Below are 144,179 nucleotides of genomic sequence, written 5' to 3' on the forward strand. Positions count from 1 at the left end.
AATGGAAAGTGCCAAGCTAAGTAAATAGAACATGTAATAATTACACATCGTCTTTTTCTAGACTCCTAAAGCAACAAGCGAGTGGATGCAGGTGGCAAAGGGGTTGTGTCTTGAAGTTCTGCTACTTTCTATGTACTTTTATAGATGTGTCGAATATCGACGAGATTTCATTTTATGCGCTCATCTTCACTCTATCGTTAAAGTCTCGGTTACGCAAGTTCCGTATTTCGGGGTATCTCTCCACGGCTTCAATAAAATGTTCTGTATCCTGCTTCATCCATTCCTGTTTCTCCTCCATTTCTGAAATTTGTTAGCACATAATACGTAAGATGGTTGCATAAAATTAAGTCACCACATTAAGTAAAATGTTAAATATTAGTGTTATGCAGACGACATACTTACTATAACTTGCACTTCCTTCTTGCAGGAAATAGAAATAAATCCTAAAAGCTGCAAGTTACTTGCAGATACCTCTTGCGTGGTGTTCACACTGGAAGCGGAAAACGTGCAGCAAGTCACTTCTGCAATAAATTGCTACGGTCGCAAGTCGACTTGGCGAAATGTTTACACTAGCAAATCGCGCGGCAAGTTCCTCCACGCAAGTAAATTGCTGCAATAACTTGCTAGTGTAAACCGAGCATAAGGGTAATGTCGGCTAGATAAACCGTGCAAAGGTACCCACCCTCTTCCTGAGCTGGTCTGACGAAAAACGGAGAGGGCGGCGGCGATGACGATGGCAACGACGCCATTGACGCCGGGTCCAAGGTGGACGCTGGGAGGAGCGCTGCAGAATTTTGCATACGCATTTTTCATCTGACAATACATTCGTTTTAATGACTAATCTGAAACTAACAATCTGTAGAAAACAAGAGTTCGAAAATAAGTGTTAGGGTGTTGTTAGTAATCCCCAAACATGTCAGAAACAAAAGTGGATGTGACAGCCGATGTATTTCTCCGCTAATGTTTTAAGAAATACCTCATTTTATACAAGTGTCAATAAGCCATCTCGTAGTAAGCAATTTATTTTAAATGTAGCATTTATGTAGGATTTAGATAGGACCATCAGATTTCAATGTTGTAGTCAATACTTTGTTAGAAGCGATGTCGCTATTAAGTGTATCGACTGTATTTATTCTGAAGTCATCAGTTTTCTGACTGATTCATTGGGGCCCTCCACAAATACCTCTCCTGTGTCAAGCTCGTCGTCTAAGAGCACTGCAACCCATGTCGTCAAATTATTTGCTGAATGTATTCCGATCTCCGTCTTTACCGTTTTTGCCCTCTGCAGCTGCCTCTAGTACCATGAAGCTATTCCCTCATGTTTTCGCAGATGTCCTATCACCCTGTCCCTTCTTCTTGTCAGTGTTTTCCATATATTCATTTCCTCTCCGATTCTGCAGAGAATCTCCTCATTCCTTATCTATTTTCAACATTTGTCTGTTTGCGCCACATTTCAAATGCTTCAATTATCTTCTGTTCTGGTTTTCACAGAGACCATGTTTATTACCAGACAGTGCTGTGCTCCAAACGTACATTCTCAGAAATTTCATCCTCAAATTAAGGCCTATGTTTGATACTAGTAGACTTCTGCTGGCCAGGGATGCCTTTGTTGCCAGTGGTAGTCTGCTTTTGATGTCCTTCTTGCTCTGTCTGTCACGGGTTATTTTGCTGCCTAGGTGTCAGAATTCCTTAACTTCATTATGAAGATGATGTTGATTAACAAAAGGTCTCGGGATAATAAAATTTTCTCGGACTTCCAGCCGCGTCAGGTGGTTAAAATCCCACGAGCTTTCGACCGAGCTCTCCTCAGTCATTGTCAGGTGGTAAGACTGACTGCTGTGTCGCCGTGGCCGCGTCGTTATATAGCCGCACTGCTGGCTGTGACGTCACCAGTGCTGTCTTCCTCGCCATATATGGTAATGTTTGCATCCCGCGTCTGGCGCGCCCGTTTGAACCTCGCGATGGCCGGGTCCCTGGCTGTGCCGAGCTGCAAACCGCCGTCCTTGTTGATGGTGTTTTCAGAGGTTTTTATTTCAACAACTTCTTTTATGATGCTATCCCAAAATCCCTTCGTCCTCATAACGACAGATGTTTCGTCGAATGGAACTCGGTGTCCATTTTCTAAGGCGTGTTCTGCCACAGCTGATTTTTCTTGATAGCGTAGTGGTAAACACCGCTCGTGTTCCGTCCGACGTTGCTCCTCAGTGCGTACTGTTTGGCCGACGTAGTAACAGCCACACTGACATGGTATTTGTACACTCCAGGTGGTCTAAGCCCTACATCGTCCTTCACAGGCCTCATGAACTGTCGGATTTTTGCTGGGGGCCTGAACGTCGGTGTGACACGCAAGAAACACACCAACAGAGAAGAGAACACCACCGAAGAAGAAAGCAAGATACTTGTGTTTTTGCCTTTCTGTGGTACAGTGTCGGGAAAGATTAGCCGGCTCCTGAAGAGATATAACATTTGATCCGTGTTCAGGCCCCCAGCAAAAATCCGACAGCTCATGAGGCCTGTGAAGGACGATCTAGGGCTGAGATAGCCTGGAATGTACAAATGCCATGTCAGTGTGGCTGTTACTACGTCGGCCAAACAGTACGCACTGTGGAGCAACACCAGACGGAACACGAGAGGTGCTGATGCCGAAAGGGGACTGCAAAGCCAGAGGTGACCAATCGATTGTATACCTCAGTCAAATGAATAAAATTGCAGTTTGACAATTGGGTTGCTGTTTGTAGCAGACAAATAATAACACGGCCTCTCCTCAGTCAGTTGCTTGGTCAAAGCAATACACCCTGGCATCCTGTGGTTGCCAGGGCACTGCGACTAGCTCTCTGCTTTCCTCAGTACTACCTGTCATGAGATCTGCATCTTCCACCATTGAAACAATCCTATTGAGATTCTATGAAGAAGTTCTACCGACAGACTTCTAGCTCTGCAAGTACAATCATCAGAAACCTGGCCGATAAAGACGAATTCTGTCCCATGGCCACACCAACTTTGGCACTGATACGGTTTCTATAATTATATCATAAATTCGAATCCTTAAAAGAGTTAGTTTCCACAGTTCGAATTGATTGTCATACGAAACAGAGCTGTGGTAATCCCAGTAAACACAAAGAAGGCACTTATAATTCTGAAAAGGACTGCTCACATAATGACCAATAAGAAAGGCCAAGATTCAAAATGCTAAATATTTCATTCGTAACAACTGCACACAAATACTACACAAAATACTGTAAGCACTTAGAAGAACATTGTCAGTTTAAGAAAAAAGAGGATGTTCACCAGTAAAACTTGGAAACTAAGAACATTTCAACACAGGACAAGTCATTATGAGACAACATACATGGGGATGTACCTATTTAACTGACTTCCAAACATTGCCAGCCATATTAAGAACATTAATGACTTAAGCCCGTAGTCAGAGAAATATTGGAGAAAAATTGATTTTATTCCTTAAATTAATTTTCAGATTACTGGAAGATAAAGCCAAAGGTGTGATGCAAAATGTAAGTAGCTAACAAGTCACACGATAGCGTTGTACACGTGTACAGATGGAGGTAGTATCGCGTTCACAAGACATCAAAGGAAATTGCATTGGTGGAGCTGTCATTTCTACTCAGGTGATACATGTGATAAGGTTTCCGATGTGATTATGGCAGCATAACAGGGATAACAGATTCTGAACATGAGATGGTAGCTCGAACTAGACGCATGGGGGATTCCATTTTGGAAATTCTTAGGCATTCAATAGCATGAGATCCACTGTGTCTAGAGTGTGCCAAGAATACAAAATTTCAGGCATTAACTCTCACCACATACAGCACAATGGCTGATGGTCTTCACTTACGAGGTGCAACAGTAAAGTAATGAGACTGATTTTCTTTGCAAGATGTGGCAACCCTGCAGGCTTGTGTAGGCACAATATCTTTGACCTTGGTCTATAAGCTGTTTCGATGCAACTGCTCAGTCGTGAGTTGTGCTGTAATAAGTTAACATGTGTTTGTGTCTCTCGTAACGGAAATGGAATTGCATAATATTGTGCAACGGTATGCCATTTCTTTTTGTGTTAAATTGGGTGAAAACGCGGCGACAACTTATAGTAAGCTACAGAAGGCTTTGGAGATGAGGTTATGTCAAGAGCTCAAGTTTTTCCTTGACATAAAATGTTTAGTGAAGGCAGAACGAATGATGAAGACTGCAGTGGACGACCGTCAACCTCACAGATAGATGTCAACTCTTCCAGGGTGCATGAATTCGTATGATCTGATCGAAGATTCTCCATGAAAATGATTGCAGAAGCACTGAACATCAATCGAGAAACGGTTCGTCTAATAAAAACTGAATATCTCAGTATGAGAAACATTTGTGCAAAAATGGTCCCCAAAAATCTCAAACCACAACAGCGAGAAACACAGAAAAATCTGACAGCGGATCTGTTAGAGCAAACGGTTAATCAATCGAGAATTTTTGAGCTGTGTTACCACTGGTGATGAAAGTTGGTTTTTTCAGTACGATCCAGAGACAAAACGCCAAAGTTCGCAATGGTGCTCAAAGGGATCACCCAGACCAAACAAGGCTGGCGTGTCAAAGTGAAATGCATGCTAGTGTGCTTTGTTTCCAAGGGAATTGTTCATAAAGAGTGGGTGTCTCCTGGAAAAACAGTTAACCTATATTACTACAAAGAAATTTTAGAAATACTTTGTAAAAGAGTTTTCGTGTCTGTACCAACATTGCTGATAATAGGATTCTGCATCACGATAATACGTCATCCCATACTGCTCTGACAGTACCTCAAAACAAATTTCAGTACTACCACAGCCACCTTATTCACCAGATATCGCTCTGTGCGACTTTTTCCTGTTTCCAAGAGACAAAAATGGTCAAATGGCTCTGAGCACTATGGAACTTAACGTCTGAGGTCATCAGTCCCCTAGAACTTAGAACTACTACTTAAACCTAACTAACCTAAGGACGTCACACACATCCATGCCCGAGGCAGGATTCGAACCTGCGATCGTACTGGCCGCGTGGTTCCAGACTTAAGCACCTAGAACCGCTTGGCCTCCAAGAGTTAAGACGGCAGTCAAGGGACACCATTTTCAAACAGCATAAGATGTCCCAAAAGCTGTGACGAGGGTCTTTGAGGATATTACAAAAGATGGGTTCCAGAAATTCTACCATCAATGGCAGAAGCACTGGGAAAAAGTGTGTGGAATCAGAAGGGAACCACTTTGAAGGAGACAACACTAAACTTGACTAATACAGTAAGCAACCTTTTTTCACATGTCTCATTACTTCATTGTCGTACCTCGTACTGACTGAGAACATTGGCATTTGCGTAGTCGTCAGTGCTAACAGATAAGCAACACTGCAAAATAACTGTAGAAATCAATGTGGAGTGTATGATGGACATATCCATTAGGACAGTGCAACGAAATTTGGCATTAATGGCCTGTGGCACCAGATTACTAACAGTAGTACCTTTTCTAGCAGCACTACATCACTGCAGTGCCTCTCCTGGGCTTGATACCATTTTGGTCAGACCCTAGATGACTGGAATACTGTGGCCTGGTCAGGTTAAGTCCCAATTTCAGTAGGTAAAAGCTGATGGTAGGATTCGAGTCTGGTGCAGTCCCCACAAAGACATGGACCCAAGGTGTGAACAAGGTACTGTGCAAGTTGGTGGTGACTCCATAATGGTGTGAGCTCTGTTTATACGAAAAGGACTTAGCCTTTGGTTCAACTGAACTAATAATTGACTGGAAATCGTTATGTTCAGCTACTTGGAGACCATTTGCAGCCATTCATGGGCTTCATGTTCCCAAACAATGATGCACCATGGTACCAGGCCACAACTGTTCACAGTTGGTTTGTAGAACATTCTGGATAATTGGAGCAAATGATTTGGCCACCTAGATCATCTGACGTGAATCCCATCAAATATTTATGGATCATAATTGAGAAGTTAGTTCGTACAGAAAGTCCTGCACTAGGAACACTATCGCAGTTGTGGACAACTATAGGGGCTGCACGGCCCATTGTTTCTGCAGGGGCTTCCAACGAGTTGTTGAGTCCATGCTACACCGAGTTGCTGCACTACACTGGGCAAAAGGAGGTACGATACTACATTAGGAGGTATCCCATGACTTTTGTCACCTCACCGTATACTTGTATATCTAAGTAAATCTAAATATATGGGAATTAGTCATAAAGCTATAGAGAAAGTTAATACACTGTAAAATGTCATCTTATTGTTATGCTAGTAAACTTCCGTATACACTCACGCTCATAAATTAACCCTAGAAACACCAAGGTATTTTAGGTTACACGGAGCACCAACCAAGGGCAAATTTTGCCCATGTTACAATAAGCTGTAAATCTTGTAATTTGTTGTGATATGTATTTAGTTTATGTAATTCTGTTTCCATTGAGATATTAGTTTAACAGGAAACAGTGACAACACAATTGAAGGTTTAATTTTTTAACACTCATAGAATGGTGAAATCATGGTCAATGAAAGTTCGTGTAAACAAGATAAGAAGGTTTGTAATTGAATACAAAGGCTGTCTAAAGTTCCTATGCACTCTTTGATCTATTAACTGAATAATACAACTTTGTCATCGAGAGAAAGTTTCAAAAACCGAAATGAAAACACTTGCGAAAATACATGTTACTGTACATTGAAAATTCTCAGAAAACACTTTTCACTTGGAGAGAATATTTTCACTTACAGATGACATTTACCTCCTACACACAAAATAGTTGATTCTGAATGAGTCTCACACAGATGGCGCCCACAGCTTCCACATGTTAACTTGGTTTTTGTGATGTTGGCTCTTGCTCTCTGATTACTTGCATACTTCAAGCCTGACACCTTGCTTTCCTAGTTGGTTCTTAATTTGCAGCAATTTTGTTTACCTCTAGTTTCTTTGCTAGGATCTCTCCCATCGCGCAAATAATAGGCAACTGGAGTCCTTTCAAATCGATGGCTCACTCTTCTATGTATGGTTTCAAAAGTCCGTCGCCTAATTCATGGAGATACAAGTTTGCCCTTCATTCCATTTAGGTGCATTCGTCTTGAACAGTTTGTATGAGTTAACTGCAGCTATATCAAGTGGGCTGTAGAACATTTGTAGAGTATGTCCTAACCATTTGATCTGCGACATCCACTCCTCCCTTAGTGGAATTATACGAGAAGCATTCAAATTCTAAGGCCTCCGATTTTTTTTCTCCGGACCGGAAAGAGATAGAAACATGCACATTGTTTTAAAATGAGGCCGTGTTCATTGTCAATACGTCCCAGAGATGGCAGCACCGTATGGCAGATGGAATTTTACCGCCAGCGGCGAGAATGAGAACTGTTTTAAATACTTAAAATGGCGACGTTTTCCTTACTTGAACAGCGTGCAATCATTCGTTTTCTGAATTCTCGTGGTGTGAAAGCAATTGAAATTCATCGACAGTTGAAGGAGACGTGGTGATGGAGTTATGGATGTGTCGAAAGTGCGTTCGTGGGTGCAACAGTTTAATGAAGGCAGAACATCGTGTGACAACAAACCGAAACAACCTGCGCTCGCACAAGCCGGTCTGACGACACGATCGAGAAAGTGGAGAGAATTGTTTTGGGGGATCACCAAATGACTGTTGAACAGATCGCCTCCAGAGTTGGCATTTCTGTGGGTTCTGTGCACACAATCCTGCATGACGACCTGAAAATGCGAAAGGTGTCATCCAGGTGGGTGCCACGAATGCTGACGGATGACCACACGGCTGCCCGTGTTGCATGTTGCCAAGCAATGTTGACGCGCAACGACAGCACGAATGGGACTTTCTTTTGGTCGGTTGCGACAATGGATGAGACGTGGATGCCATTTTTCAATCCAGAAACAAAGCGCCAGTCAACTCAATGGAAGCACACAGATTCACCGCCACCAAAAAAATTTCGGGTAACTGCTAGTGCTGAAAAAATGATGGTGTCCATGTTCTTGGACAGCAAGGGCGTAATCCTTACCCATTGCGTTCCAAAGGGCACTACGGTAACAGGTGCATCCTACGAAAATGTTTTGAAGAACAAATTCCTTCCTGCACTGCAACAAAAACGTCCGGGTAGGGCTGCGCGTGTGCTGTTTCACCAAGACAACGCACCCACACATCGAGCTGACATTACGCAACAGTTTCTTTGTGATAACTTTGAAGCGATTCCTCATGCTCCCTACTCACCTGACCTGACTCCTAGTGACTTTTGGCTTTTTCCAACGATGAAAGACACTCTCCGTGGGCGCACATTCACCAGCCGTGCTGCTTTGCCTCAGCGATTTTCCAGTGGTCAAAACAGACTCCTAAAGGGGCCTTCGCCGCTGCCATGGAATCGTGGCGTCAGCGTTGTGAAAAATGTGTACGTCTGCAGGGCGATTACGTCGAGAAGTAACGCCAGTTTCATCGATTTCGGGTGAGTAGTTAATTAGAAAAAAAAATCAGAGGCCTTAGAACTTGAATGCACCTCATAATACAAATTTATGTGCGTTTTCTTTATTGGTGTATCAACTTCTACTCCTGCATTACGATGTTGTGTAGACAACATCAACAGATTTGTCTTTGGTTTTTCCTTTGTGATGTAAGAGACAATTGTTACTGGCAGCTTCTTAGAAGATGGGTCTTAAGTTCCTGCGGTAAATGTTTTCTGTTTGATTTGAGTGTCCCAACCAATGTAAGTTTGTAGTCTTGATAGAGAATTTCCGCCAACTCCACAGAAGTGTAGAAATGGTCAGTTGTGACATTGTAGCCTGTATTCTTTATTGGCTCCACCAGTCCCTTCACAATCTCAAGAGGACCTCGTTCACTGGCAGATCTACTGTGTTTTCCAGCATACACTTCCATTTTTGTTACGTATCGTTCAGTTGCACTACGAAGCATTCTGACTAATGTTCCATATTTTCCAGTTTTGTCTTTGAGGAAAACTTTGAAAGGACAGGACAACGACCTCTGAAAAGACACAAGATTTCATCAATTGTATTGTCAGGTCCACTTCTGAAGTACCGAGGAAATATTTCATTCAGTACTTCATGCAGCGGCGCAGATTTGTCACGTACACGTCTTTTTGACCTGGTGCCTTTACCATCAAAGCGAAGAATTTTCAATAACTGATATGCTCTTGTCTTAGCCATAGCTCCTCTATAAATCGCTCTTCCCAATACATTTGACCATAAATCAGATAAAGCAATATTGGTGTCCTGGTAAACTCCCATTAGAATTAAAATTCCCATCAATGCATATATTTCAGAATCGTTAACGGGAGATACGTTTTCTCTTTCAGGTTCTTCATTTGTATGGTCAAGTATTTTCCGTACTAATTCAGGAGTGAAATTTTTTTAAAATGACTCACATATGCTTCTTACTTTCCCAGCACTGCCTATTCGTTGACGTTCACGGACTATGTTACCAAAATTCCTTTTACTATGTCTCGGAGCTTCTTCAAGATAGACGCTGCCAGAACTTGTAACATATTTATTTGGAGCGTTATCTGCCATGGTTTGTTTCTTCTTGACTGTCCTCCGCTTCTTCACTGGAATCCTCCTCTACTTCTGTATGATCTGACTCAAAATCACTTAAATCTGATAATTCGTCGTCGAGTAACAGTTCTGCAAGAACTTCTGCGTCGTTGAAGCCTCTATAACTCGTCTTACAAAATCTACTTTACAATAAAGGTGTCGCTCTATTGTGATAGCCGGCCGCGGTGGTCTAGCGGTTCTAGGCGCTCAGTCCGGAACCACGCGACTGCTACGGTCGCAGGTTCGAATCCTGCCTCAGGCATGGATGTGTGTGATGTCCTTAGGTTAGTTAGGTTTAAGTAGTTCTAAGTTCTAGGGGACTGATGACCACAGATGTTGAGTCCCATAGTGCTCACAGCCATTTGAACCATTTGAATCTATTGTGACAAACTGCTAATAGTAATAATGGCAAGTCTAAAATCAACAATGAAAGTGAAACTCATCAATTAGACGCTCAACAAACCACTGTAATATGTTCGAGGTTGACAACTGAATAAAAGAAAGAAAAACGTACGGGCAAATTTCGGCCATGCTTGGTGGTTGTAGGGAAGATGATAAGAATTATGGTTGTGTGGAGTACCAACCCCAGGCAAAATGTGTTCCTATTTTGTACTTGCAATTATGAAAATTTAACCGTAGAAACGTACAGCATAGTGTATTATAAGGTAACAGACAAATAGAAAAAGACCCAAAAACATAGAAAGATGTTTGCCATGATATTTTTAAAAAATACACTCCTGGAAATGGAAAAAAGAACACATTGACACCGGTGTGTCAGACCCACCATACTTGCTCCGGACACTGCGAGAGGGCTGTACAAGCAATGATCACACGCACGGCACAGCGGACACACCAGGAACCGCGGTGTTGGCCGTCGAATGGCGCTAGCTGCGCAGCATTTGTGCACCGCCGCCGTCAGTGTCAGCCAGTTTGCCGTGGCATACGGAGCTCCATCGCAGTCTTTAACACTGGTAGCATGCCGCGACAGCGTGGACGTGAACCGTATGTGCAGTTGACGGACTTTGAGCGAGGGCGTATAGTGGGCATGCGGGAGGCCGGGTGGACGTACCGCCGAATTGCTCAACACGTGGGGCGTGAGGTCTCCACAGTACATCGATGTTGTCGCCAGTGGTCGGCGGAAGGTGCACGTGCCCGTCGACCTGGGACCGGACCGCAGCGATGCACGTATGCACGCCAAGACCATAGGATCCTACGCAGTGCCGTAGGGGACCGCACCGCCACTTCCCAGCAAATTAGGGACACTGTTGTCCTGGGGTATCGGCGAGGACCATTCGCAACCGTCTCCATGAAGCTGGGCTACGGTCCCGCACACCGTTAGGCCATCTTCCGCTCACGCCCCAACATCGTGCAGCCCGCCTCCAGTGGTGTCGCGACGGGCGTGAATGGAGGGACGAATGGAGACGTGTCGTCTTCAGCGATGAGAGTCGCTTCTGCCTTGGTGCCAATGATGGTCGTATGTGTGTTTGGCGCCGTGCAGGTGAGCGCCACAATCAGGACTGCATACGACCGAGGCACACAGGGCCAACACCCGGCATCATGGTGTGGGGAGCGATCTCCTACACTGGCCGTACACCACTGGTGATCGTCGAGGGGACACTGAATAGTGCACGGTACATCCAAACCGTCATCGAACCCATCGTTCTACCATTCCTAGACCGGCAAGGGAACGTGCTGTTCCAACAGGACAATGCACGTCCGCATGTATCCCGTGCCACCCAACGTGCTCTAGAAGGTGTACGTCAACTACCCTGGCCAGCAAGATCTCCGGATCTGTCCCCCATTGAGCATGTTTGGGACTGGATGAAGCGTCGTCTCACGCGGTCTGCACGTCCAGCACGAACGCTGGTCCAACTGAGGCGCCAGGTGGAAATGGCATGGCAAGCCGTTCCACAGGACTACATCCAGCATCTCTACGATCGTCTCCATGGGAGAATAGCAGCCTGCATTGCTGCGAAAGGTGGATATACACTGTACTAGTGCCGACATTGTGCATGCTCTGTTGCCTGTGTCTATGTGCCTGTGGTTCTGTCAGTGTGATCATGTGATGTATCTGACCCCAGGAATGTGTCAATAAAGTTTCCCCTTCCTGGGACAATGAATTCACGGTGTTCTTATTTCAATTTCCAGGAGTGTAAAAAGTGTATGGGCAATTTTTGTCCGTGCTTGGTGTTTCTAGGGTTAAGGATAATGCTGATACATGATAAAACAACGTTCCGGTGGACGGTTTCCGGGTTTAAATCACCTCAGGGTATGACCATGTGGTGCATTTGACCTGCAGTCGTCACACAGTGGTGCTGGCAGCAGTCCACATATGCAGAGGTGTATTGGTGCATGCCAGAGTATGATGCAGCGAGTAGGTGTGCAGACGTTTTCAGACGTGCTAATAGTAACTGTGTCGAAAATGGCTCAAAGAACACATATTGATTGCGTTATGAGGGGTAGAGTACTAGGGTGACTGGAGGCTGGTCAAACACAGCAGGTCTTAGTACGGGCCCTTCGTGTGCCACAAAGTGAGATCTCAAGATTATGGCAACGATTCCAGCAGACAGGAAACGTGTCCAGGCGCTACAGTACAGGGCGTCCACAGTGTACAACAGCACAAGGTGACCAATATCTCATCATCATTACCCGCAGACGGCCACGGATTACTGCAGGTAGCCTCGCTCGGGACCTTACCGCAGCCACTGAAACAGTTGTCTCCAGACACAGTCTACAGACGACTGAACAGACATGGTTTATTCGCCCAGAGACCTGCAAGGTGCATTCCATTGACCCCTGGTCACAGGAGAGCCCGTAAAGCCTAGTGTCAAGAACACAGTCCATGGTGATTGGAACAGTGGTCCTTTAAAACAGTGGTCCCAGGTTATGTTCACAGATGAGTCCAGGTATAGTCTGAACAGTGATTCTCACCAGCTATTCATCTGGCGAGAACCAGGAACCAGATACCAACCCCTTAATGTCCATGAAAGGGACCTGTAGGGAGGTCGTAGTTTGATGGTGTGGGGTTGGATTATGGTGTATCGGCACGTCATTTTGCGCCAGTATGTCCGCCTTTTCAGGGATGCAGTGGATCCCACCTGCCTCCTGATGAATGATAACACACGGCCCGTCCGAGGTGCCATCGTAGAGGAGTACCTTGAAAACAGAAGATATCAGGCGAATGGAGTGGCCTGCCTGTTCTCCAGACCTAAACCCCATCAAGCACGTCTGGAATGCTCTCGGTCGATGTATCGCTGCACGTCTTGAAACCCCTATGACACTTCAGGAGCTCCGACAGGCACTGGTGCAAGAATGGGAGGCTATACCCCAGCAGCTGCTCGACCACCTGATCCAGAGTATGCCAACCCATTGTGCGGCCTGTGTACGTGTGCACGGTGATCATATCCCATATTGATGTCGGGGTACATGCGCAGCAAACAGTGGAGTCTTGTAGCACATGTGTTTTGGGACGGTTTTCTCAGCTTATCACAAATACTGTGGCCTTACAGATCTGTATCGTGTGTGTTCCCAGTGCGCCTATGGTATTAGCGCCAGTTTTGTGTAGTGCCACGTCGTGTGGCACCACATTCTACAATTATCCTTAATTTATGAGCATGAGTGTACATAGACAGCCTGCTAAATAAGAGTGTGGTCAACATTACACACACATGGTAAAAAATATCGACTTACTTCTTTAACAGCCCAATAGAGGGAACCTTTGTCCTTCATGCAATGTCCATAAAGCATTAGTTTATTTTGAATTCGTGACTGAGATAAACAAGAAGAGACACAAATGTAGCATATGCATCACATTTATAAAACATGTTTGAATGCCGACTGTCAAATGTTAGTTCATCGACAAAAATGGAAGACTGGATATGCAGGAGGACAATGATCTGAAGCACTGTAGCAGGCTTTGCAGCGACTGGAAAAAGAAGAAAGGGGTGCTGGTGCTGGATCGGCCCTCACACTTGCCTTACACTAAGCTAATCCTATTGAAAATGTATGGTCTTACATCTAAATGAAGTTGCAAGGAAGAAATATCTGCTCTTTGAAACAGCTGTCAACGAAAATTTGATCCATTTTGGGGTGTCTCTCTTGTAAATATGCCGAAAACTTGGTTACAAGCATGTCTCGGATATGCCAAGCATTTATCGACACTGTGGGTGACTGGACGCATTATTAATTGTAATTGCATTTTCCTTTTGTTTGTATATGATGTATGCATATGTTTCAGTGTGTTGTCAAACAATGGAAAATCCAGGATGGAATCTAACAATATTATGAAAAAGATAATTGTTACCATACAGCGGAGATGCTGAGTCACAGATAGGCACAACAAAAATACTGTCACGAAATAAGCTTTCGGCCAGCAAGACCTGTGTCAAAACTTGATGACAGACACACAGACACTCTCGCACAAACGCAGTACACAAGCACATATGTGTGTGTGTCAAATAGTCGACAGACATACACACACTCAAGCAAACGGATCGCGCGTGATCGTGATCGTGTGTGTGTGTGTGTGTGTGTGTGTGTGTGTGTGTGTGTGTGTGTGTGTGTGTCACCTGTTTTGGACAAAGGCCTTTGTACCGTCCCCAGTGAAATATTACAAACAACCTGGAAATGACATTGAAAGAAAAAAAATTAATATTAGATTATAAGTAAACACTAACCGCTCAGGCGAGATACAATTTTCTCTCAAGCGTATTATTCCAGTACAACCTCGTTAGCGCGAACTCGCATAAGACGAACTCGCGGTTAACGCGAAAAAATATTGGTCCCGCCAGGAATACATTAGTTCTTATGGTATGTTTCATCGGTTAACACGAATTTCAGTTAACGCGAATTACGAACTCTGTTTCATTTCCTAGTGTAATTAAATTTCGCTGTAACACAACCTTCCGACCCTAAAGTATTCTAAAGCGTAATTTTTTTTCCGAAATGAATGTAGGAAATGTAGCTACAAAGCTAATTAGTTGACTCGTTTTTAACGTATTGTAGGTCAGTAGCCGCAATTATCACCTCAACAATCAGCGTATGCTGTACGTTGTAAGACATTCAATAATGTGTGCAGCAGCATTTAAGAATGTGCCAGATTTGACAGGTGTTCTGTTAGTCGTAGCCTTATCGAGTTGGAATACTGAATAAAAACTACAGCTACAACCGGTACCGTAGCACGCGAAAATGGCAAAGAGGAAACAGACAGCTCTAAATGTACAGTTAATGCTTAAGATTCTAGACGAAGTGGGCCGTGGCACCAAGAAAATAGCAATTGCAGAGCAGTTTGGAATACCTAAATCTACTTTATCTACGATAATCAAGAATCGAGAAAAAACTATTAATGCTGCGGCATCAGGTTCTGGAAACAAATCTAAACGACTTCGTTCCGCCAAGTATGAAGACATCGAGACGTTACTGCTAGAATGGTTCAATCATATGCGTGCATCTAACATACCTTTAACTGGCCCTGTGATTCAGTCAAAAGCAAATGGTATTGCTAAAGATATGGGCATCGAAGACTTTCGTTGTTCTGCTGGTTGGTTGTATCGGTTCCAAAAGAGACATTCAATTTCACCTGTACAAATTTGTGGTGAAGCAAATGAAGTTGATGAAGGAAGTGCGAACAGCTGGTTGCATGAATTCAACCGAGTGAGGGAAAATGTTTAACATGGATGAAACTGGATTTTTCTACAATCTTTTTCCAAATCACACCCTAAGGATAAAAGGGTGATAAGTGTCACGGTGGAGAACGAAGCAAACAACGTGTGACTGTTGTACTGTGCTGTAATGCTGACGGCAGTGAGAAGTTTCGTCCCTGGATTATTGATAAATTCGAGAAACCACGTTGTTTTAAAAACATAAATATGGACACTTTACCTTGCATTACTCTCACCACAAGAAAGCTTGGATCGATGGCACATCATTTCGCAAGTGGCTTCTTCGTTTCAACAGTCGAATGGTTACTCAGAATAGACATGTTCTTCTTACATTGGACAGATGTACTGCCCATAACGTTCATGATCTGAAACTATCCAGCATAAAGGTTCAGTTTTTCCACCCAACGGCACAAGCCACCTTCAGCCTTTGGACCAAGGCATTCTCTCTCTCATAAAGAGAGCTTATCGTAAGCGACTGGTAAGAGCTGCAATTCGTGCTGCTGAAAACAATAGTGCAATCCCAAATTGGAATCTGCTTGACGCAATAAAAGCCATCGCAGCAGCCTGGAGCTCAGTATCGCCACATCATATAGGGGAATGCTTTAACAGAACTTGGAGACATAGCAACACTGAAGATGCCCACGAGTTAGAAGATGCCACTTCACCTGATGAATGGACAGTTCTGCAGGACGTTGCGAACCCTGGGATTAGTTTCTAAAAATTCATTAGTCTAGGCGACGATGTTGCCGTGTGTGCTTCTGTAGAATTGGATGTGCCAAAAGCTGTGAACGAGGTGCAAGAAGGGCCATCAGAAGAAAGTGAAGAGGAAGAGAATGCAGATACCATTCCACCTACCCGTCAGGAGATGTTTACAGCCTTGAACTGTTTAGAACGGTTCGCTTCAACATACGACGTCACTGCTGGGTTTACGGACGCTATCATTACAGCTGGTTGTGAAATTACAAAATATTAGGGTTCCCATGAATGTCAGCGAACCAAGACCGAATTTTTTCCAAGAAAGTAACGTACATAATTTGTGAGTACTTGGATTTTACAATCACTTTATAGTGTTATAAGTCTACAATAACGTGATTGGTAGTGTAATGTATTACACATTAGTGTACTGCTGTACATGTATACTTATTGAAATCTGTGTTTTTCACTTACTACAATTTTTTTTAACACGAACTCCTGATTTTTCGGTCCCTTTGGATTCGTGTTAACGAACTTTTACTGTATTATTATCTAAAATTCTGTGAATCATTTTCGAGTACAGAGAATAAAAAGGTGCACTCGAATCAAGAATGCACGAGATAGCTGAAAAAGAAGCTATCATTTGTCTTATTTTAGCCGTTATCACTTCTCTTGTCTCCGTTGCGAGTAGACGGACGTCTTGGCTAGCAATACTGTAAGCAATACTGTATCTTTAATCAGATAATATATTAGTTTCATGTTATTATTCACTTTTAATTTGTAAGGGGTGTGCTCTATCTCATATCCGCTTCCTTGAAATAACCTGCATTTTAAACAATTTACAGAGCAACAACTGCGGCGGCCGTTGCAGCAAACGTGGCAATCTTAACTTACAAAAGTAATCGAAGCGAAAAACTTTTTTTTTCACAGCCGCCAGACGTTGCAGCAGAGCACGTAGTTTTAAAATTTCTATTTTCAATTCAATAGCCGAAATCCAGAGCCACGACCCAGGCTACAATGCAAACTCTAAAGTGGTAAGAAATAATTCTCTCGTGCGTGTGTGGGCAAATAGGCAAATAATAATTACAGATCTCACGCTTGATTAAAAAACCTGATTAGCTGAGGCAATAAACTGAAAAAGTTTATTTCATTTTTCGACGTATATGTCCATGTTCTAAGATCAGTGTGTTTTACAGTTAGTAAAGTGACAAATAATTGTGCTAAAGATTAACTTTGACTAAACGGACAATTTCCACAAAAGCAATTGAATGTTACTCAAAATCAAAACCAAATTATCAGTTATTTTGAGCAAAGCCCACCACGTGACGACAACAATACTCCATCATTATCAGTGCATAATTTGTGTAAAAAATAATAAATCACATGTTCACGCGAGATTGGCACCCCAAACGTGGGGCCCGAAATAAGTACAAATGCGAGATTAATGCTTCAAACTCGGAGCTCGAATTATATATTGATTTGAAGTGCATGTTACTGTAATGAATATAATTATGTATGTGCGTAATTATTGTAATATATTAATGCTTATGTGAACTCTTTTACATGAACAACAAGTAGAGTGCAAACTAAAGTGTGTGTATTTACGTGTTTATTTTTGGAAGGGATAATTGTTTGTATGTGTCAATGTTGCTGTTGTTGTGGTCTTCAGTCCTGAGACTGGTTTGATACAGCTCTCCATGCTACTCTATCCTGTGCAAGCTTCTTCATCTCCCAGTACCTACTGCAACCTACATCCTTCTGAATCTGCTTAGTGTATTCATCTCTTGGTCTCCCTCTACGATTTTTACCCTCCACGCTGCCCTCCAATACTAAATTGGTGATCCCTTGATGCCTCAGAACATGTCCTACCAACCGATCCCTTCTTCTAGTCAAGTTGTGCCACAAACTCCTCTTCTCCCCAATTCTATTCAGTACCTCCTCATTAGTTACATGATCTACCCATCTAATCTTCAGCATTCTTCTGTAGCACCACATTTCAAAAGCTTCTATTCTCTTCTTGTCCAAACTATTTACCGTCCATGTTTCACTTCCATACATGGCTACACTCCATACAAATACTTTCAGAAATGACTTCCTGACGCTTAAATCTATACTCGATGTTAACAAATTTCTCTTCTTAAGAAACGCTTTCCTTGCCATTGCCAGTCTCCATTTTATATCCTCTCTACTTCGACCATCATCAGTTATTTTGCTCCCCAAATAGCAAAACTCCTTTACTAATTTAAGTGTCTCATTTCCTAATCTAATACCCTCAACATCACCCGACTTAATGTGTCAATGTTAGGATTTGTAATTGTGTTAAAGTGAATTTATTATGGGTGAGATAGGACAACCTAAAGCGTCCGTACCAGGCGAACAAAATTTTGTGAACATGGAAAGTGAGGATCATGTACAATCCCAAGCCACTGCCTCGGATAACATGACGCTCCACAGCAGAATGGGAATAGAATAACAACTCCACTGCATGGGCAGGGGGTCAGACGAGTACTAGATTAGTTGGGCACCAGTATGCTCACCGATTGCAGACCCTTTTGCTGAATTTCTGCGTAGGCTCGAAGAAAGAGATAGAGAAAGGGAACGAAGATTAGAACAAAAAGAAAGGGGCGAGAAACTGGCTCAGATGCTACATGAGCAGGAGAAAAAATTAACGCAAAAGCTCAGTGAGCAAGAGCACCGCAGTGAAGCGAAACTAGACAGTATCCAAAACGAACCTGCCGAGATGCGGGACGCTTGCAAAGCAATGCCCGGCTTGTGCAAAGCTTGGCCGGCGAGAAACAAAAATTACAGACATCGCAGGCTAAGCTTGAAGATAATGTCCAAACCTTAACAAATCGCGTAGATAATGTATAGCTAGAAGCACGAAAAAGTATTGGTACATATTTGGAAGTACAAGCTCAAAAAGTGGAAAAAGAATTTAAAGAATGGTTAGAGTTAAAGGATCATGAAATTACTACGAAGATAGAAAGCGAGGAGAAATCGGGTGTAGAACAGGCGACAGCGTCGGTGAGTGTAAATATTGACGCCAGCGCTGCCGCGATGCAAGCTGAACTAAAACAGATAAAAATCCCGTGTGGCAGCATTCTGCTGAATTTCTCTGCAGTCTCGAAGGAAGAGAAAGAGAAAGGGAACGAAGGTTAGAACAAAAAGAAAGAGAAAGGGACGAAAAACTGGCTCAGATGCTACATGAGCAGGAGAAAAAATTGGCTATTAAGAGGTCGCGCGGAGACTGTCGGTGTTAGAAAAGCATGTAAATGGTAGAGGACCGATAATGAATCCGACTCCGCGCACTAACTACATTAATAACGCAAACGGTATGCAAGGCACATGTGCGCAAACGCAACCAGATGTGAATTACGGGCACGAGCAGTACGCAGTATCGTGCAGTGCACATCATGAGGTAAAGAATGAAACAGAAAGTAGTAATCTGATGTATAAGAAAGAGGACAATGTAATAAAACACAGAATATTTCAACCCTGTAACAGCAAAAAAAACGAAATTTTCACCCTGTAGTGTTCATTAAGACCTTTAGAAATGTGTCTCCCAGAAGTTGGACGGAAAGACAAAGAATACAGTTCGTGGTCTCCTTTGTCCAAGGTGACGAGGCACTGTGGGCAACAGACATGTCCGAAAAATGCCTTACGATGCAGGAATTTGAGTGTGGATTCCCCGATAGCGTTCTAGAAACACTATGCAAGGAATTGTACATTCCTGAAATATACAACCCAAAGGTAGGAACTTTACGCAAATATTTCGAAAAGTATATAAGCAAAACTCGGTACTGGGATGAACCCATGTCGGATCGGATGAATTCAGGTTAATAAATATGAAATTACCCAGTGAGATTAAAAAATATTTCATTAATGTACCTGAATATGATATCGAATAGTTCATGGAGATAGTGGATTTTGTTGACCTGTTAATTGAAGACCGAAAGCAAGTTGAATCATGCAGGTTGTAATCAACAAAAAGCTGATTACAGTGGCAGCAATAGTAAGAATAACAATTCAGTACCAAATGGTGATGGGAGTAGGCAGGAGTACACACAACAGAATCGAGGCACAAACAGTGGCAATGGTTATAATGGCAACGGTTATAACCATCAAAATCGAAAAGGACGTCATGATGGACGCATGACTAATGGGTATAATGGTAATGGCAATCCGAAATGGCGAAATAACCGAAACCAGTGGCGTGGTTATAATGAATCACCACCACAGTGGCAACAAAACACAGTGCCACAATGGAACGCCAACCCACGTTCGTCACAAAATATGTCAGGAGTTTATAACTGACCACCGCAAAACTAGAACCATGTACCGTATCAAAATACACCATCGGGCAAGCAAGTCAGCCAACCCAACCGTAGTAACAACAACCAGAGTCACAATGTGGGGATAGTGGAGGTGACGGATAACTGTCAATCTACTGTCGCTCACCCGTTAAACTAAAAACGGCATCAATCCGCTCTCCATTGTTGGCTGCAAGATGGTGTAGTGCAGGCAACAAAATCGAGGCACAAACAATGGTAGTGGTTGTAACCATCAAAATCGAAAACGACGTCATGATGGATGCATGACTAATTGGTATAATGGTAACTGCAATCTGTAATGGTGGAATAACCGAAACCAGTGGCATGGTTATCCGTTTCCACACGATAGTGCGGGCTCAGTTTTTATTTTTTTACGACAAACTGAATCTCTTGCCTTGCTTCCAACCGCCCTGCAACGATCGTGCAGGTTGTGCGCTACGCGTTTCTCTTGTTTATGTTGCCATGTGGCGCCAACAGATTGCAGCACATGTTGTTTAAGTTGATCGAGAAGTGAGCATTATGCTGGCACCTGGTTAGTAGCTCATAATTAAGTTAAATTGAATTGTTTCGGCGATTTGCTGGATCTGGTTATTTGTAATAGTGTGTATAACGTTTTGATATTGATAATTATTAGTAACTTCAGATCTTTGCACAGTAAATGTGCGTTAAATTTGTACTAGCGCGATTGTGCATGTTAGGTGTTGACTGTGTAACTTCATCCTCCAGTGGGTGTTGTTGATTGTGACATTGGCCTCCCTATATTACTGCTTTTCATACAGTTTTGAATGGGAAAGTTTTTATGCACATTCCCGTTATTGTATGCAGGTTTATCAGACAGTCAAATCCGTTCTCGATTAGAGGATTCCGATTTGAGTGGCATTTCGTCAGATGAAGTTGACGAGTTTGTACCTTCTCCTTCAAATATTCAGCAGGCAGACTACTCGACTGATGCTGATTTGAGTGCTGAAGGAATTCCTGAAGAGTGCAGGAGTTCAAACAGTGTCACAGAAGGTGTCAGACCACTGCTTTTTCGGAGATCAAATTTTGTTCAGAAGTTTCATCCACCAAACATTAATTACAGTGCTGTTGAGGTCAGTGACAAAAGAGGTGCGATCTGAGTTACCTATTTCGTGTATCATTCCCATTTTCTTACTAAAATATCTTCTTTTTAATTCTAGAGTCCTTCACCAATTGGAACTCCCGCTGAATATGTCTGTGAATATTTCAGTGAAAAGTTTTTTGAAGAGGCAGCGAAATATACAACTATGTATAGTGTTGCAAAGACAGGGAAATCCCTAGGGACTACAGCACATGAACTGAAGGTGTTTCTTGGGATAAATTTAATGGTAGGGTTCATAAGGTATTCTAGGCTACCCATGTACTGGAAGAAATCTATTTCTTTATCAGCTATTAGTGACACTATGTCTAGAGACCGGTTCCTTGCACTCAGGAATAATGTGCACTTTGTTGATACTATAAAACCACCTGAAGGGGCTAAAACTAATTGACTGTGGAAAGTTCAGCCAGTGATCGACACAGTAAGAAGAAGATGTCACAATTTGCCTCGTAGCTTTAACTACTACAGTATTAATGAGCAAATGATCCCTTTTACTGGACGTTGCAAAAAAATGGCTCTGAGCACTATGGGACTTAACATCTTAGGTCATCAGTCCCCTAGAACTTAGAACTACTTAAACCTAACTAACCTAAGGACATCACACACATCCATGCCCGAGGCAGGATTCGAATCTGCGACCGTAGCGGTCGCGCGGTTCCAGACTGTAGCGCCTAGAACCGCTCGGCCATACCCGGCCGGCCTAGTCTCCTTGTAGATTAATACACTTGGTCCAACGGTGTTTCAGTGCCTTGATGCCATCTCCAGGCGTGCAAAATAGTTGTCAACTCTGGCTATCAATTCTTCGTTTGAAGTGAAGGCCTGTAGATCTTAAAAACTTTATCATGGCCTCAGCATCAGGTATAGTGTTGGATTCTGAAATTAGCAGGGGGCTACTACTACACCTGTGGGTGATAAGTCATTAGGATTAGGCCCTTCTGTTATTTTACGACTAACACAGACTCTCCCACAGGGAAGTTTTGTTTATTTTGATAGGTATTTTTCCACAATTCCTCTCTTAGCAAAACTTAAGGAGAAAGGAATTGAGGGTACTGGCACAATAATGGTAAACAGAATTAAGAATGTTAATTTGAAAGAGGGAAGAATGAAAAGAGGAGAGTGTCATTCATATGTTAGAGCAGATGAAGCTGTAGTAATTACTGAGTGGCAGGACAGTCAGAGGGTCGTGATAGCATCCACTTGTGCTGGCATTGAGCCAAAATGTAAAGTTCAAAGGTGGTGTAAGCAGGAGGGTCACTATCTTGATATAGATTGCCCTTTTGTAATTCAGCAGTACAATGCCAATATGGGTGGCGTAGACATTCATGACCAGTAGGTTGAGTGTTACTGAACATGATTTAGAACCAGAAAATGGACACTCAAGTGCTTGCTGCATTTCATAGATCTTTCAGTGGTCAACTGCTGGTTTCTCTACAGAGAGCACTGTCGTGAAAGCCAGACTGCCAAAAAGAACATTATGGATCTGTTGAAATTTAGAATGTCTCTAGCTGAGGCTCTTCTGTCATGTCCAGACAGAAAGAGGAGAGCTGAAGAGTTTGTTACACTGTTAGATGATACGTTAAGGACCTCCACAAAGGCAAAAGTTTACAAGCCCCATCCGAAACCAGGTTTGGACAAGTGATATGAAGGGTATGATCACTGGCCGACAGTGGATGATATTTTGTCACCACAAACATGTCAGTATGAGTGCTGCAGTTCCAGAACAAAGACAAAGTGCACAAAATGCAATCAGTACTTATGTCTTGCAAAAGGAAAGGATTGTTTCAAATTATTTCACAAAAAGTGAAGCAGTCTGAACCATGACTTTGTGTTACAAAACAAATTAAAAAAATTATTATTAATTTTTTTGCCACAGAATATGATTTGCAATCTATGTAACATTTTTTATAATAACTAATAAATAAAAGTAATGAAAGAATAATTTTTTATTCATAACTGTTCCTCAGGTAACTGATAATATCAAACAAATAGCGGGAAGTCAGAGAATAATTTTGGTGAAATAAAACCTGACCCTCACGATTGTGCTAGTTGTTTTCCCGCTACATTTTTCATGGAAGAGTTTTTTATTATTTTTTCCAGTGTCTACTATGCCTAAATATACAGGGGATTCAACTTTATTCATCATTTAAAAAAAAAAAAAAGGTGTTCAGGGTGGCAAGGGATATAATGAATCACCACCACAGTGGCAACAAAAGACAGCGCCACAATGGAACGCCAACCCACGTCCATCACAAAATATGTCAGGAGGTTATAACCAACTGCTGCAAAACCAGAACCATGCACCGTGTCAAAATACACCATCGGGGAAGCAGGTCAGCCAACCCAACCGTAGTAACAACAACCAGAGTCACAATGTGAGGATAGTGGAGGTGACGGATAACTGTCAACCTATTGTCGCTCACCCGTTAAACTAAAAACAGCCACAATCCGCTCTCCATTGTTGGCTATGAGATGATGTAGTGCAGGCAACAGAATCGAGGCACAAACAATGGCAACAGTTATAATGGCAATGGTTATGACCATCAAAATCGAAAAAGACGTCATGATGGACGCATTACTAATGGGTGTAACGGTAACGGCAATCCAAAATGGTGGAGTAATCGAAACCAGTGGCGTGGTTATAATGAACCACAACCACAGTGGCAACAAAACACAGCACCACAATGGAACGCCAACCTAGGACCATCACAAAATATGTCAGGAGGTTATAACCGACCGCCACAAAACCAGAACCATGCACCATATGAGAATACACCATTGGGGAAGCAGGTCAGCCAACCCAACCGTAGTAACAACAACCAGAGTCACAATGTGAGGATAGTGGAGGTGACGGATAACTGTCAACCTACTGTCGCTCACCCGTTAAACTAAAAACAGCCGCAATCCGCTCTCCATTGTTGGCTGCGAGATGGTGTAGTGAGGGCACATTTAATGATGACAGTAATAAGCTTTGTATGCTGAGATACAATGAAGGGATAAAAGCTGAGAAGGAACTGGTAAACGTACCTCAAAAATGTAACTGAACAGACAAAAATGTTGTGCAAGCTATATTACAAGCAGAAATGTATGGAGCACCAATACAGATAATAGTACAGGGTTATTACAAATGATTGAAGCGATTTCACAGCTCTACAATAACTTTATTATTTGAGATATTTTCGCAATGCTTTGCACACACATACAAAAACTCAAAAAGTTTTTTTAGGCATTCACAAATGTTCGATATGTGCCCCTTTAGTGATTCGGCAGACATCAAGCCGATAATCAAGATCCTCCCACACTCGGCGCAGCATGTCCCCATCAATGAGTTCGAAACCATCGTTGATGCGAGCTCGCAGTTCTGGCACGTTTATTGGTAGAGGAGGTTTAAACACTGAATCTTTCACATAACCCCACAGAAAGAAATCGCATGGGGTTAAGTCGGGAGAGCGTGGAGGCCATGACACAAATTGCTGATCATGATCTCCACCACGACCGATCCATCGGTTTTCCGATCTCCTGTTTAAGAAATGCCGAACATCACGATGGAAGTGCAGTGGAGCACCATCCTGTTGAAAGATGACGTCGGCGCTGTCGGTCTCCAGTTGTGGCATGAGCCAATTTTCCAGCATGTCCAGATACACGTGTCCTGTAACGTCTTTTTTGCAGTAGAAAAAGGGGCCGTAAACTTTAAACCGTGAGATTGCACAAAACACGATAACTTTTGGTGAATTGCGAATTTGCTGCACGAATGCGTGAGGATTCTCTACCGCCCAGATTCGCACATTGTGTCTGTTCACAAAAGTTGTTGCTTCATCACTGAAAACAAGCTTCGCACTGAACGCATCCTCTTCCACGAGCTGTTGCAACCGCGCCGAAAATTCAAAGCGTTTGACTTTGTCATCAGGTGTCAGGGCTTGTAGCAATTGTAAACGGTAAGGCTTCTGCTTTAGCCTTTCCCGTAAGATTTTACAAACCGTCGGCTGTGGTACGTTTAGCTCCCTGCTTGCTTTATTCGTCGACTTCCGCGGGCTACGCGTGAAACTTGCCCGCACGCGTTCAACCGTTTCTTCGCTCACTGCAGGCCGACCCGTCGATTTCCCCTTACAGAGGCATCCAGAAGCTTCAAACTGTGCATACCATCGCCGAATGGAGTTAGCAGTTGGTGGATCTTTGTTGAACTTCGTCCTGAAGTGTCGTTGCACTGTTATGACTGACTGATGTGAGTGCATTTCAAGCACGACATACGCTTTCTAGTCTCCTGTCGCCATTTTGTCTCACATCGTTCTCGAGCGCTCTGGCGGCAGAAACCTGAATTGCGGCTTCAGCCGAACAAAACTTTATGAGTTTTTCTACGTATCTGTAGTGTGTCGTGACCACATGTCAATGAATGGAGCTACAGTGAATTTATGAAATCGCTTCAATCATTTGTAATAGCCCTGTAGATACCGGTGCGTCAACCAATGTCATGAGTGTAGACCTTTACAAGCATTTGAGTCAAAATAATAAAATACCTGTACTGCCAGTGAAGTGAGTCAGGTGCAACTGGTGCACAATCGCATGTCATAAAGCTCCAGGTGTAAGTCGAATTCACGATAGGAGATGAAGTAATGAAAACCTCGTTCCTAGTAGTTAAAGGATTAGGAGTCGCTTGCATCCTGGGGATAGAATTTTTATGCCAGAGGGACGCAAAAATCGATATCTTGTGCGGGGAAGTAAGCATTATGAATGAGGGTAGACGTATAACTTTGCCATTGTCGAGTACACGGGAAATATTGCCGGAGCTTTCACATTAGATTCGAAGGCCTACAGGTGATGAACTTATATTCTGACTTGAGTGTAAGACAAGTATATTATAAAGAGACAGGGAGGAAAAAAGGAAGCTAATAACCATGAAAGTCATTGAGTCAGAATACTCGACTGCACTACAACAAACCGAATTGACTCAGCTACTTGTAGATTATGAGAACGTGTTCTCGGAAAAACCCCTGTGCTATCGAGGGCTACATCTACATGGTGTCACAAAAAGGTACGGCCAAACTTTAAGGAAACATTCCTCACACACAAATAAAGAAAAGGTGTTATGTGGACATGTGTCCGGAAACGTTTAATTTCCATGTTGTAGCTCATTTTAGTTTCGTCAGTATGTACTGTACTTCCTCGATTCACCGCCAGTTGGCCCAATTGAAGGAAGGTAATGTTGACTTCGGTGCTTGTGTTGACATGCGACTCATTGCTCTACAGTAGCATCAAGCACATCAGTACGTAGCATCAACAGGTTAGTGTTCATCATGAACGTGGTTTTGCAGTCAGTGCAATGTTTACAAATGCGGAGTTGGCAGATGCCCATTTGATGTACGGATTAGCACGGGGCAATAGCCGTGGCGCGGTACGTTTGCATCGAGACAGATTTCCGGAACGAAGGTGTCCCGACAGGAAGACGTTCGAAGCAATTGATCGGCGTCTTAGAGAGCACGGAACATTCCAGCCTATGACTCGCGACTGGGGAAGACCTAGAACGACGAGGACACCTGCAATGGACGAGGCAATTCTTCGTGCAGTTGACGATAACCCTAATGTCAGCGTCAGAGAAGTTGCTGCTGTACAAGGTAACATTGGCCACGTCACTGTATGGAGTCACTACGAAAGAGCCAGTTGTACAGGTATCATGCACGCACATACTGTATAAGTTTTCGAAATGAAAAACAACTTCAGAGCTCTCCAGCTGCAGTTGTAGTCTGTATTATGCTTGCAAATCGCACAGTTTCTTTATGAAAGTGGAAAGGCTTAAAAATGGTTCAAATGGCTCTCAGCACTAGGAGACATAACTTCTGAGGTCATCAGTCCCCTAGAACGTAGAAATACTTAAACCTAACTAACCTAAGAACATCACACACATCCATGCCCGAGGCAGGATTTGAACCTGCGACCGTAGCGGTCGCGCGGCTCCAGACTGTAGCGCCTAGAACCGCTCGTCCATCGCTGCCGACGGAACGGCTTAAAATTTCTATACTAACTGTGTTAAAACGCAAATTGCTTACCGTGTCTATATGGTGGTCTTGATGTTCTGTCTGTAGTATACATAAATAAAAACTTCAGAATCTATGAACATGTTACAAGGTAAAAAGGACGTTCCATGTCCAGTCAGTAACGACTTCAGACTGCAGAAGTTTTGTTACAAATAGGGCGGTAAAAATTTACAATAATTTTCAAAACAGCATAAAAATTATTCCATCATTCTCACTTTTTAGTAAAACCCTAACGCCATTCTTACTTGATCGTTGTTTTTATTCAGTAGCACAATCTTTAGAATATGTCAAATTCAAGACTTAGAGCAAGAAAGCGCAAAATGTCTCACTGCATGTAGTGCAAGCTCTCTTGTGGATAATGCTGACTGAACAAACTCACACCTAAGAGTGCACTTATATTTACATAGCATCGAATATTGCAGTACATACATATGTTAAACTACTAAGAAAGTCTTAGAACCTTTTACCTATAATACGCAGTAGCACATTCTCTTGCATTGATGCATTGCGCTGTTCGTCGTGCCATACTATCCACAAGTTCATCAAGGAACTGTTGGTCCAGACTGTCCCACTCCTCAATGGAGATTCGGCGTAGATCCCTCAGAATGGTTGGTGGGTCACGTCGACCGTAAACAGCCTTTTACAATCTATCCCAGGCATGTGCGATAGGGTTCCTGTCTGGAGAACATGCTGGCCACTCTAGTCGAACGATGTCGTTATCCTGAAGGAAGTCGTCACAGGATGTGCACGATGGGGTGCGAATTGTTGTCCATGAAGACGAATGTCTCGCCAATATGCTGCCGTTATGGTTGCACTATTGGTCGGAAGATGGCATTCACGTATTGTACAGCCGTTACGGCACCTTCCATGACCACCAGCAGCGTACGTCGGCCCCACATAATGCCGCCCCAAACGCACCTTGTTGCACTCGCTGGAGAGTGTGTCTAAGGCGTTCAAGCCTGACTGCGTTGCCTCCAAACACGTCTCAGACGATTGTCTGGTTGAAGGCATATGCTACACTCATCGGTGAAGAGAACATGATGCCAATCCTGAGCAGACCATTTGGCATGTTGTTGGGCCCATTTATAGCATGCTGCATGGTGTCGTGGTTGCAAAGATGGACCCGGCCACAGACGTTGGGAGTGAAATTGCAAATCATGCAGCCTACTGCGCACAGTTTGAGTCGTAACACGACATCCTGTAGCTGCACGAAAAGAGTCATTCAACATAGTGGCTTCGTTGTTAGAGTTCCTCCAAGCCATAATCCGTAGGTAGCGGTAATCGACTGCAGTAATAGCCGTAGGGCAGCCTGAGCGAGGCACGCCATTGAGAGTTCCTGTCTCTCCGTATCTCCTCCATGTCTGAACAACATCGCCTTCGCTCACTCTGAGACGCCTGGACACTTCCCTTGTTGAGAGCTCTTCCTGGCACAAAGTAACAATGCGGACACATCGAACCGCGGTATTGACCATGTAGACATGGCTAACTACAGACATCACGCGCCGTGTACCTCCCTCCTGGTGGAATGACTGCAACTGATCGGCTGTTGTATCCCCTCCGTCTAATAGGCGCTGCTCGTGCGTGGTTGTTTACATCTTTGGGCGCGTTTAGTGACATCTCTGAACAGTCGGACGGATTGTGTCTGTGATACAATATCCTCCCCCGCGCCCGCCCCCCCCCCCCCCTGTCAACATCTATCTTCAGGAGTTCTGGGAGCTGGGGACTGGGGTGATGCAAAAACCTTTTTTGATGTGTTTACAATCATATCTTGTATTTTACCATTTCCTGAAGGCTTTAAACCCCAATGTGTTATTAACTGACATTTAATTATAACATATAGTACCAAGAACAATGTGTTCTTGATGGATCTTCAGTTTGCAGATGCCGTCAAATGCCGTACTTTCATAACACACAAGTTATAATGCAAAAATTCCTTAATCACCAATATGGCATTTCTCGTCATTCTGACGGAACAAAACGCATAACGACGCATTTTCGAGATATCCTCAATTCTGTGGTGCTTTGAACTGAGATATATTCGTAGGACATAAATTATAATACAAAATTCAACAAATATGGGCCTCAACTGATATCCAGTATGTCCAGTATGGGATATTCCAAATCTGTACTGAAAAGGGAGCTGGTCTGTCTGTGATGTAGGTGGTGTTCTTCCATTTCATTGGTCTACGTTCAAATGCGCATTCAGACTATCTGACATGTTTGCCATTGCTCCCCATGTTCAGCAAGATTCCCCATTGTGGTTTTTCAAATGGTTCAAATGGCTCTGAGCACTATGGGGCTTAACATCTGAGGTCATCAGTCACCTAGACTTAGAACTACTGAAACCTGACTAACCTAAGGACATCACACACATCCATGCCCGAGGCAGGATTCGAACGTGTGACTGTAGCAGTCGTGCGGTTCTAGACTAAAGCGTCTAGAACCACTCGGCCACACCGGCTGGCAGTGTGGTTTTTCCATGCTATGACATCAGGAATTTGGCATGCTCAACGTTGACCTTTGAATGCATAGTCCATGTGACAATGGCTTTAGGGATGTCTAGCACAGGGCTCTAAGAAGAACTGGGCCCTATCAGTGGGTTGTAAGCCTACACTCCCAAAAGCAGGCTGAGAATTCTAGGGATAGGGCAGAAACGTGACTAGCGGAAGAACAGGAAAACCGAAAGCGATTTTCTCAACATGTGTAAAAAATGCTTAATAAAATCATTTACATGTTCCATTGTTTTCACTGCGAGAAAGTTTTGCAATTATAAAAACTGATTTGTTCGACAGCATAGTGAAAGGTCATAATCAAGATCCAGCGAACATGCGTATAACTGAACTAAACTAAACTAGGATCAGTTGAAAGGAGTATACTGGGGTGCACTTGTATGTGGCACCAGAGCAAGATAAGATTATTAATAAATTTAAATCAAAACTAGTATACTATAAACGATGATAGCCTCTGATATGCTCGATAATGCGGATCGCTGACTGTGCACGACTGCAAATCCAAAGATCTCCGGTCTGAGATTATTATAGTGTTGGAGTAAGAGAGCAATGGGCGCATAGTTGTAGGTAGCTGTCTGTGAGGCAAAGACGATGCAGGAAGCAGTTTTTGAGGTGTGCTTTGTGAAGCCACCAAGAGTTAGGTTAATGTAGGTATGTCAATATTGTTCATGGAAGCAGAAGTCTTCACGCAAATAAGGTAAAAATGTTCAATAATTATGATGTCTGTTATTGCCAGTGCGTTAGTATAGATGAGTTAGCTGATAATTTCTAATTGTTGAGTAACCCCAGAATGTTCATAAATGGTTTTGATAAAAATGCTAGTTAGATATTTCATTTCTGTAAGGTTTTTAAGATTTGTTAACAGAGATATGTGTAATTTGATGATCTGCATTTATGTTGGATTAATGAAGTTAGATAATACTTGCTGTCAAAATTTCATTGTTGTGAATAAATTGTGAGTAATGTAACTTCCATTGTCAGATGTTTTTGAAAAGACAAACTTGACTTGCAATATAATATTGCTAAAAAAACTGAGTGTTAGTAATTCTCCATAATCAGTACTGCCTCCCAATGCAGGTCATATAATTTTCAAAGAATTTGGATTTTCTTAAATGTTCTAGTTTATCAGCCAATGAAAATTAATGTGTATTTCAAGTATTATGGCCAGCACTGCACAATACTGAGCCTGTAGTTGGAATATTTATATATTTTTTAGTGAGAGACCAGAATATATGCATTCTACATTGCTGCTTTGGATGTAAGACAATTTAATTTATTTGTTATGTGCACACAGACCAAAGTTATTATTTTTGAACAGGACCTAAGGATTCAGTGCTCAAGGGTATGAATTTATTTTGCAGTGACTGCATTTCTTTATTGGTACTGGGAGATACAATGCTCAACCGATTCATGTAAACTTTTGCAAAAAATAACACAGAGTAACTACACCACTTGCCCTTACAACACTCAACACGACAATTCGAGTTCAATACTCATTCCATAGATCAGACTTTCATTCAACGTAATCGTAATCTTTCTCTTTCTTTTTATAAAGAACATTACACAGTCACGAAAAATATCGTCTATCTGAGGGATAAATAATGTAAGTATACTGGAACGCATTCTGTAAAGATTTTAATGAGAATGATTTGCTATTGCCTTTGTTTAATCTGTGAGGATATTGGAGGTATGATTCAAAATACACTGTAGACTCTTATGAGTTCATAATAATCACATTACTTAAATTCAAAAGAACCTTTAAAATCGTCATATTTAGCAACTTACTTGCAAAAATTCAGTAGATTATTTTTGCATGATCAGGTAGCACCTTGCTTGCAAAAATTCCGTAGATTATTTTTTCATGATCAGGTACCAGGTGATTTTAATACTTCATGCGAAATTATGAGGCCTAAAGTCCAAGTATTTTTGCATATTATTATTCTTGAGGGTGCCACAGTTATGCATCAAAAACGGCGAAGAATCTTGCAATCTTGCTGTAACTTTGGATGGACGAATTGTAATGGCAGAATACACTGTAGGTAGGATTCCACTTGCTTCCACACCCTGCAAAAATTTATAAAACAAGTTTCTACTGCATATAAAGTATAAACTTGTCCAGTCATTCATCTGAAAACAATCAGATATTGGGTCATTCCACATCAAGCAAGCCAATTTCAGCAGTCAGCGTCACTTAATCACCTCCCAATTGAATGAAATTTGGAGCAGATTTTCCCAATAGAATAAAAATAAGCGGATCAAACTTTGAGTCCAAGATACAAAAATTCAAGGTTTTAGGAGGCTTCCACTTGATGGCTGCAAAATGACAGGAAACAAAGAGTGTAATTAGGAAACATATGTATTAAGCTATCAGACATCTTGCAACTGGGAAATAATTACATGCAGTGTCCCACAAAGTTCCATGTTAGAGCCCTTACTTTTTGTTATGTACACCAATTATTCTTTATCTGTAATATTACCACTTGCCAAGTTTCTTTTCTTTGCAGATGACACATTTTCATCATTGAAATAAATAGCCAATTAGATATAATCTTAGAAAGATCGATTAATGAAATTTTATATATATTAATAAGTGGTTCCTAGCTAGTTCTTTGTCAATAAACTTTCAAGAAACTTTGAAGTTATTTCTTTGAAGTAAGAACTTGTAAGAGGTTTTCCATTAGAAGAAGCTGACAGTTTGAAATTCTGGGGATTACAGCTTAACGATAAGTTAAACTCAGATGAGCATATCACAGAACTGTTCTAGTGCCTAAAGAAATCTCTATTTGATGCAAATGTTGTCAGGCATAGATGATATAAAAACAAAAAAGTTACTTTCATTCTATGAAGACATATGGGATTATTTTTTGGGGTAGGCTGTCAAACCAAACTTAAGTATTCCACATCCAAAACTGTGTAATACGAATTATTTGGGATGTTAACTCAAGAACATCCTGCAGATGTCTTACATGTATCTGTTAATGAAGTTTGTCACTGAAAATACATTTCTTTTGCAGACCAACAACTCAGTCTATAGAATCAATACTAGAAATGAGAATAATCTCCTCAAATATTTAAAATCACTTACTTTGGTCCAGATAGGTTTCTGTTATTCATGAACATAGAATTTCGATATCTTTCCGGCAGCCATAAAAATTTTAACCTCTGATAAAGTTCAGTTTAAGAGGGCTCTACTCTACCGATAAATTTCTAAGTATAACCAACTAATGTGTACAAGTAACAAATACCATCAAATAGTGTGCGTAAAATCTGACTTCTACACAAATACATCGCAATAATGTGATCATTGTAAGTAAGTGCTGTAAGTGATATTTCTATTTGATGATGAATGGCTAAACACAACCTTCGAATTATTACGCCTCAGTGTTTTAAACACTCACATATTTTGTGACAAGTTATTTGGTACCTTTTAAGTGAAAATATGTTAAGAATTTTTTTTTACTTATTTCACATCCATCAGGGCCATTTCACTTGGGAGCTGTGGAGGGTACATTTGTATATTGTTTTTCTTTGTAAATATTCATTATGTATTCCTGTTTTTCTGACATGTTCAACATCCTGGTGGATCGCTCACTATCGATCTATTGGGAAGGAAAGTACACCTAATCTAGTCCATAATTCTTTTGCTTCAAATTTATGTGTACTTTGATGTTAAATTCTTTAATATGATCATCTCTGCTTTCTTTACAAAAGGTTTTATTTGTTTTACAAGTCCTGTAGATAATGTTTAATAATGGGCTTATAAATACTACTACCAGACATTCAAAAACAGTTGTTATGTTAGCATTTGGTAGATATTTATCATTTTGAGCGTCATAACTCTGAAAATCTACTAATATTTTATTTTCTATTTATATCTAAACATAACCAAGTTGTTATTATGACAATTTTCTCGTCCCTCGTCGTTGGGGACTCAATGTTCCTATTCTGCCTGAACTTCAGTAGATATCAATTAAAGTTTTACCTATTGTCTCACTGTTGTCACTTTCTTCTTGACAGGAGACATCCAATCTAGCTCTGCTTTTTTCTGTGATAAGACATTGGGACTACAGAATTTTGCTTAGTCCAGGATTTGTAGTATGTGTGACTAATAGATAAAAGTGCCTGCTGTCACTCGGTTTATTTGAAGTGGTGAAGGTGCTTCTATACAACACTAGCACTGGTACACAAAGTTACATATATATGCTACCACAACGAGAGTGCAAGAGGACCAGAATAAAACAAGCTAAATGGGAAACACATTAACATCGCAGTTGGAGGCTGATAAACTCATGTCTTTGCACCACTGTATACCTGAAGAGTTTCACAACCTGTGTACATTACAAATACCAAGACGATCCCTCAAGAGCCTCATGTCATCCTTTGAAGATAATTTGGAATTACTTTTTAAGGCAGATGTAGAATTTATAGAAACCAAAGTTGGAATTACCAGGGTTGGGAACTACAGTGTCACGTTAGTACTCTACTAAACACCAATAATCAGTAAGTGAAATCAAATGCTTCAGAAGTATAGTCTAATCAAAAACCTGCTACAAGTTAAACATATTTTAAAATCGAAGCTATCTGAAACTATCACAACTTCACATCTTCAAGATAGGTAAAATTGATAAGACATTACACAAACTCAGTTCGAATGCAAGTATCACATGGTCCATTGTAAAAGACCTGCTTCAGTTTCAATGTACAAGATGGTGAATGACCAATCAAGTATGGCTTGACTGTCTACATGTTATATAATTACTTCTAAAATATATGGCATTTTTACCCACCATTATCTTCTGCAGCACTAGAATTACCTGTATATACCAAATAACTTTGATACACTACTGGCAATTAAAATTTTTACACCAAGAAGAAATGTAGATGATAAACAGGTATTCATTGGACAAATATATTATACTAGAACTGATTTGTGATAACATTTTCACGCAATTTGGGTGCATAGATCCAGAGAAATCGGTACCCAGAACAAGCACCTCTGGCCGTAATAACGGCCTTGATATGCCTGGGCATTGAGTCAAACAGAGCTTGGATGGCGTGTACACGTACAGCTGCCCATGCAGCTTCAACACGACAGCACAGTTCATCAAGAGTAGTGACTGGCGTATTGTGACGAGCCAGTTGCTCGGCTACTATTGACCAGACGTTTTCAATTGGTGACAGATCTGGAGAATATGCTGGCCAGGGCAGCAGTCGAACATTTTCTGTATCCAGAAAGGCCCGTATAGGACCTGCAACATGCGGTCGTGCATTATCTTGCTGAAATGTAGGGTTTCGCAGGGATCGAATGAAGGGTGGAGCCACGGGTTGTAACACATCTGAAATGTAACGTCCACTGTTCAAAGTGCAGTCAACGCGCACAAGAGGTAACCGAGACGTGTAACCAATGGTAGCCCATACCATCACCCCAGTATGGCGATGACGAATACACGCTTCCAATGTGCGTTCACCGCGATGTCGCCAAACACGGATGCGACCATCACGATGCTGTAAACAGAACTTGGAATCATCCGAAAAAATGACGTTTTGCCATTCGTGCACCCAGGTTCGTTGTCGAGTACACCATCGCTGGCGCTCCTGTCTGTGATGCAGCGTCAAGGGTAACCGCAGCCACGGTCTCTGAGCTGATAGTCCATGCTGCTGCAAACGTCGTCGAACTGTTCGTGCAGATGGTTGTTGTCTTGCAAACGTCCCCATCTGTTGACTTAGGGATCGAGACATGGCTGCACGATCGGTTAGAGCCATGCGGATAAGATGCCAGTCATCTCGACTGCTAGTGATACGAGGCTGTTGGGATCCAGCACGGCGTTCCGTATTACCGTCCTCAACCTACCGATTCCATACTCTACTAATAGTCATTGTATCTCGACCAACGCGAGCAGCAATGTCGCGATACGATAAACCGCAATCGCGATAGGCTACAATCTGACCTTTATCATAGTCGGAAACGTGATGGTACGTATTTCTCCTCCTTACACGAGGCATTACAACGTTTCACCTGGCAACGCCGGTGAACTGCTGTTTGTGTGTGAGAAATCGGTTGGAAACTTTCCTCATGTCAGCACTTTGTAGGTGTCGCCACCGGCGCCAGTCTTGTGTGAATGCTCTGAAAAGCTAATCATTTGCGTATCACAGCATCTTCGCGTCTGTAGACGTCATCTTCGTGGTGTAGCAATTTTAATGGCCAGTAGTGTGTGTTGTGCAACACTTAATGTGTAGAATGTGAAATATTTACGAACGCTGAGCAGAGCATGGCCTCATATCTGACGACAAGGAGAACTATAGGTAGGAAAGGTAGTGTTGCAGTGGACTGTAGTGCACATCCCTTAAAGTGATTCGAAAATCATTCACTAGACTGAAGTGCTGAACGAAAAAAACATCGTGTGTTCCCAGGTACACTATCCCCTAGGTACAACACTACCCCCTCCCCCACAAAAAAAACGCAATTTCCGTCTTTTGCTGGGTTGGATCCTATTAATCGTGTGGTGATTATTTTTCGTATACTTGACAGCGTTGATGCAGCTCTCAACAGTACAGGGCCCTCTGCAGAGGCACGTGCTGTCGCTTAGCAACAGTTTGAGATGACCCAGATGGCGGGCGGACAACATGGATGCTTCCATTCCCATTCAGTAAAATCGTCAGTAAACGGCAAAATGCAGTAAGAGCTCAGAGCAGCAACGGCAGTCACAAGGTAAGCCATCAGTAAATATCTGAGACCTGACAATTTGAGGCTCTCAAAACACTGGCGTCAAATCGACTATTCACACAACATAAATTACCACAGACGTGTACGTTTAGTGTGCTAAAGTTTAGTATGAGCCGCCCTCGGGCTGCTCTTGTTTGTGGTATAGTGCAGATCTTCGCAACGCCTGTGGTTGTATCATTGGTGTCAGCCAGTTGGCATACTAGTGTAGAGCTACACTATGTGATCAAAAGTATCCGGACACGCCGGCCGGTGTGGCCGTGTGGTTCTAGGCGCTTCAGTCTGGAACCGCGTGACCGCTACGGTCGCAGGTTCGAATCCTGCCTCGGGCATGGATGTGTGTGGTGTCCTTAGGTTAGTTAGGTTTAAGTAGTTCTAATTTCTAGGCGACTGATGACCACAGATGTTAAGTCCCATAGTGCTCAGAGCCATTTTTTTTTATCCGGACACATTGGTGTTGGCCCACCCTTAGTCTTAATGACAGCTTCCACTCTCGCAGGCATACGTTCAGTCAGGCGCTCGAAGGTTTCTTGGGGAATAGCAGCCCATTATTCACCGACGTGCAGCACTGAGGAGAGGTATCGACGACGGTCGGTGAGCCCTCGAACGAAGTCGGCGATCCAAAACATCCCAAAGGTGTTCTATAGGATTCAGGTCAGAACTCTGTGCAGGCCAGTCTATTACAGGGATCTTATTCTCGTGTAACTACTCCGTCACTGGTCGTGCATTATGAACAGGTGCTCGATCGTGTTGAAAGATGCGATCGCCATCCCCGAATTGCTTCCCAACAGTGGGAAGCAAGAAGGTGCTTAAAACATCAATGTAGGCCTGTGCTGTGATAGTGCCACGCAAAACAACAAGGGATGGAAGCCCCCTCCATGAAAAACACGACCACACCGTAACACCACCGCCTCCGGATTTTACTGTTGGCACCACACACGCTGGCAGATGACGTTCACCCGTCATTCGCCATACACACATCCTGCCATCGGATCGCCACATTGTGTACCATGCTTCTTCACACAACGTTTTTCCACTGTTCAATCGGCCAATGTTTACGCTCCTTACAACAAGCGAGGCGTCGTTTGGCATTTACTGCCGTGATGTGTGGCTTATGAGCAGCCGCTCACCATGAAATCCAAGTTTTCTCACCTCCCGCCTAACTGTCATTGTACTTGCAGTGGATCGTGATGCAGTTTGGAATTCCTGTGTGATGGTCTGGATAGATGTCTGCCTATTACACATTACGACCCTCTTCAACTGCCGGCGGTCTCTGTCAGTCAACAGACGAGGTCGACCTGTACACTTTTGTGCTGTACGTGTCCCTTCACGTTTCCACTTCACTATCGCATCAGATACAATGAACCTAGGGATGTTTAGGAGTGTGGAAATCTCGCGTACAGACGTATGACACAAGTGACACCCAATCACCTGACCACGTTTGAAGTCCTTAAGTTCCGCGGAGCGCCCCATTCTGCTCTCTCACGATGTCTAACGATTACTGAGGTCGCTGATATGGAGTACCTGGCAGTACGTGGCAGCACAATGCACCTAATATGAAAAACGTATGTTTTTGGGGGCGTCCGGATACTTTTGATCAAATAGTGTAATTAATTATCCAGAAAATGAGAAAATACGAAAGAATCACGTTATTTTTACGCATACGTTTTTGGTCAGCTATCTACGTTTATGGTCTAAATAAAGATCAGAATAAGAAGTTTCATTTGCGGTGACGGGAGCGCAAGAATTATTCGCGTTGTGTAGTGGGCCTTTCTTTAAGATTTTCTGTTGCAGCGTACTGACGTTCGTATTATTGATATATCTAGCAATTTGTACGGTGAAATAGTATCAAACATTTTTTTTATTAAATGTGGATTGTTGTGTTTTTTTGGTGACGGACAGCAATGGATTATTCGCGTTTTATGGACGGCTTATTACTAATTTTTTACTTATCTTGCATTTGGCGTTTCCATTATAGTTTATATACATTTAAGCAGTTCGACGCTTTTTATGTTGAAGCAGTTATTACTCGGTCTGTCTAATTTATGGAAATTTGTTATGTGGAAGTCTGATCGCAAGTAATTTGTATACAATAGTGAATTTTTGTTCTAGTGAAAGACGAATTACATATGTTGTGTATGTTCCGTTTCTGCCGTTACAGTATATCGCCGTTTCTGATATTCGCATTTTCTATGGTGAAATATTAATAATTCAATCTGGAATAGCCGGCCACTGTGGCCGAGTGGTTCTAGGGCGCTTCAGTCCGGAACCGCGCTGTTGCTACGGTCGCAGGTTCGAATCCTGCCTCGGGCATGGATGTGTGTGATGTCCTTAGGTTAGTTAGGTTTAAGTAGTTCTAAGTCTAGGGGACTGATGCCCTCAGATGCTGAGTTGTGTATTGCTCAGAGCCATTTGAACATTTTTTCATTGTGGAATATTCGTGATGGTTCGGACTGCTACAAATTATTCACGTTTTAGGGACGGCCCATTATTAATTTCTATGTCCGCTGCATTTTGCTTTTTCTGTTGTCGGTGTATGTAGGCAGTTTGGCATTTTTAATGTTGAAGCAGTTATTACTGGGTCTGTCTCAATTACGGAAATTCGTTATGTGAAAGTCTGATGGCAAGTAATTTGTCTACAATAGTGAATTTTTGTTCCGATGAGAAACGAATTACATACATTGTATAGACGGCCCGTTCTTCCGTTTATGCTGTTACAGTATATTGCTGTTTCTATTATTCACATATACAGCACTTTCTGGGGTGAAGTATTTTTAATAATTCGTTGTGGAATGTTGTGTTGGTGACGGACTGCTACAAATAATCCACGTTTTAAGGACAGGCGCATTAATAATTGTCTACTTCTGCATTTTAGCTTTTCTATTATCGATGTATATAGCCAGTTTGGCGTTTCTTATGTCGAAGTAGTTTTTACGGGGACTGTCTAAATTACGGAAATTTGTTATATGGAAGTATACTCTCAAATAATTTGTGTACAATGGTGAATTTTTGTTCCTACAAGAGACGAATTACATACGTTGTGTAGACGCCCAGTTCTTCCGTTTCTGGCATTTATATTATTAGTGTATATAGCACTTTCTAAGGTGAAATATTATTAATAATTAAATTGTGGAATATGGAATGTGACGGAATGGTACGAATCATTCACGTTTTACGGGTGGGTCTACTTCTGCTGCATTTTAGCGTTTATGTTATCGATGTATGTAGGCAGACTGGCGTTTTTTGTGTAAAAGTTATTACGACATACGTCCAAAATATGGATATTTTTGTTTTCTGACATTCTGATCGGAAGTAAATTGTATAGAGTAGTGAATTATGGTTGCGTTGAAAGATGAATTACGTACGTTTTGTAGATAACCCTTTCTTTACTTTTTACTGTTACGGCATATTGGCGTTTTTATTATGACTTGCAGCCTAGCGATGTCTAGATTAGGTGGGAATGTAACAGTCTGATTGTGAGTTGGCGCAGCCAACAAATGAGAAAGCAAAAAACCTAGTTGTGGTGACAGTCTGATCTGTAGCATTACCCAAAGCATAGGTTAGGTTGGAAGACAAAAGTGTGAGTGTGAAAGCAAAAAAAAGTGATTGTGGTGACAGTCTGACCTGTAGCGTAGCCCGAGGCCTAGGCTAGGTTAGAAGGCAACACTAGGTTTGTGAGTTTGCGAACGCAACGAACGGGAAAGCTGAAAAACTGTTTATGTTGCTGGAGTGACATGTAGCGCAGCCCAAGGTCTATGTAAGAGTGATGCCTCTCAACCTGCAACAGATCGGCAATGGTAATTAGATACTAATGTAAGTTCCATTAATATATTTTATTATGTTGCACAGATTATTCTGACAGGGCCATATCGATAGGGGGCAGGTTTGCATAATGGAGGTTATCTCGTCCCAACCTAAAGAAAACTTTATTCAGGCGTATTTATTTCCAATTAAATTACCTTTTAACTGTCTGACCTAAGGTTGGTGTCTCCAATCACGTCAAGGCGGCTCCACACGTGCTTGGCAAGTAGCTTGCGCAATCGTGCTTGCCCAAGCATGCTTGAGAGTGCGTAGGATAAATCTGCGCAGCGTCTAAATCGAAAAACATTACAAAGAACGAAACTTGTCTAGCTTGAAGGGGGAAAGCAGATGACGCTATGGTTGGCCCGTTAGATGGCGCTGCCATAAGGTCAAACGGATATCAACTGCGTTTTTTTTTAAATAGGAACCCCCATTTTTATTACATATTCGTGTAGTACGTAAAGAAATATGAATGTTTTAGTTGGACCACTTTTTTCGCTTTCTGACAGATGGCACTGTAATAGTCACAAACATATGGATCACAATTTTAGACGAACAGTTGGTAACAGGTAGGTTTTTTAAATTAAAATACAGAACGTAGGTACGCTTGAACATTTTATTTCGGTTGTTCCAAGGTGATACATGTACCTTTGTGAACTTATCATTTCTGAGAACGCATGCTATTACAGTGTGATTACCTGTAAATACCACATTAATGCAGTAAATGCTCAAAATGATGTCCGTCAACCTCAATGCATTTGGCAATACGTGTAACGACATTCCTCTCAACAGCGAGTAGTTCGCCTTCCATAATGTTCGCACATGCATTGCTAATGCGCTGACGCATGTTGTCAGGCGTTGTCGGCGGATCACGATAGCAAATATCCTTCAACTTTCCCCATATAAAGAAAGCCGGGGACGACAGTTCCGGTGAACGTGCGGGCCACGGTATGGTGCTTCGACGACCAATCCACCTGTCATGAAATATGCTATTCAATACCGCTTCAACCGCACGCGAGCTATGTGCCGGACATCCATAATGTTGGAAGTACATCGACATTTTGTCATGCAGTGAAACATCTTGTAGTTACTACAAGTCACTAAACTTTAGTGAATGTGGAGGGTCAAGAGGAACGTGAGATGTTAACCGTCATGGAGGACCAGGAATTGTAACAACAACGTCAATCTACACTAATGCTCATAAATTAAGGATAATGCTGACACATGGTGAAACAACACTCTGATGGGTGGTTGGCGGGTTTAAATCACCTCGGGGTATGACCATGCGGTGTATTTGACCTGCGGTCGTCGCACGGTGGCGCTGGCAGCAGTCAACATACACATATGTTTGTTGGTGCATGTCAGAGTACGGTGCAGCGAGTAAGCGTGCAGACGTTTCCAGACGTGCTAATGATGACTGTGTGTTGAAAATGGCTCAAAGTGCATATTGATGACGTTATGAGGGGTAGAATACTAGGGCTACTGGAGGCTGGTCAAACAGCAGGTCGTAGCATGGGCCCTCCATGTGCCACAAAGTGTGATTTCATGATTATGGCAACTATTCCAGCAGACAGGAAACGTGTCCAGGCGCTACAGTACGGGACGTCCACAGCGTACAGCGCCACAAGAAGACCGATATCTCACCATCAGTGCCCGCAGATGGCCACGGAGTACTGCAGGTAGCCTCGCTCGGGACCTTACCGCAGCCACTGGAACAGTTGTCTCCAGACACACAGTCTACAGACGACTGAACAGACACGGTTTATTCGCCCGGAGACCTGCAAGGTGCATTCCACTGACCCCTGGTCACATGATAGCCCGTAAAGCCTGGTGTCAAGAACACAGTTCATGCTCATTGAAACAGTTGTCCCAGGTTATGTTCACGGATGAGTCCAGGTATAGTCTGAACAGTGATTCTCGCCAGGTTTTCGTCTGGCGTGAACCAGGAACCAGATACCAACCCCTTAATGTCCTTCAAAGGGACCTGTATGGAGGTTGTGGTTTGATGGTGTGGGGTTGGATTATGATTGGTGCACGTACACCACTGCATGTCTTTGACAGAGGAACTGTAACAGGTCAGGTGTATCGGGATGTCATTTGGCATTTTTCAGGGCTGCAGTGGGTCCCACCTTCCTACTGATGGATGATAACGCACAGCCCCACCAAGGTGCCATCGTGGAGGAGTACCTTCAAACAGAAGATATCAGGCGAATGGAGTGGCCTGCCTGTTCTCCAGACCTAAACCCCATCGAGCACGTCTGGGATGCTCTCGGTCGACGTATCGCTGCACGTCTTCAAACCCTTAGGACACTTCAGGACCTCCGACAGTCACTGGTGCAAGAATGGGAGGATACACTCCAGCAACTGCTCGACCACCTTATCCAGAGTATGCCAACCCGTTGTGCGGCCTGGGTACATGTACATGGTGATCATATCCCATATTGATGTCGGGGTACATGTACAGGAAACAGTGGCGTTTTGTAGCACATGTGTTTTGGGACGGTTCTGTCAACTAATGACCAATACTGTGGACTTGCAGATCTATGTTGTGTGTGTTCCCTATGTGCCTCCCTATGCTATTAGCGCCAGTTTTGGGTAGTGCATTCTGCAATTTTCCTTAATTTATGAGCAGGAGTGTAATTTCTGTGATGTTATAGGTCAAGGTCACGGTTCGATTCGACCCGTCTGCTTTGACCTATGGTGTCTTATATGATGTCATGAGTTTACAATGCAAGGGATGTAAGTTGCTGTTATTAAATGTTATTTGTGGATATTTTCGCAAATATATCATAATTTTTGAGGGTGCAGCTAAGGTGGAACCTGAGACCACAGCTTAAATTGTTGCTTAACAAACTAGCAGTGGTTGTACACTGGCAGAAAAAAAAACGCAACAACAGAGAATAATAAATATAGAGTAATGAAGTTTCGGGAACACATTGATTTTTGTCTACCTAACACATTTAAGTGATTAACATTGCAAGGTCACAGGTTAATGTAAGCACAAGATAAGCTATTGCAAATGTGAAATTCTATGTATTAATAACCGGTGCAACTGCTAGAATGTTGAATTTTATTTTTTTTATTTAATCGTATGCCTATGGCCCCTCGTCGGGCAGACCGTTCGCCTGGTGCCGGTCTTTCGATGTGACGCCACTGTGGCAACCTGGAGTCGATGAGGGTGACAGGATGATAATGAGGACAGCACAACACCAATTCCCTGGAAGGAGAAAATTCCCCGACCCAACCGGGAATCGAACCCGGGCCCAGAGGATTGACAATCCGTCACGCTGACCATTCAGCTACCGGGGGTGGACAGAATGTTGAATGCAAGGTTGCAACTGTACGTGTGGTACAGGTACCAGATGTCAGTTTGTGGGATGGAGTTGCACGTCTGTAGTGCTTTGTCAATACAGGGTCGGATAATGCTGTTTGTGTGAGACGCCAGAGTTGTCATTGGTTGATGTCACGTATGTATCCTATTGGAGACAGGTATCGTGATGGAGCAGGCCAAGGCAACATGTCCACACTCTCCAGAGCAACAGCGGTATTTGGGAGAGCGTTATCCTGTTCGAAAACACCCCTGGAATGCTGCTCACGAATGGAAGCACAACAGATCGAACCACTAGACTGATGTACAAAGTCGCAGTCAGGATGCATGGGATAACAATGAGAGTGCTCCTGCTGACATACGACGGTCACTCCAAAAGAAATGCACACTATTTCTGTAAAAATACAGTTTTCATTCTGCATGTGTGAAAAGTCTTACAGTGTATAGATACGTCATTCCCGCTTGTTTTCAAACATAGTTCAAGCTGTTCCCGTGATGGGCACCGTCACAGCATGTCTTCAAGATGGCTGCTACACTTGACTTTGATTTTGATTTATTGATCCATTTCATCTACAGCTGCACAATGTGCAAGAGATATTTGGATTTTTTTGTTAATATTAACAGTTTTACATACAATATACCTTTGTACATAATAACACACATTATGAGACTACATTGGGTAAACATTGAGTAAGTCCGCAGCTCGTGGTCGTGCGGATGCGTTCTTGCTTCCCACGCCCGGGTTCCCGAGTTCGATTCCCGGCGGGGTCAGGGATTTTCTCTGCCTCGTGATGACTGGGTGTTGTGTGATGTCCTTAGGTTAGTTAGGTTTAAGTAGTTCTAAGTTCTAGGGGACTGATGACCATAGATGTTAAGTCCCATAGTACTCAAAGTCATTTGAACCAAACATTGGGTAAACACACAAAAATTTAGTTTTGTAGGTATTCATTTACTGTGTAAAAGCAGTGATCAACCAAGTACGACTTCAGTTTATATTTGAAGTGAGCAATGTTTTGTATGTGTTTAATGGTATCTGCTAAGGCATTGTACAATTTGATACTAGGATGGTTAAGGCTGTTTTGAAATAACTTTGTGTTGGCGCTTTGAATATGTACATCCAATTTTGGTCTTGTATCATAGCTGTGTATTGTGTGATTTTGAGTGATGAGTGGTCTTTTTGTATGTAAGTTTTGCTTTAAATACATTATATTTTCAAGTATATATATGCAAGGAAGTGGCAGGATCATCCTTTTTTGAAACAATGGTCTACATGATTTGCGATTATCTACCCCTTCCATTATTCTTATAATTTTTTTAAAATTTTGAATGTTTTGAATGCATCTCCAGAATTTCCCCAGAACATAATCCCATACCGGAGGTGAGAGTGTACAACTGCATAATATACACACTGAAGGATGTTGTAGCTTGTACAATTTTTTAATGTACGTTCGTCAGAAGGAACGTGCTGTCATAGAATTCCTATGCTGTGAAAAAGAGACAGTGAGAAACATCCACAAGAGGTTGAAAAAGGTGTACGGAGATGCTGCTGTCGATCGCAGTACAGTTAGTCGGTGGGCAAGCAGGTTACATGATGAAAGCGGGCACTGCAATATTGAGGATTGTCCTCGCAGTAGCAGGCCTCGCACTGCACGCACTCCAGACAATATGCAGAGAGTTAACGAATTACTGACTGCTGACAGACGCATGACAGTGAACGAATTGTCACGCTATGCTGGGATAGGGGAAGGAAGTGTTTGCACAATGATGAAAGTGTTGGCATTAGAAAAGGTTTGTGCCAGGTGGGTTCCCAGGATGTTGACAGTGGCTCACAAAGAAACAAGAAAAACGGTATGCAGCGAACTTTTGGAACAGTACGAGAATGGTGGGGATGAATTTCTTGGAAGAAGTGTGACAGGTGATGAAACGTGGCTCCATCACTTTTCACCAGAGACGAAGAGGCAATCAATGGAGTGGCATCATGCAAATTCACCCGAGAAAAAAATAATTCAAAACCATACCTTCTGCTGGAAAAGTTATGGCTATGGTGTTTTTCGATTCCGAAGGACTCTTGCTTGTGGACATCGTGCCAAGTGGAACCACCACAAATTCTGATGCATATGTGACGACACTGAAGAAAATTCAAGCTCGACTGAGTCATGTTCGACCAAATGCGCAAAAGTAGGATGTTTTGCTGTTGCACGACAATGCACGGCCACATGTGAGTCAAAAAACCATGGAAGCGATCACAAAACTCGGATGGACAACACTGAAACACCCGCCTGACTGGCTCCATGTGACTATCATCTCTTTGGGAAACTGAAAGACTCTCTTCTTGGAACAAAGTTTGAAGATGATGATTCCCTTCTGCACGCTGCCAAACAGTGACTCCAACAGGTTGGTCCAGAATTTTACGGTGCGGGTATAAAGGTGCTGGCTCCAAAATGGTGTAAGGCAGTTGAGAGGGATGGAAGTTATGTGGAGAAATGAAAATATTGTTCCTGAAGGATGTATCTACACACTGTAAAACTTTCAGACATGTAGAATAATAGATGGATTTTTTAAAAAAATAGTGTGCATTTCTTTTGGTGTGACCCTTGTACAAAATAGCACTTTGGACCATAACTCCAGGTTTAGGTCGAGCATGTCTAGCATGCAGAGAGACTGTAGGCAGGCCCTCAGCTGGGCTGTTTCTAAGCAATACACTGGTACCGAGGCAGAACTGGCTTTCGTCAGAAAACACAACAAACCTCCACGCTTCCCTAATGAGTTACTGCTTGACACCACTGAAGTTGGAAATGGTGTTTGTTTGGGGCTAATGAAAAGCCTGCTAAGGGTGTGTAGTTTAGAGCTGTCCTTCAGTTATCCGATTTGTACCAGTTCGTTGTGCCGTTGTGCAGATGCAGTACAAATCGCCACAGCTATACGCAAAACACGGTCTTCCCCCCTCGGTAGTGCCGCGTGGCCGCCCGAAGCCCGGCCTTCTTGCGACCGTGCATTCTCGTGAGCACCCATGCCAGCAATCATGTACAGTGGCTGCATTCCTTCTAAGTCTTTCTGCAATAACACAGAAGGAACGTCCAGCTTTTCGTAGCCTTATCACAAGACCTCGTTCAAATTCAGTGAGGTGTTGGTAATGGTGTCTTTGTCACCCTAAAAGCATTCTTGACCAGTGGCGAAGTGTGGCGTTTTTTGTAGGGTAGGACGAGAGTTACGAATTTCGAAAAAAGAAAAAGTCGTAAAACAAAAACTTGTGAAACAGAAACACTGCAAACGTAACTTAGTTACGTCTACTAAGATTGAAACTACTACAGAAATTGTTATAAATAATTTCATAAAATGTTAAACTGCGACACATTAAAAAAATATAACTCGTAGAAACTCACGGTGCGGCGGCGCGGTTCCTTCCGTCCCTTTACGACGAACCTGCACCTACCTGTGAACATTGTCTCAGCAGATCATCAGCAGGAAAGCCGAGCGAAACCTACTGTACTTCGACGTGAACCAGGCTGCAATTTGAAGTCACTAAATCTTCGTTTCGGGAGAAAGTTTTCACACGAAATGAAAGGTTGGAAATTTTGCCTTTAATTAATGTATTCTGAAACTGAACAAGTATCGCTGCCAAGCGTGTGCTAGTCTTAACACAGTCACTCACAATTGCTTTCACTCACGTTAGCAAGTTTATAGTGTTGCATTTCCCGAAAACGTAATAGCTACAAAAATAGGGATTGTTTTTGATTGAGAATGCTCGCCAAATATTAAGTCTGTCGGTACCTAATGCAGTCATAGTTTTTAGCCACCGACCTGCTCAATACGCAACGCGGAATTTATGCATTTTCTCGTCACAAAATTCACTTAAAAATTCCGTAATTTCTACACACCCACCAGAACAATTACGCCGTCACTTTCCAACACTTTTGATGTATGAAACACTGCTAGATCCGGCAACTTATCATTTCCATCGGAACTACTATTACACACGTCCGAACTGTTTCATGGCTAGGCTCCGACTCCTCTCTAGAATACTCTAACTCATCTCTAACAGCAGAGAAAGGCGCGCGAAGAATATTGCTTTACCATTGCTCAGTTCTTTGAACAGCCAATGGAAAAACAACATTCTCCCGCGTCAGACCGCGCTTTTCATCAATAACCAATCGCAAAATAGTAAACCTAACGACTGCACTTCTTACCGACGTAATTATCTAATGTGCCGAAGTTTTGTTTGTGCATAAAGTTTTTTACTATTGTTATTTATACCTGAATTAACTGTCCCTTTACCATAAACTCACTTTACAAATCTATTCTACTAGAATCCCCTTTGTCCACATCCATACTTCTTCGAAATGTTCCCACACTAAATCCCACTACATAACTCGTTAAACAATTATCTTCATATTAACCTTAAACCACACTCACGCGCATCATTCATACAGCTAAAACACATTTATAAAATTTTACATACACAAAAAGACACAATAACACTTTATGAAAAATACTAAAATAGTTTATGAAAAACATTCTATTACTTTCAAAATATCCACGGGTGTGCTGCCGGTCTATAGTGTCTAACGGGCACAATATTTCGGCGATCATACATGTCGCCATCATCAGGTGAACTGACGGACTGAGCTCCTGTGAACGTGCCGGCACGGAGATCCGTACGCTATGTGTGCTCTGAGGGACTGGGGTAGACACTCTGCATCAGAGATAGTGCGCGCCCTATGTACTAGAGTCTACCCCAGGAATTGGAACATCTGAGAACTGTATTTCGAAAAAATGGGTACTCAGAGTGGCAGATTCAACGTGCTCTCCGCCTAACCACTGTAGCACAACCTGTTGAGATGGATGAAGTCACGAGGGAGGAGGTAGGCACTGCATTTATTCCATACACAGGCGCACTCTCGGGGAAAATCGCCCGCATTGTGAAGAAACACCGGGTCGGAACTGTGTTTTGTCCTCCGAATAAAACTCGTGCACTGGTGGGGAGCGCCAAAGATGGCCTCGGTTTGAGGAAGGCCGGCGTGTACCATATTCCGTGTCAATGTGGCAAGTCGTATGTTGGTCAGACGATGCGCACCGTCGAGGATCGATGCCGTGAACACCAGAGGCACACCCGACTGATGTATCCGAGCAAGTCGGCGGTCGCTGAACATTGTTTGTCGGAAAATCACGCCATGGAGTATGACCGCACGAGGATTCTGGTACAGACGTCGAGATACTGGGACAGCGTTGTTAGAGAGGCCATCGAAATTCGCACCAATGACGACCTCATAAACCGTGACTGGCTATAATCTTAGCAAGGCTTGGGAACCAGCGATCGGGTTAATCAAGAGTAAATCGAGCAAACGTATAGTTGTGACGTATCTGTCCTGAGACGCCATGACCGGCCTCATTTGAACTCTTCTGTTGGGAGAGTTAATTTGGAGTTGGAACGGCTGCTTGGATCGGGTGCGGGGGCTCATATTGGTGTGGTTCCTGTTGATTATCTCAGTAGGTGGGACTATACCAGGCACGGCCTACATCTCAACAGAAAAGGGAAGGGGAAACTGGCTGGGGAAATAGCAGGAAATTTAAGGGGGGGAGACACTGCCATGAATGGTAAAATACCAGTGGTTACAGGTGTTGGAGCAGCACCTTTTTTAGGATAGGTAAGACAGAAAGATGTCAAGTTCTACGAGAGGTCAGGATTGAAACAAATCTTCAGTTTAGAAATTTTCACCAATCACCAGAAATTTTATCTCCACCAAGTTGTATCTCAGTCCTAGGTAATTCCATTGATGAATTAAAGTCACCCAACCCAGTTGACATAATCTGCCTCTCTGAACACCATGTGACCACTGGTATAGGAACTAGGCCTAAGCACAATGAGAAACTCAGACAGGAGAGTACTGCAAATGTTAGAATAAGGAAAGGTTCTCATAAAAGTATAATTAAAAATAATGTAAGTATATTTCATCAAAATATTGGGAGTTTAAAGAATAAAGTAGATGAGCTTCTGGTTTGTTTAGCAGATTTAGAAGCTGAGAATGAAATAGATATACTATGCCTGTCTGAGCATCACATTGTTACTGATATGGATAAGGTAAATGTAAGTGGTTATAAGCTCTCTGCACATGTAATGAGAGAAAATATGGAGAAAGGAGGAGTTGCCATCTATGTCAAAAGTTATCATTGTGCAAAAAGTATAGAAACAAAAAAGTTTTGTGTAGAGAAACATTTAGAAGCATGTGCCTGTGAGCTTAAATTAAATAAAGGCACATTTATAATTGTAACTGTATATAGGTCCACATCAAGAAATTTTCATCTATTTCTGAAAAATTTGGACTCCTTGTTGTGCTATCTGTCAGACAGGGGGAAGCAAATTATTATTTGTAGGGACTTCAATGTAGATTCTCTGAAAGAGGGTAATAGGAAAAATGACCTTGAAGTAATACTCGGTTCTTTCAATTTGACACCTGTTATTGATTTTCCTACTCGGGTGGTAAAGGATAGCAGCTCACTGATAGATAACTTCTTTATAGACCAAGATAAGTTTAACCAGATAAATGCTCAGCCTGTTGAGAATGGTCTTTCTGATCATGGTGCACAGCTAGTTACAATATATGACATAGCTCCATTCAGCAATACTAAACAGTCCTCCAAAGTAGTACGTTCAGTCAACGATTTAACAATTGCAAATTTCAGGGAAAGCCTACAGCAGTTAGACTGGGATGAGGTGTACCGTGAACCTGATGCCAATTTAAAATATAATTTATTTCATGACATTTTTGTAAATGCATTTGAAAACTGCTTCCCCAAGAAAATAGTTAAATATACTCGTAAGACACCTTGTAACAAACCATGGCTTACTAAGGGTATAAAAATATCTTGTAAGCGGAAAAGGGAAATGTATCTGACAGCAAGAAAGAGTAGTGACCCAGAAACTATCAAAAATTATAAAAACTACTGTGTTATATTAAGAAAAGTTATTAAAAAATCCAGGAGTATGTGTATCATGTCTGAAATCAGCAACTCTGATAATAAAATTAAAACAATTTAGAATATTATTAAAAGAGAAACAGGTCAACCAAGAGCAGAGGAAGACAGTATTACCATCAAATTGAATGAAAACTTTACGAACAAAAAGTCAGAAGTTGAAAATATTTTTAATAACCATTTTCTAAATGTTGTGGATATAGTAGGATCCAGGTGTTCATTAGAAGATGCTAGGCTGTTAATGGAAGAGGCCATACCTATGCAATTTGATACAATTGAAATCTCACCCACTTCTCCCTCTGAAATTAGGAAAATAATAAACTTGCTTAAAAGCAAAAACTCACATGGAATTGATGGCATTTCCAGCAAAATACTAAAAGCTTGTTCTCAACAGATAAGTAAGATTCTCAGCCACCTGTGTAATAGCTCTCTGGAACAGGGCATTTTCCCTGATAGACTGAAATATGCTACTGTTATACCTTTGCATAAAAAGGGGGATAGATATGATGTCAACAATTACCGTCCAATCTCCCTTCTAACAGCTTTATCCAAAATTTTTGAGAAAGTAATGTATTCAAGAGTAGCTTCACATATCTGTAAAAATGAAGTACTAACAAAATGTCAGTTTGGTTTCCAGAAAGGTTTTTCAACAGAAAATGCCATATATGCTTTCACCAGTCAAATTTTGAATGATCTGAATAACCGAACACCACCCATTGGGTTTTTTTGTGATCTCTCAAAGGCTTTTGATTGTGTAAATCATGAAATTCTGCTAGACAAGCTCACGTATTGTGGCATGAGTGGGACAGTGCACAAATGGTTTAATTCGTACCTAACTGGAAGAGTGCAGAAAGTTGAAATAAGTAGTTCTCGTAACATGCAAAGATCAGCACATTCCTCAAACTGGGGAACTATCAAGAATGGGGTTCCACAAGGGTCAGTCTTGGGTCCTTTGTTGTTCTTATTATATATTAATGACTTGCCATTCTATATTCATGAAGAGGCAAAGTTAGTTCTCTTTGCTGATGATACAAGTATAGTAATCACACCTGAGAAACAAGAATTAACTGATGAAATTGTCAATACTGTCTTTCAGAAAATTACTAAGTGGTTCCTTGTAAACGTACTCTCACTGAATTTTGATAAGACACAGTACATACAGTTCCATACAGTGAATGGTATGACGCCATCAATAAATATAGACCTTAATCAGAAGCATATAGCTAAGGTAGTATATTCCAAATTTTTAGGTATGTCCATTGATGAGAGATTAAATTGGAAGAAACACATTGATGATCTGCTGAAACGTTTGAGTTCAGTTACTTATGCAATAAGGGTCATTGCAAATTTTGGTGATAAACATCTTAGTAAATTAGCTTACTACGCCTATTTTCACTCATTGCTTTCATATGGCATTATATTTTGGGGGAATTCATCACTGAGGAATAAAGTATTTATTGCACAGAAGCGTGTAATCAGAATAATAGCTGGAGTCCACCCAAGATCATCCTGCAGACATTTATTTAAGGATCTAGGGATATTCACAGTAGCTTCTCAGTATATATACTCTCTTATGAAATTTGTTATTAACAACCAAACCCAATTCAAAAGTAATAGCAGTGTGCATAACTACAATACTAGGAGAAAGGTCGATCTTCACTATTTAATATTAAATCTAACTTTGGCACAGAAAGGGGTGAATTATACTGGCACTAAAGTCTTTGGTCACTTACCAAATAGTATCAAAAGTCTGACATATAACCAACAAGTATTTAAGAAGAAATTAAAAGAATTTCTGAATGACAACTCCTTCTACTCCATAGAGGAATTTTTAGATATAAATTAAGAAAAAAAAATATTAAAAAAATAAAAAAAATAAAAAAATAAAAATAAAAAAACACAAAAAAATAAAGTTGTTATATTAACTTAAGTATGTTGTTAAATTAACCTAATTATGTCATGTATTGGAAAATTCGACTCGTTCCACATCATTACGAAATATCGTATTCATGATCCATGGAACTAGTATTAATCTAATCTAATCTAATCTAATCTAATCTACCGCGGCGGACAGAGCCATCACACCGACGTCATCTCAGACGCCGTCGCAATCTGTTCCACCGCGCGACCGTGGCGCGGGGCGCGGACGGCGGAGGGAGCGCACCGCGGGCGGAGGGTATTTAAATCGGCCGCCGCCGCGAAAAAAAAAAAAAAAAAAAGCGACCGAACCCAGTTCCCTCTGAGCAGCCATAGCGTACGGATCTCCGTGCCGGCACGTTCACAGGAGCTCAGTCCGTCAATTCACCTGATGATGGCGACATGTATGATCGCCGAAATATTGTGCCCGTTGGACACTATAGACCGGCAGCACACCCGTGGATATTTTGATTATCAAATACGCCGGGAGAAACTCAAGAATCACATTCTGTTACTTTAGTGCACTCTAGTGGGCACAATCGAAACTAAATCACAGTCCCCTATCCAATACTGTCCTCTATCGGCTGATACATAAACTACGTGCGCGTCCAGTCTCGCGTCACCATCTGTCACTCTCCAGCTCTGAGAGACATCTCCGCCTCCAAGGCAGGATCGGTATACGGCGCTACGCCTCAACCGTTACATCCTTCTTCTTCTTTTCTTTTATTTTTTTATAAATTAGTTCTATTCTCCTGAACTTTTTCTGGGCGTAAACATCGACAACACGAGATATGAACTCCTGCAATTTGGTTCAAAAATGTTCAAATGTGTTCGAAATCTTATGTGACTTAACTGCTAAGGTCACCAGTCCCTAAGCTTACACACTACTTAACCTAAATTATTCTAAGGACAAACACACACACCCATGCCCGAGGGAGGACTCGAACCTCCGCCGGGACCGGCCGCACAGTCCATGACTGCAGCGCCCCAGACCGCTCGGCTAATCCCGCGCGGCTGCAATTTCGTTGAAAATTTCATGGTTTCCTTCTCGGTAGCCAAAATCGCCAAGTTTAACAGTCTGTCATTTGACATTGTGTTGCGAAGGTAGTTTTTAACGCGTTTTAATGTACTCATGCTCCTTGCGCAAAACCTGATGGTTTTTGGAATTGCAAGAACCAACGACAGTAATTTCACACGTTTAAAGAACGTTTTTTAATCCATTGTTTATAAGGAATTTAAGGAGGCCCCGAGGCTTCAGGCGTTTATCACCGCTGCTGTAAATAAACGTTAGGTTCGCCTTTCAGTTTTTCACTGTCAAAGAAAGGATATATTTTAGCTTTTCAACCTCACGTATCACGAAATTATTTGGCGTGCTGAGAACATTTTCTCATTTACAGGTTCTGTAAAATCTGTTTCACGAAAGTCCTGGAATCTAGTTTTCACATTTACTACTACTGTGCCAATTATTCCGAATGCTAGCCTTCTCAATTTCTGAATACTGTTTCATTAAAATTAATTTCAGATACTCCCGCTGAATTTATAGGGCTCTTAGTTTCCATTATGCATTTCAGAATAATTTTCTCACGCCTTAGTCTTTCAATAGCCTTAATGCAGTTTTCAATCACGAGCTTACGGCGTCGTATGTCCACAGTTTTACTTCGGACGATGTCAAACAAGATACTTGTACGTTGGTAGATCAGACTGCACGGCTGCACTGAAGGAGAAAAGTTTGATCATCCAGTACAGTATTTAGCCGAATTGCTTAATATAAAGAAATGTCATCCCACTCTTCATTGTTTTTTTTTTGTAAGAGCCTATGGGACCAAACTGCTGAGGTCATCGGTCCCTAAGCTTACACACTATTTAATTTAACTTAAACTAACTTACGCTAAGGACAACACACACACCCATGCCCGAGGGAGGACTCGAACCTCCGACGGGGGCAGCCGCGCGAACCGTGACAAGGTGCCTGACCACGCGGCTTCCCCTCTCGGCCCTTCATTGTTTATCATATCATTAAATGCTGCTCTTAGATCTGTATAGCGAAGAATAATGGTTTGTACAGCGCGGAATGAAAAATTACACCTTGTTTTAGACGGCCTCTGTAGTTTTAAACCCCTTTCCCTCAGAAGTTCACTTCTTGTGTTGTTTTTACAAGCATAGAGGAGGACTCAGTTCAACTGATGTGCGTAACAGTGGGTATAGAGAACATGAGGATTTGCTTGGTTCACAGTAGAATGGACACCATAATTATTCCCTGCCGTTGCACTGAAGCCGTCGTTATGTTTGCGATACTAATTTGTTTTTATCAATATTCCAACTGCTCAACTGCTTGACAATAGCAACAAAACAGTGGCTATGCCTTGTGCACCCCGGGCTTTGGATATGTCATCAAACCCTACGAATCTCTCTTGTATTCCTCCTGACTCGTATGAAAAAAAAAAAAAAATACCCTCGTTTGACTTAGAGGTGAGACATCCTTTGTTTTGTCGCTATTTGCTGATATACAGTAAAGGGACCATTTCTAACTTCGCTCGGAATTTGTTCTTTAACAACATCTATAATACAAGCTATTGATACATTCTGGGTGTCAGACAGTGCCTTAAAAAACTCCATCGGATGCTAAGTGATCTTTCATGTATGTTTCTTCCTCTGACAAGAAATCCAAAAGTTGTAAATAATTTCCTTTATTTGCTGAAACCTCAGATACGTCATGACCTCGAAGAGCTAACTCTTGCCGTGGTAAAAAGTAGGTAGTCGAAATAAGTCTCTTCGTTATACTTTTGTTTCGATCAGCCTTCTCGTTAGGTTTCAAAGCTTCTAGGCATGTTGCTTCTGAAAGACCATGATCACTTCCTACAGTACCTAGCTGACTATATTTAACAGCTGCTGTGATATGTGAAATGGAACATCCATGCTTTTTAACTTTCCAAACGGAATTTCGAAGACTCTCTTGGCCTACTTCCCACTTACGCCATTCGAATCCGTTACTAACCATTCCAAATAGTACACAATTATCAAAAGAAAGTTTGTTCCTTACAACGCTGCCACTTAACCACGGTTTTGAATTGCACCATTGTGTTTGGAAACGTCTTACAAATTTTTCATAAGATTTTTAATAGACGGACTTGGCGTCGGATTTCGTTCTTCCACCAGGAGTTCATCTTCCAAAGAAAGACGAGAGAAGGAGGCAGGGTTTTCAATTAAGAAATTCAGTGGATCTTCCGATGAAATAAACGAGTCCATGGCAGTTTGAGGTAGTCAGCAATACCATGCCATACAACGTAATAATTTAAATATTAGACATCTTACTTTCTCTTTCCATAACACAATGAGAACACAAATTGAAGAAGACTCCTGACACATGACAGGCGCACTGAAATATACTTCGCTGATCAGTTAATCACTACTACTACTAGGCCTACTTACTAGGTTTTAAATACAAAATTCATGTTCCAAGTTTCACCATATGCACGTCCAGTACTGTTGATATGAAAACCTATAGGAGCTACCAACGTTTGAAGTAAGTAAGGCTACTAAATTTTAATCTGAGGAACAGTGAAAATACGTAGGCTGTTTCCTATCATCTTGCAACAAATTCCAATCGTGCATTCACACCTATTTTTTATAAATGATGAATGTCTTCTTGTTCTTTTTGTTTCAAGTAAAATTAAGGGCGAATGCCAGAATGAGATTTTCACTCTGCAGCGGAGTGTGCACTGATATGGAACTTCCTGGCAGATTAAAACTGCGTGCCGGACCGAGACTCGAACTCGGGACCTTTATCTTTCGCGGGCAAGTGCTCTAACAATTGCCTCAGCATTGCCTGCGAAAGGCAAAGGTCCCGAGTTCGATTCTCGGTCTGGCACACAGTTTAATCTGCTAGGAAGTTTTAAGGGTGAATGGTTTCTCATCCTGCGCAGCTTGCTGCTAGTGTGCTAGATGAAGCGAAGCAGCACTATGTGTTAGGGAACTGCTGGATGATTTGTCGTTCTTCTTACAAGGATTTTTGCAACCATCTATATGGTGCTGTAGGTTAAGATCCCACGTTTCACACCCTGAAGCCATTCATCCTGATGGGCCCTCGTGTACGAGTAAAAGCCAAAAAACGATTTAGCCTGTTGCTCTACAACAGTAAATTAACGGCAGATTTTCGACTGCCGTCGTAGTGTAATGGGTAATGTAGCAAGCGGAAAGCTGATGGTTGTGGGTTCGATTCGTCTCATGGTGGCATTAATTTTCCTTTTCTTCTTTTTGTTTTTCTTGAGTTATTTTATGACTTGGCAAAGGATTACAAATTTAAAGATATTACATTTGAAGCAAATAACTCAAGAAAAACCAAAATAAAATAATAGGAAAATTAATGCCACCATGACACGAATCGAACCCACCACCATCAGCTTTCAGCTTCTTACATTGTATTAACTTTTTTGTATGCTCTCGTTTCTCCTGTGGGTTCAAAATCAATGGTGGGTTTGCAGTTAACAGTCACAAATCAATTCTTTTTTAAATGATAACTGATTGAAACCCTCAGCTACCGATAGGTGTTGTTGATATACCTCGATGGTGACAGCTGAAAATGTGTGCCACCTACGGTCGTCTATGGTATCTGTTCTTTCGAGAACAATTACTATCTTCATATGTACAATCGTTTTTTGTTTACCTTTTTCCGTTTTCCTCGTGCGTTTGTTTGCTTAGTGCGCGGCATTTAAAAGTCCGACAACGCAAATTCATCAACTAGGAAATGTCATAACGAAAGAAGAGAGAAATTTGATGAAGAAATGAGGAGAACTTTCAGGAGTACCTTACACTATGCATTGTCTGTATACGAGGAGAGATTTTGCTTTCTGAAAAACGCTCTCGATTTTATAAATGCAAACCCAGCAGTGATGTGCGAACGAATCGCAGAGGAAACGATCCGACTCTTGATGGTAAAGGTTATTATTCAAGTAGATGACTCATTTTAAACAGCGAGACTGGTAAAGATGGCTTGTATGAAGGGGTAAGCCTTTCCATAGCATTATCTGTTAATTTTCGGGTTTCCTCGTGCGCTGTTAACATGAAAAATTTGTTCTTTGCAGTGCTCGACGATGTAGGCGCGGATGAATGTTTTAACCTATCCAATTGGTAGTCACCTGCTCGATATTCATTCCATTAAAATTCAAAGCAAAAGCAGCAGTCTTCGCTGAAGATAAACCCAATTACTCATTGAAAAGTGTCCAACAAAGTGGTTTCTCTCGTATATGCGGAGAAGTATACTTGAGGAAATGCAAACAAGATATCAAACAGGGAGGAACTAAATTCGATGAACTGTGCCTAATTGAGACCGAAACATTTGAAAAATTTAAGGATGCTCGGATGTGCCACGAACGAGTGACGACGCGTACACTGCAACAATGGTCAATGATTATCGCCGTTCTGTACCTACCGGAAAACTTTTCATTCTCGGCAAGTGGGAAGTGGGCAAAGAATTTTAAAATAAAACAGGAAATACATCAGAGAAAAGTGACTAAATTCGTTGCTGCAAATGACGTCGCAACACTTGGAAGAAAGCGTAGCGGCAGCAGAACGGTTCAGAAAACAAGTAGTGCTGATAATGGGCGATTACAATCCAAACCTTGTTGTTAATACCGATCAGATGGGTTGCAATTGCGAATCTACGTATCATCGATCACAGGAGTTTCAGGGATCAAAAACAGTTTTGGTGCAAAAGAGAAACTTGGCGAAAGCTGTACATGCGTTGACATTCGACGGCGAACTGGTGCCACGCTTGTTCTTATGTATACAGGAGGTTGGAAATAATTTCGGACCTACGGTTGCTAAAGAAATTGAACATTTGGAGTCAGAATACAGGAACGTCGTCGTCACCTGCTCAAAATCAGGAAAACTGACGAAAGAGCTCTACAGCCAATATTTGCAATCTGTAATGAAACCATAAGTTAAAGAAAATGATTTTTTGTTACCTGTTGATTCATGGAGTGTTCAGATGGACGAAACATTATACAACGAAATATTTGGGAACAGTGCGGGGAAAACGACATTGTTGTTGTTGTTGTGGTCTTCAGTCCTGAGACTGGTTTGATGCAGCTCTCCATGCTACTGTATCCTGTGCAAGCTTCTTCATCTCCCAGTACCTACTGCAACCCACATCCTTCTGATTCTGCTTAGTGTATTCATCTCTTGGTCTCCCTCTACGATTTTTACCCTCCAAGCTGCCCTCCAATGCTAAATTGGTGATCCCTTGATGCCTCAGAACATGTCCTACCAACCGATCCCTTCTTCTGGTCAAGTTGTTCCACAAACTTCTCTTCTCCCCAATTCCGTTCAGTACCTCCTCATTGGTTAGGTGATCTATCCATCTCATCTTCAGCATTCTTCTGTAGCACCACATTTCGAAAGCTTCTATTCTCTTCTTGTCCAAACTATTTATCGTCCACGTTTCACTCCCATACATGGCTACACTCCATACAAATACTTTCAGAAAAGACTTCGTGACACTTAAATATATACTCGATGTTTACAAATTTCTCTTCTTCAGAAACGCTTTCCTTGCCATCGCCAGTCTTCATTTTATATCCTCTCTACTTCGACCATCATCAGTTATTTTGCTCCCCAAATAGCAAAACTCATTTACTACTTTAAGCGTCTCACTTCCTAATCTAATTCCCGCAGCATCACCCGATTTATTCTTATGATGAACGGATGATAGCGCCACTCTTATGCGACTGACGAGGAACTTGAGTAGACACTGTTTTTCAGAGGTAGAAGCACACCTACTAACTCTCGTTTGTGTCTCAGAACTCCGAGTCTAAAAGAACAATCGAAATTGTTGTGAGCGAAACGGTTAGTAATTACATTCTTCATATTGTTTCTTACAATTATTTGGTTCTTTTTGTAGTATGCCACGCTTGTTAAGAGTGAGGTTAGATGGGAACCTAAGTGCATAACTCAAATGTTTGCCACTGAAACGAACAGAGGAACTACTTGTGATTATGATATTTGGTTGCTTCTTTCCGAATTTGACATCACAGACATGTGATTTATTTGAAATGGATTGTTTTTATAGGGCTTATGTTGTTATAAGTGGTGGCTCACCCTTTTCGTGGATGTTTGTGTTTGTGATATGGTTTGTAAGGAAAATTAAGTTGAATGGGATCTAGTCTTTGGTAGTAATTAGTTATTTATTTGTCCTCGGTTTCTGAACTGTTAGTTGTCGTTTGCAGAGTGTTGATTTTTTTTAGACTGAATGTTTCCCTTTGTCGTTTGCTTTGGAGTAATTGGAATATTTTGTTGTTTACGGTATGGTTTTGATGTGTCCTTCTGTGGGTGGGTGTCTACCATGATTTGTGGTCAGGCTGGATTAATTTGGAATTATCTGTAGTTCGTAAGTACGTTTCTGTTAGCTTTCTCATTTATTGGTGACACTGCAGTTCGATTGTGGAAGAGAAATCTCTTTGAAATGATGGTTTTCGAATTTCTGTTTGGTTAGTTTCATTGTGGGGGGAGGATGAGGGGAGGGGAGTTGTATCAATGTCTATATTTCAGGTATAGACGTCTAGTTAAAATTACGATACTGGTTTTTCTGCTTGTGTTTGAAGTTCTTGGTATTGCTGTCTTGGTTTCAGCTGTTTAATCAAGCGAAATATTCGATTCCAATTTACTGGAGGAATTTGTGTGTTTTACTCTTCCTTTTTTTGGGTAATTTGGAATTAGTTTTACTGTTTTTTTTAGTTTGCCCCTGCCTCAAAACCCCATAAATTCCATACCTGTTCCATTAGTTTTATTTCATTAGCTGACTGACATATTTTGCGAATTTTGAAGTATGATTCCAGCTGTAAATGTCTATCTTGTACCAAGAGTACAATTGGGAATGTGGACTAGAGATGTCCATAAGCAGTTTCCAGTATTTGCTACAGACTTTGTCATCACAGTGAGATTAGGCTGTATTTTGGGCAGCATTTGTATGTATTTTTAATTCTAGAATTTAAATGCTGTATAATATACTAAAGTTATCTAGCAGATATTGTTAAGTCTTCTTATACAGAATTCTATGGAGAGTAAAAACTGAGTATATTGTTAAAACTAGCCATGTAACATTAACGTCTTAACAGTTTTTCTTGTCTTGAAAATATAAATTCGTGTTGCTTTCCACTGTGTTCTATTTCAAAAGGTATTTCACTTGTAAATGGTTTCTGATAATAGTTGTACTTAATTCGATTTCACTTACTGATTACTGGCAGATAGTGGAATAATGATGTAACACTTAGACTATTAAATACAGTACTGACAAGATTTTTGGCATTGCAAGACTTTTAAATTTCAGTAGAATATTTGTTCCTAGGTAGATGACTATATTGTACTTTGGAACAGCGTTTGACATTCTGAAAAACTTTACTTTTCTGGAATAATTTTTGTAATTTAAGAAAATGACTAAATCACATAAAGGTAATGCTATCATTTAAAAATGAAATAAGGAAATACATTAAGCTTATATTACAAGGGTGACTACTGCCAAAAGTCTGGAAAGTATGTTTACACTGTCTGTTATCAGGCATTGTTGTTTTTAAGTTGCACTGTGTACAATCAATTGTGTGAGTTTCTGGATAAGAGAAATACAAGGATATTGTAAGTAAACAATTTTTCAAACTCCACAAAAACTCCTCTATACGAAGTCAAGATATAATGAAGCCAGTGTTATTCATAAACTATTTCATTTCATAAGCACTTATACATACATTAATCCTTGTTCCATAGATCATAAATACGACATTTCGTAATGATGTGGAACGTGTCACCTTAACATAAGTTTCCTATACACAAATTAATTAGTTAATTAAATTTTTTTACAGTTACTACTTCATATCTAAGAATTCATCTATTGAGTAGAGGGAGTTGTCATTCAGAAATTCTTTTAACTTACTTTTAAATGTTAGTTGGCTATGTGTCAGACTTTTAATACTATTTGGCAAATGACCAAAGATTTTTGTGGCAGCTTAATTCACCCCTTTCTGTGCAAAAGTGAGATTTAATCCTGAATAGTGAATATCATCCTTTCTTCTAGTGTTGTAGCTATACACTTCGCTGTTATTTTTGAATTGGAGTGAGTTATTAATGACAAATTTCATAAGTGAATATATGTATTGCGAAGGTACTGTGAATATCCCGAGTTCCTTAAATAAATGTCTGCAAGGTGATCTTGGATGGGCTACAGCTATTATTCTGATTACACGCTTTTGTGCAATGAATACTTTGTCTTGTAATGGCGAATTGCCTCAATCTCATCATAGAATGTTTATTGAATCACTTATAGTGACTAGTGGAAGTAGTGGACTGTGAATCTGATAATACTGACTGTATTAGTCTGATGCTGAATCAAAATGACAGCACATGAGCAATAAATAAAATTTTCGGAAAGACTCTGTGACTTACGATGTATTACCAGTGGTGACACAAGTTAATTTGTGAAGTTGTTGGTCTTTTTTAAACTTCCTTCACTATTCCACTTTCTATTTCAGTGGATCTCTGCAGTCCTGGTTGATCATGGTAGGTGGACTGCTGCTTATTATGTGTTAGTGTAGTCCACTGTTGCCTAACCTGGATATCGTACTTTATACGTTGAAACATGAGTAAATCCCCGAAATGAGATACCAGACTACTTGAAGTATTTCATTTGTAGTGTGCCTTGAATAGTAGCAACACTATCATCTCGTTATTGGGCAGAAAGATCATGAGTCAGTGGAAAGACGAGTGACTGGACCTGATAAACCACAAATTACACACAGTCAGATCGACCAACCAGGTGTCTCGATAAAAAAACATTTTAGCATGTGTTTCACCTGCTGATATGAGTGCAATTTTCTGCTTGGCCAGGGACCTATTCACCATCATAGCTCGTGATGGCACTTGTGTAACACCATTCTAAAAATGTTGTGAAGGTCAGGACATCTACCTAAACTGTTGATCAGTGGAAGTGAATGAGCTCTGAGTGGAGTTTTCGGTTCCTGTTTTTTTGGTTAAGTAGTATAGCCATCTATATAGGAAGTAATGTACCATTAAGGCCCGCCAGGCTAGTTGCGCAGTCTAACACACTGCTTCCCAAGTAGGAAGGCGTGCTGTTCCCTGGCACGATGCCGCCCAGCAGATTAGTGTCGAGGTCTGATATGCCAGCCAGCTTGGGATGGTTCTTAAAGCGACTTTCCATCGACCTCGGCAAATGCAAGCTGGTTCCCCTTACTCTGCCTCAGTTATATTATGTAAGTGATCGCTGTGCAAACACTGTCTCCATGTACATGTACACCATAATTACTCTACCACACAAAGATTTGGGGTTACACTCGTCTGGTATGAGACGTTCTCGGGGGGAGGGGGGCAGTCCACTGGGGGCCAAACTGCACAATAACCCTGGTTTAGTTGTGGGGTGGCGTTGGGGTGGGTGGACTGCTGTGACCTGTTGTGGGGCTGTAAACCACTGAGGGCTATGGCGGGACGAAGCCCCTCTGTCGTTTCCAGGTCTGCAGTTTAGTATACAATACACAATGTAGCATTAAGTAGTTTTTCCAAACTACTGGAAGATTTTTAATACATACAAACCATGTACCTGTGTTGCCACCACCACATATTCTGAAGAAATCTGCTAACGTGTGTGGTTGAGGAACCATCACAGCAGTTTCAGTTGTGAGGGCTGTCATTCTTCAAACCACAGGATATGTTTCTCGATATCCACTAAGTGCACTGACAAGCACACTGTAATACTCCCTAAATCCATCATCATCATCAGTACTAGATAGCAGAGAGGAATAGATGATCATTCAAGTGAGAAAACCATAAATGGGGAGATCAGCTGTGACAAGTGTCTTTGAGAAAAGGCAGATTCTTATAGCATGGCACATGGGAAAGAGCATCTCCAAAACGGTGTGGCATATTGGCTGTTTGCATGCTATTGTCACGATCGTCTATCATAAGTGGTTGAAGGTCAGTGAAACCGCAAGTAGCCATCAAGCTGTATGACATCCAGGCCTCATCACAAAATGTGAAGAGTGGACGATTTCATGCTATGTAAATAAAACAGGACGGGAAACAATCTGTTGCTGAACTGATGAGAATGGTGAAGAAGCCATAAGTATTTTGGAGCACACCATACAGTGAACATTGCCACACTTGGGGTTCCATGAAAGGCGGCCCATATGTATTCCCATGTTGGCTCAGTTACCATAGCAGTGGGCACAGATTTATGTGACTGGTCTGTGAATTACTGGAAATGTGTCGCCTAGTTGAATGGATTACGTTTCTTTCACACCTGATTAGTGGTTGTGTCCAGACATATAGTTATTAAGGGCAATAGTTGTTCAAAACATACAGTGCACAAAGATGCAGACTGGTGGGGGTAGTATTGTACTACATCCACCTATCATTCCATGTGATCTGTGCTAGTAATCGAAGATTTATGACATCTGTGGACTACGTGACCAATATTACAGACACCTGCTCCCTTCCTGGATGATGTCTTCTCTGATGGTGACAGCATTTTCCAACAGGGTAACTGTCCATGTCACAGGGCAAAATTGGTGCTACTGTGGTTTGAGTAGGATTTTAAAGAGCTCAAATTGATGTCTCTGGCAACAAATTGGCGTGATGTCAACCCAGTGGATGCTATCAGGTTCACAAACCACCAGCCATAATTTATGAAAACTGCATGATCTAAGCATAGACATCTGGTGGCACTTTCATCCAGAAATCTACCAAGGACTTATCCAATCCATGCCAAGCCCAATGCATGCTGTGTTACATTCGAAAGATGGACCCACAGGTTATTAGGCAGGTGGTGTATCAATTCACCAGTGGGATATTGATCCCAATATGTGCATGGCCTTTATCCACATTTTTTCAATGCTTCCACTTTATTTACTTAAGTGCTATTTTCTTTTAGTCTGTTATCTATGCAAAAGAATACACTGAATGTTGAACATGAATTGGCAAGAATATAGCATATAATATAATTTTAGATGTGTTATTAATAACTAAGCATTATGCTATTAAAGGGGAATATCTACATAAAAACAATAATAATAATAATCAGCTTGCGTCAAAGCTCTAACCTGAAATCAATGATAACCTTCTTCAGGAAACTCCCAAGAAAAGCTAAAACGTGGATATCTCCCAAACCTATGTTAGGAGAAATTCAGTTAAATCATGTGGTTATTTCACAAAAAGGTACAATAAAAATTATGAATGTGAAAGTAGTAAGGAACGGCGAATTTGATTTTCATCATTACCTCTCTGAGACTAAGGTCAAACTCCTATCTAATAAAGAACAAAGAAAGTCACACAGGTTAACAAAGTATAATACAGAGAGGCTTACTATAACAAAAGACTCAATTAAAGTGGCTAAACATGGCAACTGGTAAAAAATATTCAAAGGAATTAGTAATGCCACACAGAAAATATTTGAGTCAATAAAAATAAAAGGAAAATTTGGTGGCATGAGATATGTAAAGAAGCCATAGCAGAGATGACTAAAAAGTGCTCAAAGAAATTGAAGATTATGATCAATTTAATCGACAAAGAAAGGAAATAAACAGGTTAATCAGAAATAGACAATGAGCCTTTGAAAAGGAGAAACTTTTTAAAATAGACGAAAATTTTTTGTCAAAATTTTGAAGAACAAATTAAAGTGGTACAAAATTTCAAATGTCTGTTTCAAAAATGAAAACCGCAAAATTGGGTTAAGCAATACTGAAAAGTGTGAAATACTAGCAAGATATTTTCATCAGCTTCTAAACAGTCCTGAACCAAGTCATCAATTGGAATTCTCAGTTATTAATGAAAATATGGAAGAAGATTTACCACGTACTATAGAAAAAATTCAAGAAGTAATTCAGACCCTCAAAAACTACAAAGCTAGTGGAGAAGATTCTACTACAGCTGAACTCTTGATGTGGTCCTTGCCAAAAATAGCAAAGGAGCTAAATTTACTCTTTGAAGAAATCTGGAAAATAAGATCCCAGAGGAATGTAAATATGCCTTGATACACCCATTCCACAAAAAAGGTAATAAATAGGATGTAAATAGCTGCAGAGAAATCTCTTTACAGCCAGTGGTGTATAAAGTAATTTCCAAGACTTTATTAAACAGAACAGAAACAACACTAGACAGTCATTTAGGTCAATATCATCGTGGTTTAAGGAAAGAAAGGTCATGTTCAGAACAAATATTTAATCTCAAGTCAGGAATTCGCCATAGATTCAAAGTATATTGTAGTAATGTTGGTGCATTTTAAAATGGCTTTTGATTCTGTTGATAGAGAAACGATAGATAAAAGAATTCAAAAATTTGACGTAAAGTCTAAACTGGCAAACCAAATCCGTGAAACACTTACAGATAGAGTCTGTAAAGTAAAATCTATGGAAGAAATTTCAGTCTTTCAAAATAAAAACAGGCATACGACAAGGTGATGGCCTATCCTCAATTCTTTTTAATGGTGTGTTAGAGAAAACAGAAAGAATTTGGAACGGAGAACTTATTGAACTCAACATATCATTATCAGGTTAGGAAGAGGAAGCAAAAGAATCGAAATCAACTGTCTTGCATTTGCAGATGATTTTGCAATACTTTCCGAAAATGTGCAATCTGCGATAACACAAATAAATCTCCAGGAAGAAATAGCCAGCAGAACTGGCTTAAGAATTTCTTGCGAAAAACCAAAATTTGTAACAAACGTTAAGCATGCTCCAAAATGTCTGGAAAAAGGTGTTGGCGAAATAGGGAGAGTAATAAAATTTAACCATCAAGGGGAGATAATCCAAGAATAAGCTTTGGAAAAATTTGCAATAGAGGAAAGTAGTTTAAAATGGGGAGAGCATATTGTATCACCAAAGGCCTCTATAATAAAAAGTGCCTATACAAAGATGCAAAAATAAGGCATTACAGCACAGTAGTAAAGCCGAATGCCTATGCCTATATGCAAGCGAATCCCTAGCATTAAACTATAATTTCGATAAATTAGAAGTACTAGAAAGGCGAATTGTAAGGAAACTATTAAGTCCACAAAAAAACAGAAGAAGGTTGGAAATGAAGTAATGCTGAAATACAACAAAATATAGAAAATATTTCTAATGTAATGAGAAAAAAAAGACACATGTTGTTTGGACGTCTATTTCGAATGCAAGACACTAGATTAAGAAATAAAATTTTCAAATATTTGTGAGGTAAGAGGTCGACAACCTAGGTAAAAGAAGTAAAAAAGGATTTAGAAAGGAACAATATGAAAGTAGAACATATAAATAATAGAGAAGCCTTTCAGGACAAAGTTTTGAAAATGGAAGTATTCCAAGGCAGGGTAGCTAAAAAGACTGGTTCAAAATGAATAAAGACCGAAGAATTGAAATTAAAACGTGGTCCTCCGATGGCCTATTCGCAGTAAAATAATAATAATAACTAAAAGAAGAAAAAGTCTAGTATGGCCATCAGGCACATAGACACCAATTCATCCAGAATCCAGAAGGCACACACCACTGGTCAGTTATACTAAGCAGCATTGGTAGATCACAAATTTTGTAATTTATAATTCTGGACTACACTACTATACAACACTACACTACATGGCGATGCACTACACAGCACTGCACTACACTACTCTACTTGGTATCAGAACCAAGCTGGATTTTTCATTTGTGTGTATGGTTACCCCCAGGCACACTAAGGTGCAACTGAGGATTCATAGGAGCTATGCTGCTGTGATATCCAAGATCTAGAGATTGGGAGATGGCTGTCAAGGCCTTTGAATGTCCTTTCTGGTCCGCCCCAAGGCCTATCTCCTCACTGCCTCCAGAAGGTTACCGTAGGTGGATGTTCTGTCAAGGCATGTCTCGTTATCGTGATGTATGGCTTCTTATTGGTTGTATCTCAGGCATGTAAGCTTACAGTTCCTAAGTTGATATCTTAGCTGTCTGCAAGTTGAGCTTATACCACAGTTCCTTACTCCTTATTATATCATAGACTGTTGCATTACTAAATGCACTCCTGTCCTGTCTGTGACATTTTGTCTGAAGGCCCAGACAATGTGATACGGGATGTCTATTGCTTCACATTCACAACAGTCTGTGTTGCGCTTTCGTATTTTAGTAAGTAAGTGGGATACATACCGTGTCCTAACAGGTAGTGTATAGCTACCTTGATCGAAAGGAAGTATGTCATCCTTGTTCTTTCTCTTAACTTCCGCCCTGTCCCAGATTTCTTGCCATCCTTCATCAATGCATGCCTTTATTTCGATACAGATCTTGTGCCCAGCATCTCCTTTCCCTTCACATATTCGTATTTTTTGAGCCAATGTTCGTGGGACTGCTACGGTCGCAGGTTCGAATCCTGCCTCGGGCATGGATGTGTGTGATGTCCTTAGGTTAGTTAGGTTTAAGTAGTTCTAAGTTCTAGGGGACTGATAACCACAGCAGTTGAGTCCCATAGTGCTCAGAGCCGTTTGAACCATTTTGAGCCAATGTTGTGCACCTTTCTTTCTTATGGCAAGGTCTAGAGGTAGCCAGCCTAATATCACCAGCAATGCCTCAATCGATGTTGTTCTGTGTATACCTGGTAGGCTTAGGAGAACACTTCTCTGTGCTCGCCATAGAACCTGTGCCGACCTAACCTTTCAGGCTCTGAGATCAAACGTTCGATCCATAGCCCACAATGGCGAGTAACATTGCTTTGTGGTACGGCCTTATTGCACTTAGTGGCAGCTGAAAACGTATTTGGCCAAATGTTGCTATTTTATTTAGGATTTTATTCTCTCTGGAAGGCGATTTCTACACTACTGGCCATTAAAATTGCTACACCAGGAACATGACGTGCTGCAGACGCGAAATTTAACCGACAGGAAGAAGATGCTGTGATATGCAAATGATTAGCTTTTCAGAGCATTCACACAAGGTTGGCGCCTGTGGTGACACCTACAACGTGCTAACACGAGGAAAGATTCCAACCGATTTCTCATACACAAACAGCAGTTGTCCGGCGTTGCCTGGTGAAACGTTGTTGTGATGCCTCGTGTAAGGAGGAGAAATGCGTACAATCACGTTTCCGACTTTGATAAAGGTCGGATTGTAGCCTATCGCGACTGCGGTTCATCGTATCGCGACACTGCTGCTCGCGTTGGTCGAGATCCAATGGCTGTTCACAGAATATGGAATCGGTGGGTTCAGGAGGGTAATACGGAACGTCGTGCTGGATCCCAACGGCCTCGTATCACTAGCAGTCGAGATGACAGGCATCTTATCTGCATGGCTATAACGGATCGTGCAGCCACGTCTCGATCCCTGAGTCAACAGATGGGGACGTTTGCAAGACAACAACCATCTGCACGAACAGTTCGACGACGTTTGCAACAGCATGGACTATCAGCTCGGAGACCGTGGCTGCGGTTACCCTTGACGCTGCATCACAGACAGGAGCACCTGCGATGGTGTACTCGACGACGAACCTGGGTGCACGAATGGCAAAACGTCATTTTTTCGGATGAATCCAGGTTCTGTTTACAGCATCACGATGGTCGCATCCGTGTTTGGCGACATCGCGGTGAACGCACATTGGAAGCGTGTATTCGTCATCGCCACCCAGCGTCATGGTTACACGTCTCGGTCACCTCGTGTTGGCATTGACGGCACTTTGAACAGTGGACGTTACATTTCAGATGTGTTACGACCCGTGGCTTTACCCTTCATTCGATCCCAGCAAAACCCTACATTTCAGCAGGATAATGCGCAACCGCTTGTTGCAGGTCCTGTACGGGCCTTTCTGGATACAGAAAATGTTCGACTGCTACCCTGGCCAGCACGTTCTCCAGATCTCTCACTAATTGAAACCGTCTGGTCAATGGTAGCCGGGCAACTGGCTCGTCACAATACGCAAGTCACTACTATCGACGAACTGTTGTATCGTGTTGAAGCTGCGTGGGCAGCTGTACCTGTACACACCATCCAAGCTCTGTTTGACTCAATGCCCAGGCGTATCAAGGCAGTTATTACGGCCAGAGGTGGTTGTTCTGGGTACTGATTTATCAGAATCTATGCACCAAAATTGCGTGAAAATGTAATCACATGTCAATTCTAGTATAATATATTTGTCCAATGAATACCCGTTTGTCATCTGCATTTCTTCTTGGTGTAGCAATTTTAATGGCCGGTAGTGTATATGTGGATGAAAGTTTGGTTTTTCACTCATGTTAATTCCAAGGTACCTATATATTTCTCTTGTTTTCACAGGCTGGTCACTTAACGTGATTGTAGGATTTTTTCGTTCTTGACAGTGTTGCTTTAATTAATATAAAACTGTTTAGCGTGCTGCTATCGTTAATTTGTTTCCTACTGACCAAACCTATGTCCTTCAAGAACTGCCGTGCTAGTTTACTTCACTACAGCCCTTGTGTTGGCAGATACTGTGATTAGCAGATCGTCTGCATAGGTGATGCTGCCTGTAGTGTTTGTTATATTCTGAAATTGCTTCGGTAAGAGCTCTATGCCAACATTCCTGAGTTCTGGACCACAAACACAGCCCTGTGGGCAGCCTATGGTGATGTATTTCACAATTTTCTTTCCAGGACATTCTAATTGCACCTGCCTGTTTGTGCAAAAATTTCATAGAACGTTATAGAAACACCTGACACAGTCCATCTGTTTCACTCTTTTGCACAGGTAGGCACCTACAAATTATCAAATACCCCAGCTATACTATGTGATCAAAAGTATCCGGACACCTGGCTGAAAATGACTTACAAGTTCGTGGCGCCCTCCATTGGTAATACTGGAATTCAATATGGTGTTGGCCCACTTTTAACTTTGATAGCAGCATCTGCTCTCGCAGGCATACGTTCAGTCAGATGCATGAAGGTTTCTTGGGGAATAGCAGCCCATTATTCACCGACGTGCAGCACTGAGGAGAGGTATCGACGACGGTCGGTGAGCCCTCGAACGAAGTCGGCGATCCAAAACATCCCAAAGGTGTTCTATAGGATTCAGGTCAGAACTCTGTGCAGGCCAGTCTATTACAGGGATCTTATTCTCGTGTAACTACTCCGTCACTGGTCGTGCATTATGAACAGGTGCTCGATCGTGTTGAAAGATGCGATCGCCATCCCCGAATTGCTTCTCAACAGTGGGAAGCAAGAAGGTGCTTAAAACATCAATGTAGGCTTGTGCTGTGATAGTGCCACGCAAAACAACAAGGGATGGAAGCCCCCTCCATGAAAAACACGACCACACCATAACACCACTGTCTCCGAATTTTACTGTTGGCATTACACATACTGGCAGATGACGTTCACCGGGCATTCGCCATACCCAGAACCTGCCATTGGATCGCCACATTGTGCACCGTGATTATTCACTCCACACAACGTTTTTCCACTGTTCAATCGGCCAGTGTTTACGCTCCTTACACCAAGCGAGGCGTCGTTTGGCATTTACTGGCGTGATGTGTGGCTTATGAGCAGCCGCTCGACCATGAAATCCAAGTTTTCTCACCTCCCGCCTAACTGTGTAGTACTTGCAGTGGATACTGATGCAGTTTGGAATTCCTGTGTGATGGTCTGGATAGATGTCTGCCTATTACACATTACGACCCTCTTCAACTGTCGGCGGTCACTGTCAGTCAACAGACAAGGTCGCCCTGTATGCTTTTGTGCTGTACGTGTTCCTTCACGTTTCCATTTCACTATCACATAGAAAACATTGGACCTAGGGATGGTTAGGAATGTGGAAATGTCGCGTACAGAAGTATGACACAAGTGACACCCGATCACCTGACCACGTTCGAAGTCCGTGAGTTCTGCGCAGCTCCCCATTCTGCTCTCTCACGATGTCTAATGACTACTGAGGTCGCTGATATGGAGTACCTGGCTGTAGGTGGCAGCAAAATGCACCTAAATGAGAAATGTATATTTTTGGGAGTGTCCAGACACTTTTGATTACATAGTCTATATCAGTGATTACGCCTATAAAGTACTTTTCATCTGAGGTGAGTGCAATATTCTCTGCATGATTTATTGCGTCCTCACTGGATTTTCCTTTCCTGAAACCATAATGCTTGGGGCTCAGTCTAATACCTGTCTGTCGTCTCTCAGGTGGCGGCACAGGTGCTTCCAGTACCAGAAGTTCACTACAGCCGTATTGCATTGTATGATGGTGCAGTCCATTGTAAACTACATTTCAGGTCCAGCTGAGATGGTGCACAGTCTTGATGACGAGGGCAGCCTTGTGGACGACCTGACGAAGAAAATGGCGTCCGGCGAGGGCGCCGACCTCACTCTGGTGGTGGGTAGTGCACAGCTGCAGGTCCACAGTTTCGTACTCTCTGCCCGGAGCCCCGTGTTTGCAACGATGCTGCGGCACGACACCTCGGGCACCTCTGGCCGCCTCTTGGAGATCGGTGATATGGACGAGGATGTGGCGTGCCAACTGCTCTACTTCATGTACACCGACAAGGTGCCCTATCTGCACAGCTTGGCGCCTCAGCTGCTTGCTGCTAGTGACAAGTACGGCCTCCCTCTGCTGAAGCGGAAGTGCGAGCAACAGCTGGTGACGTCACTGACTGTGGAGAATGCGGCCTCTGCGGTGGTGCTGGCGCTGCGGTATAAGTGTCCCCAGCTGAAGGAGCGTGCCATCCAACTCATCAGGGCACACCCTCTGGACGTGATGGCCACCGAGGGCTGGCAGCGGGATCTGTGCACTCACCCAGAGATGGCCACAGAGGTTTCCCGTCTGATAGCTGCGCCGTCATCAAACCAGTTATATTCGGAAATCAGGTAGCACGATCTCTAGCCCTCTCTGTCTGTCTGCATTTCTATCTGATATACACACTTTTTCACTCTCTCTCTCTCTCTCTCTCTCTCTCTCTCTCTCTATCTCTCTCTCACACACACACACACACACACACACACACACACACACACACTCACTAAAACACACACAAACACACCCACCCACATACCCACACCCTCACAAATATGCAAACCCAAACAACTAGACCCACACAGACACACATGCCCACCCACCCACACAGTCACCCATCCACATGCCCACCCACCCACATGCCCACCCACTCACACAAACATCCACCCACACAAACACCCACCCATGCAAACACCTACCCACACTTACACCTACCCAAACAAAACACCCACCCAGCCACCAACACACAACACACCAACACATGCACACCCACCTCCACATACACATCCACAACCACACACTCACCCTTCACATACATAAACGAACCGAAAAATGAACGACCATCTACTTAATAGCACGTTGGTACACCTTGAGTACAGTACAGTAGGCTGTCTGCATGGGACTCCTTGGTTGGTTTCTAGAGAAAGGTAGCGCCAGGTCTATGCACAGACTAGTTAGTTAGTTAGTTACATATTCCACAGATGATTTAGGTCACTTGAGCGAATCTTTTGCTGAAATGATGCGGAGTCAATTTGAGGATGTATATACATGACTGCCTCAGAGGACACTGCTTTGTTCACGTAGGCAGTATGATCTGCACAGACATTTTTTTTTGTTTTCTTTAATCGAATTTGTATTTCGGTCACAAATTTTAACATCTTCTATATCTTTGATTCTAAGTGAGGCCATAGAGGCATGATTTTTCTCAAATGAACTTCTGACCAAAAAGTGACTCTGGTAGCTGGAGATGGCGCTTTCTTTTAATCCTGTCTTTTGAGTTCTTGTGGTGATATTTCCATGGAAAACTTCATTACCTAAACACACATTTCTTTACGAGTGAAATACAAGTTTTTGTTGATTTGGCTTTAAAAATGTTTTAATAAAACAAAATATTTTTATACAAATTTTCATGTACTATTTCAGCCCCTTAGGGACTGAATTTCGAAAAAACACTGAAATATCTATTTTTTAATTTCTATCCAAGAAACTAGAAACAAATTTTCTGAGATTTAGATTAAAAAATGCTTTTGTAAAGAAATGTTTCCATAAAAACTTTCATCCTCTGTTTTACCCCTTTAAGGGCTTAATTTCGGAAAAAATACTAAAACACCTATTTCTTTTATTTCAAACTGAGAAAAAAACACAAATTTCCAGAGATTTAGTTTCAAAACTACTTTCTTATGAAATTCTCCATAAAAAATTTCATTCCCTTATGTACTGAATTTCCAAAAACACTAAAATTGTATTTTTTACTTCTAATCAAGAAGCAAAATACAAATTTTCTTAGATTTAGCTTTAATAATGCTTTCGTAATTATACATATTCACAAAAATTTTCATTCTCTATTCCACCCCCATAAAGGTTGAATTTCTAAAAATGGTAAAACTGAGAAGTTAAATACCAATTTTCACAAATGCTTCAGTAGTATTTTAATAATGATTTATTTTCAATAAAACTTTAACCGAATATTTTAACCCCTTAATGGTTGAGTTTCCAAAAATGCACAAGCATGTATTTCTTTATTTTTTACCAAGAAACCAAACACTAATCTCGTAGTTCTAGCTTAAAAATACACCTAGCAGATTCAGAAGGATGTAGGTTGCAGTAGGTACTGGGAGATGAAGAAGCCTGCATGGAACAGGGTAGCATGGAGAGCTGCATCAAACGAGTCACTGGACAGAAGAGCACAACAACAACAACAACAACAACAACAACAGCTCAAAAATTGCCTTACTATCGACTTATTTACAAAATATTTATCATCCCCTACTTCTCACCCCAAGGGATGGAATTTCGAATAATCCCTTCTTAAGTGATGCCTACTATATTTGATCAATGCCATCTCTAAATTTGAAGCTTCTATCCTTAGCAGTTCGGGCTGGGCCAAATTTCACCCCTCTGATTTTAATTTCCAAAAATAATTAAAAATTAAATTTTTTATTTGTATCTGAGAAGTTAATTCAAATTTTCGTAGATTTAGCTTTAAGAATACTTTTATAATAAAAATTTGTATCCCCTGTTTCACTCTCTCAGGACTGAGTTTCCAAATCCACCGAGACACACACTTTTTATTTCTATCTAAGAATTCAAATACCAGTTTCTGTAGATGTAACTGTAAAAATGCTTTAATAGTTCTTTCATAATGAATTATTAAAAACGAGCTTTCATCCTCTTTTTCATACCCATAGGGGTTAATTCCTTAGAATTCCCAAACATCTATTTCTTTATTTCTGACCAAGAAACCAAATACCAGTTTTCATACTTACAGCTTCAAAACTGCCTTAATAACAACATATTTTAAAAAAATTTCATTGTCTATTTCACACACCCCTTAGGAGTAGAGTTTCGAATAATCCATTTTTAAACGATGCCCTCCATATAAGATCAGTACTCTCTGCAAATTACAAGTTTGTACCCTTAGCAGTTGGGGCTGGACAATGATGAGCCATCAGTCTGGGCATTGCTGTTTAGATATCTAACATTAAGTAACACATTATCTTTTAGTCATATTCATGCAGCTACACTTAAAAAAAGTTTCTTTTGGTTCTTTGTACTGGCTACCATTTTTTATATGCAAATTCGTTCATGGAATATAAGGAGTTTTCCAGCAGATACGACTGTATGTTCAATTGAAAATTTATTTTGCTATCTCCTATACATTTTATTTTATTGAGCAAATGATGAAATATATTGCTGCACATTGTACTCCATTCTGAGCCAGTGACAGCTTGAATAATGGTTAATGCTGGTCTTTTTGCCTCTGGTAATGAAGATGTGGTTTTCACTGTTCTCAAATTGTGATAGATTATTTAGGTCGGATTACATTAGCAAATATATGTATCGTGACAGCACAGTTAAAATATCTTACACCATAAAGAGGTACCTATATGACATCTGCTGGTGAACACCACATATTGTTCTTACTGCACTTTTGTGGAATTGGTACTTCCTTTCTCAGTGGTGAGTTACTCCAGAATATTATTCCATAAGACATTATCTAGTGGAAATGTGCAAAAACAGTAAGTCAGGAGATTAATTCATCTGTGTCCGTGATTAACAATTATATGAAGAGAAAAACTAGTTGAACTTAATGGTGCGAAAAGCTCAGTAATATTCTTCTTCCAGTTCAAGTTTTCATTTATATATACACCAGAAAATTTGGAGCATTCTACCCTATTTACTGGCTCCTGCTTGTGTGCTGTATCAGTTGTTGGTAGTGGTATGATTTGTGGTACAGAATTGAATATAGTTAGTTTGTTCAAAATTTAAGAAGAGTCCATTTTCTGAGAACCAGCTATTAATTCTTTACATAATGTCATTTACAATCGCTTCCATTGTTTCCTCTCTAATGGGATTTATTATAACACTCATATCATCTGCAGAAAATACCAATTCTGTTTTTTGAATGTTATGTGGAGAAGGTTGTTCACATATATAAGGAATATATGTGAGCCCAAAATTGAAGCATTGGGGACTCTCTCTGTGATTTCTCCCCAGTCACTACAATTTTCTACGCTACTAATCTCGTTTCAACAATTCAAAACAAATTTTTACAGTTTGTTGAGTATGATTCAAACAAACAATATGTAAAGCCATCAATTCCAGAAAACATGAGTTTTTCTGAAAGAGTAACATGATCTGCACAATCAAATATCTTGGAAAGACGACTAAATATACTAACTGGCTGTATTCAGTTATCGATATTTTATTATTTAAGGCCTGTACTATATGATGAGTGATTGTATAAATAGCATTCTCAGTCGAGCAACCCCTCTGATAGCCAAACTATGATACACTAAGTAAATTGTTTGTACTCAAGCCAAACTATGATACGCTAAGTAAATTGTTTGTACTCAAGCCTGAGATTTCTCTTGAGTACATTACTTTTTCGAATGTTTTGGAGAAAGATATTAATAAATAAATTTGATAAAGGAGTTTAACAATTGTTTTTCATAGTTTTTGGTAATGTATGTTATTCACATTTGTATACTACATTTTGCACCCATACTGTATAATAGGACAGTATGAGAAAATGTAGACTATAGATAATATGATGATTAAAGAAGAAGAAACTGCTCCATGGTAAACTAAATATGAAGTAATAAAGCAATTAACTAAGAAGCGAGAGTCATCAATCCATCGAATTTGCAAAGTTTACAAATTCTCCTTGTGGTTAAATTTATCGTACACATCTGTGTTGTATCATGTAGTGTATCTTGCACCTTACTGGAATATTATCTAACATTTCTAACATTTAGGTGATATGCTTCTACAACAAAGTGAATACCATGTACAGTCCACACTAACACAGCATTCTTACATAAAGAGGGCCTTATTCAAAACTACTGTTCATCTGAAATATTTGTAATAATTATTTATTATTCTTTTTAACAGATGTACTATCAAATATAATCCACAGCAACGCCTTAGCACCTGCAAAAAATTTCTGATCAACGTCAAATGTATGCTGTGCTTCTTGAAACCAGCCATGTACACAACAAAAGATTGTGTATTAAGCAACTGTCCTGCTGTTTCTTCATCTTTCAAAGGTGTTTTCTGTTGAGGCACGGATTTCATGAGTAACACTTCATCAACAATGATCCCATGTGCACTCAATAGAAGGTCACATAGTCACCGCTGGGGTCTGGACTGTACATATATCTTCGTTTCTCATCGATCCATTAGACAATACAATTCTTACTGTGAGATTCAGTACATTTACATCATGCAGGACGCCTAATACTACCAGAGTCTCCCATCAGTAAACGTAAACTTCTCAACAAACAGCAAATGACCTGGTAATTAACTCAACATGTATTTACGACTTATTAGTCCATTTACGTATAGATGAATGGTCATATGCCTACTGCAATAAGGCTTAAGACCAGTAAATACTAGTGCATTTTCAATTGCGGTTCTCCTTTCCAAAACTAATTACATTCAAAGTTGAATTCTGCATTTATAACCTAAGTATAGCTTTAAACTTCTTTTAAATACTCGTTTGCTTTTCGACACTTAGGACCACAAAGCTTAATTTTGGTGTACCTAATAATATCTTTACTTGTACATCTCCTTCATAAACATGTAGTGCAATAAAACTTCGTCACTTTCATGTCACTACAGCATAAATATTTTTCGAATATAAGTACACCCCCTGTGGTCTCGAAATTCTATTAGGTGTATTACTGTATTTGTCAATTAGCTGTAGTGATAACAAGCTCAACTTTCTGTTGTAAATTCTGTTCTAATGTCTGTTTCTGAGTTTGGAACATATTGGTCCAGAGGGATGAGGGAGGGGAGGGGGAAAGACTGATACATGGAAGGGTTCCTCTGGGAGACTGAATATAACCTGTGCAGTAGCTGCGGGTGCGTGAGCTGGCAGCAGGGTCTGTAGGGAGAAAGGTGTGGGGTGGGCCTCCCCAGTTGCCTCAGGTGTTACCTGACACCAGAAGTGTAACCTGATACTTGGGTAAAACTGTCTCGTACTGTTACTAATGACCTACTTGTGAAAAGGTCTGGAATAATGCTAGGGAAAGCTGTGCATGCAATTCCGCACTATCTGCTCTCCCTTTATGTATTTCGTGCTTATATACAGGGTGTGGCAGAACCGGCTAAGCAGTTTTAACGAGCAATAAAAAGTAAATCTGGATGTATAGAGAAAAAATGTTTTTATTTTCTAAATTAGTATAATGTACCATCTTACATTCATTTACATTACTGGCCATTAAATTTGCTACACCACGAAGATGACGTGCTACAGCAGCGAAATTTAACCGACAGGAAGAAGATGCTGTTATATGCAAATGATTAGCTTTTCGGAGCATTCACACAAGGTTGGCGCCTGTGGTGACACCTACAACGTACTGACATGAGGAAAGTTTCAAAACCGATTTCTCATACACAGACAGCAGTTGACCGGCGTGGCCTGGTGAAACGTTGTTGTGATGCCTCGTGTAAGGAGGATAAATGCGTACCATCACGTTTCCGACTTTGATAAAGGTCGGATTGTAGCCTTTCGCGTTTGTGATTTATCGTATCGCGACATTGCTGCTCGTATTGGTCGAGTTCCAATGACTGTTAGCAGAATATGGAATCGGTGGGTTCAGGGGGGTAATACGGAACGCCGTGCTGGATCCCAACGGCCTCGTATCACTAGCAGTCGAGATGACAGACATCTTATCCGCACGGCTGTAGCGGATCGTGCAGTCACGTCCTGAGTCAACAGATGGGGACGTTTGCAAGACAACAACCATCTGCACGAACAGTTCGACGACGTTTTCAGCAGCACGGACTATCAGCTCGGAGACCACGGCTGTAGTTACCCTTGACGCTGCATCACAGACAGGAGCACCTGCGATGGTGTACTCAACGACGAACCTGGGTGCACGATTGGCAAAACGTCATTTTTTCGGACGGATCCAGGTTCTGTTTACAGCATCGTGATGGTCGCATCTGTGTTTGGCGACATCGCGGTGAACCCACATTGGAAGCGTGTATTCGTCATCACCGTACTGGCGAATCACCCAGCGTGATGGTATGGGGTTCCATTGGTTACACGTCTCGGTTACCTCTTCTTCGCATTGACGGCACTTTGACCAGTGGACGTTACATTTCAGATGTCTTACGACCCGTGGCTCTACCCTTCATTTGCTCCCTGCGAAACCCTACATTTCAGCAGGGTAATGGCCGACAGCATGTTGCAGGTCCTGTATGGGCCTTTCTGGATACAGAAAATGTTTGACTGCTGCCCTGGTCAACACATTCTCTACATCTCTCACTAACTGAAAAGGTCTGGTCAATGGTGGCCGAGCAACAACGCCAGTTACTACTCTTGTTTTTGATTTGCAGAGGAGAGCTAAAAGATCTACAAATCGTCAGTAAATGGTTGGTGTGGTAATTCAGTGGTGTGAAAGAGATCCTCAGTGACTGTTTCCTGTGAAAGAGAGTGCAAACTTTTTGTGTTTAAAACTTACGCTAAGAAAAATGACAACTAGTAAATTTCGTTGCTGTCTAAACCACACTGACAATTTTTGTTACGCATGAGGGAAATTCACTCCAAAAGCCCAAAGAAAACCAATCACTGATTTGCTTAATAAAGCATATAAATTTATTTTGATTGTCCTGTTGGTAATCAAGATATAAATTTTGCACCTCATACTGCCTGCATAACCAGTACTACAACCTTAACCGAATGGTCGAAAGGGAAACGCCGAGCCATGCCATTCGCTATTCTGATGGTGTGGTGTGAGCGTAATGGCCATTATTCAGACTGTTACTTCTGTCTTACAAATATTTCGGGACATTCAAGCAAAACTAGACATAAAATAAAGTATCCAAATGTATCTTCTGTGCGTTTGTCTGTGCCCCATGATGAGTGGTTGCCTGTTCCTGTCTGTAACTTGAAAGCCACGGAAACAGTCACCATGTGAATCAGAAAGGATTGAACATATACAAGAATACTGCCCTCAATATCATAACACTTTTGCCTCAGCTCTTTAATCAAAAGGAATTGAACGATTTTGTTCGCGATCTAAAACTTTCGAAACTGAAATCTGAACTCTTGGGATCGAGACTGCAACAACAGAACCTTCTAGCTTCAGGGACAAAAATTTCCTGTTTCAGATCAAGAGGTGCTTCCTTAGCTCAATATTTCGATATGCAGAATTCAATGAGTGTGTGTGTACAGATGTCAGTGGTCTGATGATGCAGCTGGATATACAACATAATCCACAGGAGTGGCGACTATTTACTGACTCCAGTAATACCAGCTTGAATGTAGTACTACTGCATAATGGCAATGCATTTCCATCGGCAGCTTTGGCTTACGCAGTAGACATGAAAGAAGATTACGAAACCATGGCTTTGCTGCTAGAGGTAATCAAATATAAGGATCATGAGTGGCAGCTTTGCTGTGATTTAAGAGTTGTTACACTCCTTATAGGTTTACAGGCTGGATTCACGAAATACTGCTGATTTCGCAACCGTGACACCAAGAATCACTATACAGTCAAGGAGTGGCCAATAAGGAAGTCATATGTTCCTGGAAACGCAAATGTGAGCAAAACCACACTGGTTGTGCCTGATAAAATATATGTCCTCCCCTTCATATCAAGTTGGGCTTTATCAAGAATTTTGTACAATCTCTGGATAAAGAAGGTGAGGCATTCAATCACTTAAAAGAAAAGTTTCCCAAATTAAGTGAGGCAAAGCTGAAAGAGGGTATATTTTTTGGACAACAAATAAAAAAATTGCCGAAAGATCCAACCTTTGATACCAAACTCACAGATATCCAATTAGCCTCTTGGTCTTCTTTTAAAGCAATTGTGAAGGCCTTCTTGGGTAACAGAAAAGACAAGAACTATGTTACTATTGTGAATAATCTGTTGGACAACTATAAGAACATGAGGTGTGGAATGTCGCTTAAAATTCACTCTTTACATTCTCAACTTGATTTCCTCCCAGAAAATTTGGAAGCCGTAACCTATGAGCATGGTGAATGCTTTCACCAAGACATTCTTACCATGGAACACCGTTGCCAAGGCCATTGGAACCTTTCGATGATGGGTGACTACTGCTGGTGTCTTGTTAGGGAGAGTGAGTTAATTAGTTAGTTAGTTACGTATTCTATTTATCAATAGCACAGAAAACAGTTATGATGTGGAATGTGTCAAATGCACAAGAAATGCACACAGAAACCCTTTTTTTTACATTATAGTGTTATACCAAATATTTCTGTTATCTATCCCATTCCATTAAATGGCACAAAATGCGTATATTATATTTCTAGAATTATTTACTCATATTCAAGAATTCATATATGGTCTAGAAGCAGTTGTCAAGGAGGTATGTTTTCAATTTGTTTTTGAAACTATTACTGCTGTCTGTCAGGCATTTTATTTCATCTGGTGATTTATCAAAAAGTTTTATAGCAGCATATTTTACCCCTTCCTGTGCCAAAGATAGGTTAAGTAAAGGATAGTGTAGGTCATTCTTTTTTTCTGGTATTGTAATCATGAATGTCGCTGTTGATTTTAAACTCGTTCATGTTGTTGAGAAAAAATTTCATTACTGAGTAAATGTACTGTGAAGCAGTTGTAAGAATTCCTAACCTTTTAAACAGATGCCTACAAGATGTGCGACTATGAACCCCACACATTATTCTAACTACTTTTTTTTTGAGCTGTGAATACCTTTTGCCTAAGTGTTGAGTTGCCCCAGAATATTATTCTGTATGACATCAGAGAGTGGAAGTATGTAAAGTATGTTAGCTTACTAGTTTCTACATCCTCAAAATTGACAATTATTCCGATTGCAAAAGTTGCTGAACCTAGTCGCTTTAGGATATCCAAAATATGAATTTTTCAATTAAGATTCTCATCTATATGTACACCCAAAAACTTAGTATGCTGTACCCTGGCTACTGACTTCTTTTGATGTGTTATGTTTATTGAAGGAATTATACTTTTTGCAGCAGAAAATTGGATGTACTGGGTTTTTTCAAAGTTCAGAGCAAGCCCATTCGCAGAAAACCAATTTATGAGTTTTCCAAAGACCTTATTTGTATCATTTTCTATCGGACCTTCTTTTACTGGATTAATAATCATGCTTGTGTCATCAGCAAACAGTGTCAGTTCAGCATCTTGTTTCACATAAGAAGGGAGGTCATTCACATATATCAAGAACATGGTCGAACCTTGTGGAACACCTAATGTAATTTCACCCCAGTTAGATGAAGTGGCAAACTCCTTTGAATCACTTGAAGCATATAAAGAGACTTTTTGCTTCCTTTTCTGTAGATATGACTTAAACCACTCATATGCTGTTCCATTTATACCATAGACTTGTAATTTCTCTAACATAATGATGAAGCGACAAACAAAAGATGAGCTCTGTCGTCGGCATTTTTCAAAAACCAAAGACGATTAAAGGTGAAAATATCTTCTGAACTACTTTGGACCTTTTATTGGCATCATGCTCATACATACATGCAAAATAGTATTGATCTCAAACGTTCTGAATGGGTATTTTTGTCTGACATAATTGTGTCAATTTCACTATTACCATCTTTAATTCTGCTGTTTATCTAGGAAATGTGACGTCATACAGAAAAACTGATTATACCAGTGTATCCAGCACTCCAAAATTACGTAAATCCACCCATTTACAAACCAGATGCAGAAAAATGTTTAAACTTGTTAACTAGTGTAATTGGTTTCTTTCACCAACTCCCCCCCCCCCCCAACTCACGTGGCACAGTTGCCGAACAGTTAAAAAAAAACTTGTCACAAATAGGTACCCCACTCACACAATTACAGTCAATCGTAACTTCTATCTATCCTCGATTTGTTGGCAAAACCGTCTATTCGAAGCCCATCCTAGGTATAAAAATCGTCAGGAACTGCACTAAATGCTTACTCAAAAAATTATTTTCAGTAGTTAGTTGACGAGCCGACTCGTCTGCAAAAACATACTTGACTTTTAGCAACTAGTAACCCTGAGCAAATAGAGAACATTGTGATGGGTACAGGGATTAATGACCACAAGATCGTTGTAGCAAGACTGACCATCGCAACATCCAAACCCACCAAAAGCGGATAAGCAGCTAAGAGATAGCCTCTACTTCTTCCCAACTATGTTAGTGCAGATGAGATGCTGCTTAACTTCAAAGAAATAGTATCGGAACCAATTGAGAGATTTATACCAAATAAATTAATAACAGATGTTGCGGATTCCCCATGGTACATGAAACGGGTCAGGAAACCGTTGCTGAAGCAAGGAGAAGAGAACGCCAAATGTAAAAGAAAACAGAATTTCTAAGATTGGCGATGTCTTACTGAAGCTCGAAAGTTACACGAATGCGAGATGCTCGAAATTTGACTGGATATTCAAAGAGATTCTGGTTGTGTGTACAGTACACAAAAGCCGTTTTAGCGAACGACACGCGGGCTGTCGACCGCGTTTTCCTTTTTATCCGTCGTAGCAACATGGCGAAGGACATTTACTCTTTAGTTCAAGATCTGGCCATGTCGGTATCCCTGGGAACGAAGCTGCAGATGCCGCGGCCAAGGCTGCGGTCCTCCAGCCTCGGACAGCTTGTTGTTGTGTGCCTTCATCTGATTTTAGCAGGGTCATTTATTTGTCAGCGCATTTTATCGCTGTGGCATGCCGATTGGGCTACACTTACGGACAACAAGCTTCGGGCCTCGAAACCTCTTCCCATGGCTCGGACGACTTCTTCACGCCCTTCTCGGCAGGAGGAGGTCGTTTTGGCCCGGTTACGAATTGGACACTGCCGGTTCAGCCACCGCCATCTGCTGACGGCTGCGCCGGCGCCGTTCTGCCCGTGTGGGCAATTGCTGACGGTACGCCACATTTTAACGTCCTGTCCGAACTTCAATACACTGCGCGTTGATCTTGGCCTGCCATGTACTCTGGATGAAATTTTAGCGGATGACCCAGGAGCAGCTGCTCGCGTTCTTCGTTTTATCCACTTGACAAACCTGTCTAAGGACATTTGATTATGCTGTTTTCTTTTAATCCCTTGCCTGTTAATATGTCTTTTATAGTGTTGTCCCTTTAAGTTGCTGTTTTAACCTTGCGCCTCGCAATGCATTCCTAACTTAGTCTGGGCGCTAATGACCATTGTAGTTGTGCGCCCTAAAACCACAAAAAAATAAAAAAAACCTCCGTTATCTCCCTGCTTTTAGCTGTCACTCCTTCCGTCGCTTTTCACTCCATTTTCGTCTTCGTGTTCTACGGTTCTGGCATGGCCACGCATGACCTTAGTTGTTTTTGCGCCCTAAAACAAATCAAAACAAAACTTTTATAGCATGATAGCAATGGTAATGTTACCGACGACGGTGACACTAAAGGAGAGTTGTTAAGTTCGGTTTTCCGAAATTCCTTCATCAAGAAGACGTAGTAAATATTCCAGAATTCGAATCAAGAACTTCTGCTAAAAAGTGTGTAACTTGGAAGTAGATATCCTCGGTGTAGCAGAGCAGCTTAACAAAGGCAACTCTTCTGGCCGATATAGCATGCCAATGAAGTTCGTTTCACAATATGCTGACACAACAGGCCAAGACTTAGCAGTTACACGCAACCGCTCGCTCGACAAAAGATCCGTACCAAAAAATTGGAAAGGAGATCATACCAATACTCCTGTGTTTGAACATTATGAATTATCACGCACACAGTTAGTATGGACACTTCAATTCACGTGAAGTAATGACTGCTATCGATAGTGGATCTCACATTCATTCCATATTCCTGGATTCCACAAGCTTTTGACACCGCTCCTCACAAGGCACTTCTAATCAAATTGCGTGCCTGTGAATTATCACTTCTGTTGTGTGACTGGATCCGCGATTTCTTCTCAGAAAGGTCACAGTGTGTAGTAATCGACAGAAAAACATCGAGTAAAACAGAAGTAGTATCTGACGTTTCCCTTGGAAATGTTAGGGATTCTCTACTGTTCCTAATCTACATAAACGATTTAGGAGATAATCTTAGATTATTTGCAAATGATGATGTCATTTACGAACCAGTAAAATCATCATAAAATGAAAACCGATTACAAAATGACTAGACAGGATACCTGAATGGAGCAAAACGTGGCAATTGTTTCTGAATACGGAAAAGTGCGAGGTCACTCAAATGAGTACGAAAAGAAACCCGTTAAATTTCGATTACACAATAAATCATACAAATTTAAAGGCTATCAATTGGCTAAATACCTAGGAATTACAATTACGAACAATTGAAATTAGGACGATCACATACATAATGCTGAGGGGAAAGCAAACCAGGCCATAAAAATTGCTTATTGTCAACAAGACAGCCCGACAGTACTGTCTGGTATCATTTACTGTCATATGAAATTGCAGTCCTATGTTTGGCAACATTGCCACTGACTGTTACCTGGCAATAGTTGCGGCAATACATTTCCGGCCTAGAAGTATTTGCACATACTGCATAATGGACGAAAGCAGACTTGTAGAAGTGCATTTCGCTCTTCCGTCACGTATTCTTTCCACACGGGAAAGAGTTAGCAAGAAAGAGAGAAATCAGGCATCGTAGGTGCTTCGTTTTTTAATGAGCGAATTGCTTCTCAATCTCTTAACTCCTAAAGTGATTCTGGAAATATACCACATCCAGAATGCGATTTTGAATGTACTGTCTAAAAGCAATTCGTCCATATATGAAATAATGTATACTAGTTGGAACAAGATTGGCGATAGCCCTTCAGTTTTGCCTACTGGCAGTTGATAAATAAGTTTGATATTTCTCTTTAAAGTGTAGGCTGACTTCTCATCAATAAGTCTCTGGGGACCAGACGTTTGTAAGATTTTGCTGGGAGGACTCAGGAAATTTAATAAAGCTGTTAGAAATAATAATTAAATTTTTATGTCAAAATATTACTATAATCCACAGTACCGTGAGACATATATCAATTTCATAAATTCTGTAGATCTAGAACCGGAGTTATGGGACCTGAAAAGTAATGTTTACAAAGATCATAAAGATAAAAGAAGAATGTTGGCAAATTTCTGCCCACGAACACAGAATCACATGAGATAAAGTTTTAAAAAATATAGAATTCTTAAGAGACTATGTAGGATAAAATTATGGCTCGCTACTGCAGACCTCCTACTACGATGGTAGCATCAAGAACGTCCTCTTTCCAGATTGCGTCTTAGTATTTATTCCATAGCGGTGGTTGTGGATGTCCGCACAATATTTATGAAATTAATGCATCTTTCAATTGCCCACTTCTGCATTCCTGTAGACAACAAAGAAACTGAATGCTTGAAAGCACCTGCTCCATCTTCTGAACTGAAGTAAAATAATATTGTTTTGTTGTTCAGATTATGTAACTTGGCCCTGCAGCATTGCGGGCGTGCAAAGGATGGAAATGGAAGCATTTACAGATGTGGCCTGGCCATGTGAAATAATCTCCACCACAGGTCAGCAGCACCTCACCAACACATCAGCTACTACCTGCAACAACATGACCCATAAACAGTACTGCCTGGAAGTGTCACAGTAGTATCGTGTATGATGTGCACATTTAAGCAATGTTGACAGCAACACTATTGTGGCCACATGTTGCCGTAAAATACAGCCCCAGCAAACACACCTTAAGGGAACACGGAATCGTATTTTCGATGAAAATAACTAATTTTTTTAGCGCCTTAAAATATTTTATGACCCTTCCTTTTTGAAATCATGTATTGCACGTGGTTGTAACCATATTAATCTACCAATTTTCCATGTTGGTGCACGCAGTTCTTGTTGCTGCAAAGTGTTGTGGGTGGCTGGATATCTGTCACTCTTTCATCAAGATTTCAAGACTTCTATACTCCAGTAATTCGTTTTTGTGGTATGTGACAGACATGAAGTTTAACTGTTTGCCGGCCTGGAAAATATGCTCTGTTGTTCTCTGTTTATATCTTTGATTCCAGTGCTTGTTTATATGTGGTGAATGCAACAGTTGTTTCTAGAACATTCTCACTCATTGTTTGAACTTTTATTTAAATGCGGTGTGAGGACAAAGCTCTTTTTAGACACAGGGACTGAAATTAGTGCAGATTTAGAAACATTTTTATACTATAAAAGGTATAATGAGGTTACAGACAGAACTGTGTCCAGATTAAAAACTTTGGGAGCTAGTGGGAAACTGAATTAAATGGTGAAACATCGAATACTTTTGAGATCTGAAGTGAGGTGCATTACTCTGGTGCAATTTTTTTAATAGTATCTCATTTGAGTATAGCCATAATTTTGGAGATGGATTAGTGGACAGACTGTAAACAAAAAAAGTTGTTGAAATATTTTTAGTGGTGACATGAAGTGTCAAAAGTAATTGTAAATGTACATTAATGATGAAGTAGTAAATGGTAACCATCTGTGGGTATTATAACACGTCATTGTGGTGTATATGACGCTGTGGTACCATTTAACCAAGGTAAAACTACAAAATGACGGGTTCTTGAGTTACTAGGATTTCTGGCTGGCCCTGCGATGATGATTATCATGTTGGCCTTCGATCAGTCTAGGCTATAAAGTGGAAACTCCTCTCTCAAACGTTTAGTAAAGAAAGCATAGCACATGAAAAGAGGTACTGTGAGAAGACCCCATGTCACATTTGAGGATGAAGATGAGGACTACAGCTATGCAGTAGAGCTGCTTCAACTCTGAAGTCATTTTTACCATAAGTTTCCTTTTTTCACATTTAATGTACCTTTCTCAGCTTTCACTAAAAGTAGAACTGTATTATTTTCTATGAGTGATTAGACAGGTAATGTCAGTGTGCTAGAACAATATTACGCCCATTACTTGCACAGTAAAAAATTTATGTGCGACAAATATTTTTTTATAAACTAGCTCACACAGAACAAAATATTTGAGTCATGAAACAAAAGATTTTAAAATATTGTTGTTTCAACACTGGCAGGATACATTTTAAACTGTAAAAAAAATTGCTCTCTGGCTAAGATAGATTGTAAAAAACTGTACGTTACACCATATACAATTTTACATTGCCAAGTCATCAATTCTACTTCCCTTTTAAGGGGGGTAGAACGTCAAAAAAAATTTAAAATGTCAATTTTTCAAAAATACGACTATTTTGTAGTGCACATCTTCCTGAACAGTTTGATGTATAAAACATATATATTTGAGAGATCATAAGGCATGTTATTTGGTCTTAAGAGAACCAAGATATAGCGCCATAACCCTTTGCACAGCATTCTTCTGCCACACTTAAGTAAATTTCGCTCTGTAGAATTCGATTGTTTATATTTGCGCCAGAGATTGTCACACGTGAAACAAAGGACTATTGATATCGATACTTGCTTTGAAGAAATGTCTTCATGGGGGTACCCAAAACCCAAATGAAGGTTTTTAACCCATGTGTATGGGGAAGATTGCCAAAAACCATTTTTGTGGGAAGAAATGCACTTGCTTTTGTTGTTTATGATGCAGTTTCATGGTTTAATGATGGTGTGCAAAGCAAGAAATATGTTTTACAGGAAATGGGAATTAAGCCCAGAGTGAACTGCATCAAAGCTTTGTATGCTGTAGACAGAGAGCGTGTAGTGAAAGCAGATACATTATTTTTGGAGGTGATAAAATCAAGAAGAGTGGGTTATAGGAATTTGAAATTGAAGAAAACTGATTTAGAAAACGAAAAAGAACCTGCTTAGGGTGCGGGACAGTTCTAAAAGAATGCCAAATACAAGCAGACACTTTAATGGGCATTTTCTGCAGAACATATTTCTGGACTTAGGTAACATCCAAAATAAATATCCTGTTACTTTCAAACTTGGTCTGCTTATTAAACATGAACTCCTTAATGAGATTTTCACTCCGCAGCGGAGTGTGCGCTGATATGAAAGTTCCTGACAGATTAAAACTGTGTGCGGACAGAGACTCGAACTCGGGACCTTTGCTTTTTGGGGGCAAGTGCTCTGCCACTGAGCTACCCAAGTACGACTCATGACCCGTCCCCACAGCTTCAATTCTGCCAGTACCTCGTCTCCTACCTTCCAAACTTCACAGAAGCTCTTCTGCGATTTCGAGTCTCGGTCCAGCACACAGTTTTAATCTGCCAGGAAGTTTCACGAACTCCTTAATGCAAATCTCTAGAATTTTCGAGATCTATTAAAAACTGTGGTAAAAATTGAGATAATTAACTGTAAAATTTCAATTTCTTCTAAATGTGAAGTTTAAAATGTAACAGCTCATTTACTTTTTCATAAATGAAATAAATTCTAGAGTTTCAGACACCTGAAATTATGGTTTGTATGCTGCAAGAAATTCATCGAAGAATCTCTCTTACTTATGAAGAAAAGTGTACCTGTAGCAAAAAATGCAGCCAACAGTAAATGAAAAAAATCATTAAATTTCACATGAAAAAAAGTTTATTTTCCCATGTTTTGACCTTCCACTACTGTGAGCGTGAATCCTGAATCCTCCTTGGTCATGGTGGCAAAGTTTTGTGAATTTATTTGTAAGTGGAAATTAAAATGTCCCATGGTGCCTCTCCTGGTCCAAGTCGACCCGTTTGACATCCTGCCCCCCTTACATGCCTGTGTGTGAGAAGTTAAGCCTCCTGCCGGTACTTGCCGCACTGGTGCACATGTGAAAGCGGCTGCCCCACGGCGCCTCTGTTGCAGTGCGCTGGAAGCCGCAACCAGCCGGCAGACCTCCGTGTCCCGGCAACACCCTGGCAATGGCTGGCCTCCAGAAGCTGCTGCGCCGACTCCGCCCCCCCGCCGCTCCAGCCTGCCTGGCAGCGCCGCTCGCTCCTCTCTCGTCGGGTGAGTTCCAGCATAACAGTACTCTACGTACTCAAATCGCCCTTTACAGAGGAAAATCCAGGAGTACTGGCCCAATTCAGTTTGCACGCCACTGCAAAGGAGAATGCAATACACTGACGAGCTCAAAGCATTACGACCACTGCCCACTGCGATACTGAATGCCATCTGGTCACGGTGCAGCCACACGGCGCAGTTCACTCGTGCGGAACTCGGCCTGCTCTTTTCTTACCCGATATCCTGCAAACTGTGGGTCAGTGGCAAAAGGCACATTACATATTCCAGAAAGCTTTTGGCACATTGCCCTTCTGCAGACTGTAGAAGGTACACTATCTGATCAAAAGTATCCGGACACATGGCTGAAAATTACTTACAAGTTCGTGGTGCTCTCCATCGGTAATGCTGGAATTCAACATGGTGTTTGCCCACCGTTGGCCTTGATGTCAGCTTCCACTCCCACAGGCATGCATTCAATCAGGTGTCGGAAAGTTTCTTGGGGGAATGGCAGCCCATTCTTCATAGAGTACCGCACTGACGAGAGGTATCGGTGTCAGTCGGTGAGTCCTGGCACGGAAGCTGGTGGCCTGCAGATACTGATCCATATGGGTGGGCTTGCGGTAAACGCTATGACCTAGAGACTCATTGGGTTTACGGCGGACAAGCACGTCCAAGAACGGCAGGAAACCCTCCTTATCTACTTCGATTGTGAAGCTGATGGGGTCGTGGATGCTGTTGAGGTGCTGCAGGAACTCTTCTAACTTTTCTTGTCCATGTGGGCAAATGACGATGGTGTCGTCGACATTGCTCTAAACGAGGCCATAGAGATTAGGCCGGTATTACACTATCAAATATCTTTGTCCAATATCTTTGTCAAAGATATTTGATAGTGTAATAGGGACTTTGTCAAATGTCGTCCAATATTTGATCAAATCTAGGGCCTCGCTGTATATTTGATCAAAGAAACCGCTTGTCTTCTGTTCACTGCAATGTGACATGTTACCACATGGAGCGCTAGCATCGCTGCAGCGTTCTGTCGTCTGTAGTGTTTTTATAACCATTGCCAGTAAATACAATTGGTGTCTACCGACAACTACAAAATTAATAGAGATGTCTGAAGCTGATGAGGCGCTTTACAACGTGAGGCACCCTGAATACAAAAATAGATTAAGAAGATTGGAGACCTGACCTGACCTAACCTAACATAACATAACCCTCTCCTGTAGCAAGGAATCGGAGTGTTACAGTGAGCCTGTCTTCTGAAGATGTAGCAGTTCTTAAGTGAATATTGTGCTTTGTGATATGAGGATACACTTCACTGAGCACATACAGAAATGTATGCTCATCCATTCTTAAGTAATTGATGTACGACTTGACGTCTTCCACTGTAAGCTCACGTAACAAGTTTTGTTGAATGCTTTTATCGTGTCGTCGTAAAACCCATGGCTTCACCCAGATTAGATTAGTTTTTCGTTCCATAGATCTGTGCTGAGGAGATCCTCGTGGATGTGGAACATGTCGATTTTTTTAAAAGCTGAAATAACAATACTAATAGTCTGAATAAATACAATATATCATCTGTTTCTATTAAAAATTTCGCCAATGGAGTAGAAGGAGTTGGCCAGTAGTAAGTCTTTCAGGCTCCTTTTAAACTGATCTTTATTTCTAACTAAATTTTTTATGTTTCCTGGCAAATTATTGAAGATGAGTGTTCCTGAGTAGTGGACCCCTTTTTGAACTAAAGTAAGTGCTTTTAAGTCCTTGTGCAGATCATTTTTGTTCCTGGTATTGTGTGTATGAACTGAGTTGTTTGTTGGAAAAAGAGATATATTATTTACGACAAATTTCATTAAGAAGTAAATATACTGAGAGGCAGTAGTTAGTATACCCAGTTCTTTGAAGAGGTTTCTGCAGGACGTCCGTGAATTTACTCCACAAATAATTCGTATTACACGCGTTTAGACTCTGGAAACTTTTGTTTGACTTCAAGTTTTACCCCAAAATATTATCCCATATGACATTATGGAATGAAAGAGGCAAAGTATGCAAGCTTTTTCATTTTTATGTTGCCTATGTCTGCTAACACTCGAATTGCAAATACAGATTTGTTAAGGCGTTTCTGCAGTTCTGTGGTGTGCTCCTCCCAACTGAATTTATTATCAAGTTGTAATCCCAGGACTTTTAAGACTGTCAACCTCGTATGTATGGTTCCATTTTTTCCCCCACTTCTTTTCCGCATGTGCACACAATGTAACTGGAGTACGTAGAACTGCTGCGGTTAAATAACAAGTTGTTGTCAGCCATCTTGAACTTTGACGGAAAATTTGATGACAGTGTAATACCCCTTCTAGCGCTACGTCAAAGATCTTTGTCAAATATATTGGACGGAATATTGGATCACATCTTTGATCAAATCTTTGACAAAGAAATTTGATAGTGTAATACCGGCCTTAGAATTTCTGACAACACCTTCAATAGAGACGGTGGATTGCAACTGAGTACAGCGTGGGATCCGGTGTTGAGGGAGTTGGAGCGGGCGCGGGGGTCGCACGGCCAAAACATTACGTTATATGGCGCGGGACCGAGCACCAGTGACGTCGTTAGCGACGTCACGGCGCCGCTATATAAGCACGGCAATGACAGCCACGCAACAGTCATCCACTTGACAATGGCAGAGGAAATCCCTGACGAAAGCTCGCGGGTAGTAAACCACTTGACGCAGCTTGAAAACTGAGAATGTTTTATTAAATGTGTTTGCATTCTTCTACATTTAGCGATTTCTTAAGTACGATAAGAGAACCACGTCGTAACAATCTTCACAACCATAACACCGTCCCCTCCAATATATCACCATTAGCACTTCATACAGCGGCAGATAACGTTCTCACAGGCATCACTGAATCCAGCCACTTCCGTCAGACTGCCACAGGGAAAAAAAATGGTCCATCGCTTCAAATCACTTGTCTGCAGACATCCACTATCCAGTGGCATTGCACTTTAGACTACTACAAGCGTTGCTTGTAGTCGTCTTCAAAAATGTGTCATTTATGAGGAGCAACTCGACTATTGTACACATTTCCTTTTAACTCGCAATCCAGGGTCATTCTGGTGGCTGGACTCCTGGTAGGATTTTGTATCCATGAGCGGCTCCTTCCACTGATTTCATGCGATTTCTTACCCTCACTCTGTCCAGTGCCCTGTGGTCCGTGTCTCTCAGTGCATGAGGTCTGGCTGGACTCAGTTAAAGTGTGGCAGTTTGTTTGCATTTCCTCACAGTCACGTCATTATCAGTCGACTTCAGTAGCCATAGAAGTATTGTAATGTCCCTGCTTGATTTGTTGTTCAGGTCACATCCCATGATTATTGCATGTTCGAACTCACTCAGCCATCTGCTGTTAATGCTTCTGTACTGACAAGACAACGCTCCTTCCTTCCTTTTTATATTAATGAATTTCACTCTTCTGACATCTAATGTTCAAACGTTCAAATGGCTCTGAGCACTATGGGACTTAACATCTGAGGACATCAGTTCCCTAGAACTTAGAACTACTTAAACCTAACTAACCTAAGGACATCACACACATCCATGCTCGAGGCAGGTTTCGAACCTGCGACCGTAGCAGTCGCGTGGTTCCGGACTGAAGCGCCTAGAACAGCTCTAATGTTCAATACCATATTAAAAAGAGGTGGTCAGACATCTACATCTATATCTACATCTACATACATACTCCGCAATCCACCATACGGTGCGTGGCGGAAGGTACCTCGTACCACAACTAGCATCTTCTCTCCCTGTTCCACTCCCAAACAGAACGAAGGAAAAATGACTGCCTATATGCCTCTGTACGAGTCCTAATCTCTCTTATCTTTGTGGTCTTTCCGCGAAATGTAAATTGGCGGCAGTAGAATTGTACTGCAGTCGGCCTCAAATGCTGGCCGAGCGGTTCTAGGCGCTACAATCCGGAACTGGGCGACCGCTACGACCGCAGGTTCGAATCCTGCCTCGGGCATGGATGTGTGTGATGTTCTTAGATTAGTTAGGTTTAAGTAGTTCTAAGTTCTAGGGGACTGATGACCTTAGAAGTTAAGTCCCATAGTGCTCACAGCCATTTGAACCATTTGAACCTCAAATGCTGGTTCTCTAAATTTCCTCAGTAGCGATTCACGAAAAGAACGCCTCCTTTCCTCTAGAGACTCCCACCCGAGTTCCTGAAGCATTTCCATAAAACTCGCGTGATGATCAAACATACCAGTAACAAATCTAGCAGCCCGCCTCTGAATTGCCTCTATGCCCTCCCTCAATCAGACCTGATAGGGATCCCAAACGCTCGAGCAGTACTCAAGAATAGGTTGTATTAGTGTTTTATAAGCGGCCTCCCTTACAGATGAACCACATCTTCCCAAAATTCTACCAGTGAACCGAAGACGACTATCCGCCTTCCCGACAACTGCCATTACATGCTTGTCCCACTTCATATCTCTCTGATATGTTACGCCCAAATATTTAATCGACGTGACTGTGTCAAGCGCTAAACTAATAATGGAGTATTCAAACATTACAGGATTCTTTTTCCTATTCATCTGCATTAACTTACATTTATCTATGTTTAGAGTTAGCTGCCATTCTTTACACCAATCACAAATCCTGTCCAAGTCATCTCGTATCCTCCTACAGTCACTCAACAACAACACCTTCCCGTACACCACAGCATCATCAGCAAACAGCCGCACATTGCTATCCACCCATCCACCCTATCCAAAAGACCATTTATGTAGATAGAAAACAACAGCGGACCTGCCACACTTCCCTGGGGCACTCCAGATGATACCCTCACCTCTGATGAACACTCACCATCGAGGACAACGTACTGGGTTCTATTACTTAAGAAGTCTTCGAGCCACTCACATACTTGGGAACCAATCCCATATGCTCGTACCTCAGTTAGGAGTCTGCAGTGGGGCACCAATTCAAACGCTTTCCGGAAGTCAAGGAATATGGCATCCTTCTGATACCCTTCATTCATGGTTCGCAAGATATCATGTGAAAAAAGGGCGAGTTGTATTTCGCAGGAGTGATGCTTTCTAAAGCCGTGCTGATGCACGGACAGTATCTTCTCTGTCTCAAGGAAATTCATTATATTCTAACTGAGAATATGTTCGAGAATCCTGCAACAAACCGATGTTAAGGATATTGGTCTGTAATTTTGAGGATCCGTCCTTCTACCTTTCTTATATACAGGCGTCACCTGCGCTTTTTTCCAGTCGCTCAGGACTTTATGTTGGGCAAGAGATTCGCGATAAATGCAAGCTAAGTAAGGAGCCAATGCAGTAGAGTACTTTCTGTAAAACCGAATTGGAATCCCATCAGGACCTGGCGATTTATTTATTTTCAACACATTCAGCTGCTTCACATCCCCAGGGATGTCTATCACTATGTCCTCCACACGGGAATCTGTATGAGACACAAATGGCAGTATAATTGTACGACCCTCCTGCGTGAAAGATTTCTCAAATGCTAAATTTAAAATTTCAGCTTTCGTTTTGCTGTCTTCCGTTGCCAGGCCAGACTGGTCAGTGAGTGACTGGATGGAAGCCTTTGACCCGCTTACCGATTTTACGTAAGACCAGAATTTCCTTGGGTTTTCAGCAAGATCTTTTGCTAAGGTATGACAGTGGCAGTGCTTGAATGCTTCATGGATCGCTCTTTTTACCGCAGCACATGTCTGATCAGATCATGTGTCCTGAATGTGTTTGCAGCAAAGTGTAAGAATTGTGTCATTTTGTTCAGGAGTTTGTCCGAAGAGGAGCTCAGTGGGAGGCTGCTCGAGGCAGCTCAGAAGGGGGCAGTAGAGGAACTGCAGGCGTTACTGGCAGCAGGGGTGGACACGGGGCTGACGGACGAGTGGAGAAACACTGCATTGCACTTTGCGGCGTGCAACGGACATCTGGAGGCCGTGAAGTGTCTGTTGGACAACGGAGCCGACACGGATGCGAGGGACCGCAACCAGGACACACCCCTGCACTGGGCAGCAGGCAAGGGTCACGCGGCAGTGGTGCAGCTGCTGGTGGACGCCTCGGCTGACCCCAACGTCAGGGGTAAATACGGGATGACGCCGCTGCACTGGGCGGCGCTGTGCGGCCACGCAGACACGGCAGCCAGGCTGCTGGAGGCGGGGGCTGACCTGGGCGCCCAGGACGACTGCGGCAGCACGCCGCTGGACCTCATCAGGCGGGCAAACCATCTGGACATGGTGGAGTTTCTGTCATGAAACCTCCTCTCTAACAACACATATGGCAAGAAACAATCCTGTGCTAGTTCCATTCCTGCATTCTTTAAATAAAGAAGGGTGAAAGAAAACAATTCTACAGTTATTCATTTGCAGCCACTTATTAGTACTGCATACACTGCCTGATGGAAACAGTGAAGTGTCCAGAAAGGGAGGAGGAAATGAAATGAAACTTCACAGGTTGAGACTGAATTTGATGTTAATTTGTTAGGTATAAAACTGAGTAAAATTTACAATTTATCAGTATTGTAACCTCCCCACCGTAATTATAAATAAATAAAATGACAATATTATTTAGGAATGCTAATGGACATTGCTCTAAGCGTAACCTGCCCACAATGAAATGTACTGACAATGGCAACAACAATGTGAAATTCGCAATCTGACTCAAATATAAATTCTTCACCAAAAATTAAAGTCCATTCAGTGATAAGAAAATTCAATTAAACCGAAATATCGGTCTTTGGCCCTGTGCGAAACAATCAGAATTAAAGTCTTACCTCAGAATAAATGGATGTCACATTTCTGCTCTTATCTTTCCGCACGGCTTGGAGGAACTGCATTGCAAATCATAATATTCCTTTTTTTTTTTTTATTTTACTGAAATTTTTCTTTAACAGAAGTGGAATGAAAGGGGAAGTGCAATTAAATCTTTAGTTCAATAAACAATAAAATTTTTTAAAAAAATGCTTTTGAAATCAAAATTATTATTGGGGCATTTGTTGGAAATTAATTACAATAAACAAATTTTTTCATTATCTAATGATTATATTAATTAACAGTATACCTCATTCAGCATCTTGACCAGTGTTGTCGCCAGACCACATCACGCAACCGCACTGGGCTGCTATCACTGACCGACCGCTCTGCATGACGACTACTAGCGTACTGCACGCGACGACTACTGACAGAGTACTGCCCTCCACTAGACACAGCTACAGACTCGCAACGACTGAACTGACAGAGTACTGCCCTCCACTAGACACAGCTACAGACTTCCACGACTACAGACAGAGTACTGCTCTGCATAGCGACAACTAGCGAACTGCTCGCAACACTCGTGCGGTCAAGCGCATACTCTCTGGTCACAGATGCTACAATGCCTCGCCATCGCTGCTATGTTACATACGTGTTTCATAACCCTCCACTGGGGGGGGCAAAAATTTGGCAGCGATGGTGAGTCATTTGGACTTGCCAATCGCGGCAAAATTTTTAATTAATTAATAAACTTCTACAATTTACAGAATATTTAGATGTAGTACATGAATTAAACGTTGTGCACACGCACTAAGTACAAAATATATCAGACAAAGACAAAATGTGATTACAAAACATAGTAGCAAATCAGAAAAGTATATACAAATTATTTGACAGATAACAAAGTGCACAGGCACTGAAAAAATTCTTTAGCATATTCAGAACAAATGAACAGACTGGCAAAAAATATTATGTTGAAAAGTGACATGAGTGCACATGCACTGCAATTGAGAACATATCAGCAAATGATGAAATGTATATACAATTAGTAACAAATGACATAAGTGCATACGCATTGAAGTATTGAATATACAGAATAGTACAAATCATATTGAAAAATGAGAAAAGTGTACAGGCACTGAAGTTCAATAGAAAACATATTAACGCCTAACATAAGTGCACATGCACTGTAGTTCAGAACATATCATTAAAATAAAAATGTATATACAATATAAAAGACAAGAGTGTACATATACTGTACTTCAGAACAAATCGAAAAATGTCTTTAGCATTTTCGCAATAAATAAACATAATGGCAAAAAAAAAAAAATCATGTCCAAAGTGCACACGCACTGAAGAAATGTCTTTAGCATTTTCACAACAAATAAACATAATGGCAAACATCATGTCGACCAGTGACATAAGTGTACTCGCACTGGAGTTCAGCGAATCGAAAGAGAAAAAAAAAATGTATAACCCACGAACAGAAATGATGTTACCAAAAAAAAAATGATTTTCATTATGTGACAAGAATTAGGATAGGAAAGGGAAGGATTGCATCATGGTTGTAGCACTTTAGATTGCACACAGCTGTTTTGAAAGTCCATATCTTTCCACAGAAGTACAACACCAAGTGACACAACTTGAAGTTCTTTTCCCATCAGAATTTATCAGTGTAGCCAAGACACTGAACTGTCGTAGTAATGTTCCATATTTTCATTTTGGCAGTACATTAGGTACACCAAACAGTGGGACCATAATAATGTCTTCATCGCTCATGGTGGTGGACAGCATGTCGTGTCAACACCACACTCTTACAAGGCACACCAACGTAGAATTAGTGCAAAACCAAATATAGTGCTCCATGATCACTGGGATAAACAGGACAAGTGGACATTGCAGTAATTCAGGGTAGTTAGCTCATGAGGAGAACGACATTATGTCACATAATATTAACAATTACAGTCTTCATTGATAGTTTGAGGCATTCATAGCCCAGTTATTGAACATTTCTGTACCAAGTATGTAGTATTACAGAAAAATGTTCATTAATTGTTGTACATAGAATCAGTAGCCTTCTTTTCCTAGTTACAAAACATTATTAAATAATCGCATTCTTTTCCAATTACAAAGTATAGCATAGTTAATTAATCATTTGTCAGTTAATTAATCATTTGTCATTCCAATAATAATCATTAGTCTTCTCCTAATTACAAAGCATTATGAAACAGTCACATTCCTTTCCAGTTGCAAAGTATTAATTAAGAATCATTAACCTTCTCCTAATTACAGTTAATTAATCATTTGTCATTCCAATGATAATCATTAGCCTTTTCCTAATTACAGTTAATTAATCATTTGTCATTCCAATAATAATCATTAGCCTTTTCCTAATTACAGTTAATTAATAATTTGTCGTTAATTAATCATTTGTCTAATTACAGTTAATTAATCATTTGTCGTTAATTAATCATTTGTCATTCCAATAGTAAGAATCATTAGTCTTCTCCTAATTACAAAGCATTATTAAACAGTCACATTCTTTTCTGGTTACAAAGTATGAACATTGAAAACAAGAGCTAATTAATGGCATAATTAATAACAATTCATCGAGTGACATTAATTATTGGCACTCAGTGGCCAGCAAGTATTGAACAGAATAAAACATAGTTCATCATTCAGTATTATTCAGATCATTACGAAGTCATTATTAAAAATCAGTTAATTAGTCATAGCATTAATAATCATGGGCATTATAAGTAGTCTCATTACAATAAACAGTGTTTCTCATTCAGTAGTATTCAGATCATTACAAAGTCATTATTAAAATCAGTAAATTACAGTCATAGCATTAATAATCATGGACATCATAAGTAGTCTCATTACAATAAACAGTGTTCCTCATTCAGTAGTATTCAGATCATTACAAAGTCATTATTAAAATCAGTTAATTACAGTCATAGCATTAATAATCACAGGCATTATAAGTAGTCTCATTACAATAAACAGTGGCAGTTATTAGCTAGTGACAAAGCATTATTTTAAATATATACTTTTTTTTTGTCTCATTAAGAAGTCATTACTCAAGTGACATACTATTCAGAGCTAATCAGTATTATTCAGAATTTTCTCAAACTGGTATCACTACTTGGGACTGGTAATACATTTTTTTTTTGTTAGCAATGCATTGCGTTGGGATCGTTAATTAATTGCTGAGGCATAACACTACTTGCTTTTGACCTATTGCTGCAAATGACGATAGGCAACGTCATTCGTCATGAGTCAGCTGTAGCAAGGTTATGTAACAAGGCAGTATATGTGATCACATTCATAAATGATAAACACAAATGGGTAAAATAAAAAAAAAAATGCAAGTACTAGAACAGGTATAATAAGTAACAGGTTTAGTAAGTATCATGAAAAGCTTCTCCTGAAAAAATATACAAAATGGATTATTGGCCTGAAAGAAGAAACGCACACTATGCTGAAAAGTAGTGAACTTCGAATTAACAGGTAGTGAAATGTGTATAAAAATGTGTTCCATAGCTGTCCTTTCCAAAACTTTCCATCATCCTACTAAGCAATGTAACACCTGCTGTCAAAGCAAACTGCAACAAATACTTAAATAACTACGTAGTCTAAATACATAACTTCAACATTATCCTCATCTGTAAAGAAAACTTCATTATCCATCACTTCATTATCCATATTATCAGAACTTCAATATTATCATCACCTGTAAAGAAAAGCTTCATTATTCATAATACCATTTCCCTCATCATTATTCATCAGTATCCATTATCATCTGCAAAAAATCACTTCATTACTCATTATATAACTATTCCTTATCTCTAGCATATTTCATCACTAAAACTAAGATGTGTAGTTCAGTCTGACAGCCTGCATCAATCACCTTGTATTCTGAAAGAAAAAATTAGTTAAGACTGCTATTCTGTGATGAGTATAGTATATTCTTGTTAATGTTTGTTAATCCTGATCCATTTACTTTTCCTCATAAAGTTATTGCATCTTCTATCGTTTATTCCGTAGGTGAAATTCCCATTTCTGTTGAATTTATCTCTTACACGCATCATTTCTTTCTGAAATTGATGAACAAAGATTAATGTCTTGCATTTAAATCCTATACCCACTAAATACTGACTGGTTTATGGTGACACAATTAGCCATACAGCATAACATGACAGAAAACGTAATATGTCCAAGACATTGACAGTGTTCGGATGCGAAAAAATGTACACAGAATAATACAATGCAGCAGCAAAAATGTAAAACAGTCACGATGTTGAGATGTCATAAGGCAAAAAATGTCAAAGTCAACTGGTGTGTGTTATATCCTATTTCACAGTGCATACTAACAAAACTGGAATACAATCGTACATAAAAAGACAAATGTGACGTTCGTTGTGTTCAGCTTGTATGTAGTGTAGTTAATAGAGGCGAGAATTAAAGCCTTTAATGAAAAAAAATGTAATGAAATTAACATGTCATTAGCTAACATTGCATAATTAGTCATAAAATACGTAAGTGTGTCTGAAAAAATATGCACGGTCTGATGTGTAACGACAAGAAGAGCGACCTGCTAACCTTACCTTGCCGGGCACTTGCCAAGAAAAAAAAATACGATAATCATCAGTAATTAGTCAGGTGAATATAATTGCATTAGTAAATGGCATCATAGTGTGTTGAATCATAAAGTGTCTTCATTCAATAAACGGTTTAATGTTTGAGATATGGTGATTGCCTTTCGATTTTCTGGTTCTCAAAGTTTCGACGTGTACAACATTGGGGTGAGGGATGCTGCTAATCCGATATGGACCTGCGTATAGAAGTTCAAATTTACTGCACTTACCTTTTAATTTACTGGATAAATAGTGTGTACGTACTAGTATCTTCTGTCCAACGTGAAAGACGCGGCGTGTACAAACCTGTTTTTGCTGTCTTCTCCGGCGCTCTGCGGCACGTTTGATGTTGTTCAGCGCAATGTCAATTATTTCGTGGTGTCGTAATCGACGAGATGTAGGAAATGTTATTAATTCTTTAATTTTGTTAGGTGGTTCAGCATTTTTCAGTATAACAGACGGAGATAGCATAGTGGATTCATTTGGAATGGAATTAATTACATCTTGGAATGAGAATATGTGTGTGTCCCAATCAATATGTCTTTTGTGGCAGTATATTCGGCACAGTTTACCAATTTCTTTCATTAATCTTTCACAAGGGTTCGAAGAAGCGTGGTACTTGGATATATAGATCGGAGAAATGTTTCTGGCTCGTAACATGCGTGTCCATACGGTACTACGAAATTGAGATCCATTGTCAGAAATTACTTTCATTACATGCCCTACATGAAATAGAAAATGTTTTACAAATGCCTTCGAAACAGTTTTGGCAGTAGCTTTGCGTAATGGAGTGAACGTAACAAATTTTGAAGTGAGCTCAACAGCGACAAAGATGTAGCAAAAACCTCTGTTAGTTCTCGGAATCGGACCAAAAATGTCTACTGCGGCCATGTGTCTTAATTTAACAGGTATAATGGGATATAATGGAGGAATATGTGAAGTGGTGTCTGATTTAGCTTTCTGGCAAATTTTACAAGACGCTAAAACTCGTCGTATACGTTTCTCCATGTTGGCAAAATAACAGTTCTGTCTCAGTATAAGAAAACATTTTCGTGCTCCGTAATGTGCGTAACTTAAATGAGTGTACCAAATTAATTTGTTAACCAGTTCGTCAGGAATGCATAATAACCAATTGTTGCTGTCAGGATGAGAGCGGCGAAACAGAATGTCATTGCGTACAGTGTAGTGGTTCCTAATCGTAACATTTTTTTTATCTTGCCAAAGGTGTTTAATTTCTTTCCACACATTGTCCTTATTTTGCTCTTGCGCTATGTCCTGTAATGACGATGAAATAAAGTTTTCAAATGCGACTTGCTGAATGTACATGACACTGAAATTTGTTTTGCAGAAGTTGGTTGCTACGTCTTGCTGATTGTTGCTGAGAGAACGCGATAGTGCGTCTGCTATAACATTTTGTGTACCGGGAATGTGAACTATTGTAAAATTAAATTCTTGTAAATATAGTTTCCATCTGCTTAATCTATCGTGAGTGAATTTGGCCAAAAGTAAAAATTGTATCGCTCTGTGGTCTGTGTAAACGGTGGTATGTCTGCCATAAAGAAAATGCCTAAATCTCGTGAAAGCCCATACAACACATAACGTTTCAAGTTCTGTAACAGAATAATTTCGTTCAGCGGGTGACAAAATGCGACTTGCAAATGCGATGTTTTTAATTACTGTAGAACCATCTTCTTCAATTTCCTGGAAAATATGTACGCCTAAAGCGGTGTTGGAACTGTCGGTGGCAATGGAAAAATTTCTAGTAAGATCTGGGTGCGATAAAAGTGGAGCATTCAACAAAGCATGTTTCAGGTTCACAAATTCAGAATGTGCTTGCTTATCCCAAGACCAAATAGTGTTTTTACCTGTTAATTGACATAATCTGGGTGTGTCTAGAGCAGAGTGATGAATAAATTTACGAAAAAAGTTAATTAAGCCCAAAAAACTGCGTAATTGCTTCTTTGTCGTAGGAACGGTAATGTCACGTAGAGCTTGAAGTTTTTCCGGATCAGGTGCAATCCCTTCTGCTGAAATTACGTGTCCAAGAAATTTTATAGAAGTTTTGCCAAAGTGCGATTTACTAAGATTAACTGTAAGTCCTTGTGCATGGAAAGTTTGTAACAGTTGTTCAAGAATCATATTGTGTTCCGACCAGGTAGCTTCTGCAATAAGAATATCGTCTACAAACGTCGTAATTCTGTCCTTAATGCAAACGTGTGTCGGATGTCGTCAAAATTAATAACATTTTCGTGAAGAAGATTCTGCGTGTCAAAATTATTGCTTACGTTACTGTAATATGCAATCTGTGCTGTATCTGGTTAAAATCTATCGTACGTGTTATTATTTACGGGAGGATGCTGTGGCATATCCATTATATGAACTGTTCTTTTATTTCTTATTGACGTGTTACGCTATGGATGACACCTATTGTCTGTTTCATTCATCATAATATGTTGTTGCTGATGTTGTTGCTGCTCATAAGATCGACTGTTATTAATTGTACGCTGAAAATTGTGCTCGTTATTTTTACGTCTGTCATGATAGTAATTTCTATACGGCGCATTGCGATACGAGTTGAAATAGAGTGTTGTCTGTACGTGGTTATTTCTTTGCTGCCATGCGTTACTATTTGTTGGAGCTGGGACTATACGTGCACGCGGCGAAACATTAAAGTTTGGTTGACCTTGTAGACTGCATTGTTGGTTAGGTATGCTAAGCGGCTTACTTTCATGCTGTTGTGGTGAAAAACATCTATTGTTACAAAAATATGGTTCCTATTGCTGATAATTTTACACATACTGATGATTACGATTTTTATCTGTTATTTAAGTTCTTGTGATTCTGGAGTGCCTAATGAAAATTGTCACATTCGGTAAAAGTTTGTCACATCGGGTATTCATTACATATTTCTTAATACTAGATAGAGCAATAGTTAAAGAGCAGTTTTGATAGATATAAAGGATAGTAGAAGAGAAGGCAGCAGTGCAGAAAACTAAAGATGAAACAGCACTACTACAGCTCGGGGCCCTATGCTCGCTACGGCACATATTCATTAAAGCGTAATGAATCCCCTGAGGTCATTTACGCACTGCAAATAAATTTTGGCTTTTGCGTTACAGGCAATTGCGGTATAAATCCAAAAGCAAATAGTTGTATCCATGTTAATTCAAGTTTCCTCATTACAGGCAATGCTGTTGTAAATACAAAAATAAATTGTCGCATCTGGTTCAAAGCTAGTTTCTGCATTACACGCAATAGCGGTGAAAGCATAAAAACAAATTGTCGTATACACCTCAAAGCGTGTACCTGTGTTCTGTCATTATTAAATTCTTTACATTTTCTTACAAATACAAATTGCTTATTATCAACGCTCTCGTCACTGAATTTGAGAACACGTTCAGGTTTGTGTGAAAGTCTGTTCGTCTGTGTAATTACGGATTTCAAGTTACGTAGCTTTTCATATTTTAAGTCGCGTGGCTTTTCGGATTTTGGTAAGTCGCGTAGTCTCTGTAAATTGCTCACATTATACGTGTTGCGCGAGTCTGACGGATATTCGCGAAGTGGCGTCTGCTGTGATGTGTTATTAACTGAAGTGTTTTTCATTTCTGTTACTTCTTGTTGTAAACTTGATAGTTTTCTACGTAACGTATTGTTAGATGAATCGATCTCATTAATTGTCTGTTGTAAGTTTTGAAATTCAGGTCTTTGGTTAAATGAAATCGGTGCAATATCGTCTGATTTATTATCATTAGCACTTTCGATAGCATCAATACGACTGGCCAATTCATCATATTTTTCAGTCAGTATTTTTGCCTGATCGTCAGTTTTTGTGTCAGTAGCATTAATCTGTTTTTGCAATTTACGCGTAGTTTCATTCAGTTTTTTAACGTCAGATTTGACGACATCGGAATCCTGTGCTATTTCTAACTGTTCTAGTCTGTCGGTCACTGTTTGAAAATCGGTTGTGTATGTGTCTGTATTCGACTTAAGATTCGAAATTTCGTCACGTAATTCTGTGTTCAATTGTTCTATGGTATTAATTTTGTCGGACACTGTAGTAATATTATTGTCTACATACGTCTTCGCTTTCGTGAACATTTTACGTTTGTCCTCTTGTCTTTGTGCAGTGATTGTTTCCATGACTTGCCGTTTTACTTTGTTTTGATCTTGAATAAATCTGCGGAAACGCGTATCACTGTTCTGTATGTGCTGATTAAAGCGCTCGTTAATCTGAGTGTTCTGCTGTTCGAATTTCGCGTCTATCTTTGCGTCCATAGTGCGCGAAAGTTCTACCGTCATTGCTTTAAACTCGTCCCGTAATTGTGCAGCTTTTTCAGAGCATTGTTTAGCGACTCCGCTAATTTCGTCTCTGAGTGTATCTGTTGCGGCTGTTTGCATTTCTCTTAATTTCTGCGCAACAGACTTAATTTCTTCGCTATTTTTTTTTGAACAAGCCTCAATTTCCACGCGCAACTGCTCCTTAGTGTCATGGCACTGCGCAGCAACGGCTCTAATTTGATCACTAAGCTGTCTCGAATTGTCGTCTAATTTTTCATTTAAGTATTGTTTGAGTTTTTCGTTATCTTGTTTGTTATCTTCCCTAAGTTGTCTGAAATCTTCACTCTGTTGTTTGACCTGCTCATTAATTTGTTTGAGATTTTCGTCATTATTGTCAAGTTTCTCATTTAAGTGTTTGTTATCTTCCCTAAGTTGTTTGAAATTTTCGTCATTATTTTCTAGTCTTTTACTATTTTGTAGCAATATTGCCATAATTTGACCCAATGTAACATTATCTACTCCATTCTCTGTACTATTTGACGATGTATTTGCAATTGTCGCGTTTTGTGTGACCATTTGGTCATTCTTTGGTTCACAAAAGGCTTTCCCTGTCAAATGTACACTCTCATTCACTATTTCGGAATTAAAGAACTCCGGCGTACTTTGTGTACCTTGTTCATTTTCATTAAAAAAATTTGTCTGTACGTTACTTGAATTTTCCAAATCGGGTGTGTTAAGCTCGGCAGCGCTCATTACAATAGAGCGTCCCGCGTCATCGATTGTCGCCAAATTAACAGACGAGACAATTGGGTTCGTTTGTTCATCATTAATGTAAAAGTCATCATTAGTGGTTGGAATGCACTGATTGTTAGTGAACGCAGGATTGTCATCATTACACTGCGTGTCACATGTCCTATCGGTAAAGTTGTTTGAATCGGTAGTTTCGTTCGTAATACCTCGCGATACACTATTCACAGTCTTTCGCGACATTTTTACAGTAGTCACAATATTCACAAAACAATAAGCACAATGCAAAAACAACACACAAATACAACAGAGCAAAGAATTGCCGTTGACCTGTAGAAAGAAAGTCACAAAATTAGTAAAAGCGTAGCGCCAAATCCTAATTATATCTAAGCAAATAAGAGCAGATATCTGACTGTTGTTCAAAAGACTCTCAACGAAATTCGATCCTGGACTGGGTGTCGCCAAGTGTAACCTCCCCACCGTAATTATAAATAAATAAAATGACAATATTATTTAGGAATGCTAATGGACATTGCTCTAAGCGTAACCTGCCCACAATGAAATGTACTGACAATGGCAACAAAAATGTGAAATTCGCAATCTGACTCAAATATAAATTCTTCACCAAAAATTAAAGTCCATTCAGTGATAAGAAAATTCAATTAAACCGAAATATCGGTCTTTGGCCCTGTGCAAAACAATCAGAATTAAAGTCTTACCTCAGAATAAATGGATGTCACATTTCTGCTCTTATCTTTCCGCACGGCTTGGAGGAACTGCATTGCAAATCATAATATTCCTTTTTTTTTTTTTTTTATTTTACTGAAATTTTTCTTTAACGGAAGTGGAATGAAAGGGGAAGTGCAATTAAATCTTTAGTTCAATAAACAATAAAATTTTTTAAAAAAATGCTTTTGAAATCAAAATTATTATTGGGGCATTTGTTGGAAATTAATTACAATAAACAAATTTTTTCATTATCTAATGATTATATTAATTAACAGTATACCTCATTCAGCATCTTGACCAGTGTTGTCGCCAGACCACATCACGCAACCGCACTGGGCTGCTATCACTGACCGACCGCTCTGCATGACGACTACTAGCGTACTGCACGCGACAACTACTGACAGAGTACTGCCCTCCACTAGACACAGCTACAGACTCGCAACAACTGAACTGACAGAGTACTGCCCTCCACTAGACACAGCTACAGACTTCCACGACTACAGACAGAGTACTGCTCTGCATAGCGACAACTAGCGAACTGCTCGCAACACTCGCGCGGTCAAGCGCATACTCTCTGGTCACAGATGCTGCAATGCCTCGCCATCGCTGCTATGTTACATACGTGTTTCAGTATGAGCACACTTATCAGCATCAACTAGCATCCCATCTGGACAGAATGCGCAGTAATACAGTTGGGAGGTGTGTCATAAAGGTGTTTTATCCTCTCCTGAGGCATGGTGGCCCTCAGCTGTCGGAAACAGTACTTGATATAACAGATACTGGCACTGGATTGGAAGTGATGTCCAAGCTGCTCCTATACATATTCAGCGACAAAAAGATCTTGGGATCTTGCTGGCCACAGTAGTACCTAAAGGTTAAGAAAACGGGTTACAGACACATATGCCATGTGTGGATGAACTTGTGCTATAGAAAATACTGTTGAGGCAGAACGACACATGGGGATGCATGTTGTCTGTGACATACTCTTGTGCCCCCAGAGTTCTATCAGTCAGTACTAGCGTCAGCCTGAAGTCAGAACCGATGGCTTCTCAAAGCATTGTTCGAGGTGTAACACTGCTGTGGCTCTCCTAAACATTGGAAGAAAGGGATTCTCGCCTGGTCACCACCATACTCACCACCAATGGTCATCCATAGTAGTGCAAAACCAATGTTCATCGCACAATGTGGATGGGTGGTTTGGAGTGAAAGGGACTAAACTGCAAGGTCATCAGTCCCTTCATCCTTTAAATGGTAAAACAGGAGTGGTCGCCAAAGGAAGGTAGCAAAATACAAATTCTAGAAAGCCTTGGTGTAATTAATTCAATAAAAAATAGATAAAAGCAAAAAAAAAAAAACAGCACAGACAATTCTTTAAAATGTCAGTCAAGATAAAGCATTAAAACTGAGAAACGAAAAAGAATAAAGAGAGCAAAACGGTGGGAAGGGTAAAGGCCAGGCTGGACCGCCAAGGAGCCCTTGTGGAGGGAGCAGGAGAGGGGAGCTCCCCCCCCCACCCCCCCACAATCCCTCATACAACGAATGAGGCCAAAAAGCCCTATCTTACAGGGACAAATACAAACCACCTTTGCAGGCAAAACGTAACACCAGGTCAGCTGCTTTGGCTTCGTCTGCTAGCACCAGAGCTAATGTCTCAGTAAGATTAAGAATCCGCCTCAAAACAGCTAAATTAGGGCAGTCAGTGAGTAAGTGCAATGTGGAAGTGTGGCCAATATGGAGTTGACAGAGGACGGTGGATTCCCTGTGGGAAACACGCAGGGAAGACTGCCACATAGTCATGGCTTCTTAATTGCCCTCAGTTTATTTCTGGGGTCCAGGGCAGGCCATTCTGAGTTCCAGACTTCCAGGAATCAATGGCGTATAAATGAAGGTCCACCTGTGGGACTTTTATTCCCCAATATCTCAACATGACAGGGAGTCCAAACGAAAATGACTGACTGTCTAGATTGATGCAGGTCAGGGACAAGATCCTGGATAGTTGTAACCAACGGGTGGGGGGAGTAGCACTGGTCTATAGCCTGAAGGCTGCTAAGGGAGTCACTACAGATTAGAATTCTTTTTCCAGTGCAAGAACGAACATGGGTATGTGCTAGTTTAATGCTCATCAATTCAGCTGTGAAGACACTGCAGCTGTTTGGCAGAGAGTGGAGTTCACTGTACCATGTATGTGTGTATGCAAAGCCCGTTCAAAAAACTGGCTCTGAGCACTATGGGACTCAACTGCTGTGGTCATAAGTCCCCTAGAACTTAGAACTACTTAAACCTAACTAACCTAAGGACATCACACACGTCCATGCCCGAGGCAGGATTCGAACCTGCGACCCTAGTGGTCGTGCAGTTCCAGACTGTAGCGTCTTTAACCGCTCAGCCACTCCGGCCAAAGCCTGTTCATCCGTCGACTATTGAGCCATTGGAGACTACAACCTCTGAACCTGGATACATCTCAAGGACAGCCAGGAACATATAAAGGCACATTTGCATGCCGTGCGTGAGTTTCCTCGGAAACGCGAAATCTTAATTAAATAATTAATCTCTGACAAATAAATAAAGCCTATGGCACAGAACTGCAGCGCTATGTCGCTGATAAAACAAAAAACAGAATTACGATACTCTTATGTTTCATTAAGAAGAGAGAGGTCTTGGATAAGTGGTGCGGGAAGCACGTATATTTCATTGTCTGGCACACCGCCATATTTGATTTTATATAAGAACACTGCGAGTTGCAATCTTACTAGGCACTCGATTCTGTAAAGAATTTATATTTATGAAAGTAAGTAGAATTATTTAACTGTAGGCTTATTGGTTGAATATATCTGATTTAACTAACTGTGTAAACTTTTTATGTTTAGTAGACAGTCACCTCTGTATGACGTATTGACATGGCTGGCAAAATTACTCTAATATTGAGAATTTAGATTTGAGTCCGCACCTACCGCAGCAGTCTTTGGAAACGATTTAAATACGAAGTCCGATTATTTGAGTCTTATTTCACGGTCAACTACGAATAACATTGCATTTACGAAAAAGCCATTGTCAAGCGTCTGATACCAAATAATTAAACGTCCGCGTTCCAGATAAGCAAATATTAATTACAACCAATCACTATCATACAGATAAAATAATTAATATTTTATTTTATTTTATTTATTTTATAAACAGGTAGCGAAAAATCGTGGAGTCAGTGGAATCTTTTGAAGCAAAGGAGACTCCGAGACAAATCCCAGGCTGGGGCACAAGCCTTGGGGGCAGATGCGATGTCTCCCTGACCAGAGGCGACAGTGGAGGAAGTTGCAGTGTGAACAGAGACACTGGAGGTATGCAGCAATTGTAAACTCAGTTCTCCCTGCTGTGGGAGGCGGAGATTCCTTCTAGGGAAAAGGTCCTGGTAGTTGAGATGTTTAGGGAAGCTACAAATGCATGTAGTGTAATTGGCGCCTGGTAAACAATGGAGAAAATCCAGCTTCGACTAGTAGGCTGTCCCTAGGGTAGTTTGGAAGACTTGTGTCACAAGTCGGACCCCACAATTATACTGAGGGTGATCCTGGACTATATGCAAGACATTTACAGTCGAGACAGGACACAATCAGGGCTTTGCAGGGCTGCAAAAGGGTAGAGTGATATCCACACCAGATAGTGTTACTGATGCAGTGAATGAAATGAAATGTCGTGTGACGAGGGCCTCCCATCGGGTGGACCGCTTGCCTGGTGCAAGTCTTTCGATTTGACGCCACTTCGGCGACTTGCGCGTCGATGAGGATGAAATGATGATGATTAGGACAACACAACACCCAGTCCCTGAGTGGAGAAAATCTCTGACCCAGCCAGGAATCGAACCCGAGCCCTTAGGATTGACAGTCTGTCGCACTGACCACTCAGCTACTGGTGGCGGACGCTGATGCAGTGAAGAGAATTGAAGTGTTGCCTGGACTTTCGATTAAGTTGGGTGGGGATGCCACATCAGCTAGTAATCAAAGATCAGTCCCAAAAAGCAGTGCATGTCAACTACAAGAAGTAATTGATTGTCTAGGCAAAGCTCTGCGTGTGGATGGACAGTACAACAGTGACAGGAGAGCATGACACCATTCTTAGCAGCTGAAAGCGAAAAGCCTTGAGTGAGAGTTCATGACTGCAGCTTTTGTGTGGTGCCCGTAGGTGATGGTCAGCAATACCCATACTAGAGGAGCAATAATAAAAACAAAATTCGTTATCATATAAGGAGCATGATACTGAAGGCCCTGTGGCCATTGCTAGACAATTGATGGCCACCAGAAAGAGAGGGACACTCAGAACAGAACCCTGTATGACCCTGTTCTCTTGGATGTGGAGGGGTACTGACTGAAGCACCCACTTGAACCCAGAATGAATGGTCTCACAAGACGTTCTTGAGAAAAATTTGGAGTTGACCCTGGATACTCCACTCATGTAATGTAGCAAGGATGTGGTGATGCCATGTCACGTCATAACCATCCTGTAGGTGAAAAAAGACAGCAATGAGGTAGTAACGACATGCAAAGGCCACCCAGATACGGAACTCCATGTGAACCAAATCAGCAGTGGAATGGCCTTTGCGAAAACCGCCCTGAGTTGCAGCCAAAAGGCCCTGAGAGGAGCCAACACAGCCATTTGTTCACCATGCATTCGAGGAACTTCCAGAGAACATTGGTAAGGCTGACTGGGCAATAAATGTCCACTCATAGGGGATTCTTACCCAGTTTCTCGCCACTGAGATGGGACCTCCCCATCGTTCCAGATCTGGTTAAAGAGGACAGGATGTGAGACACTGACAATGCACTCAGAGATGTTTCAGCATTTGGTAGTTGATGCTGTCTAGTTCTGGGGCTGTATCAGGGCGAGGGACTATGGCACTGGCGAATTCCCATTCGCTGACTGGAGCATTATATGGCTCCTGGTGGCAGGTAGTAAAAGATAAGCACATTCACACTACCTGCTGTTTCATGAAGCAAAAGGGGGACAGGTAGTTCTCAGATGCAGATAAATGAGTATGTACAGTGAACTGTTCAGTGACGGTGTATGGATCAGTATAAATGGCACCATATAAGGGAATACTTGGTACTCCTTCAGGGGACTGGAAGCCATAGACTTGTCTGATATTTGCCCATACCTGTGATGGAGATGAACGTGATCCAATGATGGAAACGTACCAGGATTCTTGCTTTCATCATTTTCATTAGGTAGTGGAAGTGAGCATGGGGATGTTTTAAGGCAATGAGATGCTCCAGCAAAGAGTGCCGCTAGTGGCGTTGCAGATCTCTACTGGCCACAGCAATCTCTGGGGTCTTCCTATGGGAGGATCCCGAGGAAGAAGGAATGCCTTGGTTGGTTCCTAAAAGAAGAGTGGCCGTTGTATGCTGAACAGCTGCATTGATACTGCCTTGCAATAGGGAACTAAGGACGACAGCAGTGGTAAGCCCATCCCAGTCGGTATTACAGAGTACCCATCTAGACAGGCATCCAGGGAGCAACGCTGAGGGTGGGCCAGGAAGATAGCGAAGTGATCACTATCAGACAGGTCACTGTGAACTCTCCAGTGGATAGATGGTAGAAGACCAGGGCTGCAAAAGGAAAGATCAAATGCTGAATAGGTTCTGTTTGCCACACTGAAGTGTGTGGAAGCACCAGGGTTCAAAAGGCAAAGACTGAGCTGTGCCAGTGAATTTTCGATCTCTTTACCTTCACCAGTGATGATTGTTTCCAGGGTTATGGACGTTGAAGTCACGCAAGACAAGGAAAGATGGGGAGAGCTGAGAGAATAATGCAGACGGTACATACTGTGACATGTCATTTGGAGGGCGATAAACATTACAAATGTTAAATTCCTGATGTGCCCATACAGCCACAGCCTCCAAGGATGTATCAAGAGGCACAAGGTCATTAGATATAGAGTCCAGCACATGTCTACAGACTCCACCCAATACTGTCTCATAGCAGGTACAGTACTTAAAATAATCTCAGTAGCCACAAAGGGCAGCGGTCTGAGTTGCTATTAACCATGTTTCCTGGATGTCAATATAGAATGCAGGGTAAGTGCTTAAAAGCGGCCATAGCTCAGTCAGGTGGTGGAAAAATCCATTACAGGATCAGACTGTCTGAATACTGTGGGGAAATGTAGCGATCAGGAGGGGGCAGGCTATGACCCAGGGCCATGAGCTGCCACCAGTTGCGACATCAGGTGATCCACTGACTTAGGTTTTGTGGCACATTCAGGGGCCTCCAGGATATCCACCTTGGGCACAGAAGGAGTACATGCTAAGTCTGGAGGCGTAGGGGCCACCACGGTATTCTTCTTTTCCTTAAAAGACGAGGTCTGAGAAGGTTTCCCTGAATTGGTTTCAGGGGAGATTAAGAATGAGAAGACTTGACAGCCAGCAGCCTCTGATTCCTTCAGCAACTGCCTGGCAAATGGCTGTGGACCAGCAGGAACCATAGAAGGGAGAGTTCTGAGGGGCCTCTTACCAGCTAGAGAAGCTGGAGGAGGACAAAGTGCCTCTGGCTGGGGAATGAGAACTGGTGTCCCCAGTAGGTGGAGAGCCAGTGCTCCCAAAGTGGGCGACATGGTAGCACCATAAGGGCCCCCTATTGCCCAGGACCAGGTATTAGACTTTGAGCGCCCATTCTAAGAGGTGCAACAGAGGAAAGCACCACCAAAAGAGAAGGCAATGAGGTTGTGGCTATAGTGTAAAATTATGTTATCTGTATGGGAATATGACATTCATACTTTTTACTAGCCTGACCTTGTCCAGGATCTTATACTCCTGGATTTTTCTTCTCATGCTTAAAAATGGAGCAATATGATGAGCATTGAGAGTGGAGTTCGCCACAGTTTACACATATGGGGGAAGGGGCACAAGGAACATTCACATACAACAGACGTCCACCCTCCCTGCAGACAAGGGTAGCAGTGCAACAGGAAGACGCACGTCCAAACTTCGTACACCTGCAGCATCTCGTAGGAGGAAGAACATAGAGTTTCGTATCACACTGGTAGACCGTCACCTTGACCTTCTGAGGCAACTTATTGCCCTCAAAAGCCAAGACAAAGGCCCTGGTAGCAACTCTGGTTTCCCTCAGCCCCCTATGGACACTATGGATGAAGTGCACACCTTGTCGCTCTAAGTTGGCCTGCAGCTCATCAGATTGCAAAAGAAGATCACAGTGAAAGATGACGTGCTGGATCTTATTGAGACTCTTGTGGAGTGTGACAGTCACAGAAATGCCACTCAACTGTTCAGAAAAAATGGTTCAAATGGCTCTGAGCACTATGGGACTTAACATCTTAGGTCATCAGTCCCCTAGAACTTAGAACTACTTAAACCTAACTAACCTAAGGACATCACACACATCCATGCCCGAGGCAGGTTTCGAACCTGTGACCGTAGCAGTCGCGTGGTTCCGGACTGCAGCGCCTAGAACCGCACGACCACCGTGGCCGGCTCTTTTCAGAAGAGAGCAGGTCGTATGACTCAGCAGTAGATGATGTTTAAATCAGCAGGGAACCACCCTTCATCTTAGAGATGGCTGCAACTTCCTCATATATGTCTTCAATGTGTTTGACAAAAAAAAATAAAGGCTTTGTGGCCAAAAAGGTGTCCCTGTCGGTTCTTATACAGACCAGCTATAGGGGGGGGGGGGTCAATTTTCTTCTTGTTGTCTAGTACTACATTCCTTCCACAACGTGGACACAGAGGGAATGCATTGGGACCATAGTTCGTTGCATCGTATGAGGCCTTTCCATCCAAAGACTCTGCTAGAACTGTTAGATGTCCAGCAGGAGAAAGTTTAAGTCGCTTCATGTGCAAACTATCTGCCATGGTGCTAGCCACTCCGAACTGGGGCTCTCCACATGTACACCACCCGGCCACAGCAATGGTTACCTGGCCAGTAATCCATTGCTGGGAGTCCCTGTGCCTCAGTCATGACAGACACATACACCATGCCATATATGGAGACTGTTCAACGCTGGTACGACCAGTGCGATCTCTGTGTAGTGAGGGGGTTACCACTGTGCAGATACTTGACAACACCTCCTCCCCCACACCCGCAACAGAATGGCTACTGTGCTAGGTTTTAGGTGTACTATGATGACAGGAAGGAAGGATGCCCGGGTGGAAGGGCACAGAGGCAGAGCGTACACCACAGTGGGTGTCCTGTCCTGCATAACATGCACTTTTGCAAAATTTGGAAAAGATGGCATATAATCGTTAATTAAAGGTGAAGATAGTGCCAGTAGTGAAACTGGAAATCAAGACCAAACTCGTGAACCAAGTCCAAGGAGGTCCTGCATCAAAAGGACCATCCAACAGAAAGTCAGATAAGGTAAGAGATAGTGGTAGTGGAAGCTTGCAGCACAGAAAGAGGAAGTAGTGCTGCGAGCCAAGCATGATCTCACCAAAGAGGTTTATGTTAACCCAAGAAAACTTGAATTTATTTTCTCTAGGTATTTGAATACAATTTCATTCACATAAGTGAGCGAGTGCCATCAAAGACTACACCCAACACGGAAATTCAGTAAAAAAAAATTAAACAAAAACCCTAAGTGCTCCCGCCACTTTAAATCTAAGCTTAAGTGTTAATTTAAAACAATTTTGAATCTCTTCAGGCGCTGACAATACGGGACCCGCTAAGTTCCCTACTTGAATTCGGCCACTCGTCACTTTGGCTAATCAAGTTTTTGTTTAGCTGCGTGCTGCTCGTAAAATGGTTCCTTTATTTTCTCTTCGCTTATCCACTCAACTACTGGTGCACTCCATCACAATATAGTGAAGCAGTTCGTATTTATTCGAGCCAATTCTCGGTCCGCTGTAAGATAGTGGTATTTAAACAACTACGAACATGTGTTTGAGGCTTTCTCTGCTCGACAGACACACACCAACCACTACCAAACCATTTCAACAAAACGGCTAACAACCCAATTACCTCTGGGCGAGCCGCGACCACTAATCGCACAACACGGACAGGATATCGGCTCCACCGATTCCCAAAAACTCAGAACCTACAATCTACTTCTCTCTCTAACCAGGCTCAAGCTGGATTTACCACAGCAAACGTTACGACCGAAACTGCTCACAAGACGGCAATCAATTGATAGCTCGTGCACCTAAATTCGCCAAAACCGGTGTATCACCAGCGACTATTCACAAAATCCCACAGAATATCCGTATATTCCGTTGCTCAGCTTTGGGAGGAAACAACCGTCACAGCCACGTATATGAGCAGGAGCCTAACAGACTAAATAGCCACGCTGCCTCCGCGAAGTGTACCCAAATTAAAGTACTGGTACTACTGATCAAAACTCCTTTCCCACTCCCAAGACTTTACCGCCAGCTGCAGTGCTCCACTAAACCACGCAGTCGGTCGCTCTACTATCTGACCTAGACGCGCACCGATATATCAACTTAGTTGGTGAGAGGTCTACATGGGAACTAACTACACTACTGGCCATTAAAATTACTACACCAAGAAGAAATGCAGATGATAAACGGGTATTCATTGGACAAATGTATTATACTAGAACTGACATGTGATTACATTTTCACACAATTTGGGTGCATAGATCCTGAGGAATCAGTACCCAGAACAACCACCTCCGGCCCTAATAACGGCCTCGATACGCCTGGGCATTGAGTCAAACAGAGCATGGATGGCGAGTACAGGTACAGCTGCCCGTGCAGCTTCAACACGATACCACAGTTCATCAAGAGTAGTGACTGGCATATTGTGATGAGCCAGTTGCTCGGCCACCATTGACCATACGTTTTCAGTTGGTGTGAGATCGGGAGAATGTGCTGGCCAGTTCAGCAGTCGAACATTTTCTGTATCCAGAAAGCCCTGTACAGGACCTGCAACATGCGGTCGTGCGTTATCCTGCTGAAATGTAGGGTTTCGCATGGATCGAATGAAGGATAGAGCCACGGGTCGTAACACATCTGAAATGTAACGTCCACTGTTCAAATGCCATCAATGCGAACAAGAGGTGACCGAGACGTGTAAGCAATGGCACCCCATAACATCACGCCGAGTGATACACCAGTATGGCGATGACGAATACATGCTTCCGATGTCGCCAAACACGGATGCGACCAGCATGATGCTGTAAACAGAACCTGGATTCATCCGAAAAAATGACGTTTTGTCATTCGTGCACCCAGGTTCGTCGTCGAGTACACCATCGCAGGCGCTCCTACCTGTGATGCAGCGTCAAGGGTAACCGGAGCCAAAGTCTCCCAGCTGATAGTCCGTGCTGCTGCAAACGTCGTCGAACTGTTCGTGCACATGGTTGTTGTCTTGCAAACGTCCCCATCTGTTGGCTCAGGGATCGAGACGTGGCTGCACGATCCGTTACAGCCGTGCAGATAAGATGCCTGGCATCTCGACTGCTAGTGATACGAGGCCGTTGGGATCCAGCACGGCGTTCCTTATTACCCTCCTGAACCCACTGATTCCATATTCTGCTAACAGTCATTGGATCTCGACCGACGCGAGAAGCAATGTCGCGACACGATAAACCGCAATCGCGATAGGCTACAATCCGACATTTATCAAAGTCGGAAACGTGGTGGTACGCATTTCTCTTCCTTACAAGAGGCATCACAACAACGTTTGACCAGGCAACGCCGGTCAACTGCTGTTTGAGTATGAGAAATCGGTTGGAAACTTTCCTCATGTCAGAACGTTGTGAGTGTCGCCAGCGGCGCCAACCTTGTGTGAATGCTCTGAAAAGCTAATCATTTGCATATCACAGCATCTTCTTCCTGTCGGTTAAATTTCACGTCTGTAGCACGTCATCTTTGTGCTGTACCAGTTTTAATGGCCTGTAGTGTAACTCTTTATGTAATACCGGAAGGAGGGTGATGTAATCAAACATCGAACATTTCAGCCTTCCAATAGTGAGAAGCGTAATGTCCATCCAGTTGTTTTTATCGAGAGCTTAGTAATATTTTTCCCAGTGGTTGGACAGAAAGGCAACGCATACAGTTTGTAGTCTCTTTTATACAAGGCCACGCGGCACTGTGGGCAACAGATGTATCTGAAAAAATGCCACACTATGCATCAATTCGAGTGCGCACTTTTGCAGAAATTTTGGTCAGACAGTGTACAAGAAAGACTACGTAAAGAACTATACAGCCCTGAAATGTACAATCCGAAATTAGGAACTTTCGGCAAGTACGTTCAAAAATACATAAATAGAACTAAGTATTGGGACGAACCCATGTCTGATCGTGATGTGATCAGACTGATAAAGATGAAATTACCAAGTGATTTTAAGAAATACACTCCTGGAAATGGAAAAAAGAACACATTGACACCGGTGTGTCAGACCCACCATACTTGCTCCGGACACTGCGAGAGGGCTGTACAAGCAATGATCACATGCACGGCACAGCGGACACACCAGGAACCGCGGTGTTGGCCGTCGAATGGCGCTAGCTGCGCAGCATTTGTGCACCGCCACCGTCAGTGTCAGCCAGTTTGCCGTGGCATACGGAGCTCCATCGCAGTCTTTAACACTGGTAGCATGCCGCGACAGCGTGGACGTGAATCGTATGTGCAGTTGACGGACTTTGAGCGAGGGCATATAGTGGGCATGCGGGAGGCCGGGTGGACGTACCGCTGAATTGCTCAACACGTGGGGCGTGAGGTCTCTACAGTACATCGATGTTGTCGCCAGTGGTCGGCGGAAGGTGCACGTGCCCGTCGACCTGGGACCGGACCGCAGCGACGCACGGATGCACGCCAAGACCGTAGGATCCTACGCAGTGCCGTAGGGGACCGCACCGCCACTTCCCAGCAAATTAGGGACACTGTTGCTCCTGGGGTATCGGCGAGGACCATTCGCAACCGTCTCCATGAAGCTGGGCTACGGTCCCGCACACCGTTAGGCCGTCTTCCGCTCACGCCCCAACATCGTGCAGCCCGCCTCCAGTGGTGTCGCGACAGGCGTGAATGGAGGGACGAATGGAGACGTGTCGTCTTCAGCGATGAGAGTCGCTTCTGCCTTGGTGCCAATGATGGTCGTATGCGTGTTTGGCGCCGTGCAGGTGAGCGCCACAATCAGGACTGCATACGACCGAGGCACACAGGGCCAACACCCGGCATCATGGTGTGGGGAGTGATCTCCTACACTGGCCGTACACCACTGGTGATCGTCGAGGGGACACTGAATAGTGCACGGTACATCATCGAACCCATCGTTCTACCATTCCTAGACCGGCAAGGGAACTTGCTGTTCCAACAGGACAATGCACGTCCGCATGTATCCCGTGCCACCCAACGTGCTCTAGAAGGTGTAAGTCAACTACCCTGGCCAGCAAGATCTCCGGATCTGTCCCCCATTGAGCATGTTTGGGACTGGATGAAGCGTCGTCTCACGCGGTCTGCACGTCCTGCACGAACGCTGGTTCAACTGAGGCGCCAGATGGAAATGGCATGGCAAGCCGTTCCACAGGACTACATCCAGCATCTCTACGATCGTCTCCGTGGGAGAATAGCAGCCTGCATTGCTGCGAAAGGTGGATATACACTGTACTAGTGCCGACATTGTGCATGCTCTGTTGCCTGTGTCTATGTGCCTGTGGTTCTGTCAGTGTGATCATGTGATGTATCTGACCTCAAGAATGTGTCAATAAAGTTTCCCCTTCCTGGGACAATGAATTCACGGTGTTCTTATTTCAATTTCCAGGAGTGTATTTTATCAACGTACCCGAGTACGACATTGAACTATTCACGGACATAGCTGACTCCGTGAATCTGTTAATCGAGGATATGAAAAGTGAAAATAAGCGGAATCATGCAGGTTGTAACCGGCAGAAAGCTGATTACAACTGTAGTAATAATAACCCGATACTAAACGGCAATGGGAACAGACAAGAATATAGACAGCCGACTAGGGGGCCAAACAATAGTAACGGTTATACTAATCAAAACAGGAAAAGGCATAATGACGGGCGCATGAGTAATGATTACAATGGTAACGGTAATTCGCAGTGGCGGAATAACCGGAACCAGTGGCGTGGATATAACGATTCACCAGCACATTGGCAACAAAGTACAGCGCCACAGTGGAATACAAATTCAGGCCCACAACAAAGCATGGCTGTAGGCTATAACCGCCCGCCACGTAATCAGCACACTGCGACATATCAAACTGCACCATCGGGGAGGCAGGACAATCAACCCAACCACAGTAGCAACAACCAAAATCATAAGGTCATCAGTCCCTAAGCCTACACACTATTTAACCTAAATTATCCTAAGGACAAACACACACACCCATGCCCGAGGGAGGACTCGAACCTCCGCCGGGACCAGCCGCACAGTCCATGACTGCAGCGCCACAGACCGCTCGGCTAATCCCGCGCGGCTGGCACATTCTATAATGACAACAACAATCTCTGTATGCTGAGGTATAATGACGGGGTGAAAATAGAGGAGGAATTAGTAAATGTACCTCTGTAATATCTCTTTATATTCGATGAATTATTCAGATACAATTTTACCCTTGAATGACGTTTACTAATTTTCTATCTTCATACTCGCAGAATCCATGCGAAAAGTAGCTCATACAATAGCTATGCCATGAGCGCATAAGTATTCTTTGTAGTACTCTCTCTGGTGGTTGTTAAAAAAAAGAGAACGGGAGCTTCCGAGACTGTCTTCGTGCCGATTAGCCTGAGCTTGGTTTAGAAGAACTGTAATCTGATTATTGAGATTTATCACAGAAGATAACTGATACGAACTGTACGATTAAAAGGAAATATATATAGATGGCTTCTTCAAATAGAAGGTGTGTATTTTAAATTTGAGAATTAATGATATTTATCGATATATTGCGTAGTTGTTAATCAGAAGGGACTTCCGAAAGACTGGATACGAACCTGCACTTAATAATCCAAGAGCTCCATTGCTTCTTCGGAAGGTTAAACTTCATCAAAGCCAAATATCCGCTTGATCTGAGGTTTCCCGACTGATTATACAACGCTCCCAAAATTACGAGGCATTTTATTTGTACGGATTAGCAGAATGCCGCAAAGCACGAGCCTGCAGAGAAGAAGAATCATCGCCTGATTTCATTCTAACAAGTAAAATTTCAGAATCATTTTGAGTGACTGAGCTATGACTGTATTTCCTATCATGAATGATTGATTGCTCGAACGAATTGAGAGCTACAGAATTGCGTAGAAAAGAATTATATAGAAAAGATAAGGAAAAAAATTACAGTGGCGACAGTGTGACAGGACTCTCTTGGATTGTTATATAATATATGTATTTTTTGTTTCATGAAAACCAACGAGAACGAGAGGTAACTAATCTGAAGAGAGATTCGGTGCCCATAGTAAAAGATTGCTGATACCAAGAAACGATTTCAACTATTGGACAACACCGAAACTACAGAACAAGGCCAGAGAAATCTAATTTTTTTCATCCTGTAGTTAAAATAGTTTGAAATCAATTTAGAAAGAACTTTTTTCCAGATAGTAGTTAGATTGTAGAACTGTATATTGTGTGATTTTCGTATCTGAGCAGTGAACTTTATACCATCTGTGAAGTAATTAGAAAGTTAAGTGTGTCTACGACAGTAAATTTGAAACTGTATTTAGTGACTGGAACCTGATATTGACAGTTATTTAATGGTATTGACTAGAGCGGCATTTAAAATGTCATTGAATCAGCAACGAGACGTGCAACAGCCTTCAGCTGTTTGCACAGAAGCAGAGGCCACGGATAGTAATTCTGAGACTGTTGTGGCTAGCGGTAGCAATATAAATAATCCCGCTGGTTCAGAAAACATTCATACAACAGCTGATCAGACTGTTGTTGACACATGAGTTGTTATTATGCAACAGTTGTCTCTATTAGCCGAAGGCCAAGCGGAGGTGAAACGAGACTTATCCGTTATACAAAATGAATTCAAAAATCAACTAGCCGAAAATCAAACAGGATTACAAAATCAGTTAAGAGCAACCTTTACCGAATTAGATCAGAGATTAAATACCCAGACACAGGAAATAAAGGAACAGGCAGAAAGGACCGAACAGAATCTTATTGCTCGAATTGAGCAGGTCCGCCAACAATGCCAAGAAAACAATAGTAAATTAAAAGCGGAAGTAACCGAATATGTATCCGTCAAAATTGACACGATACAAAAACAAGTAGAACTGTTTCCTCAAGTAATACAAGCTCAAGAGGACATACAGTGTTCCGTAGCTATGATACCAGAAATAACAGAATCCCAAGATAATCTAAAGAAGCAATTTGACGAAGTGAAGGAAAAACAGGAGACAGTGGAACATAGAATGAATGTACTTGCGGGAAAGTTTTCAGAAATGACATTAGAGCGGCAAAATTCTCCTTCGGAAACCATAGAAGAAACTGTGAAAGTAGCTTTACAGTCCATTTCAGAAAGTTCTGAGGATAATTTTTTTAACAAAGGGTTAAAGGAAGTTCGAGAACAACTTGGCGAAGATTTCTCGCGTTGGAAAGAAAATATCGAAAGATCACTAAATCTCTCGCAGGAGGATTTAGAAACACCGAGAAGTAGGAAACAAAACTCTCAATCTGCGCGTGACATTCCGTCCACGTCAAGATCCGATGTAGATAGAACTGGAACGTCACAAGTTAGATCCGATATAACGGATAGCCACAGGGAAAAGTACGAACAGGATGATTTTTGGAATCGTAGTAGCGTTGAGGAGAAGATGATTAAACAGAGACAATTTCAAATCTTTAACCCTGACAAAAAGAATGTTCATCCTGTAGTCTTTATTCGAAGTTTCAATGGTCTATTTCCACGATCTTGGACAGAATGGCAAAAGATTAGTTTTGTATCTGGATATATACAAGGAACAGGAGCATTGTGGGCATCCGAACAAACATCTTCTTGTAAATGTTATAAAGAATTTGAGCAGGCTTTTCTAGCAAAATATTGGTCTGCTGGAATACAAGAAAGACTTAGGCAGGAAGTATTATATCCTGAGCCTTTCTCATTTTCTAGAGGATCTCTAAAGAGATATTTTGAGAAATACATTAATAAATCTTTGTATTGGGATGTACCGATTCCTTTGCCGGATATACTTAGAATACTCAAGTCCAGACTACCCACCAGTATAAGGAATCAGCTGTTATATATAAATGATAAGGATATAGACTCATTTATGACTACGCTTGATCGTATTGATATAATTGAGGAGGACAATAAAAGGGCAAGAGAAATGTCATATCAAAGAAGAGTAACAGAAGCGAATCCGAGCTGCAACTCGAATGGGAATGGCAGTAATGGTAGCAGTAACAATAATCATAACCAACTACACTCTCCGAGGAGACTTAGAAATGGACAAAATGCAAACAATAATTATTACCATAATGGAAACTTTAGTAATGGTGCAGCGAGGGGCTATTTTAGGAACAGTAGGAATTTTAATCGATATGATCCAATGTATGGCAACACAGGACAGTTCTACCAACACCAGCAAAACAACAACAATAATTACACGAATCAAGTAAGACAATATAGACCGAATTCACCACAACAACCGATAATCACTGAGGTAGCTGAAGAGACAAATTCCAATCGGACCAACAGTCAGTCAAACTAAACGTGACCGCATCGTGCCCCGGAGGAGCGGTCAGGGGATCTGTTAGGGGCGAAACAGTAAAATTACAATTGTTAAGATATAATGATGGTGAGCTGTTGACTGAAGAGTTAACAAAGGATTTAATAACTTGTTGTAATGACAGATCGAGTGTTCCGGTATCGGAAGTATGTGTTGAAATAGAGGAAGTTCCGACGAATGTGATATTGGGCACCGCCGCTTCCGCCAATGTCATCTCAGGCGCTCTTTTTCGGAGAATTATTAGGAAGAAGAAGGTACCAATTTTGCCAGTACAGAACTGCAAAGTCATCGGAGCTGTTGAGCACGCTCTCCCAATGTCAAATACAAACACAATTAGAGATGAAAATGGGAAATGTAGCAATAAAATGCACGTTCCTTGTAGTGGAGAAGTTATTAGTGGACTGTATTCTTGGAATTGGGAGTATGCAGGAGTACGATTGTCAGATTGATTTTTTGGAAGGAATAGTTAAATTTAGATTAAAAGGAGAAGAGATAGCACTGGATTTAAATAGAAAGGAAACGGTGCATGAGAAATATTGTCGCGGTGCCATAATTCAATTAATTGACACTACAAACGGTCGTTGGAAGGAGCTTTCAAAGGATTTGATACAACAGGAGGACTTTAACCAAACAACAATGATAAAAGCTAGTGAATCAAATCAGCTTACCGGAGAACAAAGGCAGCAGCTTCATTATTTGTTAGAGGCATATGAAGAGATTTTTGATGAGAAACCAGGAATTATTAAAGGGTATATTTGTCACCTACAAGTGAAGCCACATCAGACTTACTGTTACACGCACTACCCGATCCCCTGGCGTTTAAAACAATCCGTTCAAAGGGAGATAAATAGAATGTTAGAATGGAACTTGATTGAGCCATCAACTAGTCCATATTGTTCTCCGCTCTAAGTCGTTCCAAAACCTGGAGGCAACGTAAGAAAAGTATGAAGACCAGAATTTAAAATGGGAGGAAAAGATTCGACTCGCACTTGTCAATTTAACTAAAAAGGCAATACAACGGAAATTGACATATGATAAACGGATTTACCGGATTCAGATGTTTCATCTTGGAGAAAAGGTTTTATTGAGGCAACACATCCATTCCTCGAAACTGATGAAGAACATAAAGAAATGGAATCTTATTTATACCGGACCATATGTTATTGTAAATATACCAAATCCTGGATCATACTTGTTGGCATATCCCGAATCGAAAAGAATAAAGGGATTATTCCCGCATAATGATATTAAGAAATTTTTTGAAGGATCGTAGATCTGTGATACCAAATATGGAGAAGAATTTAGTGTGGAATTTGACTATGAGTCGAATGTGTATATAAATATCAAGAAGTTTATGTTGTCTAGAGGTTAAGAGACAGTGAGATTGCTCCTGTGACAGGTTAAGAGACAGTGAGATTACTCCTGTGATAGGTTAAGAGACAGTGAGATTACTCCTGTGATAGGTTAAGAGACAGTGAGATTACTCCTGTGATAGGTTAAGAGACAGTGAGATTACTCCTGTGATAGTTTAGCGCAAAAATTTTAAGATAGGTAGAAGAATTTGTTAATTACTAGTGTTTGTAAGTGTGGACAATGAGCAGAAGCCACAGTGATATACAATGAAAGTGCATCTACATTTCCTCAAGACACAGCACTTATGTGAGAATTGCGTGTGAAACTTGAACAGTGTGGGATATGTAGGTAAATACGCTGTGTGTATGATGTGCGCTGTTCGCGCAAGAAAACAAATGAACTGTGAAATGAAGCAACAGTGGATAATGTCACTGTTGCAAACAATTGAAGAAACTCTCTGGTTGCGCGAGAAAAAATTATTATAATTTTTAGATATTTTTATTTTGCCTTCTCTACCAGGAGAATTAATTTAAGAATATTAATTAACATTTTAAGAATAGCAGTTTGTGTGTTTCATATTGTGGACATAATTGTTGAAATATATTTCCATAAATGTTCATGAGAGGATGAAGAAGATTCTGCGAGTGGATGATTTGTTAAATGAATATACGTCATCATTAGTGATATTTATTTGCAAGTGGATCTATAAATCAATTAATTATAAGAAAAATGAAAATTTTTCAATTTATTCCTTTTGTGGAGTCAGTGTCATATGCCTATGTCTAAAATTTTTCATCAGGTGTAAACTTAAATTTTATCCATAATTTCGTAATTGAAAGCAAACCTCGGACAGATTCAATGCTCTACTTCCACCTGCACTGTAACAAAATGAAGATAAGATTAAAAATTTTTTTGAGAGGAATACATTCGATATGAGCTACAACAAAATTTAATTGCCCACAGTCTATTTGGCAATGTTTTGGACAATCAGCAGTTGTAATGCAAAACAACTTTGGTATTGAGGACTACAAAAAAAATTCGTGATTGTCAGAACTGATGGATATTCCAGTCTAGTACAGATGGAAGAATATAAGAATCCACTCCGATTTTGAGTTCAACGATGAAATAGGGACTTCGTTGCCTTAATCCACTCTCTTCCAGGGATTTATTCAGTCAGAACTTTTTCTTATTCCACTTTAAACCTGTTTCATGTTCACGTCCCTGACCATCTGTTCCTGAGATCATCTTCCTGTTTCTACGGCACGTTACCAGCTTCTATCCTGTACCATAAGCCATCGCCTGTCCTCCGTGCCGCGTCCACCAAACGCTGTACGTCGCCTACCCGGTGTCCGTACCCAGTGTTCCTGTTCCATCGACTTCACAACGAGATCGCCGGCTACATCGTCGAAAGAAGAATTTATAAAAATTTTTTTTTTGAGCAATATTGTAAAATTTTTTTTGGCTATGAGGCACTTTTCCTTCGATCTAATCTATAGAGCTTCTATATATTTCAAAATTACTGGATTTAGGCTTTCCTATCTTTTTTAATACCTGAGCTGGGGTCTATTCTTCCGGGTTTTCCAGGGTTTCCCTGTGAAGGCCAGTTCCCAAATGGGTAGACCTTTTTCGTAATTACACCAATCTACATCTTCCCTGGTTATGTACTCGGGATGCGGGTATACCCCGGTACATGTAAAAGCTACAGCTTAGGTATTCCCGTAACTTATTGTCTTAACATGTTACCCATACTCTCTACAGTAAAATTCTACTAATTCAAAATATTCCTCTTTTGAATAAACAACCCAACAAATTTTTTCTGTTAGCTCGCAAAGTGTATTATCATTAACTTTGCTCGCTGCGAGGGGCAATTGTAATATCTCTTTATATTCGATGAATTATTCAGATACAATTTTACCCTTGAATGACGTTTACTAATTTTCTATCTTCATACTCGCAGAATCCATGCGAAAAGTAGCTCATACAATAGCTATGCCATGAGCGCATAAGTATTCTTTGTAGTACTCTCTCTGGTGGTTGTTAAAAAAAAGAGAACGGGAGCTTCCGAGACTGTCTTCGTGCCGATTAGCCTGAGCTTGGTTTAGAAGAACTGTAATCTGATTATTGAGATTTATCACAGAAGATAACTGATACGAACTGTACGATTAAAAGGAAATATATATAGATGGCTTCTTCAAATAGAAGGTGTGTATTTTAAATTTGAGAATTAATGATATTTATCGATATATTGCGTAGTTGTTAATCAGAAGGGACTTCCGAAAGACTGGATACGAACCTGCACTTAATAATCCAAGAGCTCCATTGCTTCTTCGGAAGGTTAAACTTCATCAAAGCCAAATATCCGCTTGATCTGAGGTTTCCCGACTGATTATACAACGCTCCCAAAATTACGAGGCATTTTATTTGTACGGATTAGCAGAATGCCGCAAAGCACGAGCCTGCAGAGAAGAAGAATCATCGCCTGATTTCATTCTAACAAGTAAAATTTCAGAATCATTTTGAGTGACTGAGCTATGACTGTATTTCCTATCATGAATGATTGATTGCTCGAACGAATTGAGAGCTACAGAATTACGTAGAAAAGAAAAGATATGAGGAGGAAAAATTACACCTCAAAAATGTAAACAAACAGATAGAGATGTCGTGCAAGCGGTATTACAAGCCAAAATATGCGGTGCACCGATTCAAATAACAGTAGACACAGGTGCGTCAACTGTCGTCATGAGTTTATAACTTTATGAGTACATATGCCAAAACAATCACATACCTGTACTGCAAGTAAAACATTGTTGAGTGACAGGTGCAATTGGAGCACAATTCTAAATCATAAAGCACAAGGTGCTAGTTGAATTTGTTATAGAAAATGAAACAATAAAAAGTTCGACCCTGGTTGTTAAAGGATTGATGCTCGCTTGCATTCTGGGAATAGAATTTTTACGCCAGAGGGACGCAAAAATCGACCTCCGAATGGAGCATTATGAACAAGGGTAAACGTGTGATATTGCCAATGTTACGAACACTAGAAAAGAGGAGGAGATTAGTGTTTAACGTCCCGTCGACAACGAGGTCATTAGAGACGGAGCGCAAGCTCGGGTGAGGGAAGGATGGGCAAGGAAATCGGCCGTGCCCTTTCAAAGGAACCATCCCGGCATTTGCCTGAAGCGATTTAGGGAAATCACGGCAAACCTAAATCAGGATGGCCGGAGACGGGATTGAACCGTCGTCCTCCCGAATGCGAGAACACAAGAAAAGCATGGAAAGTATTGTTGTAGCTTTCAGGTTATATTTGAGGGCCTTCAGGTTACGAGCTTGTACTCAGACCTATGTGGAATAAAAGAATATTATAATGAATCTATTACCGAAGACAGTGAAGAGAAAATAAGTCTGATAAACATGGAGGTTCAAAAATGGTTCAAATGGCTCTGAGCACTATGGGACTTACATCTGAGGTCATCAGTCACCTAGAACTTAGAACTACTTAAACCTAACTAACCTAAGGACATCACACACATCCATGCCCGACACAGGATTCGAACCTGCGACTGTAGCAGTAGCTCGGTTCCGGACTGAAGCGCCTAGAACCGCTCGCCCACCGCGGCCGGCTCAAACATGAAGGTCGTGGAATCAGAATATTTGTAAATGGCACAACAGAATGAATTAACTCAGCTGCTCGTAAGTTATGAGAATGTGTTCTCAGAGAAACCAGGTGCTATAAAAGGCTACACTTATAACATTGAGGTAGTGCCTCATGATACATTTTGCCATGCCAACTACACCGTCCTATGATCCAGAAATTAGGCAGTGAATAAGGAGATAAGAAAGATTCTCAAATGGGAGATAATCGAACCATCTTAATCCACATATAGTAGTCCCCCAGTTGCAGTAGCAAAGGCGGATGATAGCACGCATCTTGTACTCAACGCACAGGATATCAATATACTCATTGTACCTGTAAGGACACGACCCGAGAACCTGGAGGAACAAATGCAGAAGTTTTTCGGGATATTTCCAATCAGAGGTAGTAAAAGGACTATATCCATACAAAGATCTGAAAATATTTGCTCAATAGAGCGGTGTTCAAATTTGTAAATAGTAGATTAAGTTTGTAGTACGTTTTTAATATGTAAATGTCAAATATTTCAATGTAGAATGTAAGAAAAGTTATGCACAAAGAGTTATGGCATATGATTCATTTCTGTAGAGGTTAAAAAAACCATTACCATGAAAATAACTTCAGTTTTGGAGGAATAGTAAACGTAGGTTAAAGAATGTTTTAAAATCTTATTCAAGAATATGCAACAGCGTACAAGGCTGAATGAATTTCTATTAGTGTGTATAAAATGTTTTAATTATAATAGTAATGAGGCTTGTAGAAGCAAATATTGTTTATTTTGTTCTCAGTATCTATGTGTGTTCCAAACCTGAAACACCAATTGACTCTAAGTTGCTATAGAACATGAGTGTAAGATGTGGGTAACACCAAAGGTACATCATGTGTTGTGGGCAAAGAATGACTTACGATTAGTAAACACGAGTAATGAATGCTAGGCCCTGCTAAGGTGTAATTTTACCTGTGAATGCAGAGATATTTTCACGAGTTTATCGAGTAACTTCAATTCATAATCAACTGACAGCCTAGGAATTTGCACATTAGGCCTAGGTTGCAAAATGAATAAATAATAATTTAGGCAAAGTTTTTGTAAAGTCGAGCCTGGCTCTGGAAGGCAAGTAGGCAGCCTACCAGCAACCATGACATGGGACTTACCTCAGATCAGGTGCAAATACGAGGGTAATCCCAAAAGTAAAGTCTCCTATTTTTTTATAAGTACATAGACCTGTTTATTTCTACAATGGTGTTGCAGGAGAACAACAGTTTGCTGAGCGATGTGTGGGCGAGCATTGTCATCGAAAATGTGTACGCCCCTCCTCAACATTCCTCTTCTCCTCTTCTGAATTTACCGTTTCAGTTTTTTCAGAGTCTCACAGTACCTGTCAGCGTTAATTGTGGTCCCAGCGATTCAGGTCCGACGACGAGGTGAAAGAAGAGGTTCATAACTTTCTGAACATCATGGCTGTGAGCTGGTACGACATGGGCATATAAATGGCTCAAATGGCTCTGAGCACTATGAGACTTAACATCTGAGGTCATCAGTCCCCTATAACTTAGAACTTCTTAAACCTAACTAACCTAAGGACATGACACACTTACATGCCCGAGGCAGGATTCGAACCTGCGACCGCAGCGGTCGCGCGGTTCCACGCTGTAGCGCCTAGAACCGCTCGGCCACAAAAGCCGGCATGGCCATACAAAAACTGCCTCAGTGTCTACAAAAAGGCATCGTCAGAAATGGTGATTATGTCGAAAAATAGCTAAATGTTCAAGCTGTAAACTGATGTAAACCATTGTAGAAATAAACAGGTCTATGTACTTATAAAAAATAGGAGACCTTACTTTTGGGATTACCGTCGTACAATGGCAGTGTCAAAAATCTGATGGAAAGTATGAATATGTAAATGAAAGTTTGAATAGTGTATTTTATGAAAGAAACTGGTATAACACAATAGGAACTAAAATCCAGTTTGAACTAAGTGTGTTAGTGCTTGTTAGCTAGCCGAAAGAGTTACTTTTGAACAGTGTAAAACTGTGAAACTTTGATAACGGACAGTGAAGTGCAGATATTGAACGTTCAGTAGTTGTGAACACGCAAAACGACAATATTGTGCACAAGAAACTGTGAGTGTTATTACAAATGGGTAAACTTTCAACGCAAAATGAATCCACAACCCATATTTTTGAGACAGACTGCGTTTTCATTAAGTCTAACAATACGAGTTCGATATGCTATGCGAGGATTGTTATAAACACAGCGAATGCAGATGCAACGAATGTTTGTGCAAAGAACTGTACTCGTATTTGGACGCTCAAAAGCGCATGTGAGTGCAACGGAGAAATTAAAGTGGCCGTAACAGAACCAAAGTTTGACATATAACCAAAACTGTGTCACGTATAAACAGCATTTTAAGAAAAAGAGCCATGTCGTATTTTTCTGCTAAACAATGCTGACTTGATACTCCAAACGCGGTGAAAACTTCACATCAGCTGCCGAACTAATATACAGCGGTGGTCATTAAAATTGCTACACCAAGTAGAAATGCAGATGATAAACGGGTATTCATTGGACAAATATATTAAACTAGAACTGACACGTGAATACATTTTCACGCAATTTGGGTGCATAGATCCTGAGAAATCAGTACCCAGAACAACCACCTCTGGCCGTAATAACGGCCTTGATACGCCTGGGCATTGAGTCAAACAGAGCTCGGATGGCGTGTACAGGCACAGCTGCCCATGCAGCTTCAACACGATACCACAGTTCATCAAGAGGAGTGACTGGCATATTGTGATGAGCCAGTTGCTCGGCCACCATTGACCAGACATTTTCAATTGGTGAAAGATCTGGAGATTGTGCTGGCCAGGGCAGCAGTCGAACTTTCTGTATCCAGAAAGGCCCGTACAGGACCTGCAACATGCGGTCGTGCATTGTCCTGCTGAAATGTAGGGTTCCGCAGGGATCCAATGAAGGGTAGAGCCACAGGTCGTAACACATCTGAAATGTAACGTTCACTGTTCAAAGTGCCGTCAATGTGAACAAGAGGTGACCGAGACGTGTAACCAATGGCACCCCGTACCATCACGCCAGGTGATACGCCAGTATGGCGATTACGAATATACACTTCCAATGTGCATTCATCGCGATGTCGCCAAATACGGATGCGACCATCGTGATGCCATAAACAGAACCCGGATTCGTCCGAAAAAATGACGTTTTGCGATTCGTGCACCCAGGTTCGCCGTCGAGTACACCATCGCAGGCGCTCCTGTCTGTGATGCATCGACAAGGGTAACCGCAGCCACGGTCTCCGAGCTGATAGTTCGTGCTGCTGCAATCGTCGTCCAACTGTTCGTTCAGATCGTTGTTGTCTTGCAAACGTCCCCATGTGTTGACTCAGGGATCGAGACGTGGCTGCACGATCCGTTACAGCCATGCACATAAGATACCTGTCATCACGACTGCTAGTGATACGAGGCCGTTGGGATCCAGCACGGCGTTCCGTATTACCCTCCTGAACCCACCGATTCCATATTCTGCTAACAGTCATTGGATCTCGACACACGCGAGCAGCAATGTCGCGATACGATTAATCGCAATCGCTATAGGCTGCAATCCGACCTTCCGACCTTTATCAAAGTCGGAAACGTAATGGTGCGTATATCTGCTCCTTAACGAGGTATCACAACAACGTTTCACCAGGCAACGCCGGTCAACTGCTGTTTGTGTATGAGGAATCGGTTGGAATCTTTCCTCATGTCAGCACGTTGTAGGTGTCGCCAGCGGCGCCAACCTTGTGTGAATGCTCTGAAAAGCTAATCATTTGAATATCACAGCATCTTCTTCCTGTCGATTAAATTTCGCGTTTGTAACACGTCATATTCGTGGTGTAGCAATTTTAAAGGCCAGTAGTGTAATTATGCACAATATAATCTATGTAAGTTTAATGTGAAGAAGAACAGCGCTCAGTTGTTCTTCTACTATTTTTCTTCCTCTTGTCTGATGTGGTAGAGGTCGGACATGTTTTTTACTTACTGACGAATGTAAGCTCATTTGTGATATTAATTCAATAATATAACATTAAAATTATTGTTCACTTTTATTTGTAGAAGGTGAACCTTGTTTCATATCCGTTTCCTTTTAAAATCAGTGTTGTGAGTAATCAAGGTTGGTACATAGGTGAGTAATTTTCAGCTCAACAGTTGCAGCCGCCGCTGCAACGAACAGACGCCATTACGTGGTGCTTTTAATTCACAAATTTAGCGGAATGCGAAGATATCCCTCGGTCAAAACATAACAAATATTTTTTCCACAGCTGCCTGACGCCGAGGAAGAAAAGATGGTTTTTAAGATTTTTTATTTTCAGTTACTTGGCGAGATCCAGAGCTACGACTCAGACTTCAATTATTTGTCAACGGCGGTAAGAACAATTATCTCGCGTGTGTGGGCAGTTACAAATTATAACAAAGAACTCATGTTTGTGAAAAATATTAACCTAGGCAAATACAAAAATATTATTTCATTTTTCAATTTAAATGCAATCTGTTTCTAAAATGGTTCATATTAAAGTAACTTTAGCGTGAACAAAAAATATGCTCATCTTAATCTTTATTAATCAGCCAGTTATTGAAAGCATAAACTCAAAAGTATAAATAAAATTTAAAAAATAATTTCAATTCAATTCAAAATCAGATCCAAATCACAATCATTAAAAAGTTTCGCGCCCACACACTTTATTTTACCGCGAGAAAAGGGAAAAATATGGTACAACCAAGAGTCACTGCATAACATGCTGAATGAGTGAGAGAGTCGTCTTCCGTGCATAGCTCCAAAAAGTCCAAAAGCTTGGAAGGCTGGTGGTGAATTAGCAGTTCCACTGAAGTCTGTGTGGAAGCTTTTAATGAGACACTCACAACTATAGCCTTAACATTTGCAGTAAGTTATTACAAGCCTTCAGACTGGGGTTTATGTGCTAATTTTGCAAACAAAATGTTGTTGCATGATGGTGAGGATTTTCTGGAATGTGTCTTCTTCAGTGATGAATTGAAATTTCATCTACGTGGAAATGTGAACACACAGAAGGTGTGCATTTTGGGGTCAGTTATATGTGCACAAGATGGTACAGCTGCAACAACACTCCCCTAAATTGAATGTGACTCTTGCCAGGGCAGTATCTCTTGCGAGAACAGTAATTCTGGCAAGGACAGTCACAGGTATCGCTTTGCACATGATTTATACAGTTGAAAAATTGAAAATATTACTTTGAAATAATAGAAGTAGAAGTCAAATTTCATTGTTGTATTGTCACTCTAGCATGTAACACACTTCCATACCAATGGTTAAACTCATCCAGTCCTGTGTTAAACAGATAAGCTCATTTCATCTACATTCGGAGTTATCCACTGCAACATTCTTTGCATATTAATTTAACATACAATTACTGATAATGGAAAACTTTTAATTTTCAATATGCTCGTGCACAAGGGCCATAGACACGGGTTCCCAGGTAGATGCCGTGTTTCTGGACTTCCGCAAGGCGTTTGATACAGTTCCCCACGTCGTTTAATGAACAAAGTAAGAGTATCTGGACTATAAGACCAACTGTGCGATTGGATTGAAGAGTTCCTAGATTACAGAACGCAGCATGTCATTCTCAATGGAGAGAAGTCTTCCGAAGTAAGAGTGATTTCAGGTGTGCCGCAGGGGAGTGTCGTAGGACCGTTGCCTTTCACAACATATACAGGGTGGTCAGGAAATGTGTGAAATGCTTGCAGGGATGTTACAGGGCAGGTTGTACTGAGACATAAATGTTAAGAAAGAAATTCGATACGTTGCGCCGTTTCCGAGTTATTTAGGATTGAAGTTAGCCAATCAGATCGTCGCGCGCATATATTCAAGTTTCAGCTAAGGTGACAAACCGGGCCACACCGGTGAATGCGAGCGCGCGACGCCCCGATTGGCTAAATTCTATGTTAAATAACTCGCAAACGGAGCAACGTATTGAATTTCTTTCTTGTCAGTACAACCTGCCCTGTAACATCCCTACAAGCATTTCACCTATTTTCCGACCTTGTGAATAACATCAGAAGTTCACTGAGGCTTTTTGCGGGTGATGCTGTAGTACATCGAGAGGTCGTAACAATGGAAAATTGTACTGAAATGCGGGAGGATTGACACATGGTGCAGGGAATGGCAATTGAATCTCAATGTAGATGACTGTAATGTGCTGCGAATACATAGAAAGAAAGATCCTTTATCATTTCGCTACAATATAGCAGGTCAGCGACTGGAAGCAGTTAATTCCACAATTTATCTGGGAGTAGGCATTAGGAGTGATTTAAAATGGAATGATCATATAAAAGTAATCGTCAGTAAAGCAGATGCCAGACTGAGATTCATTGGAAGAATCCTAAGGAAATTCAAACCGAAAACAAAGAAAGTAGGTTACAGTACACTTGTTCGGCTACTGCTTGAATACTGCTCACTGATGTGGGATCCGTACCAGATAGGGTTGATAGAAGAGATAGAGAAGATCAAATGGAGAGCAGCGCGCTTCGTTACAGGATCATTTAGCAATCGCGAAAGCGTTACGGAGATGATTGATAAACTCCAGTGGAAGACTGCGAGAGAGACGCTCAGTAGCTCGGTATTGGCTTTTGTTGAAGTTTCGAGAACATACCTTCACCGAGGAGTCGAGCGGTATATTGCTCCCTCCTACGTATATCTCGCGAAGAGACCGTGAGGATAAAATCAGAGAGATTAGAGCCCACACAAAGACATACCGACAATCTTTCTTTCCACGAACAATACGAGACTGGAATAGAAGGGAGAACCGATAGAGGTACTCAAAGTACCCTCCACCACACACCGTCAGGTGGCTTGCGGAGTATAGATGTAGATGTAGAAAAGTTGCTGATTCACAAACACAATTTTTTTGACAATAAATACCAAAACTAATCCCACACACCTTTACACGAATTGAATGAATTACTCAAACACCTGTTGTTGTGGTCTTCAGTCCAGAGACTGGTTTGATGCAGCTCTCCATACTACTCTATCCTGTGCAAGCGTCTTCATCTACCAGTACCTACTGCAACCTACATCCTTCTGAATCTGTTTAGTGTATTCATTCTCTTGGTCTCCCTCTACGATTTTTACCCTCCACGCTGCCCTCCAATATTAAATTGGTGTCCCTTAACGCCTCAGAATATGCCCTACCAACCTATCCCTTCTTCTAGTCAAGTTGCGCCACAAATTTCTCTTCTCTCCAATTCTGTTCAATACCTCCTTTTTAGTTATGTGATCTACCCATCTAATCTTCAGCATTCTTCTGTACCACCACATTTCGAAAGTGTCTATTCTCTTCCTGTCCAAACTATTTATCGTCCATGTTTCACTTCCATACATGGCTACACTCCATACAAATACTTTCAGAAACCACTTCCTTACATTTAAATCTATACTCGATGTTAACAAATTTCTCTTCTTCAGAAACGCTTTTCTTGCCATTGCCAGTCTACATTTTATATCCTCTCCACTTCGACCATCATCAGCTATTTTGCTCCCCAAATAGCAAAACTCCTTTACTACTTTAAGTGTCTGATTTCCTAAGCTAATACCCTCAGCATCACCCGACTTAATTCTACTACATTCCATTATCCTCGTTTTGCTTTTGTTGATGTTCATCTTATATCCTCCTTTCAAGACACTATCCATTCCATTCAACTGCTCTTCCAAGTCCTTCCCCGTCTCTGACAGAATCACAATGTCATCGGCGAACCTCAAAGTTTTTATTTCTTCTCCATGTATTTTAATCTCCTACGAATTGATGTAATACTTTCAACACTTAATCATTCCTTCTAGCAAATTGTTTATGCTAGTTTATCAGCAACTCAGCTGTGCGTGACTGCTCTGTGCTGAAGCCCGACAATAACTTAACATCCTTACTAACTTACGTGAGCACAACCCCAATCAGTTGTCAACCCAAACAAACAGTCAAGGCCAAGCTGTGTCCAAGAGCAGAGTAGGTCACCTGGTAGTGGCACAAGCCACTGAGCTCAAAGTGCTCCATCTGCCTCCCAACCTGTACCATCTGATTCCCCCCCCCCCCCTGAACCGTAGATGCACTATCGGAAACTTTCAGTAATTTATAAGAAATATAGATGCATCATTTTATTTAGCTACATCTCAAAGATTCTGACAGAAAGAATGACCTGGAATCTTTAAATGAATGTTTCAGCAGCTAATTGTAGCAAGAATGCAGGACCCAGATTTATAAAGTTCTTATAGACAGTGCTTAGGTTGAGACGATTAATGTACACCAAATTGTTAATGGACTATCTGATCATGATACAGTTAATGGAAATTAACAATGTAGCACCTTACAGCTCTGAGACATGTTAATACAAATTAGTAAGACCTCTTAATGAGAACAATGTACAGGGTGTTCAAAAAGTCTCTCCGCAGTGCCGTACGACTGTTAGCCCGCGTGCCGTAAGATTGACCTCCTGACTGGGCTATTTCCCTTCAAGTGGACTCTCCCAACATTCCTCTGTTTCGTTTATCTCAGCTAGCATCAGTAGTATCGTTGATGTGTGTCGTTACGTGTTGACGTGAACGTTTAAGTTTAGTTGCTTTGTTCGTTTGTTTCGTTTTTGTCACTGTTAAAATGCTAACCATTGGAGAATGTGTGTTTCTAGTCGAACAAGTGTTCAAAGCTGGCTGTAAATACACAGTTTCAGTGAGTCAAACATTTCATTCAGTTTTCCCGGAGACAAGACTCCCACATTGCGATACTATGCGAGATTTGATTAATAAATTTCGAAGTACGGGTTCAGTGACAGATGCACCGAGAAGCGGTCGTCCTAACTTTTTGTCTGAGGATAAACTACTCGACGTTTCCGATAAAATGTCCACGAGTCCGAACTAATGAGTAAGAAAACTCGCCCAGGGAATCGATGTTAGTGTCGGAACGGCCCACACAGCTGTAAGGAAAAAATTAGAATTTTTCCTATACAAAGTGACAGTCGTGCAAGAGTTGAAAAATACTGAGCATGGCAAGAGACTGCATTATTATCAATGGTTCAAAAGTTTCGTTCAACAAAATGGAAGGGATATTCTTAATGAAACGTTTTTCACTGATGAGGTGTGGCTTCATTTATCTGGGTACATGAACTCGCTCAATTCTCATGTGTGGAGTACTGAAAATCCATTGTGTATTCATGAGGAACCACTTCATTCTGTGAAAATAGGAGTTTGGATTGCAATATCTAGACGTCGGATTTTGGGTCCCATATTTTTCAACGAAACAATAAACGCACAACGATACTGCAGTGATATTCTGTACCCATTCATAGGAGAACTTGTGTTAAGTGAAACACTGAACGGTTACTTTCAACAAGATGGTGCAACCGCGCATAAAGCTCGCGTTTCAATGTCACTGCTTGCTGATGTTTCTGCTGATCGCATAACTGTATAATAAATTTGTTTTTAGAGGGGGTCTGCCTTGAACAAAACAGATGGACAGAAGAGCTTCAAACTCAAGATAATGTATACTATTTTAAGAATAAGTTAAAAAGAGTTGGTATTGGAGAAAATATATATAGAATTTAGATGCTGCTATGAAATTAATTTTATTCCACTGTAAATTTGCATCAATATATGAAAGTGTCATTCCTAAAATATTATCCAAAAAGCCCATTACAAAACAAGTAAGCCATGGATAACAAATGGAATTGAAATCTTGTGGAAGATGGAAAGGGAAATTTATATAAATGCCAGATAAGTCAAGATCTGTCATTAATTGAATTCTACAAGAAATGTCAATACTGTGACATTTTATGGGAAGCCACGTAGATGTCCAAGAATATGCACATCCCCACAGAAATTAGTAATGCAGATCATAAGATTAAATTTATATATTGTATTGTGAAATGAGAGTTGGGGCAACCAGTCAATGTAAAATATACCACAACAATTAAACTAAATGGAAATGTTCTCACTGATAGTTTTTAAGTTGAGGGTATTTTTAACAATAATTTTCTAAATGTAGCAGCAAAAATAGGTTTACAATATTCATTTGAAGAAGGAAGAGAATATATTAAAAATTTCATTCCCCAAAACATTAACCAAATAGAAGTAATGCCAAAATCCTTCAGTGAAATTAACAAAATTCTAAAAAGCAAGACCTGAAATGGTGCTGATGGAGATTCAAACAGAATTCTGGAAAGTTCTTCTGAGTTAATAAGCAGCTTCAATAATGATATAGGTATCACATCACTGGCATGGGGCATTTTTCCTGACATTAAAATATGCACTTGCTACTCATCTGTATTAGAAAAGGGGACAAGGTGGACATCAATAACTATTGTCCAGTTTCTGAAGAGTAGACTCACACTGAAGTAGAAACAATTTACTTAGCACATCACAGTTTGTATTACAAAAGGTTTGATTTACTGAGAATTCTATTTAGACATTCACTCGCCAAATATAAATAATGAAAATATTGCCAGTTGGTTTTTTTTATCTTTCCAGGGTGTTTCATGGTATTGATCATGCTACTCCTCCAGAAAAACTTAAAATTCTACGGAATTGGTGTTTTTCCACACAACTGGTTTGAATCATACTGAACAAAGAGAAATTTTTGGAAAACACACTATATTCGGTTCTGTACAACAAATAGAGTCATACCAATAGTTGATGTAGCACATGAAGAGGAATCAGTAAACAGGGTAGAATACACAAATTTTTGGATGAACATATTTATGAAAACTTGAACTTGAACTGCAAGAAGCACATTACTGAGCTTCTCAAACAACTAAGCTCAGCTACTTTTGCTGTTTTTATAATTGCTATCAACAGGGAACAGTAAGAATACTGTGTGCTCTTCACCAGTAGTCTTCTTGCAGTTACCTCCTCAAGGAGTTAGGAATTTTAACTGTACTATCACAATACACATACTGCATAATGAAATTCATAATGAGTAAGCCATCATAATCTGAGAAGAATAGTAGTGCCCACACCTACAACAACAGATAAAAAGTTCGCCATCACTACTCAGTAACGAAGCTGTCAGTGGCTCAGAAGGCAGTTCAATATGCAGCAACATAAATTTGTGGTCAGAAGGCTACTAACATATAATGTCTAACAAGTTTTAATTCTAATGTAAAATCATTTTTCCTGATAAACCCTTTTTCCTTGGATAAATTGTTATTTATTAGAGTGCATCAGGAAGCCATTGCCCTTCACATCTACATCTACATCTACACAATTACTCTGCAATTCACTATTAAGTACATGACAGATGGTTCATTGAATAACATTCAAGCTATTTCTCTACCATTTTACCCTCAAATGGCATGTGGGAAAAACGAACACTGATATCTTCCTGTGCATGCTCTTATTTCTCTAATTTTATAACGATTATCCTTCCTTCTTATGTGGGTGGGCATCAACAGAATATTTTAGCAATTGTATGAGAGAGTGGTGATTGAAATTTCATGAGAAGATTGTGGAGCAACCAAAAAAGTAAATTTCCACCCCAATTCAGTATCATGTCCATGGCACTCTCACTCCTATTGCGTGGTAATACAAAATGAGCTGCCCTTCTTCAATCTTTTTCAAAGTCCTCCTTCAGTCCCATCAGATGTGGGTCCCACACTGCACAGCAATACACCAGAAGTGGGTGGACAAGCATTACATAAGCAGTCCTTTTAGCAGATCTGTTGCACTTTGTAAGTGTTCTACCAATAAATCAGTCTTTGGTTTCCTTTACCCACAACATTACCTCCATCATCATTCCAGTTTTAGTTATTTGTAATTGTAATCCCTTAGTATTTAGATGAATTTACAGCCTTTAGATTTTTTTTAGCTAAATTACCACTGCAAGGGCAAAGTCAACATATCCATTCCCAGTTGTGGAATTTTCTTGGACTAGCCTGGCCTTATGTGCCAGTAGCTCCATGGCATAGTACTGCTGTCAGGTGTTGAAGATGGCAGTTATGCTTCACACATCTATGGCATACAAGTAAGAAAGTGCAATTCATTTTCTGTGGAGTAAGGGATGGATGCCCATCAAAATCGACAGAAAAATTCACCCCACATATGTGGAAACGTGTCTCACTTTGAAAAGTATGAGGTAGTATAGTAATGCTTTTACTAAGGTATTTTATATATACAGGTGTATATGTTTATGGAATTATTGAAATTTATGCTTCGCCTAGCGTTAATTGTAATGGATGTAAAAGAAGCTTAAGTATATTCATATATTTGTAATAATTCAGTAATTGAATAAATATTTCAAACTAATTATATCTGGAAATAGCAGATTGACAAAAGCTTAAGTTATTATCGTAATTTGGACAAATTAGCATTTTGTGATTATTAAGCGGTAATTTCTTCAACTTCATGTATCCCAATTATTCTCGATCTTTTATGTTTAAATATGAGCATGAGACTGGTTATTTTTGTTACTTAAATATCGCTCACAACTGTTAGTATGTGGATTAACTAGAGGCATCACTTCTCACCATTAACTAAAAGTAAATGAATTAAGCATTTCACATTAGCCACTTTTTAGTTCTTAGAACAAAAATTATTTTTATCAGAAAATGCACACAATACTTTCTAATGCGTAAGATGATCACTTCACTTCTTAGTTTATTCTACTCTTTTTTACCTTTTATTGCTTGAAGTGAAGGTCAGTAGATTTGTAGCGTGCTGAAAAGCTTTTAATTTGTGTTTTTGTAATCTCATGGAAATTTCTAACTAGCTACTCACCTCGTGAGAGATTCAGAATGATTTAATTTAATCTCGTGAGTATTGTGTTGGCATCTTAAGAAAAAAAGTAGTAAAAGCATTTATAACATGTATAAATTGTGAATTTGTGATTGCTACTACGAAATGAAAGTAGAAATGTTAAATTAAACAATTATTATTTGACAAAATAAGTTTCTTGTATTGAACTCTAACATTTTGTGAATAATTCTCACAGTTTTGAACATAACAAAGAATGGCCTAGACAACGACCGGCAAAGATATTAGTATGATAAGGTCCAACTATTTTCTGTCCCAATATCTCAAAATAATCTATTATACACCACTCCAATGTCTAATCCAGTTATCAGAATGATATTTAATTAGGCTTACAATCCCTAACTTCCGACTGCCACAGAAGGCTGCGAACATGCACCATTGAAATCAAAAACTCAAGAGAGCTAACAATACTGCGCATTGGTTTATATATTGTATTCAAAACAAAACGTAGCTCTGTTGTGTCCTCCTTGGATTCCCTTTGTACTACTTTGCGTTACTCTATTTCGAATACTACTCTTTGTAAAATTTTAACTATTACTTCGAAATACAACTACCGTGTTTTGGCCCTTCGGTCATTTCGTATTACAGAATTTAATCTAATATTCGTTTCTGACTACCCACTCTCTAAAGAACGGTTACACAGCCCCCCAGAATGATAACAGGTTACTTTCTTATGTCAGCTGTTATCATTCTACCCCTTAACCGCGATTTATCTCTTTTTTCTGACTTGACAAGACTTTAGCTTTCTTCTTGGACTATAGGGCAATGACTCTCTTTCTTTAGGTCTTGTACAGAGAGAGCTGTGATGTTTCCTTTTTTGGATTTTTCAACAGAAATGCTCTTAGGTTTTTTATTGTGGATTTTTCTAATGGGAACTGTGAGTTTGGAGTACCTCTTAGATTTTTCATTTTGGATTTCTCATGGGTGCTGTGAGGTGGGGCCACCTCTTCGATTTTTCATGCACCGAAGTGCAGGGTTAATATGGATGAAGTATGGAAAATGTTCAGTCTTCTTCTATGCTAGAACACATCATATTTTAAAGTCCTTAATTATTTCACTTTATACTTTAGAATTCCTTAAATATTTCATAGCTATCCTAATGCAGATTAAGTCCACCTATCATAAAGAAGATTTCATTATTCCTAAAGTACAGAATTTCATCGGGTTATTTCATAAAATGTTTCGCAATCTTCTTCATTGTTGTCTTCATTGATGTGCAGCAGATCTCCAAACCAGCCGAACAGCGAATCTCCAAACACGTCGAATGGCGACCCTCCAAATTTGAAGTTTTTCGAGCCGCCTCTTGAACAACTAGCGACTTGACTCGATGAATCCTGGTATTCTTTTTGTTACTCTGCTTCAGTTGTTTGCTGTTGACGTCAGCTTTGGCGAGATTGTTGCTCGTGGTTGTACCCGCCTCTTCTTTTGACTTGCGGTGTACCAACAATCGGAAATGACATCACATTACCTGTCATCTCCATGCATTTGATCGTAAGTTCAAAAGGCAAGTTTTCTCATCTTGCTGCAGATGAAATGTTGTCCAAAGCCCTGCAGCTCTCGTATCCGTTTACCATCTTCGTAAATCTGGCAGTTGGGTCTTCTGATGATCTGCCGGCTTGTGTTCGGCTCCGTCAGTTGAGGCAACTTCGACTGCATCCCAACACGCTCAGCCAGGGTGTATCTGCAGCGCTCGCCTACAGCAGTGGCACCCAGATGATTGCAGAACCTATGCAACGTGACTGACTACGATGAGGTGTTAATATCGTCGTGGACGCAGCTTCTCGCTCCTTCGGGTTGTTTAGGCGGCGACAGCATGTTGCCTCAGGGTGGTACACGAACAGTTGTCTATCACAACTCAGCATAGAGAATATGAAACATAAAGAAGTGCATATATTTTGGCAACAGCTCAACGGCTGGGTATCACCTCAGGCCCAAGAATAAACAATATTATTATAAACAACACACACACACACACACACACACACACACACACACACACACACAGATATATACACTCGTGGAAATTGAAATAAGAACACCGTGAATTCATTGTCCCAGGAAGGGGAAACTTCATTGACACATTCCTGGGGTCAGATACATCACATCATCACACTGACAGAACCACAGGCACATAGACACAGGCAACAGAGCATGCACAATGTCGGCACTAGTACAGTGTATATCCACCTTTCGCAGCAATGCAGGCTGCTATTCTCCCATGGAGACGATCGTAGAGATGCTGGATGTAGTCCTGTGGAACGGCTTGCCATGCCATTTCCACCTGGCGCCTCAGTTGGACCAGCGTTCGTGCTGGACGTGCAGACCGCGTGAGACGACGCTTCATCCAGTCCCAAACATGCTCAATGGGGGACAGATCCGGAGATCTTGCTGGCCAGGGTAGTTGACTTACACCTTCTAGAGCACGTTGGGTGGCACGGGATACATGCGGACGTGCATTGTCCTGTTGGAACAGCAAGTTCCCTTGCCGGTCTAGGAATGGTAGAACGAAGGGTTCGATGACGGTTTGGATGTACCGTGCACTATTCAGTGTCCCCTCGACGATCACCAGTGGTGTACGGCCAGTGTAGGAGATCGCTCCCCACACCATGATGCCGGGTGTTGGCCCTGTGTGCCTCGGTCGTATGCAGTCCTGATTGTGGCGCTCACCTGCACGGCGCCAAACACGCATACGACC

The sequence above is a fragment of the Schistocerca americana genome, chromosome 11 (genome assembly GCF_021461395.2).
Source record: "Schistocerca americana isolate TAMUIC-IGC-003095 chromosome 11, iqSchAmer2.1, whole genome shotgun sequence".
In the NCBI taxonomy this organism is placed as follows: domain Eukaryota; kingdom Metazoa; phylum Arthropoda; class Insecta; order Orthoptera; family Acrididae; genus Schistocerca; species Schistocerca americana.